General features: G+C 46.3%; 5 protein-coding genes across 5 annotated transcripts; 4 read left to right on the plus strand and 1 right to left on the minus strand.

Moving 5' to 3' along the window:
- Positions 1-3,468: 3,468 nt before the first annotated feature.
- On the plus strand, positions 3,469-4,413 carry LOC129339667 (olfactory receptor 2D2-like). The gene has a single exon (XM_054994248.1). The coding sequence runs from the start codon at positions 3,469-3,471 to the stop codon at positions 4,411-4,413; it is 945 nt and encodes a 314-aa protein (XP_054850223.1).
- A 6,701-nt stretch (positions 4,414-11,114) lies between these two features.
- LOC129339668 (olfactory receptor 2G3-like) lies at positions 11,115-12,707 on the plus strand. Its single transcript, XM_054994249.1, has 2 exons — positions 11,115-11,152; positions 11,753-12,707. Exons 1-2 carry the CDS (start codon positions 11,115-11,117, stop codon positions 12,705-12,707), a joined length of 993 nt encoding a protein of 330 aa, XP_054850224.1.
- A 1,370-nt stretch (positions 12,708-14,077) lies between these two features.
- Positions 14,078-37,595, minus strand: LOC129338842 (ubiquitin carboxyl-terminal hydrolase CYLD-like). Its single transcript, XM_054993352.1, has 15 exons — positions 37,538-37,595; positions 33,805-34,372; positions 31,068-31,397; positions 30,226-30,331; positions 29,039-29,403; positions 27,467-27,635; positions 25,517-25,661; positions 24,777-24,899; positions 23,675-23,766; positions 22,060-22,123; positions 20,547-20,679; positions 19,281-19,389; positions 18,887-19,005; positions 17,003-17,219; positions 14,078-16,734 (listed from the first exon to the last, which is right to left on the minus strand). The coding sequence occupies exons 2-15, from the start codon at positions 34,231-34,233 to the stop codon at positions 16,550-16,552; spliced, it is 2,586 nt and encodes an 861-aa protein (XP_054849327.1). The 5' UTR covers positions 34,234-34,372; positions 37,538-37,595; the 3' UTR covers positions 14,078-16,549.
- Positions 37,596-45,476: 7,881 nt separating this feature from the next.
- On the plus strand, positions 45,477-78,120 carry NFATC4 (nuclear factor of activated T cells 4). The gene is made up of 10 exons (XM_054993231.1): positions 45,477-45,580; positions 52,402-53,386; positions 60,389-60,551; positions 66,667-66,866; positions 68,716-68,888; positions 71,121-71,261; positions 72,265-72,320; positions 73,958-74,084; positions 74,189-74,710; positions 76,175-78,120. The coding sequence occupies exons 1-10, from the start codon at positions 45,484-45,486 to the stop codon at positions 76,240-76,242; spliced, it is 2,532 nt and encodes an 843-aa protein (XP_054849206.1). The 5' UTR covers positions 45,477-45,483; the 3' UTR covers positions 76,243-78,120.
- Positions 78,121-83,213: 5,093 nt separating this feature from the next.
- Positions 83,214-115,706, plus strand: RIPK3 (receptor interacting serine/threonine kinase 3). Its single transcript, XM_054992328.1, has 13 exons — positions 83,214-83,348; positions 86,051-86,261; positions 90,871-91,222; positions 92,981-93,141; positions 94,217-94,266; positions 95,556-95,729; positions 100,905-100,987; positions 102,824-103,007; positions 105,944-106,035; positions 108,093-108,162; positions 108,790-108,863; positions 113,847-113,922; positions 114,665-115,706. Exons 2-13 carry the CDS (start codon positions 86,116-86,118, stop codon positions 114,772-114,774), a joined length of 1,572 nt encoding a protein of 523 aa, XP_054848303.1. The 5' UTR covers positions 83,214-83,348; positions 86,051-86,115; the 3' UTR covers positions 114,775-115,706.
- Positions 115,707-135,782: the final 20,076 nt, after the last annotated feature.

Raw genomic sequence — 135,782 nt, forward strand, 5'->3', positions numbered from 1 at the left:
CTCCGAAGAATAAAAAAGGGAGAATTAAAATTTCTTTCATGATCAGTAATTAAATTTCAAGGAGGGAAAGTGGCATGGTATACTGCTCCACTGGCTACCCATCAGTTACCGTGCTCAGTTCAAGGTATTAGTTATAACATACAAAGTTCTTCATGGCTTTGGTCCAGCATGCTTATGGGACCACCTTTCTCCCTATGTTCCTCCATGGCAGCTTTGCTTATCTGAACAGGGTCTCTTGCAAATGGGGTGGGACACAGGGTCTCGCCCATGAGCAGGGGGAGGACAATCAGCCCCCATCAGTACCACTGGGGCCTGAGAGGTCCAGCAGATGGCTATCGAAACCTGGGGGCAGAGATGATCTGCGAGAGGGGGGCAGATCAGTCCACACGTCATATGCACACACCCACAGGGGGGAGCTCCCCACTTCTGGGGGATTCTTCTCTTCACCAGTGAAAGTGGGAGTCTGGGCAGGTGGCTGTCCATCATTCCCCTTTTCTGACTGGGACTATTTAGCCAAAGAGTAGCGAAGAAAATAAAGAGATGAAGAGGGGTGTTGCCCCCCTGGATCAGTGCTTCCAAATGGAATACCAGTCTGGGGAGAGGGAGCATGCGTGTGGTGGTGTAAGCATGTACCCAACTCTTTCACGGTACTCACAGGGTTAACAGTCTCAATCAGACTGTCCCAGGAAGCCTGAAAGCTGCCTGAGCTGGATGAGCTTCCCACTCCCTCTGGATGAGCTTCCCACTACCCACTACCCACCATCTCCAGAGGGTCCTTTTGGTTGCAGCAAGCAGCCCTCCCACCCTGGCACATGGAAGGCAGCCAGCAGCTGTGGGGGAACATGGGGCAGCCATGGCAATCGCCAGAATGGGGTCCTAGTGGGCACTTTTCTGGCAGGGCACATCTGAGAGCAGTTATCTCCAGGACAGCTCCTTCATCTGCATATGGAGATCATTTGCAGCAGCTGGGGGGTTGGGGCTGGGAAGTGGACCCTCTCCCCTTGCAGTGAGGGACAATGGCCCTGTCCAGTAGGCCATGCAATGCCAGTAGGGGAGGGTGTCAAAGGCTGCAGGTGCCACGGTTGGGGCATGCCACCCCCCACCCCATGGTGAGGGTCCAGCTACCTGCATTGTGTAGGGTGGCTGGGAGCCCCTTGCAGAACTGTGGGGCCGCAGGTCCATGACCTGTCTGACTGGTGACAGGGGCCATTCCTGCAGCACCAGGTCCCTGGTCAGCTTCCACCTGGCCGAGCACCAATGCAGGTGCCATGACTGTAGGGGCATGTGGTCCCCAGCTGCTTGCCCTCTGGTGGGGTGTGGGATGGAGGTGTTGACCAGCAGCAGGGATCATGGCACCTTTGCTTGCCACTTGGGTGCCTGTCATGGTGGCAGCACAGCCGTTGGGGGATGCTGTTGAGGTTGTCAGGGGTACAGCAGGGTGGGCACTCTTGGCAGTGGCCTTGCTGTGCCTTCTTGGGCTCAGCCATCAGCATAGCTCTCCTGCAAAAGTCCTTAGGGAACAGATGAGCAGTGCCACAGGTACATAAGTGCACAGGCACCAGTGGCACAGCATGACTGAAGATTGCACTGCCTGTCTCCTACAACCTTATCTCATAGTCCAAACCATGCAGGGAACTCCATGCTCCGCTCTGATCCTCTTAGGAACAAGGCAAGTACTCCGTGGGTAGAAGAGATGGTAAGTATGAATCACTTATGATCCTTAATATATTTGATGTCTTTTCTTCTCTTTTCTTTCCATACAGGTGTCTTCCCAGATGTTATTTGTAGTGTCCAACCAAAAAGCAGCCCCAACTGCAACCGGCTAAACGGCAGATTTTGTCCTCATGACTTCCTCAGGGGCTGGTGGACCACCTGTACTCATAAACGTATGTCTCACCACCCAAAGAGCGACACGTGTATCAGCCAAATTTGGAAATAAAAAAAAAATTGAGGGAATAATATTGATTCTGAACTTAAAAGAACCCTAAAAGAACTAAAGTTACACATCTCCTTATTTTCACTTCCTTAGTGAATAGGTGGGATATAAATGAAAGGAACAATAAAATTCTTTTTCTTCTGTTCATCTCTCTTATCAAGAATCTAAAACTTATTTGAAAACTTGCAGTGTATAATTAAAAAAAATCCGTAATGAAGGAATTGTTTTCCTTGGTGGTATAAGTGACTGAGCTACCCAAGAGGTTGAAGTAACAAACAACAGACTGTTAATGAACCAGAGCAAAGTACCAAAGGGATTGGACCCAATGGAATAGGTCCAGTGTCTTTATTACCTTATCGAATCCTCAAATCATAGAGAGAATGAGCATCCACATGCTGTCAGTATCCTAACATCAGCAACAGTTAGGTATTTAGCAAAGCAAGTTATATTAATTGTCATCTTAGAAGTCTATACAAGTGGTTGGTTTAAGTTGCTTACTAGCAGATCACTTCCTCTGCATGTATAAGGTTCCTGGCATCTCCACTGAAAAGGACTGCAGAGAAGAAGAAATGGAAGGACATCTGTCCGAGAGTGTGGAGGTCTGTTGCTTATTAGAGTAGACCATGCTAAATTTCATGGAACATTTCTTTCAAAGCAGCTTCTATCGTCTTACATGCGAGTCTATTTCTAAGAGAAACACTGCTGTCTAAGAAATTAGGTAGCATATACTCAATCAGTATGATGAGCCATATTTTCCTTCTTGGATATATGCCCAAATTCCCCCCTTTTTAAATGGATAGGCAACAGCCTTTTCGAAACAGCATGGAGAAGCTTTTCATAATCAGATGAGAGAGAACCCGGGTCTTCTCTGAAATCCATGGCATGGTTGCACTAGAAAGCTGCCCGAAAGCTATCCCACTATTTTATACTTTATACAAACTATTGACATGAAAAACGCTACTGTTTTTGAGAAGCCTCGGGGAGGAGAGGCAAGGTAAGTAAGATTACATATTGCGATATGGGAGCCCAATTTGGACATTTTAATATTCTACTGGTGTGAATGACAGAATCATCTTCTCTTAATCTTACTCTGAATTTTGACTGATTTTGTTCATTCGCGAATGGATTAAATTTACAGATTAGAACATTTTACTGAGGTAGATTCTGTTATGAAGGGTAGCGTAAGGGTTGCCCATTTACTAAGCATTATTTAAAAGGTAGGTGTTAAATAAGAGAAACCTCTCCTAGTTATCATTCCAGAGTGGCAGCCATCTTACAGTGCAAATTTACACCTGTCTAGATGTGTCTAAGCCTGTCCTGGCTTAAACTTGTGCTTACGATTGCACAATTAGTATACTACAGTAAAAATAAACATGATCCTTGCCTTTATGGACCTAATGAAACACCTAGTCTGAAAAAGGAACAATATAAAATTAAGGCGAGTATTTGGATGCTGATTTTGCTGGGTGGGTTTGCAGTGACTCCAGTGCAACATTGACCAATGTCACCAACTCTTGACTTCTTTGCTCAGGATGAAAGCTGAGAACCATTCTTCAATTACAGAATTCTTCGTGCTGGGACTCACTGACCAACGCAAGACTCAGATTTTGCTCTTTGTGGTTATCGTAATCATCTATTCCCTCACCATCGCAGGGAACCTGGTGATCATCATGCTGGTGCGAGCTGACTCCTCCCTCCACACCCCCATGTACTTTTTCCTCCTACACCTTTCCATCTTGGAGATCTGTTATGTCACCAGCAGCTTGCCCCAATTGATGGCTCACCTTCTGTCTAGAAATGGAACCATTTCCTACAACCGTTGCATGGTCCAGATGTACATGATTATTTGCTTAGGGAGTGTTGAGTGTTTTCTTCTGGCTGCCATGGCTTACGACCGCTACTTGGCCATCTGCCACCCTCTGCTGTATGTCGTTGCCATGAGTAAGTGGCGTCAATTGCAACTTGCCACAGCCTCCTGGGTGAGTGGCTTTTTCCTCGCTTCAATCAATGCCACCTTCACCCTTCGCCTCCCCTATTGTGGCCCCAATCGCATCAATCATTTCATCTGCGACATGCCAGTTATGATCAAACTCGCTTGTGCTGACATACGACAGACAGAGCTCAATATTATTGTGGTGGCTGCGTTGATCATCGTCATTCCTTTCTTTGTTATCCTGATCTCCTACATGCTCATATTGTCCTCGGTGATAAAAATGCAGTCAGCAGCCGGTTGGCGCAAGGCCTTCTCCACATGCGCTTCCCACTTGATTGTGGTCATCTTGTTTTACGGCATCCTCATCATTACATACTTGAGTTCCGGTTCAGGCTCATCTCCTAATCGTGACAAGGGGCTTGCTGTCTTTTATATTGTGGTCACCCCTTTGCTGAATCCTATCATTTACACCCTACGAAACAAGAACATCCACGGGGCTTTATCTAGGATGCTTCAAAGATGGGGCTTTAACAAGAAAACATGAGCATACAGGTCTTGATGAACAGCCCCAGTTTTGTACATGGACTGTTAGTTGCTTACCATGAACGATATACCAGAGATGAAGGGGAACCCCTCAAGAGGGCTATAAGTTGTCACATTAAGGCTAAACCATTATGAATAGAACAATTAATCATTAGACAAAAGTAGATATTTCTGTGAATCTTTATATAATTTTATAGTTCAAATACTCAATACTAAAGTGCAAAGTGCTCAAAATGCTCATATAGATTCCTAAAATCGTACTTCAATATCATAAATATCCCAGAGACAAGATACAAAACCTTATTCATAGTAGTATCATGTACAACAATATGAAAGTTCACAGAGGCCATAAAAGACCTTTTCTTTTTGTTGTATTCTTCTTCTTCGATATCGCAGGTACACCCAAACAACTTGTTCTTCACAAGACTGTATCCAGCAAAGGTAAGTACGTGGGCTGCTTAGTTGGTTACCATGAATAATATGCCAGTGGGTCTTATATGTCATGTTTGGACATGGGAGATCAAGTCACTGCTCAGGCTTGCGGACAGCGCTACCTCGGAGTCTCATCTATATCTGGGACCTATGCAAGAACATACGATAACTTAGAAATGTATATTTGCCTGTTTGGACACGATGGGGGAAGATGGTGTAATTGGTTATATTTGACTCACCTCTTTGCCACTGATGTAGCAAAGAGTTTTGGACATTGGACCAAGGAACCATGCTGGGCCCATCCTCCATTTACCCTTTATGAATGCAACACACAAATTCCATGATTTCAGAATTCTCTCCTATGTTTAATTGCATAGACAGTCTTCCCTACTGTGTTTCCCCCTGAAATTGCAATAAAATGCGACATTAAAAAATATGTAATTAACTTTTCTTTCTTATTTTTTCCAACTGCCTTTCTCTGACAGGGACTTTAGGCTAGCAAAAATGCTTAGTTATCTAGAGTTACACCCCATGGACTCATCATACTAACGGCAACTATTTTCCCCAACCTTTCCTTCACTCTAGGCCATTTCCACACACGTTGAATAATGCACTTTCAATGCACTTTAGCAATCCTTTGGAAGTGGATTTTTTGTTCCACACATGGAAAAGTAGTTTCAAATGTTCACTAAAGAGTATTGAAAGTGGATTATCTAACGTGTGTGGAAGCAGCCTATGTGCCCTTCCACTAGCAGCTATAAGAACCACCATTTGCAGAAGTGACCTGCAGGATTCATTCCCTCAATATGCAGGATGATGCTAATGCCAGACTCATCCATTGCAGTTTCTGTCCTTTCTGCCGTGCCTTTTCATCCGCACGAAACGGAGTATCCTTTTTTTAAGGGACAAGAAATTTGTGTCCTCTTAACTATCTGGCTATTTATTTATTTATTATGTCATTTATAGTCTGCCTTTCGCAACAGGACATATAAACGTGGATTTGTAAAGACATAACATCAGCAGAAACCCAATATAGAGTTGAAGAAATGCTGAAACAGCAATTCTAAGACTGACATTAAACAACATAGAACTACCTACTAGGATCATATTTAAAGCAACAAATAGCACATAGTAACACATACTTAAAGCAACAGATAGGACATCATGCAACAGACAGTATATAGCAGCACATAGTAGGGAAGTCTATGGTCCCTGTTTCTTTAGGGAAGCATCTCTTTGAGATCACTTCCTTACAGTAATGCCCTCCTGAGCAAACAAGTGCTTCTCAATAATTCAGTTATGCACAGGTTACAGCAGCTTTCCTGGCCTCTTCAGGTGGGCTGATCCATAAGGCAGGTGTGACCTGGGAGAAAGCACATGTATGTGTGACTCTTGATTTCGCCCGTGTGCAGGGTGGCACCTGCAGGAGGCCTTGTTCAGACGAGCGAAGCTGCCGTGGAGGAACGTAGGGAGAGAGGAGGTCCGGTAGATATGCTGGACCCAAATACAAGAAAATGTTTCCTCTGGCCCAATTCAATGTTTTTTCCCTCTGCACTTTTGGAAGGGAGATATTGCGGTCTGCTGTACCAGGAATCGATATGACCTTGTGCAAGGGGAGAAATTGAAATGGTTGGGCATGGTCTTCTGCACTGCCCTTTCTATGGAGATTTCAGATATGCATTTATCTATCCTATTCTCCCCCCAAACCCTGATAGATAGGAGGAATTGTACGCTTTCATTCTTGTAGGGGACCTTGAGCCTGAGAACAATAGATAGATTTGCTAGATTTTGTGCAGCCCGCTGGAGTCTACCATAGTTCGATGATCACTTAATGATTTATATTTGCTGTTTTTGTATTTTCTGTGTCATGGTTTCCTGTAAATAGTCTTGCTATTGGATGTCTTATTTTGCTGGCCTGTGGCCATAATAAACAATGAACTGATTGACTGACTATCCTACCAAAGTTTACTCTTTTTTAAAAAATGATCTCTTTCTCTTATCGTTTTTCTGCCACAGCTTTCAAGGGGGTTGGCATCTCAAAACAATTGCCTGCAACAGAATGCACAATGGTATGAGAATGGAGTCTGGTTACTGGAGCTGCAGAATCTCAACAGTGTCCAAAAGTGCCCTTTCACTATCAACTTTACAGCATGTACTGTAGCCGAGGAAATTGGTAAATTTAACACATAGCCAATAGTTATGAACAATGGTCTCTCTAATCACTTTCAGCTTGCTTCAAACAGCTTGTCTCTTGCTTAAATTTAACACTGTCTGTTATTCTTAGCTAATTGAATTTATGTAGACCAAGGAAGTTGTTTTAGGACCGAGGAAATTGATTATTAACTAATAAGTGTTATAATACTGTTCTGATTAACTAACATTTAGAAGGATTAGGTAAATCTTTCTTCAGTATAAAATACAGCTGACAAGCTGACTCAGCTAGATACTGTTGAAACAGGAAGCTTGTAGCTTGAAAAAGAGGAAGTTACAGCATTGTGTATCTTAGAATAGACTGCTTAGAAGCGTAAGACTGATTATTTATGAGAATATGTCTGAATTTATGCCGCACTAAGGAAAGGTCATGTCTGGAGCAATGGTCTTGATGATAAGGATTTTGTTATCTAAAATAACCTGCACTCAAAGTGAAAGCAGAAGCAATGTAGACATGTTTATCTAAAATGTCAGTTGAAGTGCCTCGCTGTTAAATGAGAAAACAGATGTATTTTATATGAAATGAGCTCAGCTTACCCGGATACCAACACCATGTGATGTGTCTATATGCTGAATGTATAAAATGAGGAACTGTGAATGAATCGGGAGCTCAGTTCTTTGTGGTGATAGCCACACTGGGCTCTGCCGGCAATAAACATCATTCCTTCCTGAAGATTCTGTCTGGTCTCAATTCTTGGGAACAAGATAGCCTGCTACAGTACCACTAATTCAAAGTGGTTCCACCTACTATGTTGTGGAACTGCTTCTTTTTTCTAGTAGGCATTTCAAACTGATATTTATGGATTTCTCAGATCAAACTGGAAACAGGGGGTAGAGAAGGGAACATATGAGTATTCTGATTCTCCTGTCCGCCTTCCTAGGCTATGAGCCTCCAAGTACTGGGGGATCAGTGTGAACCCACTTTTATGAAAGACTCTAGCCCCCAATCCTTTTTAGCCCAGGCAGATTTCTGCCACCAAACTCTGTGAGCTCCCCTTTCCCCCCTTCAGTGGTCTGTATTACAAAAAGCGGGTTGGATATATGCATGCATGTGTGAGGACTGGTGTCCCCTTCCCCAGCTAACCCAGAAGCTTGGCTAGGATTGCCAGGCTGCAGCTGGAAACCCCCAAGAAAGTTAATGGGGTGAGGTTCGGTGTGCCAGTGTCATATTAACACAATGACATCATTTCCAGTGAAAATCTAAGGTGATATTCTGGGATGCTCTAAGATTTGTAAAAGCTCTATGGTAAAAAAAAGAAAGATTTTTTTGTGTGTGTGCAAATCCTAGAGTCACCGGAGATGTCACTTCTGGTATTCACCAGTGATGCTGGTGTGTAGTAGACATGGGCATGAACAGGAAAAAAAACCCATGAACAAGGTGTTCGTTGTTCGTTGCCATCCATGAACAACAAACAACAAACATTGATGAGCATGACCTGTTCACAAACATGTTCATTGTTTGTTGTTTGTGGGGGCCAGCAGGCTCTCCTCCAGCCATCAAGATCCCTACCACACCACTCCCAGAAGCCTTACCTGAGCAGGCAGCAGGAAAGATACCAGTAATAAATAATAGCTTGGCTCAGAGCCTGGCAGCAGCCCTGGAACCTGAAGGGGTAGATCCCTATCCCACCACACACAAAGAAAATTCAAGCTTCAATGCACTCTCTCTATCAAAATGCCAACAGCAACTGTCTCTTCACTGTCTGCAAAACCAGAGCCACCCTTGTAACAAATTTGGAGCTCCACACTTGAAAGGAAAACCTGCCTATCAAGCTAAATTGGGCTTAGATTGGGGTTTCCAGGGCAACAGAAGGAGTTCAGACAGAGTTCGGGCAGTCCCTGCCTCCGGTTGCCAAGGGAATTGATTACAGGCGCCAGACTGGCTTGACGAACCGCAATGAACAAGACTTGCAATGACCACCTGTTCGTTTAGAATGGGACCTCACGCACACCTTGTTTGCGAACAGCTGATTGGGCTGTTTGTGGCTTTTTTTAGTTCGTATTGCTGTTCGTGCCCATCTCTAGTGTGCACCCTGATTTCCCTCCTATTTTCTCTAGCTGGAACTTCAGTGGGCAAAACACTTGGTTGCTGGGAGGCCTGCTACTATAGCAGAAGACTTGGCAACTCTGAGCTTGGCCAGCTATTTTAATCTCTGCCTGGATGAACAGTTAGGCACGTGGGTGACAAGTTCTGTCAGAGTCCAATATCTTTTAAAGGGGGGGGGGAAGAAAGAACTTTGTCTAACTAGAATTCATCTAAGAACTCCTTAACTCAGATCATCTAAGAACACGAAAAGGTATGGGAATACCTGTAAGAACAAAGCTACAGGCGTTAGAAAGCTAAGAAAAAACCCAAGCACTAGCTAGGATTTGACAATCACTGATTATATCTTGTCATTTCTCCCTGAGAAATGGGCCCAAGACAGCTTATTAAAGCAAGATGGTTGTTGCAGACTTCACTTAGCTTTCCAGCCACTTCATGCCTCCTTGACTTGCGCAGGTTGCATAGAGTGTGGGGTTTCTTTCAACCTTTTCCTCCCCAGATAGAAGGGTTCTATTTGACCTATTCTGAAATGAGCACCAAGTCTCCATCTTTCCCACCAGCTGACCTCTAATCCATTAGATTTGTGGTGCTCCTCTGGCTTTGAGCTCCACATCTCCTCAGTCAGGATATTAAAAATAATCCATCTTGTTTCTTCCTCACAGCATGACAAATGGTCCTGTCATCTATCAACATAAATGGGGGTGCTTTCCTTTCTGTGGACAACAAGAGGCTTTTATTACCTGATTCCCACCTGATCGGAGGCCCTTGAGGTTGTAAAACCAGCTTGTATGTGTTATGCAGGGGCATTCACGATCCCTTATCATAAGAGTAGGAACATTTGGAATTTTGAGAGGGGATATCCTGACCTAGATAGCCCAGGCAAGCCTGATCTCGTCAGTTCTCAAAAGCTAAGAAGGTTAATAATTGGATGGGAGACTAGGGTTGGAGAAGCAGACAATGGCAAACCACCTCTGTGAGTCTTTTGCCAGGAAAACTCCATCAGGGGTCACCATAAGCCAGCTCTGACTTAACGGCACTCTCCATCACTAGTGGGCACTATCACAATATGTCTGCCCAAAGAGGTGAGATTCATCATTAAATGACTGCCATGGGGTGGGGGAATCATAAAAGGTTGAGAGTTTCCAGCTAAAGCATCACACTACAATGAGGGAAGCTATCTCTAAATCGTCATTCTTTGCAGACCCTGATGCACCCCCTGGACTAAAGACTCCAAGGAAAATCAGAATTGGAATATTACTTTAGAGAAGATGCAAATGGGCACCGATCAGTAGACAATATGACAACTCAAAAGCTGATGTAACAAACAACAGTCTGCTAATGAACCAGAAGGATGTACCAAAGGGATCAGAGAAATCCCAACGGAGCAGATCTACAGTCATTATCTCCTTACTGAATGCTCGAGGCTTTGACAAGCCACTGGGAGAAAAATCACCCATAAGTCAACATTCTAACCCTGAAAATGAAACAGGTTGAATTGACTCTTCTCTTAGAATTCTCACAACAGAAATTGTATCAAGATGGTTTAAATACTGGAGCTTAGTAGCATGTAAGAGTTCCCTGGTGTCTCAGTTTAAAAGGACTGCAGGCATGCAGCATGGAAGGATGTCTGCCTGAGTCTACAGAGTTCTGCCACCGGTCAAGACGGTGCTCGGCTTGATGGACCGTTTTGTTCAAAGCAGCTTCAGTCCTTTTGTTAGGGGCAAGTCTCTATCAGAAACTCTGATGGCTAACAACATGAACACCACGCTCTCAGCTGGCAGGACGACCCATACGCTTCTCCATCTGCATATGCGTTCCAAGCCTATTCCAGAAGATCTTGCCATTTTTTTAAATGGACGGGTAAGAGCTTTTTTGGAACAGCATAGAGAAGCTCTTTAGCAGTGGACGAGAGACGATCCTGATCTTCCCTGAAATCCATAACAATCCAGGGATCTTTTAAATGCTTGTACTAGAAAGCTGCCTGAAAGCCACCCAGCTGTTGTATACCTGTTGACATGAGGGATTTTGAGGAACCTCTGGGAGGAGAGCCAAGGTAAGAGTACATCCTTTATAATAAATAAAAGGATCTGTCTGGTTGCCCATCTGTGGCATGCATAACTCCTCAAAAATAAAGCTAGCAATCTGGCAATTGGCCACGGGTTTCAGGATGAACATGGGAGCTGCAGTGTCAAACACGAAGAGAATTGGAACATCCAGGCCCATAGCATGCCTGTCCAACCACACTTTTTGCTTTGGAAGCTATGGTTGTCTGCATAACTCATCCAGAACTAAAGCTGATCCTCAAAATCACCCTCTAGCTTTAAGTATGAACATGGGAGATGTTGTGCCCAAAAGGAAGGGAATCAGAACATTCTGGGACCGATTATGTCTGGACCTCTCCACTCCCTCTATTTGCATTGGAAGCTAGGGTTGACGGGCAGGCATAACACATCCTAAAACAAAACTAGGAGCCTTGAAACTGGTCTTGAAATTATTGACATTTGAGCGGTATGTTCAGAAAATTCCTGGAAAGGAAAGGCAGAGATTAAGAAGTTGTTTGATGTTTACTCCCATGTGACCGAGAGCAAAACTTGAGTTGTTTTAAGATTGTCCCATTTACAGAGATTGTCACTGACTTGTCCTTTCTGTGCAGACAGGAGCCCTGGGTAGGAAATGAGAACCTCACTTCCGTCAGAGAATTCATCTTGGAGGGACTCACTAACCACCGGAAGACACAGATTTTCCTCTTCCTGATAATTCTCCTCATTTACTCACTCACTGTTATGGGGAACCTGGCAATCATTATGTTGGTGCGAGCTGACTCTTCCCTCCACAACCCCATGTACTTCTTCCTCGCAAACCTTTCAGCCCTGGAGATCTGTTATGTCACTTGCAGCATGCCGCAGATGCTGGCCCACCTTCTGTCTGGAAACGGAGCCATCTCCTTCAACCGTTGTATGCTGCAGATGTACATGACCGTTTGTCTGGGCAGCGTTGAGTGTTTTCTGCTGGGCGCCATGGCTTATGACCGCTACTTGGCCATCTGCCACCCTCTGCTGTATGTCGTTGCCATGAGTAGGTGGCGCCAGGTGCAGCTTGCCTCTGCCTCCTGGGTGAGTGGCTTCCTTCTTACTTCAATAAATGTGGGCTTCATCCTTCACCTTCCTTACTGTGGCCCCAACCGCATCAATCACTTCTTTTGCGACATGCCAATTGTGTTGAAACTTGCTTGCACTGACATACGTGTGACAGAGCGCCATGTTGTTCTAGTTGCTGCACTGATAGTTGTCATTCCCTTTTTCATTATCCTGACCTCTTACATGCTCATACTGTCTTCTGTGATACGAATGCGGTCAGCTGCCGGACGGCGCAAGGCCTTCTCCACATGTGCCTCCCACTTGGTAGTGGTTATCTTGTTCTATGGCATCCTTATCTTTGTGTACCTGATGCCCGGGTCAGACACAGCCCCTGATCAGGACAAAAAGCTAGCTGTCTTTTACATTGTGATCACCCCATTGCTCAATCCTATCATTTATACCCTACGGAACAAAGACATCCATGGGGCCGTGTCCAGGATGCTGCAAAGATGGCGCTTCAAACATAAATGATGTCATGGAGGTCTTGATGAACTCATTCTGAATTTCAAAATGGGCTACCAGGACGAACCAGTAGCACCTTAAGATGAACAAAATTTGTGGAAGGGTATGAGCTTTTGTGAGTCTTAACCCACTTCTTCAGGGGCTACCAGTTGCCCATCATAAATAGTATGCCACTGAGTCTTAAATGTTGCATTTGGACATGAGAAACAAAGTAATTGAAATTCAACGAAAACCAGGGTTGCAATGGCAAACCACCTCTGAATGTCTCTTGCCATGAAAACCACACCGGTGGGGGGGAGGGGTCGCCATAAGGCAGCTATGACTTGAGGGCACTCTCCACCACCAATCTACCTCGAGTCCCAGTGAAAAGGCATATGATAGTTAAAGGAAATAAAGCCACTCTGGATATCACCTCAGTGGACCATCCTCTGAGGAGGTGCTATGTTGGCTAAATGGCAGATCATCAGCTTTGCATGCAGAAGGGCCCAGGTTTAATCTCTAGCAAGGACTTGGACGACATTTCCCTGGGTCTGGAGAGTCCCTGCCAGTCCGAGTAGTCCGGATCTTAGTCCGAGTAGTCCAGATCTTAATGGACCAATGGTCCATTCAGTCTGCAGCAGATCCATGAGATGTGACCTGCATTATTGGATTGTTTGTGCTATCCAAATGCCCAACTGATTGGGGGGGGGAGAACTTCAGATGGTGATAGAAACAGACCAGGGGCAGCTCAACACTTTTGGCCATCCCAAGCAACAGCAGTGTGGCACATGGAAGATGTGTGCCTCCCCGCTCCCCAACTAATACAGATTCAGCCTGGCTCCAAAGAGGCACAGGTGGGGACAGAGAGTACAGCTTCTCCCATGACTCCTTAAGTAGCCTGCCTTGGATTTACTCTTGCAGGCAAAAACTGGTGCAAACTATACCGACTCCTCTCATGTGGTGCCTCTTATTGACTTACCACTTTATGAGACTGCTCCGGTCACTGAGGTGGGGGGGGCACATGGTATGGGGTGGTGGTGTTGGAGAAACGAGTCCTAAGACAAATTACTGCCATGTGGTATTTTTAAAAGGAGTTCATACCAGGAACTTTTCTTCCTTGCTAGATCTGTTGCTGCACCGAGTACGCATGCAGACTTTTGCCTTTTAATAAATGTATTACCTGGAATGTTGGAATTTTGTTCTCATTCGCCACTCAAACATGTTATCGAAAGGGTGCTGGGGAAAGGAGGCAGTTGGAGAATAAGTATCTAGGTCCCTGGAGTGTGCAAAACTGGATTATTCCAGAGGGCTTTTTACTCAGATAGGAAGGCCTATCTGTAAGCAAGTGGAATCAAAGAGATGCATCAGTAAACTATAGACTTTATTACTGTGTATTTTATTGCTGTGTATTTTATTGCTGTGTACTTTGGATAGCCCAGGTGAACCTGATTTCGTCAGATCTCAGAAGCTAAACAGGGTCGGCCTTGGTTAGTAATTGGATGGGAGACCTCCAAGGTTGCAGAGGCAAGCAATGGCAAACCACCTCTGATAGTCTCTTGCCATGAAAACCCAGCAGGGGTCACCATAAGTCAGCTATGACTTAAGGGCACCATACATACACACACACTTTTTGTTGTTGGAAGTATGATCCTACTGGGCAGTTTCTAATACATCAGACTTAGAATTGCTTGTGCAACTTTATATTGGATTCCTGCTGGTTTTAAATCTGCAAATTTGCATTTATGTGCCCCAATGACATTGTTGATTAAAACACATCTTTGGAACTGACTGTACTGACTCGCACTGTGTCATCTGCTTTAACTCTCCGTGAAAAAGTGTACCATAAATAGCATAAAATAAAAAAGCCATCCCTGCAGTAGATAATCAGAGGAAGCAGAAAATACAGGCACTTGGTGGAACTTGGAAATGGCAACATGGACAGAGTGCTACCCTTTTATCGGGAGACTTTAAATGATCAGCTGGTGGCAGCATAGATACCCAGAAAGAAGCAAAGAAGCCCTTCGGGATTTGGGTGGGCTCAGGCCAGCAGTCATCAACCAATAGGGAGACTGCAATGAAGAAATCAGAAGGAGATTGAGACTTGGAAGAGCAGCTGTGAGGAAGCTAGAGAAGATCCTTAAAGATAAAGATGACTCTCTAGGGACCAAGATCAAGATAATCCAAGCTGTGGTATTCCCCATTGCTATGTATGGAGGTGAAAGTTGGACAGTGAAGAAAGCTGAGAGGAAGAAAAATTGATTCAATTGAAATGTGGTGCTGGAGGAGAGTTCTGCGGATACCACGGATAGCCAAAAAGACAAATAAGTGGGCACTAGATCAAATCAAGCCTGAATTCTCCCTCGAAGCTAAAATGACAAAACGGAAGCTCTCGTACTTTGGTCACATTATGAGAAGACAAGATTCTCTGGAAAAGTCAATAATGTTAGAAAAAGAGGAAGACCTAAAACGACATGGCTGGACTCAATAAAAGAAGTGACACCCTCCAGTCTGCAGGACCTGAGCAAGGCTGTCAATGACAGGAGGTCTTTCATTCATAGGGCCGCCATAGGTCAGAGGTGACTTGATGGCACATAACACACACATACAGGCCAGCAGAGACCCCACCAGCTACTGACTGTCTCAACCTCTCGGAGGACCCCAAGTGGAATGATAATATGGGTCAGCGAGGCATTCTGCAACAGCAACATGTTACAAAAACACCGTAAGTGCTCTTTCCTCCAAAAGGGGCTGCCCTTGAAATTTCTTGTCTCTCAAAAAAAGGGGTTGAGCACCTAATACCCCAATACCAAAGGAATAAGGTGGGGGGAGAGGAAAGCAACATTTCTCACTACCACCCACTTCTTGCTCAACGGATCATGTAGCACCGACTGATTTCTTGAGGAAAAACATATATTAAAATCTGAGATGCAGTGGAGAAACACATGGTTGAAATAACAGAGAGAAACTCCAAAGGGGTCAAAGCAATACTCGGGGAGGATCAGTTTGTCTCAATCGGAAACAGCAACAGAAGAGGATTTTGTTAGAAAGGTGAGGTATTTGTTCAAAAGTGCAGCATCTGTTAACTGGTACAGAACAGCAGATGCTAAGAATCTCGGTGTTATTGTAAAAAAGAGGGAAGATTGTAGTTGTCAGTATATGTACAAAAATTGAGAAGATGCAGCAAACCTCTGAAGCAAGAGGGAGGACCAACTGGCTACCTATCGCTATATTATCAATATACAAGTGTCCCTGTTTTTTAATCTGTGAAATATTAGAGGGTATTACCTGAGGAGGTACTTTCCCTTCGGTTATTAGCCCACCTCGCCTTCCCCAATTCATATAGACAGAGAGGGAGAGGCAGAAGGGAAGTCCAGGCAGCACTGACTTCATGGAAGTAAAGTTACCAACATCATGGTAGGACCTGGATTTCTCCTGGAATTACAACTGATCTCCAGACAACAGGAATCAATTCTCCCGTACGAGACGACAGCTTTGGAAGACGGATCTACGGCACCGCATCCCCACGGAGCTCCCTCCGTTCTCCAAACTCTGCCCTCTCCAGGCTCCATCTACAATTGTCTGGGAATGTCCCTGGTCACACTTGGCGACCCTAATCCTCACCAATCCGACTGCAAGGCAGCCAATCTTAGTTTGGATTATTCCAAGTAAGTCAGGGCAGAGAACACGGCAGTTCCCATAGCTGTATCCTGCATCTCCAGACTGTTCACAGCATCAGGCCTCTGTCATTGATCACAGTTGCTCTCGCTTAAGACTCACATCTTGCTATCTTGTCCATTGCATGGGTCACAGGACTCCAAACTCACAGCCTGATTGCTTTGGCTAAAGAGTCTTTGTGTTCTTCTGAAAGGAGATTATTTGTAGAGGCTGAGGGAAGGGCTGTGGTAGAAGCACATGTAGGCGTCGCAGAGCAGGCGGCGAGCACAAGGGGGCAAAGATTTGGGGTCCAGGCACTGGAGCTCTTTAGCGGACATTTTCAAGTAGTTCGCAACCTCCGAACAGGCTGTAACACGAGGGATGTTGAAGCCATTGAGTTCACCTGAAAGACAGAGGAATGAAGGGGAGAGGTTAGAAGAAACAAGAGAAAGAAACGCGAGTGTTTCAGACAGCAAAGATTAAGAGAAAAAGAAATATGGAGAACCAAAATATAAACTAGATGGGGAGACAACCGAGAAACTGAGGAGAGGAAGAGCCCCAAAAGGAAAACAGAGGAAAGTTCAACAGCACTTGCAAAGTTCCACCACCAGGGGCAGCACTTCCTGTTCCTCAAAGGAAGAGGCTCTGGCCTCATTGTTGTGACTGCTTACCCTCCCGATCAGCCATGCTGTCAAAGAAGAGCCACTGGTGAATACCAGAACCGTGGCGGGTAAAGCCTACATAGTGGCTGGTCTCGATGCAGAGGACAGCAAAAAGTTGCATGGTCTGGCGGGGGATGATGTCAGGCAGAGTGCCCAAATGGCACAGCTCCTCAGGCAGATGCAGTGGGCGTGGCCGATGGCAGCGCCGGGCACGATGCTTGTGAACCTGCAAAGGCAGTAGAGTGCCACCAAGATTAAAAGGGAAGGATGAAGAAAAGGAGGAAGTCTGCTCAGTGGCAGAGCATCAGGTACGTAGTCAAGTTCAATCCCTGGCATCTCTATTTGAACGGATCAGGTAATGGGTCTACCTTGGTATCCTGGAGAAACAGCTGCCTGTCAGTGCAGACAATACTGAGCTTGATAGAGTAAGGGTCTAGCACACTGTAAGGGAACTTCGTGAGTTCCTGAACAAATTGGAGGATATCACAGGCATCTCGTTTCTCTGAAAGACTGCCCAGCCCCACCACTGCCCACACCCCCTGCCTCTTGCAGGAAAACAAAGCAGGCTGGCCTGGAGAAGTCTCAGTTGTGAATTCCAGGGGTGAGGTCCAGGTAGAATTGCCAGGCCAAACCTGGCATCTGACGGGAGGGTTGGGGATGGGGACATGGGGGGCCAGCTTCGCAAGCATGATGACATCGCTTCCAGGGAAAATCTGGAACAGCTGGTGGTAGCTGTAGGAATTGCCAGAAATTCTATGGTAAAACCATAGAATTTTTAGTGATTCCTAGAGTTTCCACTGTAGTTTTCAAGTTTTCCTTGGGAGGGATGTCATCATGATCTTGACATGGTTGAGTTTTAATTTTTTTCCCTCTGCTGGCTGCTGTTTGGAATGGAGGCAGGCAGCAGGAGCTCAGGGTGAAGTATCCCCCTCCCCAACTGGGAGCTTGGCAGCCCTAGATTCAGGGGAGGTCTAGTTGGGCCCAGACTACCTACTTATTATCATCTTCCGGGCTCATTTAACCTTCTGTGCTTGGTGATCAGAAAACAACAACAATATTTAAACAAAAATGCTTCAGGGCTTCAAAATTTTATTTAAAATTCAAAGATACTTATTTTCTGCATATGGCACAGTGTACTAAACTGAGACTCTATGGCAGACTGATAGCAGAGGCATCGTATCATCTATGGATGTCTATCTTTTTCTTCACTTTGCTTCTATACTTGTCTGGCTTCTGTGGCACCTCAGATTTTGTGACAAGAGCCCACACCTGTGGTACATCTGCCTAGAGGCATGTTGAGAGTTTCCTGCATAATCCAGTTGAGCCCCATGTGGGAAACCCCCTGTAGACATCACAGCACCTGGACAGTGAGCTAATCTCTGTTCAAGTGTTTATTTTTTATCTCACAGAGTACCTTGACAATGTTTTCTGATACTGTTCTTTTTCCTTAAGAATTGTCCCTTTCCTTTATTAACAGAAAGTTCCTTTCATCTGAAGTCTTAAACAAAATCCTGGAGAATTGTCTAAAGCGCTATAAAATTAGCCTGCAATTTGTCATAGGCTTGAAATACTTCTAATTTTTTTTAAGTGGTTATCCCTCCCCACCACCCCTGCAATTTCTTGAACTGAGCCAATCACATTTGTTGTAACGTTTTGGACTGAACTCATGGTAGTTCTCCTCTTGGCTCTACTTTTTACCTACATTTCTTTCCTCCTTATGAGAGAGTTCTGTACATAGCCAAGTGACCAGGGTTTGACTCTTAGGAACCAATTCTGCTAATGGTGTCACTTTCCCCAAGCACAAGGTGTCTTCCCTGATGCAGGAGGCAAAAGCCATCGTTAGTGGGATCTAACCCAAAGTCCCCTGCCCTGAGAATCCAACCCCACACGTACCTGTTGGCTGCAGACTCTGCAGAACTGTTTGATGCGCCCAAAGCCAAAACTGTGGTCCCCATAGCAGTCCTTACACTCCATCACGGCCAGCCCCTGGCAGACACAGCACTCCCGAGGAGCTGCAATGGATCAATCAGACACATTCGAGTTAGCCAAATCAACACGAGTCAACAACCGAAGACACTATAATGCTTCTAGAGCAGCTAGCATGGATGCATTCTCACTGTGCTCCATTCAAAGGAACCTTTCTGAAGAAGCTAGCTCTGCTCATTAGAAGAGGGGCTGGCTGTGCCGGGTGCTGATTGGCCAGCCCTCTGTGATCTCACCAAGACCCTCCGCTCTTCCCCATAAATCCCTGGAAGGCTTTGGCCCCAGCTCCCATCTCTTTCCTTACTTTCTTCTAGAAGATCAGTGAGGTCAAGTTCCAGGCTGGGCTGGATGGTGTGGAAGGCCTTGAAGTTCTTTCCATTCCGTGGCATCTGCAGGATGAGGCAGGAGGGGGCCTGGCGGGAAACAAAGAAGCACCAGGAATGAGCAACGTTATTAATGGATGCTTTTGTGGCCCTCAGTGCAATGCTCTGATGAACTGCTGAGCAGATCCATTTCATTCACAGCGGTACTTTTCCAAAGGTATACCAATACAATCCTAATACGCCAGGGAAATGCCTCCCTACTGGTCTCCCCTCAAAGGGGGGCTATATACAATCATCTTCCCCCTGTGGTGAAATTAGCTTGTACTCCCTCTCCCCCCACCTGATTTCACTCTGACTGGGAGAGAATGGAAGGAGATGCAATCTTGACGTTTTTTAACGTTGATTGTACATATATACTGACAACCATGGTTTTAATGTTATCTAAATGTTTATTTTGTAATATTATGCTGCTGTGACCCACCCTGAGCCCCCTTGTGGGGAGGGCGGGTTATAAATCAAATAAATAAATCGGGCTGCTGACACAGTGTGGGGCTGGCCAGCCCCTGCTGGGCTCTCTGCCTTTGGGCCTGCATCGAGGGCCTTACAGGCTCCATCCCACTATGAACCGCCCCCAGCGTCCCCCAGGTGTCCTCCCAGGCATGGGACATGGGCTGGCCTGCCTGCCGCTCCAGCCCCTCAGCTGGTGGGGAGAGGCTGCTGTGAGGGCCGCAAGCCCTTCTCCATTGTTGGAGCAGGGTGGTTTGGACGGGGCTGCAGTCGCCCTTTCTGAGCCTTCCTGCCCCTTGCTGCCTTGGCACGGCGTGTTGGCCCATCCTGCGGGCTCTGTGCTGGCCTGCCAGCTTGGGGGTGGCCCTGCATTGGCCAGCTGACCCACGGGCATGCGCCAGTCGGCTGACTGGCTGGCGGCACAGTCGAGCTGCTGCAGCTTGTCCTGCCCTCCCTCACCATCTCGTCAGGTCCCTGGAGCCTGCCCCCGGGCCTGGAAGTGTCAGCTGAGCTGCTGGGGTGCTGGAAGTCTCCCTCGTCACACTCCTCTGGTGGAGGTAAGTCTGGAGGGCTGGGGAGCGGGGCAGGCCCCTCTGGACAAAATAAATAAAATCCTTTTCCCCAGCACAAGAGAACTTCCAGTGTCCCAAGAGGCTCACCAACACATGAATTACAGGATGGAACACGTGGAGGTGGGAGTGAGACAACAGTCCTACTACCCTTCGGCAACTGGATCTCACCTCCGTGAACTTGAGGTCCCCAGTGATAAGGGACCCTTCCAGCAGCTGTTGAACATTAGGCACTGCCTGGGTCGGGTGCCCCTCGGTGAAAATCTGGTAGAAAATGCAGCCATGGGGATCCTTACCGGTCGAGCTTGGTGGGAAGGGGAAAGAACAGGATGAGAAGGGGAGACGCTAATGGGAACGGGGGCTGTGGGAATGAAAGGAAAGTAGAATGCAAACAAAGGGGGATAAGCGAAGATAGTTATAGCCTACAGGAGTCACCCCCTTTTTTTCTTTCCCCATTTAGGATACGATTATTTCCACCCACCTGCCTGCATAAACATTTTGGAACATAAGTACAATGAAAAACATGAAGTTGAGTAGAAATATGCCCCATTACGTTTCTTTTAAGATAACCTTGAGAATAATCTTAAACAGTTCTCAGAATTCGACTCAACTCTATTCAATGTGGCTTACTTCCAGGAAAGTGTTCCTAGGGCGGTATTGTTTGTATATCAAGTTTCTTTAATCATTTTAAAAAAAAAAAACCTAACGTTACAGTCCTCAAGGTGATCAAGCTAAAGGATGTCAATGCCGGGTGAGAGCTCAGAAGCCGAGACAAAACAGAACTGGATTATCAGTAAGAGGAAGGCTTCGATGTTCGTTCTTCTCACCAAGTTTCCTTGATGCAGAATTTTTGTACATTTTGATTTTAGCACAGAGTTACACATAACCCAGTCTACCTGACATGGCTATAGTGTAATCTTACATACAGGAACTCTCTTTAATTTTATTTACTCTTTAACAGTGTGTTTTCTTATTAAATAGGAATCAGCAATCAGACACTAGCTAATCAAAACCCATGCTGGATACATCCCTCTCTTGAACATCCTTATTATAACTCACCTGACTTGGAAAAACAACCTAAGGGTATCCTGCAATATTTGGAAGCATTCATATCTTTCAATTACTCTGGCCTACCGCTGTCTGGTTTAGTGTTCATGAAAGAGGGAGAAGGGGAAAAGTGACTTTGCTGGTATGTAACTGAGAGGGATGTACCGTGAGGAGTGGGAAGACAAACCCACCACTGGAGGGAATGGAAAGACATTGATGCGGTTCTAATAAATGCACAGTGGTTCCTGCTTGCTCGCTATTTCATTCTCTTTTGAGCTGTACCTGCTAAGATTGGGGACAAACATCTTGCCTGCTTATTTATTTCCAAAATTCATAGGCCAACACCCCAGAGACAAGCTCAGGGTGACTCACAAAGTAAAATTGGATATAACAAAATCATAAAAATAACCGTAACGTTATCTGTAGATTTTTATCAGCAACCAATAAGCAGGTAGTATTGTGTACTGGGAGAGAGGGGGGAACAAACATTAATGCCACACCTGACAGGCCTGGGAATTTTGAAAGTGCTTGGGCAGCAATATGTCATAATTTGAGGAAAATGGGGCAGAAAGAGGTGGGTGCAGCAGAGATGAAAAAGAAGCCCTTCTTCTTCTCTTGCTGCTTCAGGATCACTCACCGAATCTGGAAAAGCGGGTCCATTTTCAGGACTCGGAACAACAGGGTGAGAAATTCTTCTGGGTCTGGGGTGAGAAAGGAACGAGGACAAAGTAGCAGAAGAGGTAGGGCCGCGAACAGCCCTCACCAATGCCTCTAATTCAAATACATTAGCCCTACCCCACTCCACCTAGCTCTACATCCTACTGCTTCATTTCCTTTAAAGTTTTATAATCAGCACAGGCTGCTATTATCCAGTTAGGAATCCCATTCTTCATTAATCAATGATATTTGTATCTTGCCAAAATGGGCTTCCAAAGTATCTTATCTATTATTTTTAATGTAAATAAATTAATAAATGGGGACCCAAAGTGGCTTACATTGTTCTTCTCCATCCAGTCTGGTGTAGTGGTTAAGAGTGGCAGGACTCTAATCTGGAGAATCGGGTTTGATGCCCCACTTGAAGCCAGCTGGGTCAGTCACAGCTCTCTCAGAGCTCTTTCAGCCTCACCCACCTCACAAGGTGATTGTTGTGGGGATAATAACATAACATACTGTGTAAAGCACTCTGAGTGGGTGTTGTTGTCATGAAGGGTGGTATATAAATTGAATGCTGTTGTTGATGTTATTGTTATCATCATCCTCACAACAACTTTGTGAGATAGGCTGGGATGAAATTGACTGCCCCAAGTTAACTTCAACAAACTTTTGTGGCAGAGCAGGGCTTTGAACCAGGTCTCCCAGTTATCCTACCGTTCCTCCAAAGGGCTCAGGGTGGTGAATACTGTGCTCTTAAAAACAGCCTTGTGAGGTAAGGTAGGCTGAGAGAAAGTGACTGGTCCACAGCTGAGCAGAGATTTGGACCCAGATCCTAGCCTGACACTCTACCACTACATCACACTGACATCACACTGACTGCACAGGATTTCTCACTCCTTCTCTCTCTCTCTCTCTCTCTCTCTCTCTCTCTCTCTCACACACACACACACACACACACACACACACAAAGAAGGATACAAATTCAGTATAAATATTCTTTCAACCAGAGCTCAATTCAGGCATGATAGAGGTGCCTAGTCGGTCCCTGCCCTTCCTCAGGTAGCCCCTTCAATAGCAGTTGAGATATGCCTTTTGTCTTAAATTGAGTACTGAATTTTAAATACTTCAGACTTGTTCTGTTCTCCACCCCAAATACCTGTCCTGAGTTGCCAAGATGCTGGAGAAAGGCACAATGAGGGATTAACAAATCTGAATTTTCTTATTTCTTCCTCTTTTCCACCAAACTGAGAGCCAGTTTGGTGTAGTGGTTAAGAGCACGGGGCTCTAATCTGGAGAGCCGGGTTTGATTCCCCACTCCTCCACTTGAAGCCAGCTGGGTGACCTTGGGCCAGTCACAGCTCTCTGAGCTCTCTCAGCCCCACCCACCTCACAGGGTGTTTTGTTGTGGGGATAATAATAACACACTTTGTAAACTACTCTAAGTGGATACTAAGTCATCCTGAAGGGCGGTACATAAATCGAATGTTGTTATTGTTCTTCTTATTATTGTTGTTGTTGTACAGCTGCTTACTCACACTCACACTCTCTCACACACACACACACACACACACACACACACACACACACTTTTCACCAACCTTTCTCTTCACTTGTGAAGCCTGAAGAATGCCCAGCCGCTTCCAGAGCTTTCCGCAGAGCCATGACTTTGGTAGCACAGACATAGCCATTCCTACCCAGAGGAGAAGGAGAAAAAAACCAACATTACCTCCAGATTTATCTCTCAAACACTTTTAGGGAAAACGGTTATGGTTTCAGAGTACGGTGAGATGTTTCCATTCTCAGAAGGAAAGTAACAATTGTGTGTGCGCTCATAGTTGATTTATTTTACACACACATACAAAAACAAAACATGCTAATATATGCACGTTTGCTCCTTTTACACACACATGCCCTATTTTTATGTGAAAATTCTGGAATGAATTTGTAGATAGTATGTGAAGTGGTTGTCTTTTCTTGCTTAGGATTCAAATGGGTTCCTGTGCTTTCCTGACTAGAGATGGGCACGAACCAGGAAAAAACCAAACCATGCAGTTCGTGGTTCATCAAATTTCATGAACCACGAACTTTCGCGAACTTGGTTCTCCCCACCACTGCACTTTGTTAATTTGTTTTATTGTTTGTATATTGATTTTAGTTCTTGTTTTTATCGATTTTAGCTGTTCACCGCCCAGAGCCCCTGGGGATGGGCGGTATATAAATTGAAATATAAATAAATATAAATAAATAAAACCTGTCCCTGGTTCGCGAACCGGTTCATTTGGTTCGTGACAACACCACATCCAGGTCAGAAAACCACAACTTCTGGGTCAGCAGGTCACTTCCGGGCCAGCAGAAGGCCACTTCCGGGTCAGCAGAAGGTCTGCAGGAAGTCCATCCCCTCTTGCCTAGGAAACTGATTGATTGGCACCAGGCTGTCTGCAGTAACGAACCAAAAAACGAACCAAACGATCCAGCCTAAAGTTCGTGGCGGTTAGTCAGAAATGGGATCTGATGAACCGCGGTTCACAAATCACGAACCGGCCTGGTTTGTGCTTAATTTTGGTTCATATTTCGGTTCGTGCCCATCTCTACTCCTGACTCTTGTTGGTGCTTTAGCGCAGAATGATCCAGGACTATATTTCCTTCCTGGAGAAAAAAATGGGTCATGCTACACTGGATGCAAAAATTCAGCAAACTCACCTGCGCAAAGGATTGACAATCTCCGTCCTCAGCAGGTCCCGCGTCTCGGTGTAAGACTCTCCATCATTCTTGTCCGCTGGGCGGAGCAGCATCGAATCCAGCACCGAGGAGAAAGTGAACATGCTAAGAGCAGAAAAGGTGGCAAATATCTACATCTGCATCTAGTTCGGAATGATGAGTAGTATTTGTGGGATGCAGGGAACTTAGATGAGATGCCTGAGCTCTAATTGCAGGACGAGCCATTTTCTGTGGCCATTTATCAGTGACACTATGAATACACATGAAGCTTCCTTAAACTGAATCAGACCATTGGTCCATCAATGTTAGCACTATCTACTCAGATGGGCAGTGACTCTCCAGGGTTTAACATAAAGGTTTTCAAATCACCTACTACCAGAACCTTTTAACTGGAGGCACCTGGGATCGAACCTGGGACCTTCTGCAAGCCAAGCAGATGTTCCATCACTTAGCCACAGCCTCTCCCCAAAGGGAGTGGTATGGATACCTATGGAACTTCATACAAGGTGGGGTTCAAGAGGATAGTTTTCTGGATCCAAATCAATCAAACACTCCTTCATGGTTAGCTTGCTGGACTCTACAAGAGTCTACAACATCCATCAAGCGCTCCGAAATGCAAGCCTAGGATAGGAATTTGCACTGAGATATTGCGTCACCAAGCAAGTTTTCCAGCCATTGCCCATTCCGCCAGATGGGACTCACACATGCAACACTGCACTTACCAGAAAAGTGTGGCATCCAGATAACAGGAGTTGCAGTATCCTTGGATCCCTTTCTTCCATCCCAGGAGATGCTCCATGCCGTGATCACCCAATGGCGGAGGCGGAGTGTCCTCTTCCACTTTTGCACTGGCATACATATGGAAATCTGATGAGAGAAGAGTGACAGGCTCTTTGTATTGAGATAGTTTCAGGAGGGTAGCTATAGGGGTCTGCAGTAGAACATCAAGATTCGAGTCTAGTAGCACATTGAAGACCAACAAGATTTCCAGTGTATAAACTTTTAAGAGTCAAGTTCCCTTTCTATTAAGAGTGTTGGGTTCTCCTTGATCCAATCCAAGGGAAAATATTTTCATTGTTCCATCTAATCCCAACTGCCCAGAGTGATCAGAAAATATATATAGCAAATACAGTGCCAGAGTGATGTAGTCTCAGACTAGATCCGGGGAGACAGAGGTTCAAATCCCCACTTAGCCATGAAATTCTCTTGGGCCAACCAGTCCATTTCAGCCCAATCTATCTCACACAGTAGTTGTACGGCCACAGTGGTAGAGACAGATGCCCCTGGATCTGCATCAAGGTATATATTCAGAATAAAGCTGTACTGCATTTCACTCTGGACATTACACACACAAAAAAAGAGGTGAACTGGGAAAAAGAAGAAATTGAAGAATCCTATGAAAAACTTGAAAAGACCTTGATAGCAAACCCTTAGGAGGGAAGGCTAATACTTTGTCACCCACCCATTGCTATCTGGTGACACATTTTTTTCTGGGGGATTCAAATGGGAGATACACTAAATTCATATTCACAAATTTTACTGAGAGAGAGCGAGAGACAGAGCGCTAGCTAGCCAGACTAGGATTGTCATTCAATAAAATAACTAGTTGACTAATAATGTGAGCTTTGATTAGTCTGTATACATTTGCATTTGAATACTCCAATTGCTTGCTCTGACCTGGATAGTCCAGGTGAGCCTGATCTCATCAGATCTCAGAAGCTAAGCAGGGTCGGCATTGGTTAGCAATCGGATGGGAGACTTCCAAGGAAGACCAGGGTTGCAGAGGCAGGCAACGGCAAACCACCTCTGTTAGTCTCTTGCCATGAAAGCCCCACTAGGGGGTCACCATAAGTCAGCTATGACTTGAGGGCACTCTCCACCACCACCAATCCAATTGCTCAGCAGAAAAAAATATTTTTCTTTCCTGGCAATGAAGAGGCATTCCCTCCTGAGTGACAAAGCAGGAAAGCTTCTTCTAAGAAAGCAAGATATTGCACATGCGACTCTTCTAAAAAAATGCGGCCTTTTCCCTTCATCAAAATGTACTGATTCCCATCAATGTATTATTATTTACACCCTTTTAGCCTTCCCATCTGAGGAGCTGAGGGCAGCCTGCACGGCTCCCATTTTATCATCCCACTTTCTCCTCTGTCCAGCTGGACATGGCTCAAAGATAAATTCTTTTTGGACGATGAGGACACTTCTGGGATTCTCCCACACTTCTCAACTGTAGATTAGCTGCATTGGGGTTTCTCTATGGGCCCTTAACCCTGCTATCTCTGTAACTTACTGAACAATTGATTGAAATAACCTTTGGACCAGACACCCTGCTGTCACTAAATGCTGCATAAGGTCTCCCTTATATAAAACAAACGTTGTTATTGTTATTATTATTATTCCAAGGAGGGGTGTATATAACATGCATACAGATTCAGCCCCACCCCCCCACCGGCACACTAGCATGACCCAATACACAGTAATCAGGGGCTAAATGAACCAAATATGTTTTTGTACTCTGTCTGGGAGTGGGCTACAAACCCTCTCCCCTCTCCAGTTCTGAGGTTCTGCAAATCCAAGAATGACAGAAAGGATGTGATGGATAAGGGAGCTGTTGAGGGCAAGGGCGCCCCCAAACCCCATATTCGCACTTTCCTCCGAAGTTTGTGCCGTACCCAGGGAATTGCACCGCAAAACAGGATTCTCTAGCTTCTGCATCACGTTAAAACGTGAGTCAGGCCGACAGTGACGCAGCCGGACAAAAAGGGCTTTGTTTGGTGGGCAATGGAAGTAGTGGATGCCTCTATATTGTCCATCCGTGCAGCCTGAAGATAGCGGCTCCTCCTAAGAAACATACAAAGCAGATGTCAGCTCACATCACATTCATTGTACATTTTCAGTCATAGCTCCGATTGTCTAACGTTAATCCTAGAATTGATTGTTTTGTTTCAGCATTTTTTTCAACTCTATATTGGGTGTTTGCTAATGTTATGTCTTTGTGAACTTGTATTTGTTTACCTTAAGGCATTGTTTATGGAAGTGTCCTTGATACTGTATGGAAATGTCCTTGATACTGATTGTACTAATCTCACACTATGTAATCTGCCTTGAGTCTCAGTGAGAAAGGTGGACTAGAGAGAGAGAGAGAGAGAGAGAGAGAGAGAGAATTGGTCTTTAAGGTGCCACTGGACTCAAATCCTGCTGTTCTACTGCAGACCAACCTTGTGGTTGTGGAGGCTGCCTGAAAGTTCTGACTGTGGTTTTGATTTGTGATTGCCCACTCGCACGGGCCAGGCACCCTTTGCTGCAGTCGTCAAACAAAGAAGAAGCCTATGTAAATCAACCCTCAGAAACTCCACGTCTTGAAAAATCGGAGCTATGACTGAAAATGCCCCTGCTGGGGCATTCGAGGCAAGAGATGAAAAGAGGTGGTTTGTCCTCTGCACAGTGACCCTGGACTTCCTTGGTGGTCTCCCAGCCAAGTACTAACCTGTGCCAGCCCCACTTAACTTCCAAGATACTACGAGATCAGCCTAGCCAGGTCTATCAATATCAGGGCAACAATAAATACAATTAAATAAATTCAAATATATTTCACTACTCGGTTGCTCTGCAAGCACTGTTTAACCCCTTAGGCCCTTCGACATAAAACATCGGATCTGAGTGGTGGTTTCACTCTCTCATCTGTGGCCAACTTGCTCTGATCTGGGCAGCTGCTTGGGTGTTGAAATGACAGCACAGAGGCTGAAGAGAAGGGTAAGGGGCTGTTGGAGAGGAAGGGCCCTTTATTTCTGTCCCTGGCATATGGCTCGCAGCTTACCCATCTCATGGGTAATGGCCAAGCCCTGAGACAGACGGACACTTTCCTGAGACACAGGGAAGGTTGAAGAACAGTCCTCAAAAGAATATTGGAGAGCAGACTTTAAGACTAACCAACTTTACTGTAGCATAAGCTTTCGAGAATCACAGTTCTCTTTGTCAGATACATTTAATGAAGAGAGCTGTGGTTCTCGAAAGCTTATGCTACTGTAAAGTCGGTTAGTCTTAAAGGTGCTACTGGACTCTTTTCCATTTTGCTACTACAGACTAACACGGCTAACTCCTCTGGATCTAGAAGAGCCACGGACGGCATGTGAAAGAGCCACACATGGCTCCTGAGCCACTGAGTATCACTGGACTAGAGTGAGGGGTGATGTGGTTCACTCAGGCCACATCATAGTCTACCCTGCCCCCTCGTTGGTCCTCACCAGTTCCAAACCAGCAACTGTTTCATCCATATCGGGCAGATCCCCAATCCAGCGAATCACCCCATAGATTGGGGGATCGTTAACTTCCACCATGGAGTTAATCTCGAGGAGATGGTGGCCATATTGTTCCTCCTCTTTCTTCTCGTCTTCTTCATTGTGCTCTCCATTCCCCTCACGGTTCCCACCTTCTTGCTTCTTGTGAGCCTCCAAACCTAGGGAAGGGAGCAGGGATGGAGGTTCCTTGGGTGAACACCCCTCCAACCTGGGTGGGTAACGGATGGATGAAGGGGACGGGCAATCGAAAAAGGCCGAGTTGGGTGGGGAGGAATGGCTGTCCAAAGTCTCGGGGCTTTTTTCAGGTTGTTCTATAGAAAGAGAAAAGATAACTACATTTGTTTATTTATTTTATTCAATTTATATTCCGCTCTCCCCACAAGTAGGCTCAGAGTGGATCACAGGCGGTAATAAATACAATAAAAACAAATGACATAAATTAGATTAAATCATCAGTCACATCAACCAAACATTAAAACACATTTGAGGGGCATGGTGGCCAGCTACCAGATGACAAAATAAACATATTGCCATGTTTCCATTTTTCTCTTCTTCCAAGAGGAGGAGGTCGAAAACATCCTTGCTGCCCCTCAGAGGAGGAGGGGGAGGATGCCGCGAGCTACAGGAGTCCTCAAGGTAAGTGTGGGGCTGGGGCTGGGGGTTGGGCAGTTTAAAGGGACCTGCCGCGGCAGGCTGCAGGGGGGAACCCCCTGGGGATTCGTACCTGGAAGTGATGTCACAGAGTTAGGCAGCAATCTAGGAATTCCCTGAATATCTATATGCTTTACCACAGAGATCTGGGAAATTCCTAGAGCATCAAATGATGCCGTGTCATTACTTCCAGTATAAACCTAGAAGTGGTATTAGTTTGTGTGTATAGCTGTGTTGTTCTGCAGTAGAATAGCAGGATATGGGTCCAGTGGCATCTTAGAGATTTTCAGTGTCAGCTTTTGAGAGTCAGAGCTCCCTTCTGCCTCCCTCAGTTTGCTCAAACAGCAGCAGAAGCCTGCCTGCCAGGGCAGGAGATTGCCTTCCATACCAGTTAACCAGGAAAAGCCACCCCAATAGCCCATTCTTATACATGATGTAGACCCATTTGGTCTCCTAACCCCATCAGATACTATAGGACTTACCTTTCTGTACTTTAGAAATTGGCAGAAGAATCCCATACTCTGGTGCTGGGATATGGCAGAGCTTGCGTTCTTTGAAATAACCATCCCAGGAGCCAACTGGTCTGTCCTAGGATAAGTTTTAAACATGTCAACAGTTGCTTCTGGGGTGAGGAAGCGGTAACAACTTTGCATTCATATAGTAAGGGCCATGGTTCTCAAGCTAGGACCCAGAGGCCATAGTTCCTGGTGGTCAGGTGACACTAAAGAGTCAATCCCATGCCACGGCCTCCTAGGTAATTCCAAGATCCAATCACTACTCTCCCTCAATCAGTAAATCATCCATGAAGAAGGCTAGCAGGTTCTTTTGCAGCACCTCCAAAGTGTTCCTGGGTCCACTAACAGATTTCCTCTGTCCTTTGCAAGAGTATCATCTTGGAATTTACCAAATTAAAAAAGGTTTTTCTCAATTACTACAGCTTTTTTTTAAAATAAAAAGCAACTTAAAAATATGTTTCTATCCCTCATTGTTTCACTGCTTTATCCTCAGAAGGTGGGCTTTTTCAGGCACTGCCTTGGTGAGTTAGCGAAAAGTACCTTGTCCCTGGTTTTATGTGGTACATTATGTTTTTTAAAAGTATGCCTGGAAACTCCAAATTCCAATATGCACTTGCTGCATTTTCAGATAAAACAACTATGATTATTTATGCATCTTTAAATAATCACTTTGGAACATTTTTTTAACCCATCCTTCTTCGGGGTGGGGGGTCAAGGCCAGCAAGCTGGGAAAGGGGTTCCTTCAATCTGAGTCCCCCTTTGGAGTCCCTCTGAGCACAGGATGCAGGAAGAAATTGGATGCCTCTTACCAGGTGTATCCCTACAAACACTCCAGTCTCCAGTTTCTTGGGTAGGTAGTCGCAGTACACCACAGTGCCAGTAGGGGTGTTGTCTTCCATCTTGAAGAAAACACGGTCCCCGACTTCCAGCCCGGGAGACGACAAGGGGTCTCCTGAGGCCAGCTGGATCCTTGTGCATTCCCTGGCGTTGCTCCTTCGAGGCGCTAGAGGGCTGCCCTCCACTGAGTCGTCCGGCTCAATACGGTTGGCAGGCACAAAGACCCCACAGTTCTCTTGACAAGAGAAGAACTTCTGACCTTTGAAGGAGCCGTCAGTGAAACCTTTCCCAGCGGCTGAACCCTGGGGAATGGGACCAAAAGAGGGCATGAAAGGGTTAAAGGAAGCAGTTACTTTGTAAAATCTAAAACTTGACCACCACTGCATTCTGTGGTGGGGAGTTTCACAAGTTAATTATGCAGCGTGTCAAGGAAAACAACAACCTGTTTCTCACAAAAATCAATTAGATACTATTTAGCAGGTCATGAAAGCAATGGCACTGTTAACTCTTAGTGACAGAAGTCTTTATTCATTACGGCTAATAGCCATTGATAGATGATCTTCCATAACAGCTGGTATGGTACAGCGATTACTCAAAAAACCTTGGTTCAAATCCTACCTTGCTATTAATCTTACGAGATGATTCTGGAACAACTACGATCTCTCTCAACCTATCCTTACCAGTTGGGGCTGTTAAGAGGATAAAATGGACGAGGGATAAACCTGACTTGAATTTTTTGGAGAGAGAGGGTGAAATAAAAATCAGACATCTAAACCAGTGGCCATTGCCATACCATACTGCAGAAAAAACATGTTCTGACCCATACAGGGATGGATCAGTCCTGCAGTCTTCTCTCCCCAAAAGAAACATTTCAGACTGAAAAGGTATAGAAGGGTACAAAAGAGAGGTATTTAAATATCACATAAACCACCTAGAACCCACAACAACAAACAATGAATATACCCCCACAACGTTGTAATTAGGATGACGAGCTACCAATGATATAACAGTGCATTAGAATTCAATGCAAATGACTGTTTGAATTCCTTGTAGATTTACTTTTGGAATATACAACACACTTTGAACCCTCAAAGATGAAAGCTGGAAATGCAATTAATTTGAATCGGATATTTTATGCTTGTTGAGAGAAAAATAATGTATACAGTCTAGGTATATGCAATTTTTTTTCCTATGCTTTGCCAAGTATTTTTTTGGGGAGCTCATATCTTTTGTATAGAATACAGTATTCCTAGTACATTGTTACATCATTGGTGACTAATGGTATTGTCTGGCACTGTCATCAAAATTGTAGGTAGGTACGTAAGGTTTATTGCATTAGGCCAAAGGCCGTTACAAACAATAAAACAGTAACAAAAATATGAGCGACGATGCAGGTAAAATATACAGTACAAACTTGATAAAACACTATAGGAATTACACTATATCCTGTGGACAGTCCTGTGCTGTCACACGACCTTCTCTCGGATTTTCCCTGCTGCAAGGGCAAAAAAAGCAACCCTGTACGAGGTCTCTGGGTCCACATCTGCTAATGCAGCGACAATGTTTTCGTTATCTTGTCTGAAACCTAAACTAGCTAGCATTGGACTTAAACATTTCTTTCTGGGGGATGTGTAGAGTGGGCAGTGTAGTCAAAATTGTAAATATTGTTGGAATGTATTCATTGTTCATCACGTGTGGTCTTATGTGGCTTATGTGATATTTACACACCTATATTTTGTATCCTTTTGTATCCTTCTGTACCTTGTACTTTGTTTTAAAACTTAACACCACCACATTCTAATGATAACCCCTCCCATTAAACAACACTGATACATCAGGACGTGTCCCTAGCTTTTGCCATACTAGAGCCAAAACCCTGAGATTTTTAAGCACACACAAACACCTCTGCAGGAGTATACCGTATACCCTGCAGCTGTGGACAAGTTTACATCGGGACCACAAAGCGTAGCATCCAGACAAGAATAAAAGAACATGAAAGACACTGCAGACTTGGACAACCGGAAAAATCAGCAGTGGCTGAACATAGCCTAAAGCAAACAGGGCACAGTATCTTATTCCAGGACACCAAAATACTGGACAACACTTCCAACTACTTTGTCAGACTGCACAGGGAAGCCATTGAAATTCACAAGCATAAGCAAAACTTCAACAGGAAAGAAGAAACCTTAAGAATGAGCAGAGCATGGTTTCCAGTTCTGAAAAACACCAGGCTAACAAAACACTCCACACCCAACAATAGCCCTGCAGAGAAGATTAGCACATCAAGCACCAATCCATATGCAAAAGAACCTCCTCAGGATACAGTGAAGCCTCCCGCCATTAGCATTCCACACCCTGGGACACTCCTACAGGATGACTCAGCTCAACCCCACCCCTCCTGAGTAGATATAAATGACCTGCCACATCTTTTCCACACTGTGACACTGAGAGATCTCTATCTTTTGGTGCTACACCTCTGAAGATGCCAGCCACAGCTGCTGGCGAAACGTCAGGAACTACAATGCCAAGACCATGGCAATACAGCCCGGAAAACCCACAACAACCATCGTTCTCCGGCCGTGAAAGCCTTCGACAATACATCCTGAGATCCCCATTGAGTTCTAAGAACTTTCTTGTCTTGCAAAAACAGAAAATTCCAATGAATAGATCGGAGAACCACATCTCCTCCCATCGGTCCCGTTAACTTACCACCAGCTCTACGCCGAAGATGACGCTTGTATCACGCTTGTTTTTTTCAATGGGCCCCCGGTATCGGATGATGCCCTGAACTTTCTGCCCGGAGGATGAAGTGATTTGGACTCGGACCGGGTCCCCTCTCTGGAGGGAACTCAGCCTTCGCATCAGCCGTTCCTGACTGAAAAGTCCCAGGCGCTCATCTCCGTTGGTCACCGCCTCCAAAAGGCCAGCATGGGTGCCAGTCAACTCCTGGACGGCTGAAGAAGAGACTCGGACCACTTTTTCGGTGTCCAAGACCTTGGCCCAGAAACACCCCTCAGAGGAGGTCTTGTGGACATCTTCTTGGCGCAGGAGGCTGCCTTTAGAGACCTTCACCTCCCCGCCTGCCTTGGCTTCCCCTGAAAAACTTTTTACAGCTATGAAAAGCCGTCGAGGCTTCATCACTGTTGCTGGAAGGATATCGAGGCCGAGGAACCAACTCACAGGGAGTGAGAGAAAAAGGAAAGACGCCGTTGACCACCCAGGGAAGGCGAAACTCGTTCATGAGCAAATAGGCCAGACTGGAAAAGATGGCAGATGACTGTAGAAGGGAAAACAAATGTCATTGCATACAAAGACAGGATTCTCTCCTCCCAACTGTACACAGTGGTTGGACTAGAGGCAGAGGGACCCGAGTTCAAATCTCCATTTGGCCACAGAGCAAATTTGGTAAACTTGGGCCAATCTACCTCATTCAGGCTAACTTAGCTCACAGAGCTGTTGTAAAAACAACTGGCAGGAGAGAAGAATTACACATGCCACCCTGAACTCTTTGGAAGAAGGGCGAGATTCTTAAGCAAACAAATGGAATTGTTCTGGCCCTTGCAATTATAAACACCATTGGATTTAATAACAAGAGTCCAGAAAGCACTTTAAACCAACAGGATTTCCAGAGTACAAGCTTTTGGGAGTCAAAACTCCCTTTGACAGATACGAAGAATGCCATGCTGGCATCCCCCTATGCCCGAAGACACTCAGTGGAGCAGTGGAGGGGGAAATCGCATCCTGCAACATCGCTTCCAGCTGTGTCACACCATCGGGTTGCCACGTCCTCTTACCCTCCCACTGGGAGGGGTGGTCCCAGAACTCACGTTGTGTTCATTCCTCATACGCGTATTTTGCAGAGGGCCGATTTGGGTCCCAAGCAGGCCCCATTAAAACCTTGCACGCTGTTTCAGTGGCATTTTGGTTGGGCCTAGGGTTGCCTACTTCCAGGTAGTGCCTGGAGATCTCCCAGAATTACAACCAATCTCCAGACTACAGAGATCTGTTCCCTTGCAGAAAATGGTGGCTTTGGCAGGTGGACTCTGCGGCATCACACAGTGTTGAGATACCTCCCCAAGCTCCACCTCCAAATCTCCAGAAATTTTTCAGCCCAGAGTTGGCAACCCCATCGTGCCTAATAAAAAATTTGACATGGCTTTTTAAAAATGTTGCTACTTGTGATCTCTGTTTATTTTGGTTCAGGGTTTATGACTGAGCTATTGTACAGTTATTGTACTTGCTGATTTTACTGTTGCTGCCTTCTGTGATCTTGTTCTTTTGCTTTTGTTCAGACTGTAACCATAATCTGTATTGTCATAAAAAGCTCACTGGCAGATTTGCAGTAACTAGCCTGTTTTCAGTGCGGTTTGATGGCTTTGTATTGGTTTGCATTTTCAACTTATTAAGCATTAAGGTTGTAAACCACCTTAGGATTTTTTTTTAGATGCAAAAACATGGAATAGAAATCCTCTAAATAAAATTAAAATACATGGTTGGGGGGCAGGGAAAGATCCATAAAATACAAGCCTGTGATATTTCTAAGCAAATGGCGCCGTTTTATTTTTATTTATATTCCACTTTTCTCCCCGATGGGGACTCAAAATATGCAAAATCATTTCCCTTCCCTCCCTCTTATCGTCACAGTCACCACCCTGTGAGGCTGCTTAGGCTGAGACAATGTGATTGGCCAGCCCTTGAGACATTTTTATTTTCTCCCTCCCCTTGTAATTTTTTTAAAAACTTCATTCCCCAGCTAAAAAAGGCTGTTGGTTTAACACTTGAGCTATAAGCAAATGCACAAATGTTTCATTTCTGCAAACAGATCTGCCCTATGTGAGATGATCTGTGTAAGATCTGTGATCTTGCCCTATAACCTACACGGCTCATGATGACAAAACTGAAATTAAAAAACCCCCAAAGTAATAGGCTTTTGAAAGGCGCTCTATTCTTGCATATTCTGGTCCAGAGGAAGAAAAGTACTTCTATTTATTCCAAGGCTGTATCATTGGTAAAAAATAATACTGGCCTGTACAAGGATGTTGTAAAGACAATTGGGATAATATATGTCAGCTCCCAGAAAGAGAGCTAAAGAAGTGAGCTGTGGCTCATGAAAGCTCATACCCTACCACAAATTTTGTTAGTCTTATAGGCGCTACTGGACTCTTGCTCTTTGCGACTGCTACAGACAGACTAACACGGAGTGATTCTGCACACGTTGGATAATGCACTTCCAATCCTTTTTATAGATCATTTGGAATGGATTTTTTTTTGTGCGGAACAAAAAATCCACCTCAAACGATTGATAAAGTGCATTGAAAGTGCATTATCCAACGTGTGCGGTTACCCATCTAGATCCAGCTCTCAGAAAGTACTTCTGCAGTGACAGGAAAGAGAAGGGACATGCCGTGCTCTTGGGCAGGGCTGCTCTGGTGACTTATATTGGGGGTTCCCTGACATTTCAGACAAATCAGTGGTTTTTTCCCAACCACTTTATTGCCTCTCTCAAGCTGACAGTATTTTTTGTTTAAGATCTGGAGGATAAATCTTTGAAAGTTAAACGTGCCCTGGTCACTTCCATCCCTCCTTTCTAGCCCTTTCCCCAGAAAGTCTTCATGTGAGGCAACAGAGGGGAATTATGGCTTCATTCATAAAATATAATTTGGTTAGGATGCAGGAAGGAAAGATGGGTGGATGCACTGGAGGGCTCATCCCGCCTTAGAAATCACCACCCTAGCCTAATCCCTTATGTCCTACTCGGGTGACTCCTGAAAGGCACTCTGCACATGCTCAGAGGCCTCACCGTCTTCTTAAACCTTCTGAACATCAAGGTAGGAATAATAATATTGCAACAGTTCCCAGGTCAGCCAAGCTGAACCTCCCTCCAGGCCAATAAGCTCACTGGGTTGCTTTGGGGCAGCTGTTCATGTGCAGCTGTCAATCTCACAGTGTCGTTGTGGAGACAAAAAAAAAGGGACGTGGGAATCTCCCCAAGCACCTTGGTGGAAAAGCGGGATTAAAATAGATACATTCAAAGTCTACGGCGTTCACACACAACGTTCTTTCAATTCACTTTCAATGTGATTCAGCCAGCACTTGTAAGGGGGCCTTTCTGTTTCACGTAGCAAAATCCAATTGCAAAGCGCCCTTGTTCCATGCGCAAAAAGGGGATCCATGCATTTTTTTTTAAATCCTGCCTTTCCACCAAGGTGCTCGGAAAGACTCCCGCTTCCCTATTTTGTCCTCACGCGTGTGAAAGCAAGTTATTAACGGGTCCAAGGAAGGCTCAGATTGCCACGCAAAACACACACACCAGACTGGCATCTGGACCAAACTGTTGCCCTTCCCGCTTGCACCTCCGTTTTAAGGAAGGGGATGGCTCGACCTTGCATCTTTACAACTAGGTAAACAGGCTTGACATTCACCCGCCCCTTCCCCAGCTCACCTGGCGAGGTCGGCCACTTGCAAACACGTGAAGGCGCTCCTCTTGAAACTCATCAAGGAAGTCGAAGCGGGTTTTAAAGGGGCGGAAGGCAAGAGCCAATCGGAAGAGACGCGGGGAGGCGAAGGAGCCAATCAGAATGAAGAGGCGGAGGGGGGGGGTAGAGAAACAGCTGAAAAGTGGATGCGGGGGGGAGAAGGTGCGTTTGGGGGATTTCCTGGTGGGGTTTTCCCAGTCACAGCCCTCTGAGCCACCCTAGCAAGGGGGAGTTGCCTGTGGAAAAAATTGTGCAAGTCTACGGACGGTGCATGAAGTAGGAGAGGGGTACTGACTTTGGTTGCCAACTCCAGGATGGGAAATTCCTGGATGCTTGGGGAAGGAGCCTAGAGGAGGGTTGGGGAGGGAGCACAGCGGGGTGTGATGGTATAGAATCCACCTCCCCTCCCCCCAAGCTATTTTCTGCAGGGGAACTGATCCCTATTATCTAGAGAGCAGTTGTGATTCCGGGAGGTTTCCAGCCCCCCCCCCCGGAGGTTGGCAACCCGAGTGGGAACATCCCCAGTTCGGGGTTCAGCCCACGCAAATTATCGATTCAGTTGCAGAAATTTGGTTCTCGGCTAATAAGGAATCCATGGAGGAGATCCGCACCCCCCCTCTGAAAAAAAAGAGGAAAGTTAACGAACTAAGAAAAGTGCAGTTTAGCTCAAAGTTCGTATTCCTCGCAAAATAAAAGTAGTTTGGAGTCTCTCTGCAGCCTCTTTCTGCGCTTTTTAAAATAAGGCGGGGAGTTACCCCGATAAAGCATAGCTCATTCCCTCCACCAGGTGGCAGCAAGCCCCTATCTGAATAGTCAGGAAACTCTCTCGGCTCTTCCTCCCTTCATGCTCTTTCTCTGCGCCCCCCGCCCCGCCCCCCCATGTCTTCATTCTTCTTTTTTCTAAAAGGCAAAATTCCAGAGATTTTATTCTGCCGGGATGTCAGCAGTCTCTGACTTAAACACTCTTGTCTCATAGATGGATGTATCTGTCTGGAAATTGCAATCTGCCCATGCTCAGAGTGTCTTTTCTAAATGCCGGAGCCTGATGGCTGGCGGATTAATTGCCACCTTCAGCCTGTCCTTCCCCGACCTTTTCTACTTTCACTAGAGCTAGTGTGGTAGTAGCTGTGAGCAAGATAAGACTAGGACACCAGGTTTAGCTCCCCTCTCCCTATCAGTTGCCAACCTCCTGATGCGGCCTGGAGAGTTACAACTGATCTCCAGACTACAGAGAGCAGTTCCCCTGGAGGAAATGGCGGCTTTGGAAGGTGGAGTGTATATGGCATTTGTTGTGTATTGGCCCTAGCTTGAATAAAATTTAGGCTACCCTGACTCCGATTCTCATTGGCGGTTTCAGTTTGCAAGCAGCCAATGGCCCACTCTAAATAAAGGCCAATCACATTGTTGTAAATATGTTATATTGTATATAGTTCATGCAAATGATGGTATCCTGGAATGTTCATTATTATTGGTTGATGGTTAAGCCAGGGGCGGGGTTTGTATGTATGCATTGAGGTGTTCTGTTCTGCTGTGAGTCTGCCTGTTCTGGGCCGTTTCCAGACGGCTTACCTGCAGCCGCTCCATGCCGCAATGTCGCGGATCGTGCCGGGGAAAACGCGAAATATCGCGTTTTCTCGCGCGAGTTTTGCGCGACATCGCGCAAAACTCGCGCGAGAAAACGCGATATTTCGCGTTTTCCCCGGCACGATCCGTGACGTTGCGGCATGGAGCGGCTGCAGGTAAGCCGTCTGGAAACGGCCCTGGTTGGCAATAAAACATGTTGTGAACTGAAATCACTCTGGGCTGAAATCATTCTGAGCTCCAGGCTCAGTACACAATAGCATCATTCCCTGCTGAGGTCCCCAAATCCTACCTTGCTCAGGCTCCACCTTCAAATCCCCAGGAATGTTACAACATGGGAGTCGGCAACCATAAACTCCCCACGACTTTGGGGCAGCCGCTCTCAGCCTGCCCTATCTTACAAGTTTGTTCTGAGGATAGAAAGGAAGAAGTGCTGAATATGTATACGGCTCTGAGCTCCCAAGGAGGGGGGGGATTAAAAACAGGAGAGGGGAAATGCAGTTTAAAAGATGCAATTTCGTTGCATGGCCATCTTAAAAGACCTGAAATGGCTCTGGGGAGACACTATTTGCCCCACTGGGAAGGCTTCCGTGTACCAATGCAAGTTGCGTATAGCAACTCCCCAGGGTCATTTCATATCAGGAAAATGGGGGGACACTTAAGCCAGACCCTGGAGAAGTTGATGTCAATTGGGGAGCTATGAATTTAGAGACTGGTGCAAGGGAAAATTGTACTTTGTCTTTTTGGCTCAGTTAAAAGAATTGGTGAGACAGAATGGGAAATTCACAACCCCCTCTAGAAACAACATGTGCACCACTGGGGAAAGTTTCAGAGGATGCTCTTTATTTGGGCTGAGAGCCAAGCTACAAGTGACACCTGATGCAGGTTGGGCACTTGTCAGCTTCGCTCAAGTTTTGATGGGAAATGTAGGCATCCTGGTCTTGCAGCTGTAATGGAGAGCCAAGCTGTAAAACCAGGACGCCTACATTTCCCATCAATACTTGAGGGAAGCTGACAAGTGTCCAACCTGTGTCAGGCGTCACTTGTAGCTTGGCTCTCACTTTCTTTTCCTTTTTCCTTTCCTGCCCTGTGGTGGAAGCCCCAAGATTGCTTGCATAAGAAAAATGCAAAGAGGAGGGAAGGAAAGAATTTCAGAGTTTCTGTGTCTGGCTGCTGGGAATGTTGGCTTTTATAGGAAAACCAGACAGATGTTGGCCTCTAAAACAGACATTGAAATTTGGGGAGGGCCAGCCAATGGGTTGGCTGGGCCAGGAGGCTGAAAAGGGGGTTGACCCTCCAAGCGAATCTTATAATGCATCTCTCCTCCTCCCGAGTCCAGCTTAGCTCAGCTTCCAGGGAAAGATTTAGAAATAGCCTGGCATTTGGACTCTGTAACTCCGCCTGCTAAAAGACGGATGGTTTTGATTAAGTTAATGAAAGGGGGACAGCGAGAGGCGAAGCGTGCTAAGGAAGGCCTGGGCAGCTTCTCTGTTTTGCAAACTCCATATGCGTCAGACTCCCTCGTGGGTTATGGAAATGGGGAAGCAAAAGAATGTTAACCCCTTGGAGTCTGGGCTTCTACGGGATGGTGTGTGGCTTGGGGGCTGGCAGCAGAACTCTGTATGGAGGGGAAGGTGGAAGTTTGGTGCAGGGATAAGAGGAGGGAAAGGGTGGATTTGCTAACACCTTGTGGGATGTTTGGAGAGTCAAATCCAGTTTGACATCTCTCTCTCTCTGGCCCGTTTTATCCACATCAGAGGCTTAACATGAAGCAAATAAAGATCATCTCCAGCTCTAGAACCAGTTTTGAGTGTCAGCGGTTACATCTGAGAACAGTGTTATATTTTATTAAAAGAATGGTGTTGCCTCTGGGCATGTACAAAGTGCACAGAACTTGCCATAGCCTCCCCAAAAAGTGTGACTTCCAGATTGGGTTTATCCCAGGCAAACCCTGAAGTCTGCAGTTGCTACCAAGACCTGAAGGTTTTCGGAATGGTTTGCTAACGTTCAAAGCCATTTAGAAAGCAGACTGTGGCCAGAGAGCCTTTGGGACCAGCTTCAATGACATTTTTATTCCACTTCCCTCCAAGGAGCCCAGGATGGCATGCACATTATCTCTTCTCCAGTTTATCCTTCCAGGAATCCTGTGAAGCAGGTCAGACGGAGAGAAGGCTGCAGCCGAGGATGTTTTTTATGGATGAGGATTCGAATACAAGTCTGTCCCCCAAACCCTAATCTGACTTTTGAGACTGCATGCAAATTGCCTTCTCCTGTCCTGGAAGTGGAAATAACAAGTGGATCCCCAGTCCATTTTGGGACTGTGGTGTAATAAGGGTTGTCAAACTCCAGGCAGGCCCTGGAGATCTTCTGAAATGCCTTCAGAGATCAATTCCCTTATAGAAAATGGTTGCTTTGGTGGAATCTATGGCCTTATATACCCACCTGAGGTTCCTTCTCTCTTCAAACTCGACCCTCCCCAGTTTCTGCCCCCTAGTCTCCAGGAATTTCCCTACTTGGAGCTGGCAACTCTAAGTTAAATCGGTTCACCAGCATTCTTTCCCTCTAGCCCTCCACTCTGCCCAGCAGCCCTGCATGAGGATTTCAGTATACAGAATTGCCCTATGAAAAACTTGTTTGTAAAGCCCACAGACCAACCGGGGGAAGTCCTTTTTCAGGAAGAAGCTACTTTGCAGCCCAACTCCAGAGGAAAGCGTCTCAGAGTTCCTCGGATAATGTCAGCAGTGTAACATCTTAATTGGTCTATCCCTTTGGCTTTGCAGGACAGGTCGATGTGTGCTCAAGGACGTGATGAAAGAACATTAGTGTCCCTTAATAACTGGAGATATTTACCTTAAATGACTTGGACATCTGATTATATGTGACGCTGATTACAGCTTGTGACAAAGGCAAAGGAACATTAAAACAAGAATAAGGCAAGACAGGTGAGTTTCGTAGGACTGGATGAAACCTGGCAAGAGGAGGAAAAACTGAGGTGGTTCGAGCTGCCTCAAGCAGGATTATGGAAAGGATTCACAAAAATCCTCTTCAATAAAATTAATAAATAAATGAGCATTTGACCTATTTGGAGCTGGATGAAGAGAAGTTTGGTTGCCGTGTTCTCTTACTCAATATGCTCTGTTTGGATCTTTGTAAATAAAAGAGTGTATTGACTTATTTTATTTTACAAAATTTATGCACGCCCGTTCTGCCCTCATAAAGGCCACCCACTGTTCAATCCTAAACAGAGTTACTCCGGTCTAAGCCCATTGATTTCTTAGCCTTAGGGCCAAGCTACAAGTGACAAATGGCACTTGAATGGCAAGTGGATCGAGTGGAGAGAGCAAGTGGAGGGCAAGTGAACAAGGAGGAATACACTTGCCGTTCAAGTGTCATTTGTCACGTGTAGTTTGGTCCTTAGACTGGAGTAAATCTTTTTAGAATTGCACTTTAAGGCAGCTAACAAATTAAAACATTGGCTGTTGTGGGTTTTCCGGGCTGTATTGCCGTGGTCTTGGCATTGTAGTTCCTGACGTTTCGCCAGCAGCTGTGGCTAGCATCTTCAGAGGTGTAGCACCAAAAGACAGAGATCTCTCAGTGTCACAGTGTGGAAAAGATGTAGGTCATTTGTATCTACTCAGGAGGGGTGGGGTTGAGCTGAGTCATCCTGTAAGAGTTTCCCAGGGTGTGGAATGCTAATGGCGGGAGGCTTCACTGTATCCTGAGGAGGTTCTTTTGCATATGGATTGGTGCTTGATGTGCTAATCTTCTCTGCAGGGCTATTGTCGGGGATAGAATGTTTTGTTAGCCTGGTGTTTTTCAGAACTGGAAACCATGCTCTGTTCATTCTTAAGGTTTCTTCTTTCCTGTTGAAGTTTTGCTTATGCTTGTGAATTTCAATGGCTTCCCTGTGCAGTCTGACAAAGTAGTTGGAAGTGTTGTCCAGTATTTTGGTGTCCTGGAATAAGATACTGTGCCCTGTTTGAGTTAGGCTGTGTTCAGCCACTGCTGATTTTTCAGGTTGTCCAAGTCTGCAGTGTCTTTCATGTTCTTTTATTCTTGTCTGGATGCTACGCTTTGTGGTCCCGATGTAAACTTGTCCACAGCTGCAAGGTATACGGTATACTCCTGCAGAGGTGAGGGGGTCTCTACCGTATACCTTGCAGCTGTGGACAAGTTTACATCGGGACCACAAAGCGTAGCATCCAGACAAGAATAAAAGAACATGAAAGACACTGCAGACTTGGACAACCTGAAAAATCAGCAGTGGCTGAACATAGCCTAACTCAAACAGGGCACAGTATCTTATTCTAGGACACCAAAATACTGGACAACACTTCCAACTACTTTGTCAGACTGCACAGGGAAGCCATTGAAATTCACAAGCATAAGCAAAACTTCAACAGGAAAGAAGAAACCTTAAGAATGAACAGAGCATGGTTTCCAGTTCTAAAAACACCAGGCTAACAAAACATTCTATCCCCGACAATAGCCCTGCAGAGAAGATTAGCACATCAAGCACCAATCCATATGCAAAAGAACCTCCTCAGGATACAGTGAAGCCTCCCGCCATTAGCATTCCACACCCTGGGAAACTCTTACAGGATGACTCAGCTCAACCCCACCCCTCCTGAGTAGATACAAATGACCTACATCTTTTCCACACTGTGACACTGAGAGATCTCTGTCTTTTGGTGATACACCTCTGAAGATGCCAGCCACAGCTGCTGGCGAAACGTCAGGAACTACAATGCCAAGACCACGGCAATACAGCCCGGAAAACCCACAACAGCCATCGTTCTCCGGCCGTGAAAGCCTTCGACAATACAAATTAAAACATTCATAATGTTTGCTGGTTTTGGACTTCAACCAGGATTACCAGATCTGGTAATCTAAAGTTTGGGGATGTGTGGAGAAACCTTAGAGTGGAGCCTGGCGGGGCAGTGGGTTAGAAGCAGAGTATCCACTCTGCATGCCAAGGTTCTAGGTTCAATCCCAGGCACCTCCATTTCAAACAATTTCAGGTTGCGTGGAAAGCCCCCCCCCCCCTCTGAGGGTACTGCAGCCGGTCAGGATACAGAACATTGGGTTCAAATGCACCCATGGTGGGAGACAGACAAATTCCTTGGAGGAGAATCATGAAGCTTGCTAGATCCCCAAATGCCCTTGCCCTTCGCTGTTCCTGGCAGTTGGCAGGAAACAAAATAAAAACAATAGTTTAGGACAACCCAGCATCACCTAGGCAGGCTTTCAAAAATAAAGTTATTTTAGAGAATGTTGATCCTTTTGTTGTTGTTGGTTTTAAAGCATACACACAGCAAAACATAAAGACGGTTAAAAGAAACAGTAAAACTAGTTAATAAATTACTTCTGCCCCGTTGACAGTCCGGGCTAGAGGTGAGTATAACTTCCAGTTATTCAGAATCCACACATCCATCTTTCTTTCTTTCTTTCTTTCTTTCTTTCTTTCTTTCTTTCTTTCTTTCTTTCTTTCTTTCTTTCTTTCTTTCTTGCTTGCTTGCTTGCTTGCTTGCTTGCTTGCTTGCTTGCTTGCTTGCTTGAGAATTAGCTTCTGGAAGCATGGGATATCCCATTGGGCTACTGCTTGGGAAATGCCAGAATTTCACCTTCTGGTTTTTTTTTAAACATTTTTTCCCTTCTGTACATTTGTTGGGTTCCTCAGCCACACCACACCTTCTTGCCCTAAATGGGAGCGTGCGTAAATCCATGCATTAACATGGCTTGCGCGTAACAATTATTCATGCAATATTATTGCTTTTCCTAATAACAGCACAGAGTCACTATTACGCACTCCATTTCTTCTCTGCGCCTTTAAGAGCCTGCCTGGGCGTGCCCAGCCCTCCATAACAGACAGACAAACGAAGGCGGGTCTCCTTGGGCTGACTTCCAATGGGCTCCAGGTAGAATGGTCCATCTGGTAAGATGCGGAGGGAGAAGAGCGGCCGAGCTTCCTTCCGAGGGGTGGGAGGAGAAATAGAACCGTCCAAGTCTCTTTTTTTCGCAATGGGTGTGTCTTATTGTGACACGGGGCGTGGTTTGGGTTTTTCCAACAGCCAATCAGCAGGGAGAGGGGGATTGGGAGGGGGTGCGTTTAGAGGAGAGGGAAAAGTTTGTTTGGGAAAGTTTCTGTTTTTTTAAACTATTAAAGAGAGGGGGGAAAGTGGACGACAGAAAGAGGCATTGAGTTGGGAGGAATCAGGGGAGAATTCCCCCCACGTTTTGCCCTTCATCCTGGAATAAGTGGCTAAGAGATTTTTTAGGGGGAGAGGGAATCTCCCCCCACCCAACTAGGCTGCCTCCACCCACCTCCAAAATGGGGGCTTCGAACTGTGAAGATGAAGATTTGGAATTTAAGCTGATTTTTGGAGAAGAGGAGAAAGAACCCCCTGCTATGGGGGTCCCCTTGGAAGGTGAGGCTTTATTTTGGAAGAGGGGGCATTATTTTGATTGGGACAAGGGCTCTGCTTGATCAGATTCTACAAGAGGAGATGAAGAAGTCGCTTTTTAGCCTCTGTGTGTGATATAGCTGTAAAAGCGTTTCCTTTTTAGGATGATGGGAAGGAGATGACATGGGTGATTTCCCCCTCCTGCGGGGCTTGTGTCTGGGGGGTGGGGCGTGGAGGTCTGCCCATGTCAAAGGAATTGCAACGTTGATTGTGAAATCAGCAAAAAGGGTTAATAAGCATATTTGCCAAAAAAAAAAAAATCAACACCACGGTTTGGATGGGTGTCTTGTTTCATCCCACGGGTGCATGGGAGAAAGATGGAGATTGTCTGAGACGGGTGCTTTTACCAAAGTTTGTGTTTGCAAACTTTTGGAGCACATGGCTCTCCATACAGAAGACATATTGTAGCTTTTGATCTCGCAGGACTGATAACTCTCTTTATTTTGTGTATAAGTATTTTTTATTTATAAAAAAGAAAGCGCGGGTGCAATGTGTCAGAGCAATGAGCTAGAAAACCCCAAGCTCTAATCACAGCTCTGAATTTGCTTGAGGCGAGCTGCCATCTCCTAGCCCTGGCGTTATGGTTTGTTAAAAAGAAAGTGGCCTGCCTTGCAGGTCTGTTGTGAGGTTGCATGTGAATGAAGAGCTTTGAGTAAAGAGGGGAGGAAATGCTCTTCTCCAACTCGTAAGATGATTCCGTGCCCTGCTATTTTGGCTATAAACGGGTCCGGAGAACCAGAATTGAACTTAAGGTAGAGTGCATTTGGCTTTGCCTGTGACTGGCCTCAGGTGATGCAACGTGCAACCGAAAATTGCCTCTGGCAATTCTAGTCCATGACATTTTATACAGGACTAAAGACTTAATAGAATTACAGGGTTGGAAGGGACCTCTAGGGTCATCTAGTCCAACCTCCTGCAAAATGCAGTAAATTCCCAAATACTCGCCCCCCCCCCCCGACACACACACAGTGACCCTTACTCCATGCCCAGAAGATGGGAAAACTCCCATCAGGATCCCTAGCCAAACTGGCCTGGGGGAAATTGCTACCTGACCCCAAAGTGGTGATTGGCATTACCCTGGGCATGTAAGAAGGGCCATGAGAACTAAGCACTGATATAACCTTTCCTGCCCTCCCTCTCATGATCTTCCTAGATTCACAGAATCAGCATTGCTGTCAGATGGTCATCTAGCGTCTGCTTAAAAACCTCCAAAGAAGGTTGTTCATCTTTAAGATGCCTCAGGTCTCTTATTTGTTTTAAATCCCAAGTCCCTACACAGTCAAAACTGGATTTTGGTCAAGTGCGCACCAGTATCATGAGGCTAGCTAAAAGGCTTGTGGTTGGCTAAAGTTTATGGTATCAAAACACATGGGTGATGGGGTGGGCTCTCGGGACAACTGATACTATGTTTTTAAAGACATGAGGTATTTCTTGAGGACTAGCACCACAGTCATAATTTTTTTTTTGTTTCACATCAGTTTTGACCATCCAAATCATCTCTCTTTTCTCACATCTCTTTTGGGCAGTCATTTTCATTCTAATTTTTCCCCTCTTCCCCCAAAGCTGAACCCCACCTCCTGAAAATAATCCCATTAATTCAGAACGACTTCCAAAGAGACAATCTGTTGGAGAAAAGTAACCTTTGAAACACTAACCTTTCTGGGGACACAGGCTTCCGTGAGTCAAAGCCTGTTTTCTCAGAAGTGGCCCCCTCAGTAAAGCTTAAAGCGCAAAAGGCCGCATCTGGTGTTCCAAGTCTGGCTTTTCCAAAATAGAAAAGTGTGGTTTGCATGACATGCACACTTGAAAAATAGGAAGTGGGGAGGGGGGGGCTATATTTTTCTGGTGTGATCTGGTTTATGACTCCAACCCCATCTTGGGATGTGCAATGGGGATGTTCATGGCGCACTGGCTGGAGAGGGGGCGATGTTCTTCTGGACGCAAACTTATGGCCAGGATAGATCCAAATGCTGGCAGGGACCGATTCTTGGAGGGAGCTGGCAGACCAGCGTGAGCCGCCCCAGAGACGAAGGTAGGAAACTCGGTTCTTTTCCAGAGAGAAAGGTCAAACCGTCTCTGGGCAGGCGGTGTCTGATTCAAATGAAATCCAGATGGGCCCGGAAAGGGCCTCAGGATCCCACTGAACCCAGCCCCTCCAGACTGAGCCCAGCCCCTCCAGACTGGCCTCCATCCAAGATCTTGCATCCTTGGTGGAGGGGGCGGGAAGGCATGGCGGCAAAGAGGGGGAATGTCTCTCGCCTGCCCCTCACATACGGTTTCAACTATCTCCCTTACAACAGCGCAATTTTCCCTTTCGTCCTTGGCCCAGGCCCCGTTTCCTTGGCAACGGGGGTCCCTGCCAGTGGAGCCTGGGGCTTTGGGAAATGGCCCTTTAATTGGGTTCAGATGGCGGCCCCTCCTCGACAGCTGCCCCCCCATCCCAATCCTAGGCTTGTCTCTGGCCCACAAAACAGGGTGGAGGCCCAGAGCGGGTTTGGCCAAGTTCAGAGGAAGCTTTTCGAGTCCCTTTTTGCTTGCCAAAACCTTCCCAAACCCTTAAGCCAGTGGGGAAAGCTTGCAGTCTTCCACCTGGCAGAGGCTGTGAATGGAACCAGAGTGCGGGACGGAGCATGGGGGCTGGATGTTAGGCCCCTTCCTCCCTGCAGAGCCAAGAATGTACAAGCCCTTACTGGATCCAGTCATCCTGCTTCTGACAGCAGCTTACTTGACTTTCTTTGATTTCTTCATTGTGTTTTTATTACTTTACTTCATTTATACCCTGCCTGTCTCCCCAGTGGCGACCCAAAGCATTTATCCTCACAACAACCCTGTGAGGTAGGTTAGTCTGGAAACGTGTGACTCGCCCAAGGTCACCCAGAGTGGAAATTCGGACCTGGGTCTCTCAGATCCTAGTCCAGTATTCTAACTGCTACACCACACTAGCTCTACACCACACTAGCAGCATATGTCTCCCCTCCTCTGTTTTTCCTGACAGCAACGCTGTGAGGTAGAGGTTAGGAAGAAAGAGTGTGGCTGGCCTAAAGTCAGTCAGTGAACTTCACAGGTGAAGGGTGGATTTGAACTCAGGCCTCTCCAATGCTAGCCCTCTAACCATTATACGCATGGGCCCTAACCATAGTTTAAAGCTCACAAGAAGGGCCCTGAAGTCAATAATCCTGTCCTGTTGTTCACCCCCTCCCACAGTGCCTGCTACTCAGATATACTGTCTCTGAACATGGAGGTTCTATTTTAGCCAGGAGGGGTTTCGTTTTGCTATGGGTTACTCAGATTTGTTTTCCACAGTTTCACTCTCCCCAAAAAGGATAGGTTAGGGGAGTAAATTGCAAAGAAGTTGAGGATAGTGTTAAACCCTCACAAAATGAATCCACGAAAAAAAGTGAATTGACCATGGTGAAATTAAACCCTGTGGGTGGGGGAGAAGGGAATATGTGTACTGTACACTTTTTGGGATTCTTCCTTTTCAGCCAGGGGGTATCAAAATCTGCTTCTACCATGAACTGAGGAGTTGCAGGCGAGTTGCTGGCCCTCTGCTTCACCTCCTCTTTTGCAACATAGAATGAACAACTGTAGGCCTAGCTCTCAAGGTTGTTGTACAGATAATGGAGCAAATTGATGCGAAACGCCTTGTGCTTTTAAGAGCACCCTATAAGTCTTAAGATATGACTATCTGGAGTTTTCGTCAGATTCCTTTCTGGCCCACCACCCTTCTTCTCCATCCTAACATCTGGGTTTGCCAGTTTCTCATAATTCTTCCTTGCTAGCATGCATTCTGTGTTTTCTTGCCCCCAAAGTAGGGCAAATTATGGATGCTCCTTGACACTTGGTGGCGAGATCTGAAAAGTCTAGTGTCTTGCAGGAACATAGGGTTGACACTAGGGGGAGCAGCGAGTCAGGGGGCAATCCAAGCTGTGGCAGGGTGGGCGTCGCCACTTGGGCGCCTGGGACCACCCCCTGCTGAGAGAGCAGATGGTGAAAAGGGGGTAGAGAAACAGGACATTAAATTAGAAGCAGGCCTTGGGGTGGCGGCTGGTAGAGCAAGGGAGGGGAATGGAACAAATTGACTTTCATCTCTCTCTCTCCCTCTTTGTTTAATGTGTTGGTCCAAATATTTGTTTTTTCTAGGCGAAAGAATCTTGTCTTTATTTACTTTATTTTTATTTTGCTGCTGGTGACTTTTCAAACCAACTATTTTAAACCCATCAGATGGGGCTTGGATTCTCAGATCTATTTCTTTGGATGGGCAGAATTGTCACGGGCGGAAGAAAGGCATGACGTTGGATCATTTCAGGATTCCTTATGTGTAATTGTGAACTGATTCCCTTTTCTTACACCTCTGGTTTTTTTAACCTGGTGATCTCTGGTTCTGTGATGGAATGGCTGGCGGGTCCTCCATGGTTTAATAGATCCAAGCTCTGCTGGACACTGGAAAGGGAAAGAAGAGATAGAAAGCAAAGAAGCCGTCCACCACTAGACAGTCCCAATCAGCCAATACTGATCCCTATTTTTTCTTGCCATGGACCAAGCATTTTGTCGTTTTCCATTTTTTTAAATCATTCAAATACAATATAAAATGCAACAGCACGTTTACACAAAAGAAAGTGCTGAAAGGACTAGAAACTTGGCATGTTTCAAAATGAAGTACGTAAGATGCCAAATCAGCTCACTATCTCTTTAAAAGTATGGTGCACAACTTTATTGTGCTCTCCAAGCTGAGAATCCCTAGCAAAGTTGAAAAAACAGCTTGTTTCTTATTCTTTCCACATGCTGTTAATTCCTAGCATAGGTATGTGGGAGCAGGAGAACTACTAGAGCTTTTTGTGGACTAGTAACGATTTATTTTTAAGGTTGTGTTGCGGACCACTGAGTTGCTAAGTGACCCATCATGGAAAGTTGCTACTTATAATTATCCTTTGATGGCGAAAGAAGGATGGAGACAAATGGAGCAAAGTAGAGGATAAGCTGATCGTGCCAAGCCAAGACAACAGAATTTGGCACATTCTGATGGGTTTTGTTGAATATTGATGCTGCAAAAATGTCATGTTAATGTGTTATCTACCGTCAACAATTCTGTCACATGTCCAATAAAATGCGTGTTCATTCTTGGTTCTGTAGAATGTGACGTGCCCTATATACGGTAGTCATGAAGGCCTCGTGTTGAAGTTCCATATCTTTCATAAATGCAGAGTGTGGTATGCAGAAATTAACAGAAATGCAGCCAGACTGAATCAGACCAAAAGTCCATATAGTCCAACATCCTGTTAAACACCAGGGGCCCCTGGAAGGCGTAGGAGTTGGGGCATGGAAGTCAGAGGTTCCCCTGGTGTTATCCCCCAGAGCTGCGTCAGAACGTGGAGGTTGAGTTTAGTTATTTTTTCAGTGTTGTAGGCGGGTAATTTTGGACACTGCTCTGTATGTCCTCTGAGGTCTTTGTTAATGTCAGACATTCTGGGAACTACGTTTCCCAGAATGCACTGTGGGAAGGAGATAGAGGAATAAACATCCAGGTGACCTAAATGAAGTTTGTCCATCTCTAGCTAGGGGATGCTGAGCTGTGGTGACTGATACCCCAAGTCTGACGACTCGTGGTTTGCTATTTCTTCCTTCTGTCAGATGCTAACTTAGAAACAAGGCCTTCCTTGCAGCGGCTCCGAAAACGATTACTAAGACCACATCTTTACTAAGCTGTTCTCTTCCCCCCCCCCCTCCTCAAGTAGGCATTTGAACAATGCAGTGATTTGTGTGAGTGCGCGTGGAGATTCGGCCTCTTTATCTGCAGGACTAACTAAGCAGGGTGGCTTTGCCATTCGCAAAAGCAAAATGTAGGCCATCCACAGGCAAGGTAGGGGTCCCAACCAGGAATTCCCTGGTATGCATAAAAATAGGAGTTTTATAAGTTAAAAAAAACTTCTCAAATGATGTCTGATGAGGACTGATTTTGCTGCTGGAGATAGGGAATGTCAAGAGGAGCTCAGCACTGGTTAAAGGGAGAAGCAACAGCAGAGAAAGGTGATGAATTCTGGGCCGCTCGAGTTCCTGGAAGTGAAGGGGGAAATGTCTCAAATAATTTATTCTACTCCCCCACCCCAAAACTGTTCAATTCCACCAGGCTAGCCATTCCCCCGGTTGGAGCGGGGGATCCCCCCCCGCACCAGGCTCTTCCCACCGCTACTCAGATGGCCAGTGGGGGGGGGGGAGAATGGTAGGAAATGGTGGAGGGATACCTAATGCACTAACATCACTGCCCTGCACCTGGAAGTGATGTCAGTGCTTTGCCAGGGGAAGCTGGGGATGCTCTGGTACTTGAGCAAAACTCTATGGTTAAAACTTCCCCATTGACTTAGTAGTAATAATAACAACAACATTCGATTTATATACTGCCCTTCAGGACAACTTAATGCCCACTCAGAGTGTTTACAAAGTATGTCATTATTATCCCCCAAACAAAACACCCTGTGAGGTGGGTGGGGATGAGAGAGCTCTGAGAGAGCTGTGACTGGCCCAACGTCACCCAGCTGGCTTCAAATGGTGGAAGAGGGAATCAAACCCAACTCTCCAGATTAGAGTCCCACACTCTTAACCACTGCACCAAACTGGCTGTCCCCACCCACTGGCGATGCTAGATTCCACACAGCCCCTTAGATTCTTTTCCAGCAGTGTGTTTGTTTTATTGTATTTATATGATGGATTTGCTATTAAAGTTTCAAGATCATAGTTAATAAATATTTTCCGTGAATCAATAAAATGAAATGGTGTCTTCTTTCCAGATCTAGACGCTGACAACCTCCCTGTCTATTGCTCGCTTCCGTTGGGGGACCCCCCTCCCTACGCTTCTCCTCTGGGCATCCCGTGCCCACTGCATCCTGGGGGAGGCCGAGCTGGCATGCACTCTCCCCCTCCTCGCCCTGCCGACTTGGATGGAGACACTTTTGAGAGTCAGCCGGCACGACGTGTGCGCCTAGGAGGCTCTCGGGTGCTAGAGTGCCCAAGTATACAGATCACTACCATTTCTCCGGGACGACGGACTGAGGAAGATGACTGGGACTCTTCACCACGTGACTATCTCCTCCTAGAGGCCTTTGGTGGTTACCGCGAGGCACCACCAGCTTCCGGCTTCTTTACGCCTAGCCCTGCCAGCAGCGGTAGTGTCTCCCCATGGAGCTTTTTTTCGGATGATGAGGCGCCCGCTGGGGACGATGTGGAACACGAACTGAATGAGGCTGCGGCCCGGTTTGCCCTCACTTCCCCCTTGGGTTCCCCACGGGGGTCCCCCAAGCCGTGGTCGTCTGCTGATGAGTCGTGGCCAGTTTATGGCTCCAGTTATTCTCCAAGCCGGGGGACAGAGGATGGATGGCTGCTTCTGGGCCCACGGCCGGCTTCTCCCTGCGGCAAACGGCGGTATTCCAGCTCTGAAACACACTCTTCTGCATCCCCGTGCCTGTCTCGGCGGGGGAGTCTTGGCGAGGAGGCCCCGGGGGAATCCGTGGAGGCAAGTGGTGATGTGGCCCCCTTTAACTGTACTGGAACCCGGCCAGCAGAGAGCATTCCCCAAAAAGCCCGGAAGACCTCAACAGAGCAGACCGTGGCACTGACCCGGAAAGAGGAAGGGAGCTGCAACGGAGATGATGGGAGCAGTACCCCAGGGGGCTTTGGGCTCAGCGTGGCACGTAAAGAAGGGATGGATTACCTGGCCGTACCTTCTCCGTTAGCTTGGTCTAAAGCTCGTATTGGAGGCCACAGTCCTATATTCAGGTAAATGAAGATCGGGGCACTCCCAGTAGAGAGCAGCAATACTTGCTTCTGATTTCTCCTTAGGAATGTAGAAACCGCCATTGTGGCTCTGAACAATTATCTTTTTTAGCTGAGTCTGTTTAGGGTTCGTACATGCATAGGCACAGACTTGCCAACTGGCAGGGGACATACTGGTGGGGGAGGGGCTCACCAGAGATGAACTGATGACCCTCCTAGGTGCATGGGGAGTGATGTCAGTGCACTGGCCGCTCCTCTACCTCTTTTCTTCCTGCTGGCCAGCTGAGTGGCAGCGGGATGGGCCCTCTGACAGCAGAGGGCCCCCCACCATGAACAACATGCTTACATATGCGTGAGAGTTAGGTGGAAGAAGGTTGGAACTCTGTCTTCCCGTTACAATTTGATTCTACTCTATGTGTGAATCAGGCCATGGGGCTGAACATCACGTCACATGTAGCTGCGTTATAGCAACTAGTGGGAATTCTGGGAGGTTTGGGACATGGGGCAGGGGTGCTATCAAGCCAACAGTGTAATGTCACACTTGTAGAAAACCCAGAAGTGAGCTTAGGCTTCTCTAGGAATCATGGGAAGCTCTATGGTTAAAAAAAGCCTACTGATTCCTAGAGAAGACTGATGTCACAATGACAGCTCTACAGTTTCCTTCCTTCCTTCTCCCACCATAGTGGGAGACCTGGCAACTCCGAGTTTCCTGATCCTCTTTTATCTGTTTTTTAAAGTCATAACGCAGCCCCTGGATCTGTGATATATAGGGGAGAACACTTCATAAATTCATCAGCCTTGCTTTGCTTCTTTCCTGAGTTGCTTTTGGACCCATGTGGGGATATGTTACAGGTCTTCCAAAATTTTCTGCAGTGGCCATAAATACCACTTGGTGGGGAAAACTGTTTGCCCCCCCTAGCTTTGAGCTGATTTTAGAGATCTTCCCCCTCCATGGCCTGCTTTGTAAAGAGGCACAGATTTTGTGGGGCAGCAACCTCCCATCTTGCCACCGTGATGCCAATTGCTGATCCCCTCCTTTGCCTGCTCCCCTGGCCTCCTTTCTTTGCTGCTTAAAGCAGTTCTTTAAACCACACATGCCAGTTCCAAATTCTCTTGAGATTCCTTCCTCCAGAAATGGTGGTCAAACTCCTGCACAGGGAAGGAATCTGGAGAGGGTTTGGGGAATGGTGTGATTGTTTTACAGATCTGACTGTAAAGAGAACAGGGGCAGCAAAAAGCTGAGGAGAGTTATCTTTTCTAGTTCTTGGGTGGGCATGGTGGCACTGGTGGTGAAGCACCAGGCTGGCAGGAGCAGCAAAACACTTTCACCCACGATGATCTTACAGCCACCATCTCAGGGAGCACCTGTATGTGGCCATTGAGGCATGCACCCCAGCTCTGGACTTCTTGGGACCTAAGCCTTTGTATACACAGAATGCAGATTGGTGCGGTATCTTCCCATAAAATAATGAGACCATTATATTTAAAGGGTTGACTTTTTAAATACAATGGATAGATTGATGGCAAGATACAAAGGAAATTTAAAAGGCAGTTGACAATCATGCTGGCTGTGGTGCTACATCACTTCCGGTAAAAGACCCAAAGTGATGTAGGGTACCTCTAGGAATCTCTGGAGAAAATCTACTGTAAAACCATAGAGTTTCATTCAATTCCTAGAGCTATCCTGCCTCACGTCTGGGTTTTTACAGAAGTGATATAACATTGCATATGTTGATGTCAATTCCCCCCCCATTGCTGGTCAGAGCTAGGGGTAGAAGACCCTTGCCCCTACCTGAGGAATGGGAACCCTAGGGTTGCAGAAAAATGTGCAATGTTTATGGATAACATTTGAGAAGGAAGGCTAGAAAATAGAGGGAAAGAGAATGAAAGATAGTACAAGGAGGCAGAATCATGCAGCAGAGCTGGACAAAAAAGGGGGCTAAAAGGAGCCAGAGAACCAGGGCATCTAGAGATGGGCCGTGGGAAAGACAAAAAGATGCTCCATGGCTGGAGCCAGGAGATGTGTGAGAGCAACGTGGAAGAGGAGCATATGGGGCATGGGAGTGCGATTAAGAAAAAGGGAGAAGTTAGTTTATAGCTACCAATCTTGAAGAGTGCATGCTAGAGACCAAGGTAGGTTAGAGGGAACAACCTGACCTGTTTCGTGGGTACAAGATCTTGTATACCGAATTCCCTATCTTGGGCGGGCGGGGGGGGGGGGATAGCAGAAAATATCCTCGTGACACTGGAGTCAGATTAAAATATCTTATTTGCTCGCTTCAGGATTCAAGAAATTTGTTTCCTGATATTTGTTTGTGTCAAAAAGCTATCTGTGGTCAGGAGATACCGGGATTAACTAAAACATGGTGGTAGAGAGCGCCATCAAGTCATAGCTGACGTATGGCAATCCCTGCTGGGGTTTTCATGGCAAGCGCCTAGCAGAGGTAGTTTGCCATTGCCCACCTCCACAACCCTGCCTCCATTGGAGGTTTCCCATCCAATTACTAACCAAGGATGACCCTGCTAAGCTTCCAAGATCAGACAAGATCAGGCTCGCCTGGGCTATCCAGGTCAGGTCAACGAAAACATAATGACCGAATATTTGCTTATGGCTGAATTGTTGCCCTTCTAATTAACTCAGGAAGGTGACCAGCTGGCTCTCTTTGAGGCGACTTAAGACTTGAAGAGATTTTCTTTTGTGGTTACAAACACTGACTGGCGTTACAAAGCTGGAATTTTGAATGATCTTAGCAAGTCAACGTTGTTTACTTTTAGGATGAACTTTCTAGTGCAAGGGTGCCTCGCTTTACATTTTAATTCATTTTCCTTTGTGAGGCTCAGAGTTTGATCCATGCTTCTTCTTCCCCTGGCTTCTTGGGCTCTGTCCTTTAAGTCTAAAGTTAAGAGGGATGCCATTAGCAGCTCCTTTTTCTACGTTCAGGGGCAACCCGAGGCCCTGGGCAACTACAGTGGTGCTGGCCGTAACAGCCACTCTGCCTCCACAATATGAAGTATGTCTCAATGGCAGGTATGATTTGTTTTGATTTGGACAGGTTTACATATTTACATATTTACATATTTATGGCATAGTCGCATTTAAACTGCGTAAACAATAGAACATGCTATTGGGTCACGTCATTCCCTCTCCCTCTTTCTTTCTTTCTTTCTTTCTTTCTTTCTTTCTTTCTTTCTTTCTTTCTTTCTTTCTTTCTTTCTTTCTTTCTTTCTTTCTTTCTTTCTTTCTTTCTTTCTTTCTTTCTTTCTTTCTTTTCCTTCCTTCCTTCCTTCCTTCCTTCCTTCCTTCCTTCCTTCCTTCCTTCCTTCCTTCCTTCCTTCCTTTAATTGGGGCAAGAAAGTGGAGAGATGAACACTAGAGTGATACAGTGTTTGGAAAGCTCCCTAAAACAGCCTAGCTAGTAAAAAACACAAAGGCTGCTAGGTGTCAAATGTGTCATATAGCCTATTTGCCCGTGTAAAGCTATATTTATACAGGTCCAGCCAGAAAGAAAGAAAGGTGAGTAACCCCACTGTTTCTCTCCTGCAAGTTTATCCAGTTGTTTTCATGTGTAGCCAGAACTTACTCCATAGGTGAACAGGAAATTGGCTGTTTAACAGCCTCCCTTTAAGAGCAGCTGAAACTAGGAAATGCTGGGGTTGTTCAGTGAGAAGGGAACGGGGAGGATGAAGATATGGAAGGGTTAAACCTTGAAACGTTTCCTGCCCTTTGCTACCTTTGAACTGGAAATGCCGAGGACTGAGGACTGCAGCTTAGACCCACGTAGACAGGTCCAGCTAGATGGACTGTAGCGCTTTCCCACAAAGGACACCACTTGGCTGCCTTCTCTTCCTTTTGCATTCTGCTACCTCACACATGCATAAAAATGCATATGTGGGCTCTCTCTTTCTCTGTCTCTCTCACACACATCAGTTACCTATCTCTATCTCTGGGGGTCCATGTCAGCAGGACTAAAGGGATTATAAGATTACCAATCTTCAAGTGGGGTTTGGAGATATCCTGAAATTATAATGGATCTCCGGATTACATAGATCAGTTCCCTTGGAGAAAACAGCAGCTTTGGAGGGTGGACTCTATGGCATTATACCTAGTTGAGGTCCTTTCCCTCCACAAACCCTGCGGTCTGTAGGCTCCACCCCCAAATCTCCAGGAATTTCCCAACTCGGGCTTGGCAACCCTAAAAGAGACCCAGAGAACGTCATTGCTCCACTCCCTCCAGTATTTTTCTAGCCAGGAAATGGGAGATCACCTCACCCTTTCCGTAATTCGGGCTGCCTTCTTCTATCACCTCCTCAGGAAGTGGGAGAATGTCCCACAGGCCCCTGCAATGACGTCACAATTATCCTGATGGAAGAGTTGCCCGGAAGCAGAGGAGTTGCCTCCCCCAGACATCCTCCCCTATCAGGAAGAGAGAGACCATCCTAGGGGTCCCGTTGACGTTACAGGAGCCTCCGGGGCAGCCTCCCGTTCCCTAGTGGGAGTAGATGGGCCAAGGTCTTTGGTCCCTTGGTGGGCCCTGGGCCTTGGCAGATGGCCTGCTGATAGGCTTACCATCAGCTCCCCTTGAGATTCCACTTGCTGCTTTTGAGATCTTGGAATGAGACTGTGAGAGGAATTGAAGGAGCAGTGCTGTGATCATGCCTCCCATTGGTTACCAAGCTCCAGGCGGTGGCTGGAGATCTCCTGGAATTACAACTGATATCCAGGCCACAGACATCAGTTCCCCCGGAGAAAATGGCTGCTTTGGGGGATGGACTCCATGGCATTATACCTCGCTGAGGTCTCACTCCTCCTCAAACCCTGCCCTCTCCAGGCTCTACCACAGAAATAATAATAATATAATAATGACATATACCACCCTTCAGGATGACTAAACACCCATTCAGAGCAGTTTAAAAAGTATGTCATTATTATCCCTACAACAAAACACCCCGTGAGGTGGGTGGGGCTGAGAGCGGTCTAAGAGAGCTGTGGCTGACCCAAGGTCACCCAGCTGGCATCAAGTGGAGGAATCAAACCCAGCTCTCCAGATTAGAGTCCCGCGCTCTTAACCACTACACCAAACTGGCTCTCAAACTGGAATTTCCCATCCTAGAGCTGGCAACCTACTTTGGACCAGCTTCTTTGCCTGCTCTTCTCTCCTGCCTATTGTACCGAGAGGGACTCCAGGCAGGCAGGAAAAAAGGTGGCCCAGGCTCCTGTGGGAACAGCAGGAGGCTTGGTTGCTTCATACATCTCTTCCAAGCTCTTAAAGAGATGGATTCTCTGAAGAAGCATCTGGGGCACTTTAGTCTAACATTCATAGCAATCTTTTATTCTTTTCCCCCCACGCAGTCAATTTTCCCAGCTATCACTCCCTTTCGTTTAGCATGATGCTCTATCCAAATGTGCCAGCCCTATCCAGAGACTGGAGGCGGGGTGGGGGGGAGCCCTGGATTTCATCCTCCCGCCTTAACCCAGCCAGTCAGATTTTGCCAGCTGCTCCGTAAGCTCTTTGGTCTGCCTGCCAGAGGTTCTGTTGTTTAAAAACAAGTTGTCAAGCCAGACCAGGCAGAAAGGCTAGTGTCTCCAGTTACACATCCCAGACCCCAGCTCTGCCTGCATGCTGGGGGTGGTGGAGAGGGAGGCAGGAGCGGGCATAAACATCCCGCAGCTCCTTCCCTGTTAAGGTAAGCGGTTGGTTCAGAAGTATTTCTCTTGCCCTGTGGGCCATCTCTGTGCTTTGTGAGTTTAGAGCAGTGTTTGCACACAGACACACAAAATGCATACCATAATTCCAAAATCCATAGTCTGCAACAGCCCTCCACCTTTAGCCCAGTTTGTTTATATAATGAAATATCTTGAATAAAAAAGCCTTATCAGACTGCAAAGCAAACTGGTCCTCCATTAGATTGCTTCTTTGATAACTTTGAGGGGGTGGAGGTGGGGTTATATGCCTGTAGTTTTCCCTAGGGGCAATATTGGCAGTTAAGCTTTGGAAGAGCTGAGCTGCCAAACTGAGCAACTGGGGAATTTTTCACACCTCTGTGAGATGGAGGAAGGGTGCGTTGCAAAATCTGAGTTCTTTCGTCAAACTTCTTTTGAGAATTTGGATCCTCTGTGAGTGAACTAAAGGATGTCCCCAAAGATTTTAAAATTGTAATAGGAAATGAACAGCTAGACTCCTGAACAACTGCCTGGTATGAAAATGCATTTCATTTTTTAGTAGAAAAGAGAAAGAGTCTAGTAGCACCTATAAGATTAACAAAATTTGTGGTAGCGTATGATGTCTGTGTGTACTTGTGCAAGTTTCCTCACAAGGTTGATGGATTTCCATTCTGTACGGATCAATAGTTAGTCTTAGAGGTGCTTCTAGACTCTTGCTTTTTTCTGTTGCTACAGACAGACTTAACATGGCTACCCATCTTGATCTATTTCATTTATTAATAGCTACTCTCCTATGGTGTGTAAAAATAGGATCCAGGTGATTAGGCATGGAAGTTTTCTTTAGTTTTTAAAGGAAAGTACTCACTTTTTCTGCTTTCAAGATGTGAGGATGCCACAAACATCTGTCACTGCGGTCTAGGAAGCAGGTTTCCTGGCTGATAACTTTTCTAGACTTGGGCACAGTTCAAATGTGGCAACGTGGGTTGCCTCAACATGAACCGGCCTGTGGGGAGGGGATCCTGAAGATGCAGGATAAAACCACGTTGCATAGAAAAATTTGTGGCATCTCTAGTTCAGCGTAAATCCAGGGTCTGAACAAAGCTGTTGCTGTCAAGGACGGAGCTTCTGTGTCCGTGATTGCTCTTTGGAAGAGGGGACCCTAGCAGGTGTAGTGTGTCATAACACAGTACTGCAGGGATATGAAAACCTGCATATTTGCCGCAACTATTAAAAAATGTATGGCTCGCTCCTGCCTGGTCAGCTTGGCAGGAGATGTGGTTGGGAGTCTGACAAACTTTTATTTTTTAAATTAAAATTAAATATCCTTCTTTCCCTTCTTCCAGGTCCTCTGCTCTTCCGCCTCTAGACTGGCCTCTTCCCAGTCAATATGAGCAGTATGAACTGAAGATTGAAGTGCAGCCTCGAACTCACCACCGAGCCCATTACGAGACTGAAGGCAGCAGGGGTGCAGTAAAAGCTGCGCCAGGAGGGCATCCTGTGGTGAAGGTAGTATATCATCCGAGCTGGTGCAGGACTGGGGTTAAGAGTAGACATGGGCACGAACAGCATTACGTACAGAAAAAAACCACAAACAGCCCGATCTGCTGTTCGCGAGCAAGCTGTTTGTGAGGCTCCATCCTAAACGAGCAGGTGGTCATTAAAAGCCTTGTTCGTTCAGCAAGCCAGACAGTCTGGCGCCTGCTGCTATCAATCCCCTTAGCAACCAGAGGGAGGGAGGGACTGAACTCTGTCTGAACTCCTTCTGGCTTTCCTTCTGGCTTTAACCCTTCAAAGTATTTCCAGCGGAGAGTCCCGTTTTTGCCACTGTGAAGAGAAAATGACAGCCAACGGGGAGACCCGTGGATCATGCCTTTCCTGGGGTGCAATCTCTCTGAAACTTGGGGGGGGGGGGTCTTCAGAGGACAGTGAGGACTAGGTCCCCTGCAAATTTGGTGGGTATTGGACATGGGGAAGGTCAGTTTGTGCGATGTTTAAAGGGCCCTGCTCCTTGCACATGGCAGGAAAGAGCCCTTTAAACTATCAGCTGGCCTGCCAGCTGATAGTTTAAAAGGACCTTTAAAGGGCCAGGTAAGTGGGTTTGAGGGGAGGGGGGCTGTGGGGGGGTTGGGGTGGGAGTGGTTCTGGCCCCCACGAACAACGAACATGTCCGGGAACAGTCCATGTTCGTCCATGTTTGTTGCTCGTTGTTCGTGGATGGCACAGAACGACGAACAGGGTGTTTGGGGTTTTTTTTTCCGTTCATGCCCATGTCTAGTTAAGAGTGCTCATTTTCCCAGTTCCCATTTGCCCCCAGCAGTCTACTGGCAAAGCGATTTTCTGCAAGCCACTGCTCTTGCCACAGAGCGTTGGAATTGCACATACAAATTTGCCTGTTTGCTCCCTAGAACTGCTGGTTAAAAGAATTTTAGACGTCAAGTTTTGGGAATGACCATACTGAGCTGTGGCCAAAGTTAGAGTAGATAATACAGAGATTGACGGATCAGTGGTCTAAATTAACATGAGTAAGGTTACCACCCTTGAGGTGGGCCTGGAGTTATCCTGGAGTGACAACATCTCTGGGCTACAGAAGAATCCCTGGACTTTCCCTGAAGGAAGAGACAGGGTATACTCTATCTTATACCATAGAGTCTAGGAGAAACAGAAGTCCTAGAGTGACATCACATTCTTCCTTAAGTAATTTGATTTGGTTAACAAAATTAAGTAATTTGATTTGGTTAACAAAACGGCCCTCCCATCAAGATGGCAACTTTTAAACTCCTGAATTAAGCTGCTTTTTTTCTCTTGAGTAATCAAAGAGCTTCATATATTTATTTAAGCAGTGCCTACAACAACTCTATCAGCTAGGCTGGTATTATCTTTTCTTTTTTTTTGTATTTTATTAAAATTTTTAATACCAATTCAAAAAAAGGAAACAAAGAGAAAAACATATAACAGAGAAAAAAAGGAAAAAAAAGAACTGGAAAAGCAGAAAGAAAAAAAAATTATGAATAAGTACCAATTTTCTCTGTGAAAAGATATATGAGTATTACATATTATACCCTAACTCCGAATTTAACCTTACACTCAATATTATACCTTAGCTCCAAATTAACCCTAAATGACTATATCTTCTTTCCCTCTAGTACATTTTTCTCCATCTCCTAATCTTCAAAACCACAAACCACAAAAAGTCTATAAGGGGCTTCCAGGAAGCAATATATTTATCCAGTAATTTTCCCTAATCAAGGATGTACGTTTGGCCATCGTGGCATACTCCGTCATCTTCTTCAGCCATTCCTCCATTGTGGGTAATAGTGTAGCTTTCCATTTTTGATAATCTAACAGTCCCGCTGCCGTTGGCACATACAACAGGCCAGTATTATCAATCCCATACTATAGACCGGGATCTGAGTAAGAAATAGAAGCTTGCTTAAACATGCCTGGATGATTGATGTCTTGAGGATTCAGGTCAGTTTTAGAGTTTAGCCTGGATAAGGTCCCAGGTTTTGCTGCTAGCATCTCCTGTGAAAGGGAACAGGTTTGGAGAAAGATCTGAAGAGTTTCTGCCAGCCAGGATAATGAAATCGGAGAAAGCTGGAGCAATTGTCTGGCTGTATAAAGTAGCTTCCTACGTTCTGTCTGCCTCCAATCATTGGCAGTGATCCACACTGATCTATTTTACAGGTTCTCTAAGGGTTGTTGGAAAAGGAATACACAGTGTAGTGTTCGGAAGAATTTGAAGTGCTATATAAAGACTGCATTACCAAATGGTTTGCACATGTGGGTGGGGTATATGAACATCAAACTTTATTTATTTTTTTTAAAAAAGGACATTGAAAAATGAGAAGTGCAAATGAAACAAAAACATATTTGGAAAAGGATGTTCCAGAAAGTCACGGGCACATGAAGCTGTTTAATACTGAATCGGACCATTGGTCCGTCAAGGTCGGTATTGTCTGTCCAGACTGGCAGGGCTTCAGCTAGAGATCTTTCATATCTCCTGGCCCTTTCAACTGGAGAGGCCGGGAATCGAACCGGGAACCTTCTGTAGGCCAAGCAGATGCTCTGCTACTGAGCTGCAACCTCTTCTGGAGTTACCTTTATCAGAGATCCAGAATGGGCACCAACTGCATGTCAAGGGTATACTCAGTCACATACTTGGGTTTGCTGCTGTATGATGGATTGGAAAGCCAATTTAGCTAAGGTTATAGTGAGGTGGCTGAGAGTCCTGACCTGGATAGCCCAGGAGAACCTGATCATGTCAGATCTCAGAAGCTAAGCAGGGTTGGCCTTGGTTAGTAATTGGATGGGAGACCTCCAATGAAGACCAGGGTTGCAGCGAGGCAATGGCAAACCATCTCTGTTAGGGCCAAGCTACACATGACGAATGACACTTGAACAGCAAGTGGATTGAGTGGAGGGCAAGTGAACAGGGAGAAATACACTTGCTGTTCAAGTGTCATTCGTCATGTGTAGCTTGGCCCTTAGTCGCTTGCCATGAAAATCCCAGCAGGGGGTTGCCATAAGTCAGCTACGCCTTTCATTTTCTTACTGGGGATGGTACTTAGTGGCAGCTTCCGAGATACTTGATTTGCCCGCCTCCATGTGGTCATGACTTGAAAATACAAAACAGACCAAAAGTCTGTAATACAGCTTCCTGTTTCCCACAGCAGCAATCCTAATGCCTTTGAGAAGCCCTTTAGCAGGGCATGAAAATTACCTCCCCCTGCTATGTCAGCTATCTCCTTTCCAGCAGCTGGTATTTACAGGTACTCTGCTTCTGAACATGGAGGTTCCGTTTATCCATCAGGACCTATAGTCGCTGATAGGCCTAGCCATAAATTTGACAAATCCCCTATGAAAGACAGCATTGGCCATCGCCAGAGTCTGTGGCGATGAATCCCATAATGTCATTGCACATTGTGTAAAGGAGGACATCCTTTTGTGTTGTGAATCTATGCCCCATCTTGGACCGGTCTACGTTCTGTTATTCTGGGAGGGGTAGGGCAGAGTAGAAGTTACTTTCTTTCCATGCTGCTCGTAATGGCTTAAGTGTGGGGAATATGTCGAGACTCGAGAGTACTTCTGAGCATGTGCGGAGTGCCTTTCTACTGGCACAGCATAAATCTGCATTGGAATTGGATGGTCTAGCTGTTTGGCTGCTACAAGCTAACAGGGCAAACTCCTTTGAAGCCAACTGATCCACACACCAAAAGGAGATGTTTACATATACTAGCGAAGAAATGTTTTGGTTGCACCCTCCCCCTCCCCCCCCTAATTGCCTCTTCTCTCTCCTCCCCTTCTCCTCCCTCCTCTTCTATATTTGACCAGTTTCTGTATCATGCATCTGACGAAGAGAACTTGATTCTCGAAAGCTTATGCTACAATAAAATTGGTTAGTCTTAAAGGTGCTATTGGACTCTTTTTGATTTTGCATAAATCACAGCCTCCTTCTATGCATCAGACATTATAGGAATAAGCCTGGGGGGGTGGGCAGTGTGTTTGTAGAGGCAGACTCCTGTGTCTTTCTGCTTTAGATTTTAGCCAGTGAAAAGAGCTGGCCGGTATTGCTTCTCAACATAGTTTATTGACTTCCTGGCCGTTTTTATTTCCACCTATTTTCTCTCCCCTAACCTCCCCCTTTCCCCAAACTCTATTCCAAATCTATTTATATTTGACATTTTCAGCCAGACAAATCCAGCAGGGAATTTTTGGGGGGTGGTGATGGTGGTTTGCAAGCCTCCGTCCAGAAATTTGAAAGATGAAAATTATTCCCACTTCAAAGGCTTGCTTTACTGTGCGCAAAAAGAAGGGAAAAATCTTCCAAATGTCACAAATCTTTTCCTCCTTTCTAAAGTGAAATAGTTGCCTACCAAAAGGAGATTTCTACATTGAACAAGGGGGAAGTTTTCAATTTTGAGATGGAAAGGAGTGGGTGACATTTGGCCAGCTCGCCTCTAACAGGAACGCGCAGCGTGGGTCTTTGGGGAGAGAAGGCGTTCTGGGAGGGGGTGACGGGGATGCTAAAATCTGGCAGAGCTCGAGTACAAATTGCCTCGTGCCATCGCTCTGGTACAGAAAACCCCGAAAGGAGCCTTGTGGCAACCTGAGGACCTCACTGATGGATTATTGCAGTAACTTGTGTGGAAATTTTTGCTCATCAGATGCCGTGAACTTAAGTCTACAGAAGTATGTGCCACAACGAATCTGAGAGCCTTTAGGTGTCCACAAAATTCTGCCTCCAGTCTCAGTTCTGTCTGTCTCACAATTCAAGGCATTTACAATTTTGCGATCTCTGGACACAGGTATTCCCAGGCACTTCAGACTTGGAAACAAAAGTCGTTCTTCTGCTGTTAGAAAAGGCAGAGTTTTTTTATGTGTGCACGCCGTATCCTCCTTTCTTGCCGCGTTCCCCTGCAGCTAGGACCTAGGGTCTGCTCTTTCTCACGCTCTCTTCCTAGCATCATGGGGCTGCTTTCCTTCTGCATCCATCCCTCTGCGTCACTCATTGTGAATGGTAAGGGAGGGGGCCGCGCAGGGAAAATACCTCCCCAGATACCGTCTGGCAAAGTCCATTTTTCTTCTCAAAACAAGACTCTTCTTGTGCCTTTTAACTCGCCTTCACCTTTCTCCTGCAATATGACTCTTTCCCTGAAACTTGGCAGATCTTTGTGGGTCTGGAAGCTGCTTCCTTTACTGCTCCAGCTCTTTCTGGAATGTTCCATCTTCCATGACATGCGAAAGGAAGGGAGAGGGTTTTTTTTTTATTAAAGGGTGTGTTTCCCTTTAAGAGTCAAATTGACAACAGCTGGCAGTCTCAGTTTCTGATTGAAAACATCTGTGAAGCCTTGAGGCGAGACCACCGAATGGTTGACGTCTCCAGCTGCAGCGGCCAGTGCCAAAGAGGGTTCCGGATAAGAAGCTGCAGCGGCCTGCTGCGGCCGTGGTGGTGGGAAATAGGGAGGGATATGCAGGAAGCATTGCTATGACATCACTCTTCACAGGAATGAAGGTCCAATCCATAGGTCCACAACTGCAGAGCTTGATCTTAGCCCCCAGAATCTATTTCAGACTAAAGAGCTTGGCCCCAGGAGAACTTTAAGTGAGCACATAAGTACATTCCCTGACATTCCAACATTCCACAGCTAGACCTTTCCCCTCTGCTGCTTAATGGTGTTTGTGAAGGTTCTGTGACGTAGCTGGTGGTGCTTGATGCATAGCCCTGCTTGAACAGAAGTGGAACTTCACTTCTTTGACCGCCTCCCACCTCCCTGCTTGTGAAGAAATGAGATAAACTTCTCCTCCCTCATTTTCCTCCACTGTTTCTTTTGAACTGTAAGCTCCTTGGGGCAGGCAGCGGTCTCTTTTTGCCTGTCACATTAGATAACACAGTGTAGCTGATGGAGCATAAGCAATAAATAAAAACAGGATTTTTTTAAAAAAAATCTGTCAATGTCAGCTCTCAGCAGGGCCAGTTATTCTTAAGAAATGAGGGAAGAGAACTACAGACTGGAAGAAAAAAATGGCACCTTCCCATATCCACAGATGAATCTGAAAAATTGTCCTGTACTTAAAAGATTAAGGACTAGAAGTTTATTTACTCTCCGTTCTTCTCCCCAAGCTCTCCGGCTACGATGAGAAACCTCTGACCTTGCAAATGTTTATCGGCACAGCAGATGAGCGGAATTTGCGGCCTCATGCCTTCTACCAGGTGCACCGCATCACTGGCAAGATGGTAGCCACCACCAGCTACGAATCCATCATCAACGGCACCAAAGTCCTAGAGATGTCCCTGCTGCCTGAGAACAACATGGCTGCCAAGTAAGAGTTGACCTGGGGTTAGGCTTGCTATTTCCCCACCGTTGGCATGCAAGGCCCAGCCGTCGGCCCCAATCCTCTGTGCTCAAGAAAACGAGGAGCAGCAGAAAAAACTGACAGGAAATTGCCTCCTTAGAGACACTCAAGGAATTTCCCCATGCCTTTATGGTCTTTTGGCATGTTATGAGTGTGTGTAAGGCAAGCCGATTTCATCAGATCTCGGAAGCTAAGCAGAGTTGGTCTTGGTTAATAATTGGATGGGAGACCTCCGAGGAAGACCAGGGTTGCTATGCAGAGACAGGCAATGGCAAACCACTTCTGTTACTCTATTGCCTTGAAACCCTCTGGGGTTGCCATAAGTTGACTACAACTTGACGGCGCTTTCCACCACCACTACTAATTTGTGATTAACATTGTGAGTACACTCAACAAGAAACTGCAGCCAATCCTGTCTGACTGAGGAGTGGTGCCTCAGTGCCTCTCTATAGTATATGATTGATTCATTATATTTAGGAAATCTTTAGTTGTACTCATGGAAGTGTAATGTGTGAATTGGTCTCTGTGGAATTAACAATGGCCGCACTAGAAGGCAGAAAAAAAAGGGAAACCAGGTGCAAGGTGAAATAATGTATTAAAGTTTTTTTTTAATCCTAAATTTATTAAGGTTTTTTTATCAAAAAAACCTTAATAAATTCTTTCACCTTGCACCTGGTTTCCCTTTTTTCCTGCTTCTGTGGTGTTAAGCCAGGAAAACAGAGGTCTGACTTGAGTCTACCTGCTATATTTTTATCATCTCCTTCCTCCAAGGACCTCCGTACATATTTTCTCCTCTTCCATTTTATTCTCAAAACAACCCTTTGAGGTAAGTTAGGCTGGGTGAGTGGTACAGATTGCCCAGAGACCCTCGGGACTGAGGGGGGATTTGAACCCAGGTCAGCCAGCACTTTGCACCCATTGCACCACACACGCTGGCCAGCATGACTGTTCTTTCCCCACCTAAGGCACCACCTCTCCCCTTATGTGCCCCGGAGAACGCTCCGATCAGCTAGAAAACATCTGCTGGTGGTCCCTGGCCCCAGGGAGGCTCGGTTGGCCTCAACCAGGGCCAGGGCCTTTTTGGTCCTGGCCCCAACCTGGTGGAACTCTCTGTCTGAGGACACCTGGGCCCGTCAGGATCTTCTATCATTTCGGCGGGCCTGTAAGACGGAGATGTTCCACCAGGCGTGTGGTTGAGGCCAACATGAGATCCTCACTGAGCCTCCCACCAGCCTCCCACTAAGTGTGGGGTTATACAGTGTCCACCGGCCAGCTGCCCAACATATGGGTACAGCACGGGGCTATGTAGTGCCCATTCGTTAGCTGACCCACGTATGGGGTGCAGTACATTATCTGTCCGCTTCCCTCCCTCTGTATGCTGATGGGCAGGAATCTGAAATTGACCCCATCTTGGGGCAGTTATTATCTGTTTGTTGATTTTACGTTGAACTGTTGTTTTATGAATTGTTTTTAATATTTGTATTATATTTTTATAACTGTTGTACCTCACCCTGAGCCCGCTTGCGAGAAGAGCAGGTTAGAAATGTTAATAATGATAATGATAATGATAAATAATAATAATAATGGTTTCATGCCAGGCCACTCCAAATTTGATTTTTTTTAAAAAAAATTATCCCTAGTTATGTATGCTGTTTGGGTTTAGGGATGTTTTTTCTTTAAGAAAAATAGGTTGAAATATTTTCAAATTTTTCCAAGTCAGTTTTAAAAAACAACGCTTGACATTTTTCGGGATAAAACTTGACATTTAACTCTTCCCCCTCCCGATCTGATCCCAACTTCTTCCTCTTCCTGCTAGCATTGACTGTGCAGGGATCCTGAAGCTGCGGAATTCAGACATCGAGCTTCGCAAGGGGGAGACGGACATCGGGCGCAAGAACACACGGGTCCGCCTGGTCTTCCGGGTCCACGTGCCCCAAGGCAATGGCAAGGTGGTCTCCATCCAGACCGCCTCGGTTCCTATTGAATGCTGTGAGTCGTGGGCGGAAGGGGAAGTGCGGGAGGCCTTTGTGGCTTTAATAGTGCGTCTGTGTAACCCATTTAAGGTAAACCCTAAAATGCCGAGGAAGGGATAAAATCTTAACATAAACACATGCAATTCCAATAGAATAATAATCCATGAGATATAAATAAGGGAGCATTCAAATAAAAAACCATACAGAATAAATACGTTTCAACTGAATAGTCTTCTTCAGTGATCTCCAACGCATAAAAATTCTGCGGTTTTACAGAGGGTACTTTACTTTCCCTGTATGCCCATCCCCATGCTATTTCCTCTTTTCTTCCTCCTGGCAACCCCCATATCCTCACCTTTCCCCGCTTCATTTTCTCCTTCCCCCACCCACCAACAAACTGACCTTTCCTCTGCCCCCATTTTCAGCTATATTTATTATTTATTTACGTCATTTATACTCCACCTTTCTTTCCAATGGGGATCTAAGCAGCTTACATTAGAAGGTAGAGAAAGAAGTCTTTTTCTCCCTTTCTCACAATACAAGAAATCGTGGGCACTCAATGAAATAGCTGAGCAGTCGGGTTAGAACAGATAAAAGGAAGTACTTCTTCACCCAAAGAGTGATTAACCCATGGAATTCACTGCCTCAGGAGGTGGTGGCAGCTTCAAGCATTGACAGCTTCAAGAGGGGATTGGATAAACATATGGAGCAGAGGTCCATCAGTGGCTATTAGCCACAAGGTATAGATGGAACTCTCTGTCTAGGGCAGTGATGCTCTGTATTCTTGGTGTTGGGGGGGGGGCAATCAGTGGGAGGGCTTCTAGTGTCCCTTCCCCACTGGCAGACCTCCTGATGACACCTGGGGGGTTTGGCCACTGTGTGACACAGAGTGTTGGACTGGATGGGCCACTGGCCTGATCCAACATGGCTTCTCTTATGTTCTTATGTTCCTCTCTCTTTTTCCCTCACAACAACCCTGTGAGGCAAGGTTAGGCTGAGAGAATCTGACTGGCTCAAGGTCACCCAGCAAGCTGCCATAGTAGACTGGGGATTCGAACCTGGGTCTCCCAAATCTTAGTCTGAAACTCTGAAAATGGATCTCTTAGTCCATTGAGCTCAGTTTTGTTCTTTCCTTTTCTCCAGAGTCTTGAGCAGAGAAATATACACGCGACACGAGGGCAAAACCATACTAAGATCACTATCACCCACCTCACAGGGTATTTGTTGTTGTGGGGATAATAATGACCTACTTTGTAAACCGCTCTGAGTGGGCATTAAGTTGTCCTGAAGGGCGGTATATAAATCGAATGTTGTTGTTGTTGTTGTTGTTATCTCTGCCCCGTTTTTTGCTTGCAAATGGCTCGTGTCGACTCAGTTTACTTTGGGCTGTTGAGGGAAGGAAGAGGAAATGGAACTCTTCAGCAATTAGTTGGTTTTAGTCCGAACTATATGAAGGTTTTAATCATTTGGTTTTATTCTGATGTGTTTTAACTTTCCTTGAATCCTTTTTCGGAGAAAGGCAGGCCAAAAATGTCTTAAATAAATCTCCATCCCTTTCGAAATGCTTTCTTAGGAAAAAATACATTTTTAAAGGACACATCCCCCTCCCGTTTACAATACTATTAGCGGAGCCGGGGATGTGAAAAAGGGTTAAAACTTCTCTTTCTTCCCCTTGGAGCAAATCGAGGTCTTCCAAGCCTACAATTTGCATTTTGAGCCTGGGCAGAGGTGTGTGTGTGTGTGTGTGTGTAACCTTGTCTCTTCTATCAGAGCCCTGAGAGGCTTTAACTGAAGATGCCGGGGAGGGGACTGAGCCACAAAAGGCATCCTTGTCTCATGTTGTGCATTGTGCACTGAAGACCGTCCACCACCTATGCAGGGGCTCCTAAGTGTGGCGCAGGGCATGATGTAAGAGCCAAGCCCTGTGCCTAAAATGCTGTATTTTAATATTTATTCCGCCAATCGAGAAATTTTATTGTATATGGAATAGTGTTTTAATGTTTGTTTACAATATTTTTATTGTGTTTAAACTGCATGTTACAAATTGTATGCTGATACCCCGCCCTGAGTCCGTCTGGCGGGGAGAGCGGTCTAGAAATGCAATAAATAAATAAATTCCAGGGACCGAAAATGGATGGATTGCGCATTGGTGCCTGCACCAAAGTAGCAGTCCCCCAGCCCTCCTAGCCCTCATCTGTGCCTTTCTCGCTCTCCTGACTCCCCATCCTTGGTCCTTGTTTGCTTCCAGCCCAGCGTTCTGCTCAAGAGCTCCCCCAGGTGGAAAGCTACAGCCTCAGTGCCTGCTCTGTGCATGGGGGCGAGGAGATGGCAATTGCCGGCGCCAACTTCCTGCCCGAGTCCAAAGTCGTTTTCATTGAACGAGGGCCTGGTAAGTGAACCAGCATTAATCTGTAGTGACGGTGACCATTTTGACTTTGATTGCTTTAAAAGGGTTTTGCCTGTCCGTAGCTATTATGGCTGAGAGTGGCACCTCCATTTGCAGTGGCAGTATATCACCCATTACTGGATGCTGGGAACCACGACCGGTCCCGGGTTGAGCAGAGAATGGCCAAACCCTCCTCAAGCCCACTACTAACCTCCCTTTCTTGCCCTCCCACCCATGTGCCCCCACCTGCCTGTGCATCCTTCCTCCGCCTGTTCACGAACTGTCCTACCATCTGAAATCACAGCTGCCCACACGACCCGCACACCTCTTCTGTGATGGTACTGGGTGATGGCTGCAGCTAGGAGTGCCGTTGCAATGCTCACCAGGAACGCTGATGCTTTGTGCATCACATGCCCTGCTCCCCCAGCGCTAGGCAGCGTGTGCGGCTGGGAACAGGGTTGACACAGCATTCACAAGCAGCCAGCAAAGAGCATGAGCGCAGACATCAGAGGAGATGTGTGAGTCAGCAGCAGTGGTCCCCGCCAGAAGCCATGAGCCAGGGCAGCTGCCCTACCTCGCCGTGTGCTGATGCTGGCCCTGTCGGGGACAGAGGATGGAAATGCTGTTTCCAACATGTCTTTCCTGTAAGCTTCTGAGAGATGTCTGATGGGCCATTCTGGCATTCTTAGGGTTGCCAGGACAAGACTGGCAACTGGCAAGAGATTAGCCACTGAGGGGTGAGGCTCACCAGCAACATAATGGCATCTCCGGTGGCAAGCTGATGTCTCTTCCGGTGACATCAGTATCTTAGCTGTTGCCTCCCCATTCTGATCTCATTTTTCACCTGCTGCCAAGCCGAGCAGCAGCAAGAAGCTCTCACTGGAGCCTGTCCATCCTCCATACGTTCTGAACGTGACACCTTTCTCCTTTCCCAATCTCCTGCTCACTGCATTGTCTCCAGGCCCTCTTTTTCCCCCACAGTCACTCATGTGCTTTTGAATTTCAGATGGAAAGCTCCAGTGGGAAGAGGAGGCATGCATTAATCGGTTGAAAAGCACTGAGGTGAGAATCCCAAATGGGAATTCGCCCCCATGCGAACACAGTGTGTTTCATTTCTCTTTGCAAAGGGGGATGTCATGTTTTTGTAACTCAAATGATTCGAGGCTCGTGATAACAAAGATATATACAGGGCTTTTTTTCAGCCGGAACGCGGTGGAACAGTGCTCCGGCACCTCTTGAAAATGGTCACATGGCTGGTGGCCCCGCCCCCTGATCTCCAGACAGAGGGGAGTTTAGATTGCCCTCTGCGCATGGTGCAGCCATGTGACCATTTTCGCCAAGGGCGATTTAAACTTTAAAAAACTCCCCCCTTGTTCCAGCTGACCCAAAGTGACGTCATTGTGCGGTCCTGAGTTCCACCACCTCTTTTCCCAGAAAAAAAGGCCTGGATATATATAAATGGCAATCAAGTAATAATCTGGCAAAGGATAGAAAGAACTGTAGAGCTGGTTTTGGTGGAATCCCAGAATGGATTTGCAGGAATCTGGATTCTTTTTTCCCCTTCTTCTTCTTGCATGCTTTAGACGGAGTGGTGGGCATCTTTGCTTAGCCCTCTCTTAGTGTCTTTTCCCAGTCACTCTAGAGATTATCATCTTCTTAACCTTCTTTCAGGGCAATGACAGAAACATCCCACTGGCAGTTGCCAAATATATATCTATGGCCCAGAGATTCTGAGATAATAATCAGCCTGAGCTTAGATGTCTCAGAACCCGAGACTCCTGTCTCTTGCTCTGATAGAGAGGCTCATAATTTTTTAGCTTCCTTGATTATTTGTTAATTTCTATAAGTTTTAGAGACTGTAAGAGTGCTTAGTTTGGATTTTTTTGTTTTTATATTTTATTCTGTTCTTCAAAATCTGTATGATATAGCATAGTGGTTAAGTGGTTGGGCTGTGAATCCGATCCGATCAGCCTTTATTGGCTTATAATAGACAAAACAAAAGGATACAGGAAAAAAAAGAACAAAATATAATATAAAACTGTTAAATGATATCAGTAGTTATTTCTGAAGCTTTTCCTGGCACAGCTTTATAGCAAATTGTAAAAACGTTGCTACCTTCTCAGTTATATCAGAGGAGAAATCATTTAAGAGACAGTAGATCTCGTGGGAATCAGAAAAAAACCTGTTTTATTAGCTAAAATAGAGATTACATGTTTAAGATGGATATTGACATAAAAAGGACAATAGAAAAGAACATGTGGAATTGTTTCGATACAGCTGGTATTACATAGACAGTGCCTGGCCTGCCATAGCTACTCTAGTGGTTGAGAGGTTGGGCTGCAAATCAGCACTCTGCCGGTTCAAATCCCACTACTGTCATGACCTCAGTCGGTGGCCTTAGATAAGCCACTCCTATCCACCTCAGCTCCCCAGCTGTTTTGTGGAGATAATAATAACACTAATTTTGTTCACTGCTGTGAGCCAGGCACTAATCTGTCTAGAAGAACGGTATATAAGCTTAATTATTATTATTAGTATTATATCATTTTGTTTTGTCTAAAAGTCTGTGAGTTATATATAGACACATCTGTTAATACAAGGGGGAATCTTCTGGGGCCACAGCTGCCGAAAAGAAGGGGTTATGGGCAATGAGGCTGCTTGAGAATTTTAAGGAGAGGGACTGTCATTCTCTTCTGCAGACCTCGCTGACCCTCACAGTCCCTGAATATAACAACAAGCGAGTTTCACGACCGGTTCAGACATACTTCTACGTTTCGAATGGGCGCCGGAAAAGGAGCCCCGCTCAGGCCTTCAAATATTTACCCGGTAAAAAAAGGCACAAACCGAGGGCTGGGAAGAAATGGAGGGGTGGTATTAATCTAACACTGCTGATGCTTCTCCACTTCCTTTCTTCTCCATGTTTTCTACAGTGATCTTCAAGGAAGAACCCCTTCCAGATTCCCCGCTCCGTAGTTTCCCGCCTACCTCTCAAAGCACCCCTTTCTCCTCACAGTCCATCCAGAGCTCCATGGATTTCTCCCCTTCTAGGCCTCCCTTCCCTTATGGCCCGGAGCGTTCCCCACCCTGTTCCCCCTACAGTCCGGACTGGGGCCCTTGCTCGTTTCCCACCCCTCCCCGTTATACCCCTTCCTTCCGTTTCCCATCTAGCGAGGCCTACAGAGGCACTAATCTGTCTGTACCCCTCCTCTCTCCGGGTGACTTGCCCCACTTCCTTCCTTTGGATTGCCGCCCTCCCCCTTTCCAGTCCCTCAGTTCTCAACTTGGTCCTCAGCCACCAGGGCATAGAGAAACCCACAGTGATGATGGGACTCCTGAGTGGACAGATCTGGAGCTGGGACCGGAGGGGCAGAACACCAAAGAGCAGGAGAGATCAGGCTTTGGCGGTAGCTTCCGGGCTAACCTGCCTGTCCACGGGATCACGTTGGAGGAAGGTAAAACTAGAGTGGTGCATTTTTCTCCAAATCTAGTAAGTAGTCATTTCAAGGGTCAAGAATCAAATATTATTGAAGTGATTTTGAGGGGAGTAGAGTGAGCTAAAGGCTTTTTAGTACTTTCAGCTAGGGATGCTATATCGGGAGCAGCAGTTCTCTTTGATGGCTGCCTGCCCCTTTGATACCGACAGAAAGAATTGGGCAGGGGCCTGTTTGCTAGCTCAATGACATCACTTCTGTTTTAAACTGGAAGTAGCAAAGGACACTCTAGCATCCCACAAAGATTCTATAGTGAAATCATACAGTTTTTGCAAAATGCTAGATCATCCCAAGTGATATGCTGACATCACTTCCAGGTACACGAGGAGTGATGTCAGTGAGTTACTGGTGAGCGCTCCCCCCCTCCCCCCAGCAAGATGAGCCTCCCACTGGTTGCCAGAGGAGTCCTAGCAACCCTAGTTACAGGACTATTTAAGCTAAACTTAAACGGGCCCAAGCTTTCCCACTGAGCTTCTATCAAGGTAGAGATTTGGACTTGGGACTTACTACACCACATTAATGTATAAGTATGGCGTTAATGGTTAAACTGAGAGCCAGTTTGGTGTAGTGGTTAAGAGCAGCAGGACACTAATCTGGAGAGCCAGGTTTGATTCCCCACTCCTCCGCTTGAAGCCAGCTGGGTGACCTTGGGTCAGTCACAGCTCTCTAGAGCTCTCTCAGCCCCACCAACTCCACAGGGTGATTGTTGTGGGGATAATAATAGCATACTTTGTAAACGCTCTGAGTGGGTGTTAAGTTGTCTTGATGGGCGGTATATAAATCAAATGTTGTTGTTGTTGTTAAAATGGGGAGATTCAGGTCTTGAGAAGAGCGCTGCTGGATTAGACCAAAAGTCCATCTGGGCCAGCATCTTCCCTTCCACAGTGGTCAGTTGGATGACTTTAGAAGGCCCCCAGGCAGAGGGGGCATGAGGCCAAACTCACCCACGTTGTCCTCCAGCAACTTGCATTCAGATGTCCATGGCTTGTGAACACACAAAAAGGTTCCATTTGTGTATCGAAAGGGTATTAATAGGCCTCAGCTCCATGAACTTGTCCAGTCCCTTTTCAAAACCCATCTCAGCTCATATCTTCGGAGGCTTTGGCTTGGTTCGTGCGCGCAGCCGGATGGGGGCTGGAGGGCAGAGTCCTGAGATGGCAGGACTCTGCAGACTATTGTGCACAGCTGAACTATGCAAGAGGTATGGGGCTGGCCAGCCAGCAAAATGGGCAGGGGGTGCTTTTCCAAGGCCTCCTTTCGCTCCTGGCCTGCCCTTGCATATGCAGCAAATGACCGCTTCCCTCTCTTAGTCCGCCCTTTCATACGCAGCAAAGTTGAATTTCCTCAAGCAATCGGCCCTACTTCTTTGGGCCCCAGAATGTTTGGCGTCTCTGTTTATGTCTCACAACTGTTTTCTCCCTTTAGTGACCGAGATCATTGGCAGAGACTTGAGTGACTTCCCCGAGCCTTCCTGCAAAGGAGGGCACAGCTGAGAAACTGCCTGATCCCACAGCACTCCGATCATCCCAGACAACTGGAGGCTCGGCTCAGACAGGCAACCTGGAAAAAGTCATCGACGGCGAGAACTGCTTTGAGCAACGTGTTCTCATATCGGAGGGATCTTGTACTGACCCGTCTGCCTCTGATCTTCCTGCCCCTCTTTTCCTGTATTTTATCCTTGCTTCCTTTCATTCTCTCAATGTTTCTAGAAGGACATAACTCAGAATTGCCAAGGTGGATCAAGGCAATGGTACGTCTCACAGTTTTTAATATCCTCCAAGGACATCCAGCCTCCGGAAGGCTCAAAGGACCAGCATGATAGGTATAGCCACTGTTTGCCCCCCATAACCGGAGGAAAGCAAGACTCTAGTTGAAGATCGGCATTGGCTCTTAACATCATGAGAGGTGTGATCCTTCCTCTGTTTATCAACTCTCTTATGATAGTGGTTATTACAATATCCAGTGGCAGTGAGTTCCATCAGTTAACCTGCTCTGCATGGCCATCTAAATGAAAACGTCCAAAAATAGTGTTAGTCTAATCTCTCTCCTCCGTTATGCCCAGCCTCCCTGACTGTTCTCGTTATGCACACACACACCCCATCACTGTGGCACTCAGTTTTTCCATCTAGGGCCGATTCCCTTTTACTTTATGTGCAGCAGAAGGCTTCCAGGTTCGAATGCCTATCTCAATGGTTCCTAATGGTAGCGCAAGAGAAGCATGTGCAGAGTGATTTTCTGGGAATCCCTGGCAGCAAATCTGACCCCAAATCTGCTATCCATCCAACCTGCAAAGCAGAATTTCAGGGGAGTGTCGAGTGCGCTCTAGGGCTCTGGCCTTTCCAACCTTCAGGTAGCAGCACAGGATCTGCTGGGCAGCAAGTACATCACAGGAAGTTGTGGGACATCAGAGTCATATGACAGGAAGAAGACGAGCCAGAGCGACAACTTCTGCAATGGAAGGAAGACTGCTACAAGTGTGTGCGGAAAGTTGGAGGACAGGCTGGCAGGGGTGGCATTGCCTGGTCTTGGAAGAAAAGGAAGGGATGGGAGAGCTTTTGCAAGAAGGGAAGGTCTTTAAACCTACCTGCTTTAAAGAAGAGTTCTCTCCACTGCTGAGTTACCTCTCTGCCGTGCCCTGCCGTTCCTCTTGGTGTGCAAACAAAGTAGGCAGGAAACAATGCCTTTGCAGTGCCTGTGTGGTAGCAGCAAGTCTTTCCAAAAGGCAAGCAATGAACCTCAGAGGTGGCTCTACAGGAGCACGTGACCCAGCAGGTGGGGCTCCTTGACTCTGCTGAGGATCCCCACCCACCCACGTTCTAGGAAGTGCACTTGTGCTACAGGGTGGTGTTGAAGTCTGGCATGGACTGAGTGTGCCTCCTGAGACATGCCCCAAAAGATGAACATCTGAAGTTTGTACATGTTTTCTTTGTAGCTTGATACTCTGACTAGCAGTGGGTCTCAGATAGTGGAAGACTCCTTCCAGCACCTGCTACCTGAGAGGTTTTCGTCTAAAGATGCCGGGCCTTCAATCTGGGGCCACCTTCATGCAAAGCAAGTGGTCTCTCACCAAAGGCCACAGCTTCTCCCCAAATAATTTGATGTGCACAGTGTTTCCTTGACAGGTGCTCTGCCTTCTTCTGATGCCCGTTCTTTGTGGAGAAGGTAGAAAGTTTGACAACAAGGGATCCCTTCTTAGTTAGCATCCATTAAGGTCTCCCCAGGCCCTGATGGCTCAGGTGAAGCTGGCTAGGAGGACTTGGATGGGAGACCAACAAGGAAGTCCAGGGTTGCAATGCAGAGGCAGGCAATCACAAACCACCTCCGTCCATCTCTTGCCTTGAAAACCCCTTAGGAGAGCCAAGCCATTTCCACACAGCTTACCTTCTCTCGGAATGACCCGGAACATTGCGCATAAACTGCGGAAGATCAGGTTTCCTCGCGCGATCTTCTGCGTTTTTTGCACGATGTTCCGGGTCGTTCCGAGGGAAGGTAAGCCATGTGGAAACAGCCCCAGTGTGGTGTAGTGGCCAGAGTGGTGGACTTGGATCTGGGTGACCCAGGTTTGATTCCCGTTCTCCCATGGAAGCTTGTGGGATGACCTTGGGGAAGTCACACACACTCAGCCTAACCTACCTCATAGGGTTGCTGTGAGGAAAAAAATTAAGGAGAGGAGATTGATAATGAGTTGCTTTTGGTCCCCGTTGGGAAGAAAGGTGGGATATAAGTGAAGTAAAATAAAATTTGGGGTCACCATAAACTGGCTGCGACTTGATAGCATCTTACACACTCACAGGCCATTTTCACACATCTTTAAATTAGCGCGATACGGAAGGCATGTGATTTTTGACGTCATCCGTTTACAAAATGGAGGCAGGCAGAGATGATCGTGCTTTTGTGGTGTTTTGTAAACGGCATCAAAAATCATGCGAGGAAGCCGGCAGCCTCCCCTGAGTATTGCGCTGTTTTAAAGACGTGTGAAAACATCCACAGTGTCTCCCCATCTTTCATCTCTGTTGTTTTCAGTGGTGCAAAGAAACTCCTGGGGAATGTCTGCAGGTAACTCCACAATCTCTTTCCATTCCCCGCATGGTTTGGAATTGTGTCCCTGCTGAAGAAACTGCAGTTGTATTTATGGTGGCTGTTTTACAGCAAAGGTAAAAGGATAGGTCTTCGCTTCATTGGTTGTATTCACAGTGCTAAGTGAACAAAAAAGGGAGGGCGGGTTATCTCTAGAAAATACAAAGCAGGACAATTAATTGGAGGTGCTAGTCCTTATGGACACTTTGATTTTATTAGAGGCAATATGGGAGGTAATTTGCAACAGGCTTGTGTGTATATATATACACAAGCCGGAGCCTCAGGGTAAAGAGGCCACTAACACTTTTAAAGCAGCAGAGCAGCTTTGGAAAAATTGTTCCAAATCCATACGTGCTGTTCCTCTCCAGGAGTAACCTCTGGGGAAACCAGTTCTACAGACTTACAGCAGAAGCTGGCATTGAGCAGCACTGATTGGCTGCTGCCTGTGACGTCGCCAACAAACCTCATCCCCAAAGCAATGTTGCACTTTTTCTAAGGTTTCTTTAAAAAAAAATGGTGATGAATGAACAGGTAAACAGCTATGCAACGCCTTTTAAAATATAAAAGGCGAGCAGCTCTTCTGAAACATGGAGGGAGGGGTATGACTGATGGCCCTGCCTACATCTGATTGACTGGTTTGCATATCTATCATTCTGGTTTCAAAGCTGGAGGGAATCTTTTGTCAGTGCTGCACTTGAGTCAGCTGTGAACTCTCTTTTTATTACCTGCCTATTCATCCTGAGGGCCAAGCTACACATGATGAATGACACTTGAACGGCAAGTGGATTGAGTGGAGGGCAAGTGAACAGGGAGAAATACACTTGCTGTTCAAGTGTCATTCGTCATGTGTAGCTTGGCCCTAAGTTTCTCAGCACAGTCCTTAAGCCTGTGGAAAGAAGCTTGAAAATATATGTGTGATGGCTAGTAAAAACTCAGATGCCATAGCTGCTGTAACATAGTGGTTGAGAGGTTGGGCTGCAAATCAGCACTCTGCTGGTTCAAATCCCACGACTGCCATGAGCTCAGCAGGTGGCCTTGGGTAAGCTATTTCTCTCAGCCCCTGCTCCCCAGCTGAATTGTTCAGATAATAATAACACAGACCGTGTTCACCACTCTGAACGGTGCATGAATCGGTCTCGAAGAGCAGTACATAAGGGCACTGTTGTTATTGTAGCTGGGCCTGGACAGGAGTCTCGGAGCGGGACCACAAGTGATGCCTGACACAGGTTGGACACTTGTCAGCTTCCCTCAAGTTTTGATGGGAAATGTAGGCATCCTGGTCTTGCAGCTTGGCTCTCTGACTGCTGTCCAATGGACTTTTCAACTGTCACTTGTCCAACATTCCGCCAAGCTGCCTACATTTCCCATCAAAACTTGAGGGAAGCTGGCAAGTGTCCAGCCTGTGCCTTTTGTCACTTATGGTCCCACTCTCAGTGATTAGAAGCCATTGACTGTTCCCCACAGTTTGCCAAAACAGACTTGGTTGCTGTAGATTTGCAATGTCGCGCAAATCTCGCGTGAGAAAACGTGATCTTGCGCGTTTTTTGCGTGATGTTCCGGGTCGTTCTGAGGGAAGGTAAGCCGTGTGGAAACAGCCCAGATGTGTGGAATTGTGCACCAGGCTTGTAGGTTGCCGAATTGCAGCTCTTCTGGGCTTTCAGTTTACCTTGATGAGGAAGTTTTGATGAAGGAGGATATGCACTGCGGTAGCTAGCCACCTCTGCTGCTAACTAATATATCTTGTTAAAACTCCCGACTGGGAACTGATAACACAGGTGAGAAAGCGGCTAGTTTTATGAGACACACACACACACGGTTGTATTCTGCGAGAGTGCTTGTAAATGAGAGGTGGAAAAGAATCGGGAAGAAATGAAAACTGCCACAGTGGTGGAGAGGTGCTTCAAGAAGGGGAGGGGTGCACAGAAGCCCGACCCCCCCCCCTCCCCAATTGCTCCTGGGGTGGGGATTGAGGCTCCGGAATGGATATTTTATGTCCCTGTAGGGGGCAATCAATTCTCTAATCTGGATGGAAGGAGGAGTTGGTGTTTATATTTTTGATAAATATATGTTGGGGTGGGGAATGTTCTTTTGTAATTAAATGCGTAAAATGTAAAGGAAATAACATTTCTTGTGCAACTGTGTGGCTTTTTTTTTCTTTTGCTTAGGAGGCGTCTTAAAGAAAGGGAAGTTCTACAAAGCAGAAAAGGATTTAGAGAAATGTGGAAGTACTTCTGTGTGCGCCCGTGCGTGTTTGTATGTGTGAGAGAAGGAGCGTTAACCTTCCAGTCTCTCTTAATCATCTATTTTATAGAGCAACCTCCAGTTTCTCTGCTTCCGGACGCTGCTGACCGAGCTGCTGCGACGTCTTGGAATGCTTCTAAACATTCTAACTTCTAGTGTGAGGATGAAATGGATACAATGGTATCCAAAAGCTGCCCTGTCCTGTTTAATTTTTCTTTTAAATTGCTCCACTTCTCCTTCATACATAGTCTTCCCAACCTTACGTGTGAGATTGGTTAGGGTGAGAGAGAAAGTGACTTGCTTAAGTTCATCCAGTAAACTGCACTACAGAGTGTGCATCTCAACCCTTTTTTCACCCCCAGTCCTTGTACAACGTTCTAACACTACAGCAGGCTGGTTCCTCGGTGTCTTTAGAGTGGTATTCTCTAGTTGTGCTGTTACCCAGATTGCCAGTGTACCTAATTTTATGTACAACGTGCTAAAAAGAGGGATGGTAATAATAATAACAACAACATTTGATTTATATTCCACCCTTCAGGACAACACAACACCCACTCGGAGCAGTTTACAAAGTGTGTTATTATTATCCCCACAACAATCACCCTGTGCAGTGGGTGGGGCTGAGAGAGTTCTGAGAGAGCTGTGACTGACCCAAGGTCACCCAGCTGGCTTCAAGCAGAGGAGTGGGGAATCAAACCCAGTTCTTTAGATTAGAGTCCTTCCGCTCTTAACTACTACACCAAAATGGCTTATAAGGGTGGCTTATATGCGGTACAGCATAAATGGAGTGCAAATATGGACAAATATTTCTCCCTTGGCTGTGCCATGTTGAGTCTGGCGTTCAGTCATGGAATCTTGTACATGAAGGCAGCTGTTGTGTCTGATACGGACAGCCATGTGGCTGGGCGGGGGGAGTGTGTGAGAGAATGAGTGAGCATGTGGTAGTAATTGCATGGTGTAGTGGTTAAAAATGCCAGACTAACATCTGGGAGACCCAGGTTTGAATCCCCACTCTACCACAGAAGCTCACAGAGTGATGTTGGGCTAGTCACTCCCTCAGACTTTATCTGCCTCACTGGGTTGTTGAGATGAGGATAAAATTGAGGGGGGGGGGGGAGATTGATGCTGTAAGCCATGTTTGGAAAGCAAAGCAGCATAAATAAAATCTCATTGGGGCACTGGCGATGTTGGTGTGCAAGAGTGGACAGAAATTTGAAAGAGTTCCAGGGGGATGAGAGGTAGTAGGGAAGGATCTCTTCCAGGTGCCTGTGGGCTGTGTATCAAAGGTAGAAAGAGAAATTGAGGTGAAGCTTAGAGTGATATCAAGGACACTGTTGGAAGAATTAAGGATCAGAACAAAGCATACATCTATCCTGACCTAATGTGCTTGGCTTTAACTTTATACCAGTTTGCTGTAGTGGTTAAGAGCGCGGGGACTCAGATCTAGAGAACCCGGTTTGATTCCCCACTCCTCCACTTGAAGCAAGTTTGATGCAGTGGTTAAGAACACAGGTCTCTGATCTGGAGAACCAGGGGCCAAGCTACACATGACGAATGACACTTGAACGGCAAGTGTATTTCTCCCTGTTCACTTGCCCTCCACTCAATCGACTTGCCGTTCAAGTGTCATTCGTCATGTGTAGCTTGGCCCCAGGTTTGATTCCCCACTCCCTCACTTGAAGCCAGCTGGGTGACCTTAAGTCAGTCACAGCTTCTAGGAGCCCTCTCAGCCCCACCCACTTTGCAGGGTGATTATAGTTGTAGGGATAATAATGAATACTTTGTAAACCACTCTGAGTGGGTGTTAAGTCATCCTGAAGGGCAGTATATAAATCGAATGTTGTTGTTATTATACATACACAAATGTACACACACACATGAATCTGCTTCTTCACTCCCTCTTTGATATTTAAGGTTCCTGTGACGAGCAGACATTCTGTCTGCTGTTTCACCTTAAAGGGAAAAAAAACACTCAGTGGGTGGTGGTACTTCAAGGTAGACTGTCTGAACACGGGGACTCTGTGCTCTTTGCTTGGTGTTCTTCAAAAGAGCCAAGGAGCCGGCTCAGAGATTTTGTGACAGGATCCTCCCAGAGCGAGGGCGGGGAAGAGGAAACCAGAAGAGCGATTGTGAAAGAGAAAGCCAGCAGGGATGTCCTGCGAGCGCTGAGGCTCTTTCACCAGGAAGGGAAGCAGAATTAAACCAGCAAATGTCTGCCAATGTCGAGGCCTAAAATCAGAACTCTCTTCTCTGCTGCAAAGGAGCTAGGCAGAAGACACAGGTATTGGGGGACCATCAGACCTTGGGATTGGGGGGGGGGGGTCGTCGGGGTTGGTACGACCGAGGAACAAGGCAGGCATGCCAGTTTATGCTTTGGATGCAGGCCCTGATCATACACCCAGAAGTAGTATACCGGGTGAGGCTGAAAGGCCTTGCGCAAGCTGTTACTCTCTCACCCTCTCCATATCTTCACATTAGACTTGTCCTTCCCTGACCTGAGTCCGGCTGGCTGCTTAACTCCACACGAGAGGGTTTGTTCTTCCACCTCGTGGTTTAAAATGTGAGAGGAATATTGAAGACTAAAAAGAAATGCTTAATGGAAGATTGCATCTTGTATCCTCAAGCAATTCACCAAAAGCCGACCTGCTTTCTCTAAACCTTTAACCAGGGTGTAATATGTTGTGATTCTGCTGGATAATAGAAAAGCTTGCCCCAAAGTGCAGAATTCGGGTTTCTGAGTATATTAAAAAGCAAGTTTCTAGTCCCTGTGATTGCACACTTATGATTGTAGGGGATGTACCTACTGAAATTCTCAAAACCAATGGGATAAAGGTCTCCTGTAACTAGTTGTAGAATCCTTGCCCTCTCTGGGTCTAACCTAGGGTTGTGAACCTCCAGGTGGTAGCTGGAGATCACCTGGGATTACAACTGATTTCCAGGCCTCAGAGATCAATTCCCCTGGAGAAAATGGCAGCTTTGGAGGTTGGACTCTGTGACATTATATTGAGGTCCTTGCCTGCCTTTCCCAAGCTCCACCCCCAAAATCTTCAGGAATTTCCCAACCCAGAGTTGGCAACCCTAGTTTAACCAGAGTAGAATAAATAACACAAAAACGACAAGACCTCACACATTTCTTTAGAGGCTGCAGGTTGCAAATACCAGTTCAGGCTGTGATTGAATTTGAGTTCCTTGGGTGCTGAGTTTTTATTTAATTTTGAAAGCCAAATATATTCAGTCAGATCAGAGAGGTTCCCTTATTATTGAGTTGGCTGGACACACATGACTAAAGCCCTAGAAGTGCACAAGGCAAAACAATCATAGGATTTGTAGGTTACTTCTGTAGGTTCAAAGTGCTTTGCTTGTAACCATTGCAACAACCTTGTAAGGTTGGCCACTATTTCCATAATGCAGATGGGTAAAATGCAGTGAACACAGTTTGCACAAAACAAGCTAGGGCACTTCTGAAAATGGTACAAATTCAATCTGGGAGTCCTCTTTATAGATATTCAAGTCTTTTAGCTGCCACACAACACCAAACTGTATCTTGAGATCCGGCACTGCATAGCATTGCCTACCTTATGAAAGATTAGTTTGGCTTTTTTCAGGGCTTTTTTTCTGAGAAAAGAGGTGGGGGAACTCAGGACCTCACAATGACGTCACTTTGGGTCAGCTGGAACAAGGGAGGAATTTTTAAAAGTTTAAATCACCCTCGGCGAAAATGGTCACATGGCCGGTGGCCCCGCCCCCTGATCTCCAGACAGAGGGGAGTTTAGATTGCCCTCCACGCCAGCGGCACGGAGGGCAATCTAAACTCCCCTCTGTCTGGAGATCCAGGGGCGGGGCCACCGGCCATGTGACCATTTTCAAGAGGTGCCGGAACTCTGTTCCACCATGTTCCAGCTGAAAAAAAGCCCTGGCTGTTGTGATAAACCATGGTTAAAGCAACTCAGGTTACAGTGCAATCCTAAGCAGAGTTCCACCCTTCGAAGTCCACTGAACGCAGAAGGCTCAGAAAAGCTTGACTTTGTTTAGGATTGCATTGTAAGTGTGGCTGTATGAACATGCGCTGCTCCCATAACCCCAGATAATCACAGCGCATCAAACTAGGATCTGAAGCATTCACAGCTATGATTTTATGTTGCATGCAAACACAGACAACCTGGCTCAATCCTGGCCTGCTGCCCTGCACCACTCTTGCTTCAGGGAAGGTCAGGATACCAGGTGGGTCTCAATGGCAGAAAGAATACAGGAAATGGGAACAGCATTTGGTGATCTGAATAGTCATTTGGGAGCCAAATCCCAGCCAAACCATAGTTTAAATAAATGGTTATGTCCAGGGCTCATTTCGAGGGGGAACAGAGTTCCGGCAGTTCCCCAAAGAGGTCACATGTCAGGGGGCCCTGCCCACCTGGCTCTCGGCCATTTTGGGCCCGTTTCAGCCCCGCCCCCTGATCTCCCACTCAGCAGCAGCCCGATCCTGACCATTTGGGGCCCCTTTTTGCCATTTGGGGCCCAATTTCGGCCCTGAATAGCCAGGATTGGGTCCACAACAGCCAGGATAGGTGATGTCAGGGGGTGTGGCATATGCAAATCAGTTATGCTAATGACACACTTCCATTGATGGCAAGGGGCATGGCATATGCTAATGAGTTATGCTAATAAGTTCCTCCAGCTCTTTTTCTACGAAATGACCCCTGGTTTTGTCTGAACCAAGCCCCAAGACTGATTGTTAATTCATCCCATTAGCCCCTCCTATCTTAACATAGCATACTCTGGATTACCTTGCTTTGTTCTCACAACCAGCCTATGAGGTTGGCCGGGCTGAGAAACATTGACTTACCTAAGGTCACTGAGTGAGTAGGATGGCTAAGTGAGGATGTGAACCCAGGACTCTTTTGGTCAAGTGAACACCGACCTCCTCTTCCCAGTGATTTCTAAGGCTTCATCTCTTAGTTATGTAAGTTGCCTGTTTTTCCCTCCAAGACTTATCCCGAGCATGAATCAAAATTGACGGAGCTGCACTTCTGGTGGCTGACCCTTCTGAAAGGATGGCCGGTCCCAACAAGTTCTACGAGAAGATTACCTGCGACCGCATAAAAGACTTCCAGTGGATCGGCCAAGGGGCCTTTGGGGACATCTATCGGGCTCGGCATCGAGACTGGGGGATTGATGTTGCGGTGAAGATTCTCAGCCGGTAGTGGTGATGGTTGGAGGGTGGATTGAGGAGGGAAGGAATTAATTGGCTGGACGAGGGCGCTACCATCTTTCGGGAGTGCCAGAACTCAGCTATGATTTGTCTGTGTGGTCTTCCCTGAGAGCCAGTCTCCTGCTTGTAGGATCCCTAAGCCCTGACATCAGAAGAAAGCAACCAACAAAAAGGAGTGGGGTTTTTTGGTTTTTTTGCAAATATCAGTGCGGAAAATAATATTGCCGATCACAAATGAGGAAACAGACGTAGGGATCATTAGACAACGAGTTGCTAATGGAGAGCAAAAGGGGTCTGGGGACGAGAGGAACAACCCAATACACAACTGTAAAAAGTTTCCCAATGCCTTTCTTCCTGTGTATCTGGGGTACTTTCTTTGCAGTCAGAATCCTCAAAAGGATTCCTCACAATTCTGAGCCGTATTCTTAGGTGATCAGGCTCAACAATGACCTAATGTCCATGGCTGAACTCTTCTCTGGAAAGGATAGCAGGTTGTCAACTCCTACAGTTCACAGCTTCTGGCTGTTGACACCTGGTCTCTTTGTGCTGGACCCGTGGGCCTTTTCAGTAACCCTCCCTCTCCAAACATGTCACCTTTGGCCTCAGTCTCTCTAAAACGGGGATGGCTCATCTTCAACCAGCATTCTTGACTCTCAGCGATCCCATCCTTGTTACCACCCTCATACTAACCGTGAGCCCTGTACTCCTAACACATGAGTGTACAACTCCTATGTGCAAATTGCACTTATGTATAAAACCCACCCCCTCATGTTCATGTGACTGGGAATGTTTGGAAAGTAGAATTCCCAAAGAAGGATGAAGCCTTGCGGGTATCTGGAGTGTTTACATTTGAATGTGGCCCCGTGTTACAATCTGCCCATGTGTTGTCTAGTAGTATCAGGCCCTGTGCTTAGCACATAACAACAACAACATTCAATTTATATACTGCCCTTCAGAACAACAACACCCACTCAGTAGTTTACAAAGTATGTCATTATTATCCCCACAACAATCACCCTGTGAGGTGGGGGGGTTGAGAGAGCTCTAAGAGAGCTGTGACTGTCCGAAGGTCACCCAGCTGGCTTCAAGTGGAGGCGTGGGGAATCAAACTCTGTTCTCCAGATTAGAGTCCGCGCTCTTAACCACTACACCAAACTGGCGTATGAAGTTCCATCGTCCTTAAACAGCAGAAATGACACCAGAGGCATCTTTTAAAATTCCAAAAAGAACTATATTTACTTAAAGGGGAAAAGGTCAGATGAAATCAGGGTTTGAACATTTCTAGGTAATTCAACATAGATCTTACGCTCTTCACAGATACTTAAATGCTTATGTTTTGAAGCTCTGATTCTCTTGTTTGTCCTCAAGCACTCTAGTATACTTTCTGTTTGTATTCTCTTTCTCTTCTGGAGTTAGGAATGCTGGTACCCACTTTCTAGTACCTCAGGCCCCCCTTTCTTCACACACCAGTGCTTTCTTTCAGTCCTTATCTGAATCTGAAGGTCTCTACAGGCAATTTCCAATCACACCAGACCAGGAATCTCTTCTCTCCCCAGAGCTAACTCCCTGTTTGACTGAGTAGGGGAAATCTCTCCTTAGAAGATCTAGCCCCTTTCTGTGGCTCCTTTGGGAGTCTGCACCTCCTTCCCAACTTTCCCCAGTTCTCTTGGGGTGAAAACTGCTCTCCGTTAGGACTCCATCTCCCAACCTTTCACACCAGGGCCGATTCCAGATGGCCCTCCCCATCCCGAAACGTCGCGCGTCGTCGCGTGCAAAACGTGCGACGTTTTAGGATGGGGAGGGTCATCTGGAATCGGCCCACATCTTTCTCAGATAGTACTGGGAAAAAATCCTCCTCTTTCCAGTTCATACTACCCAATCAGATCCCTTGGAGTAGTCTGTCACTCAAAGCTCTCTGATTTTGTGAGGGATTAAGCCATAACAGCCCTGCAGCTGTGTATGTACAGCCCTTCTAGGTTTTTTTAGAACATGCAGTCCGTCACAGTACACAAGGAAGCCGGGCGAGCCAAGAATCTGCTTTCCACCGAGTTGATCCTTTATCTATCTTGTTCAGCTTTGTCTGCTCTGACTGGCTGTTAAGCAGATAAAGTCATTTCCCAATACCTGCTTTGCAGGAACCTCCAGCTGAAGATGCTGAGGATCGCGGCTCATTTTGAGGGAGGATGCGCAGGAATGTAGTTCCAGTAGTTCTCCAAAAAGGTCACACCAGGTGGCCCCACCCATCTGATTTTTGGCCATTTTGGGCCCATTTCAGCCTGGATCGGGGCCGAAAGCCAAATCTGGGCCCAAAATTGCCAGGATCAGACCCAAAACAGCCAGGATTGGTCCTGAAATGGCCGGGATCAAGCCTCTTACAGGTGGTGGATCACTCTCCCGCTCAGCAGTGGCCCAGTCCTGACCATTTTGGGCCCCTTTTCGGCCATTTTCAGCTCCTTTTTGCCATTTTGGGCCCAATTTTGGCCCTGAATGGACAGGATTGGGTCCAAAACAGCCAGGATAGGTGATGTCAGGGGGTGGGGCATATGCAAATCAGTTATGCTAATGACACACTTCTGGTGGTGTCAAGGGGTGTGGTATATGCAAATGAGTTGTGCTAATGAGTTATGCTAAAGGGTTCCTGCAGCTCTTTTTCTACAAAATGACCCCTGCTGAGGATCAAATATGGAACCTTTGGTGAGTGCTCAATCACTGAGTGACAGCTAGTGCTAATCTGGTGCTAGTAAGTCTGAGCGTAAATCCTGCCAAATCTCTCCAAAGCAGAGTGTGGATTTAACACAGACCATGGGGAGTGGGGACCACCCGATCTACATTGTTTCAGGTGGGTAGCCCTGTTGGTGTATAGTAGAAGAGCAAGATTTGGGTCCAGTAGCATATTAATGACCAATTTCTAGGCTATGAGCCTTTGAAAGGAATTTTGATTTTCAAAAGCTCATACTCTGGAGATCTAGTTGGTCTTTAAAGTTCTACTGGACCCAAATCTTTCTCATCCCATCTACACTTTCCCTTCTGAAACAGCTCCTTTCTGAAAGCTGGTTTTATCCTGGAATGGATCCCTTCTGATCTTGGAACCCCACTTGGAGAGAAACAGCTTTTTAAAAGAAGCAGAGGTAGGGAGCATAGATGCAAGATAAGTATCCTACTCACCCACCCATATCACCTCTTAGAATACCCCATATTCTACCACATTACAGGGAATTGTCCGCACACACAAATCTGCAGATATGTCTGTTGCTATTACATCTAGTTTTGTCCTGATCCTTTGCACTGCCGGACAGGTTTGATAACCACTGCAGCTCTTCTTCTCAGTAAACTTCCAGGGAATTTCAAAAGGTTGGAACGGGGCACTTTGACTTCACTGAATAGTCCCAAAGGGTGTCCTTTGCCTCTTTCAAAAGGGAGAATGAACTGCTTTGCATAAATCAGTTCAGACTCATCACTGAGAAACATCTGAGTCATGCCACTTCCAAGTTTTGGTGACTCGTCCTCTCCACTGCTGGAGGCCAAGGGGGAGCTTCCTCCCCTTGGGCTCTAGTTCTGACCGAGTAGAGCACACAAAACTGCCTTATACTGAATCAGACCATTGCTTCATCCATGCCACAGTCATCTACGCTGATTGACAGTGGCTCTCCAGAGTTATAGATACAGTTTTGCACTTACCACCTGATTCTTGGAGATTCCGGAGATTGAACCTGAGACCTTCTGCATGCCAAGCAGATGCTCTAATTACTGAGCCATGGCTCAGATTCATGGTCCATGAAATTTACCAGGTTGATGATATCAGGTTGGGGGTCATCATCATTGCTAGCTGGGTCTCAGGAGTAGAGATGGGCATGAACCTAAATACGAACCAAAAAAACCCACGAACTAACCAGGGTTCGTGGAAGCTCATTTCCATGAACTTCTACAAACTGGACTACTGGTTCTCTTGGTTTGTATTAAAGGGCCAATTTAAATGGCCATCTCCCCAGGGGAAATGGCCATTTACTTTTCCTGCCACTTGCAAGCGGCAGGTCTCTTTAAACTATCAGCTGGCAGGCAGCAGGCTGCCATTTAAGGGGCAGAAAGGGCGGTTTTGGCCCTCTCTTGTGCTGCGCAGGCCTGCAGGGCAACTAAGGAGGCTTCTACCACCCTAGCATCAGAGGGAAGGTAAGTGGGGGGCTGGGGCTTGGGGGGGTTAGGGGCTGGGGGCTGGTGCTTGGGTTTGACGGGGTGGGGGCTGGGGCTGGGGGTTGAGGAGTTTAAAGGGCCCTGCTTGCAAGTGGCAGGTCCCTTTAAACTATCAGTTGGCAGGCGGCAGGGGGGGATTCCCCCCTGCCAGCTGATAGTTTAAAGGGTCATGCCCCTTGCAAGCTGCAGGAAAGGGCCCTTTAAAGGCCCTGCCGGAAAGGGGCATTTAAACCCCACAACCCACAAACTGGTTCGTAACTCGGCTAGTTCTGTGCCAGTTCGTGGTTCGTGGAAACCCCACGAACTACAATCCCCATGGTTCGTTTTTTTTCTGGTTTGTGCCCATGTCTACTCAGGAGTTCCCTTGCCCCCTTCCACTCACATCTTTGACTCTGTCCCACACCTGCAGAAATACTTCCTGTACCCAAGAGGAACTCCTGAATGAAGCCCGTGCCATGGATGAGGCACGTTTCATCTACATTCTCCGTCTGTTTGGCCTCTTTGTGAATGAAGTGAAGACGGACTCAAAGATGGCAGGCTGGGGAGAGGCACCTAGCCTGGGCCTTGTGATGGAGTTCATGGAGAATGGCAATTTGTCTGCCCTATGGCGTCGGGTCCCATCTGTTCCATGGGCCTTGAGATTCCGCATCCTCCACCAGGTGGCTCTGGGGATGAATTTCCTACACAGCCTCAGTCCTCCACTGCTACACCTGGACCTCAAGCCTAGCAACGTCCTACTGGATGGGGAGCTACATGTCAGGGTGAGCTACGTGGTTCCTTTTCCTTGATGGAAGCCAGTTTGGAATGAACACTTCCTAGAGAACCTAAGCTCATTTATAATGTATCTACAGCTTTCTGCTTTCAGCGAACCCTTTTGAGATTAATCCAAGATACCTGCTTGATAGAAAAGGTTCTGGATTTTTTTTTTATGATGAGCTTTATATAATAAAAAGACAATACATAACAATACAATTTCTCAAAACCTAGCCAAATGTACAAACAAAAACAGTTGGAAGGAAGTCATGGAATTCTGTTTTTATATATGGCTACAACAGCAAGACTATTATATGTACAAAATTTGAAGATTCCAGCACTGCCTTTAATGGAGAATTGGTTGATAAAGGTGTTGGAACTTGCGATGATGGCAAAACTTACTTTACTGATGAGAAAGAAGATAATAAGTTTATTTGAATGAAACACCCAACACACTTTTTACATGAAATAGACACTAATAGTTTGATGATTTCTGGATTAAGGAATTTGGACATTAGAAAAAAGAGACCTTTTATTTTTAATACAGAGTAAGAGAAAATATGAACATGGCACTAATAGTTATTGTGGAGGAAGCCTTCTTATAGGTGTTATAGTTTTTGTTTTTGTTCTGTCTGCGTGTTTTATTTTTGTTTGTTGGTTAGTTGTTTTTTGTTTATATGTTGGCTAGGTTTTGAGTAACTATCTTTTTATGTATTTTTTTATTATATAAAATTCTTAATAAAAAAGGAAATGTTGTATGACACCTACTTGAGCGCATCAGTTACGCATGACGTAGAGAATGTACTTGCCCATCCATTGCAGAGCAAGGGCAGTAGCAACGAATAAGTTTCAAAGATCCCATAGTTCTCTTTCCATCAGGTAACTCCTAAATATGTTTTGGAAGAACCTCAGTTTCCCTGAACACACTTTCCAATGTCTGTTTATAAACTTCGTATGCCAGCGATTATTCTCGGCCGCTCAGCCCATTGCTGGGTTTCTGCTGAATTTAGACCAGCTACCTTTGATCTGGGCTATTCCACAGAGGTACATTTTTCTCTAGTGAGAAAAGAAATTTTTTGAAGGGGAGATTTCTGAAAGATAGACCAGTTAAACAGCTTACTTTCCAAATGCTTTTTGATGTTGGCAGCATTCAAACAGGCTTTTCCCTACCTGCTTTTGTAATTTATCTAAATATTGGTTGTTGTGGTTTTTCCGGGCTGTATTGCCGTGGTCTTAGCATTGTAGTTCCTGACGTTTCGCCAGCAGCTGTGGCTGGCATTTTCAGAGGTGTAGCACCAAAAGACAGAGATCTCTCGAGATCTCTGTCTTTTGGTGCTACACCTCTGAAGATGCCAGCCACAGCTGCTGGCGAAACGTCAGGAACTACAATGCCAAGACCACGGCAATACAGCCCGGAAAAACCACAACAACCATCGTTCTCCGGCCGTGAAAGCCTTCGACAATATATCTAAATATTTCTTATCCTGCCTTTCCTCGTCAAGTGGTACAGTGGCCACTAGCAAATTCTAGACATCTAGAGAACATTGCTTTAAATTTAATCATCCAGAATGTTTTTATTTTTTAAAAGCACTTGGATTTTGAAAGTCAAAACTGACTATATTCCAAGTTCAAAATTTCTGGAAAAGTGTAATTTTTGGGCCCCTATTTCTGTTCTTGCCCCATGATCTGGGTGGCAGCGATCACTATTTTCAACACCTATGAGATAGATCTTGTGTGTCTCATTTTTAATACCATGTCCCTTTCAGGTGGCTGATTTTGGGTTGTCCAAATTCAAACGGGGGACTACCCAGCATACCAGTCTCGGCGGTGGAGAAGGAGATGGCTATGGGGGAACCCTGGAATTCATGCCTCCAGAGGCCTTCACTGATCTGAATTACAAGCCAACCCCAGGAACAGATGTCTACAGGTGAATATGGCCCGTGTTACTTCAGTCACTGGCTAAGTGACAAGGCAGTTATGTCAACACTATAGAGCCTCAGAGACATCTAGAGTGACCCTCAGCTCAGTTTGCTATAAAAGCCTTTACTGAGGAGTAGGAGCCCTTTGAGGGCCCAATGAGAGGAGCCACTTTATCTCAGAGCTAATCTACAAGTAGAGATGCCAGTTCCCTGATGGTTCCCCGTTCCCACCCCCCAACCCCGCTTACCTGGCCAATGGGGGGAGAACAAGCCTCCTGGGGCATGCCCCCACAAAGCGCAGCGTGCTTCTGGGTGGTGTGGTGTGCTCCTGTGTGCTGCAGCAGTCCAATTTGGGCCAAATTCAGCCCCCTCAGGAGCACAGAAGCACTCCCAGGGTGGCTATGACCGGCACAATCATGTCACTTCCTGGAAGTGATGTCATCGCACAAGCCGGGAGTGCATGTGCATATAGAAAACGGAAAGCTGAAGGAAGGAACCGGGCCCCTGATCTCCCACCGGGGGATCCCGGGACCTGGCAACTGTAGCTACAAGTGATGCCATACATGTGTTTTTTAGTGTGTTAGGGACACAATTTTATCTGGGAACTGTAGTTTTCAAAGACAGATTCATGTGGGATCACTGGGAGAGAGGAACTTTTCCATTGTTTTCTTGCAATCTTAACAGAGAGATGAACTGCCAGCCTGGGAGCTGTAGTGTTCAAAGAGCCGCGCGCTGGGGGAGAGGAACTTTGCAGGGGAGGAGAGGGGAGGGGAAGGGAAGGGAAGAGAAGAAATGATAGTTCATCTCTCCATTGAGATTGCAAGAAAACAATTGCAAGGTCTCTTTCAATGCTGTGTTCTATATGCCACCTATTGATTATTGTGCATGGCAATGTTTTCATTGATGCTGGCCCAATCATTCTAGAACACCATGGGTATTTGACTCCTTCTTTGAGCGCTGCAGAAGCTCAGGAGGTGGAAGATTGGACAGTATCACTGAAATTTTGCTCTGCGGAAAGAGGGGATGTTTCTCTGACCCTACAATATTTCCAATGCCCCTAATGGACTTCTTCTCTGTCTTCAGTTATGGAATCCTCATGTGGTCATTGTCAACCTGTGAGGAACCTTATGCACGTAAGTTCTGCCCTTTTTCTTCATGGTCTCTCAACCTGCCTGAGATTTTAGTGGTTGTTTCTTTCATGGGATAGGGACAGGAGTAGCGTTGCTGGGGCCATGGGCCAATACTCCCATTTTGGACCTGATGCTCATGGTTTCTGATTGGTTTAGTGATGGCAAAATTCCCTGACTGCGTTAATGGGACTTTAATTGTCATCCGTGCCTTTACTCCTCAGTTTCCTTTCTAATGTTCACTTTCTACAAATATCTGATCTAAGGAAATATGGCCAAGACATGTGCATTGACAGTCTCTGAAAATGCCCTGCGTATAGAAAGCTAGCAGGTCAGAGAGAAAGCTGGGAAATATATCTGAGGAGCTAGCATTTCAAAAGCAGGAACCTTTTGACATGGAGGAATATTTCAACAGGATTCACTTTTCTCAGTGGTAGGATTGGGGTTTGGATCAAGTTGGCAAGCCACAAAGAAATGTACTTAGAAAAACCCAGTGTTGTGTAGTGGATGGAGTATTAAACTTGGACCATGGAGCCTTCATTGAAGTCCCCAACTGGCTATGAAACTCACCTTTGGTTATCTGCCATAGGCCTGAGCAGGGGTCATTTCGTAGAAAAAGAATTGCAGGAACTCACTAGTACAACTCATTAGCATATCTCATTAGCATTTGCCATACCCCCTGACATCACCGGAAGTGTGTCAGAAGGCAACACCCATTCCTCAGGCCCCTTTCCCCAAAAATCTCCAGGTATTTTCTGAAGATAAAGCAGAATGAACTCAAAGCAGCTTACCCTCCTCTGGAGAGCCAGCTCCAGAAGCCCTACTTGCACAGATGCACTCACTCACTCACTAGTCACAAATAAAAATAAAGAGGCAGAATGAATTGAAGCAGCTTAGCCTCCTTTGGAGATCCAGGCCCAGCAGCCCAGCGTGCACTCTCTCTCTCTTTCTCTCACGAATGAAAATAAAGCAGCAGAATGAATTGAAGCAGCTTAGCCTCCTTTGGAGGGGAGGCAGAGGGGAGGAAAAGGAATCACATGGGCGGGGCCAAAACCCACGTGACCACTTTTCAGCTCTTCAAGAACTCTGTTCCGGCACGTTCCCCCTCCAAATGAGCCCTGGCCCTGAGGCAAAAAAGGGTGAGACATAAATGTGTGAGAAAGACAGAGAGTGTGAGGTGATATGAAAACACAGTAATGCCATCGCATGCTAAGCAGGTACACATGGCCCTGCCCTATGTATCTTCTATTCTCTATAATGTTCTGTGTAACACCAACATCTCTATCCATGCTCAGACATCCACCATGGCAATATGAGCTCCCTGGTCAAAATACTTATCCCCCAAGGCCAAAGGCCCAGTACTGAGGGGTTGGAGAAGAAGATCCATGAAGTACAGAAACTGGAAGACCTGATCAGGTTGACAAAATGGTGCTGGCATAATGACAAGACCCAGAGGCCATCTTTCCGAGGTAAACATGACCTCTTCCCCCTAACCTCAAAATAGGGTTGTCCTCAACAAGGGTTTAATCCTTCTTAGAAGTTAAATCTTTTGAGTCTGACCAAAAAAACATTTTCTAAACTCCAGAACTGTGGAGATGGCCTATGGCCCTGCTGATTGAGGAAGGGTGTGTGTGTTATGTTCCGTCAAGTCACCTCCGACCCATGGCAACACTATGAATGAAAGACCTCCAAAACGTCCTATCGTTAACAGACTTGCTCAGATTCTGCAAACTGGAGGACGTGGCTTCTTTTATTGAGTCAATCCATCTCATTTTAGGTCTTCCTCTTTTCCTACTGCCTCCCACTTTTCCTAGCATTATTGACTTTTCCAAAGAGTATTGTCTTCTCATGATGTGATCAATGTATGATAGCCTCAGTTTTGTCATTTTAGCTTCTAGGGAGAATTCCGGCTTGATTTGATCTAGAACCCACTTATTTGTCTTTTTGGCTGTCCATGGTATACGCAGAACTCTCCTCCAGCACCTCCTCCACTCCTCAAATGAATCAGTTTTATTCCTGTAATTTATATGTATTCAATGTCTGTTCATTAGTACTTTGACCTTTAGTACTGGGCCCACTGACAACAGATTTGGGGGCACAGACCTGATTATAATCCATGTAAACTGCTCCTTTGAGTCCCCTTCGCTCAAGTTTTGGTTAGGGATAAATCATTATGGGATCTTTATGATTTGTTTTTGGTTTCCCAGAACATCCTTGTCATCTGTTTCAATAATAACATTTGATTTATGTACCACCCTTCAGGACAAAATGCCACACTCAAAGCGGTTTACAAAGTGTGTTATTATTATCCTCATGACAGTTGCCCTGTGAGGTGGGTGGGGCTGAGAGAGCTCTGAGAAGCTGTGACTGACCCAAGGTCACCCAGCCAGCTTCAAGGAGAGGAGTTGGGGAATCAAACCTGGCTCTCCAGATTAGAGTCCTGCTGCTCTTAACCACTCAAACTGGCTCCCAGACCGTCTTTTTTCCACCTCCAAGCAAGCCTGGATTGGCATATATATAATATAAAATTTTAAATACAGAAATTAGTCCATACAGAGTAAGATTAAAATTAGGGATAGGAACAGGACAATAGTGTACCAAAACCAATACAGGATATTACTTGTCAGGGCATATAGCCATAGCACTGTAGAGAAACTTTGCTACTATTTCAGTTATTTCCATATTTGGGTTGTCAAGTAGAAACTGGACCTTAAAATCATCAGAAAACTCTGAAAGTTAGGCTAATATAGGATGTAGAAGATCCCGGCGTGGCGCCAGATAAAAAGGACACAGGAGAAGAATGTGGGAAACAGTTTCAACACAGTCCATCAAATAAGGACAACATCTGCTAGAAAAAGGAATCCCATGAAATCTACCAGATAAAATGGCTGAAGGAAGAACTTTAAATCTGGCCAGAGAAAAGGGACATTGGGAGCCAGGAGCTGGTAAAGGTATACTGCTGGGAAACTTACATTAGGGACAATCCCCAAGTTTAGGGGAGAACAAGTTCTATTAGCAGAACTATAGAGAGTTTGTAACTAGAGGTGGGCACGATCCAAAAAAAAATCCGATCAAGCTGTTCGTGGATCCAGGCTGCTGCCGAACCCAGGTCACCGATTCTAACCGATCAAGTCCCGTTTCCGATCCAGAATCGGGAATTGGGGAGGCCAAAGCGGGAGGCGCCCTGCTGTTTCCAGCAATATAGGAATGGTGGTTGGTGGCAGCGGCTCAGGGAGGGAGGGGACGTACACAGACATACACACACTTAGAGCAGAGGGGGGAAAAGTTTTTAAACCGGCAACGAGCCGCCTCCCCTCAGGGAGGAGACATTCACACCAGGGCCGGAACTACGGTTGCTAGCGCCCAGGGCAACCATACTCAGGCTCTTGTGCGCGCGTGCTCCTGGGTCGCCCCCCCCGCCTACGCAGCAAGCCAGCTGTCCTGGTGCGCTGCGGAGCTGGTGGCAGCATGAGTGGCTCGGAGGCTGCCCGTGCCATTCACCTGCCCTGCAAGACAAGGAGTGGCCGGCTTGCCCACGCGCCCCTTGTCCTGGGGAAAGGCGAACGGCGCAGGCGGCCTCCCAGCCTCCCACGCTGCCTTTTGCCTTTCCCCAGGACAAAGGACGGCCGGCTTGCCCACACACCCCTTGTCCTGGGGAAAGGTGAACGGCGTGGGTGGCCTCCCAGCCACCTGTGCTGCCTTTTGCCTTTCCCCAGGACAAGGGGCAGCCGACTTGCCCGTATGCCCCTTGTCCTGGGGAAAGACGAACAGTGCAGGCGGCCTCCCAGCCACCCACACTGCCTTTTGCCTTTCCCCAGGACAAGGGGCAGCTGGCTTGCCCGCGTGCCCCTTGTCCTGGGGAAAGACGAATGGTGCGGGTGGCCTCCCAGCCACCTGTGCTGCCTTTTACTTTTCCCGCAAGCCGACCATCCCTTGTCCTGCGGGAAAGGCAAAAGGCAGCACGGGTGGCTGGGAGGCCGCTCGTGCCATTCAACTTTCCCCAGGCGTGATCCTGGGGCTGGCAACTGCGCCCGGTGCCCCCTCTTTGGCAGCGCTGGGGGAAGACTACCCCCCTGTCCCCCCGTCGATGCCCTGATTCACACACACACACACACACACACACACACACACTTAGAGCAGAGGGGGGGATCTATCCCTGCCTCTCCAAATAGAGAGAGAGAGACACCCCGTCAACATGTTTCAGCAAGCTTTTTAAAAAAAGCAGGGACAGAATCCTCCGTTCCTCCCCACCCGATTTTAAAAACAAGCAGCCAGTCTTTAAAAAGCATATTTAAAACACACACACAGAACCGTGAATGAGGTTTTCCCACAAAATACAGTGTTTAAACAGAGAGTGACAGAAAGAAAAACACCCATTCCTCCTACAAAGCCCCGTTTTTTTAAAAAGCAAAAAACCTTTGTGCCCATGGCTTCAGAACACCCCCTTCCCCCTCCCTCCCCTGGGTTGCTGCTCTGTGGTTGGAAGGAAGCCTTGCTAATCAAGGAAAGCTGGGCTTCCATTTGGTTTTCCAGGGTGACAGAAGGAGGGCAAACACAGTTCAGGCATTTCCCTGGCTCCGTTGCTAGGGGAATAGATTATTGGCACCTGAGTGTCTGGCTCTCCGATTAGATCACGATGCCCCCCCCAATCAAGCCCCCCCCCCCGAACGCTGGATCGGTCACCATGGACGGAACCGATTAGCTGAGTCCCGATGGCACAAACACCATTATTGGTTTTTTTTTCACGTGATTCCGATCGTGCCCATCTCTATTTCTAACTCTAATCCCAAGACTAGATTTTATTTTTGAGAAGGCCTCGGACTCAGAAAGCAAGGATAAAGATTCTATAGATAAATTCAAGGAACTTATTTTAGCTTCAATGTAGGCTGACCAACTAGAGTTGACAAATTCAGATAATAAATGATATGTTTAACTAGGGGGGTCAGAATTAAAAAGGAATCTCAACCAATATTTGACTCAGACCACCTTATTGTCACTGCTGTCATGGATGTCTGTTATTTCTTTGAGGTACCATTTCCACACAACTGGCATACGCTGAGAAACGTGTAGTTTTACCTGGAGAATTTGGCATGAGATAATAGAATTTGGTACAAAAATAAAGGCTCCTCTGTTCATTTTATACTGGAGAGAAGCAACATCAAACTGCAAATGGTCAAACTGAATAGGCAAGCTTGTGAAATTGGATTTCATACCTTGTTTGGGCTGCTGCCAAGAACCCGAACCTTGTGGCAAGCCGTTAGACATTTTTGTGAAGTGGTATCCCAGAGATTTGAGCCTCTTTAAGGAAAGACTGTCCCTATGAATGAAAGTCTCAGTGCTGACAAGTCCCCCATGAAGTAGGCCTGTGTGAGGACAGAGTTGGAGTTGCCATGAGCTCAGCAAGTGGCCTTGAGTAAGCCACTCCTCTCAGCCCCAGCTCTCCAGAGGTATTGCGGGGATAATAATAACTAGAGATGGGCACGAACTGAAATACGAACCAAAATTAAGCATGAACCAGGCCGGTTCGTGGGTCGTGAACCAGCAGTTCATCAGATCCCATTTCTGACGAACCGCCAAAAACTTTAGGCTGGTTTGTTTGGTTCATTTTTGGTTCATCACTGCAGACCGCCTGCTGCCAATCAATCAGTTTCCTAGGTAACAGGCGATGGACTTCCTGCAGACCTTCTGTTGACCCAGAAGTGATGATTTTATGACCTGGATGTGATGTTTTCACGAATCAAACGAACCAGTTCGCAAACCAGGGGCAGGCTTGTGAAAGTTTGTGGTTCGTGGTACGTGAAATTTGACGAACCATGAACCACACGGCTCAGTTTTTTTCCAGTTCATGCCCATCTCTAATAATAACACTGACATTCACCGCTCTGAGGAGCGCACTAATCTGTCTAGAAGAGCAGTATATAAGCACAGTAGTTGTTATTACGTGCATCAAAGATGTTCTGAAAAGCAACCTTTCAGAGATTTCTAGTTTCTTTCATAAAACCTGCAGGTGGACTTTGATTGACTGTGAAGTGCAATGTTGAATGTGCTAAACTGAGCATGACTTGCAGTTTCTCATCCCTGCTGGTTATGACCCCTCACATCTCTATGGAGATTTTGTTCTCTTCATGTGATTCAATCCCATGATTCTTTATCTCACATCATTTTCTTTTTCTTGTATTTCCCTGAGAAATGCATGCATTTCTCAAGATTATAAAGCAGCATAAAGGTGGTATTATACACACAAATGCTGTAAGTGTAATGTGTAACGGTTTGTATAAATGCCGTATAAAAACAGTTTCAGGTACCCTTATTGGTCTGAAGAAGAATAGTAGGATTTGACTCTCAACAGGTTATATCTTGTTGGTTTCTAAGGTGCTACTGGATTCAAATCCTGCCTTATAAAAACACTATATGTGGGTGCAATACAATATATGAAAAGCAGAGAACAGAAGCAATTATGTAAATATTGTATAAGGTGTACATAATGCAAATTTAAATCCTTAAATACAGAAAGAAATAGGAAACATTTCATCCTCCTGGTACAAAATACCAGTTTGTTAAAGGTTTGAGGGCTGTACAGGAAAACAGAAGTACGTTTGCCTCATTTTTGTTTCCTTCCCCCCCACCTCCCACCCCCACTTCAGACTGCAGCCATGAGACGGAGGAAATGTACTTCTGTTACAAGCCGCAAATTGTGGCTGCTGTGCGTGAAGTCCAAGATATTTTGGTAAGTGAGAGGAGTACGTCACATTGCAATTGCGATCTTGCATCTTGCCACAAGGTGGCAGGAACGCTCCAGCAGTGCACAGCATGGCGTCTTTTCAGCTTGTCTTGCAACGGGAATGCATACAACCATTTTATTATACACTTAGAGCCAAGCTACAAGTGATGCTTTACACAGGTTGGACACTTGTCAGCTTCCCTCAAGTTTTGATGGGAAATGTAGGCGTCCTGTTTTTACAGCTTGGCTCTCCATTACAGCTGCAAGACCAGGATGCCTACATTTCCCATCAAAACTTGAGGGAAGCTGACAAGTGTACAACCTGTGTCAGGCATCACTTGTAGCTTGGCTCTTAGCTACACATCTGCTCCAGATGGAGTCCATGCAGGTCCACCAGAGGGAGTTCTTTTACCACTGGGGTAGCTTTATCATCAACACAGTGATAAAGTGGACTACCACACATCTATGCCTGCGTAGGGTTGCCAACTCTGCTTGGAAAATTCCTGGAGATTTGGGGATGGAGCTGGGAGGCAGTGGAATTTGAAGCGGGGAGGAATCTCAGTGGGGATATGATTCTATAGAGTCTACCCTCCAAATCTGCCGTTTCCTCCAGGGGAACTGATCTTTGTTGACGAGTTTAGTTGTAATTGTAGGAGATCTCCAGCCACCATCTGGAGGTTGGCGACCCTAAGTGATAGAGGGGTTGTTTATATGGGATCGTTGTAATATCGAGTAGCTGAGATGGGGACAAAATTCCATGGGCCCTGGTAACCCTGGGCAAGACTGTTGTGCGATGATAAAGTCAGCATCCCCTTTATTGAGAGGAAGGGTAGAGGGAAGCAGAACTTGGGGTTAGTCATTTTTTCTAACTTCCAGTCATTATCTTCTCTCCTGTAGTTTAAACCCATTATTTCGAGCCCTATCCTCTGTTGCCAACAGGAAGAGTGTGATCACCTCTCTGCTACTTGTATGGAACAGGGTTCATGGGATTATTGTGGGTTTCTGGGAAGCATTAGTTCGTTTGTTCCTTCATTTGTTCGTTCATTTGTTCGTTCATTTTTTTGTTCATTTGTTCGTTCGTTCATTCATTCATTCATTCATTCATTCATTCATTCATTCAATATATTTATTAATTTATTTAAAACACTTTTGTGCTGCCTTTCCCCAAGGCGGCAAACATAAAAACTTTAAAACATTTGAACATTAAAGCAGGCTTTAAAGTAGTATTTAAAATAATTCAATTAAAAACTATAAACACAAAACACCAAAATTAGGGAAGTGGGCCACTAACAGTTATGAGGAGTATGCCAGACAAAACAAAAAAATCCTCCGGCAGGGTTTTCATGGCAAGAAACTAACAGAAGTGGTTTGCTATTGCCTCTGCAATCCTGGTCTTCATTGGAGATCTCCCATCCAATTAATAACCAAGGCCAACCCTGCTTAGCTTCTGAGAGCTGACGAGATCGGGCTCATCTAGACTATCCAGGTCAGGGCATAGGCAAGAAGACGGTCCTTGAATTATGCTGGCCTAAAGCCATATAGGGTTTTAAAGAACTCTAAAGATGCGGTTGGTGTTTTAAGAGGTATTGACATATGTTTATGTATTGCTGTTTCTTTTATGCTCTGCATTTATATTTTTTTTTAAAGATGAGGTTGAGAGTGCATCATGACTGACTCAAAGTCACTCAGTGAGCTTCATGATTGAGTGGGGACTTGAACCCGGGCCTCTCCCCTCCTTGTCCAACCTCCTTACTGCTACATTATGTTCCACTGAAAATGGTCTCCGTCCCCCGTCCCCCCCCGCAGTATTTTTATACTGATTTCTTATTTTCTTCTCCAAAGATGCAGATGGACAGTTCTCCGGCAAGGGGGACCGGGCCTGCCTCCAGTCTTACGTTTGAGGAAACCAATTCCTTCGGTTTTAGGCACAAGAACATGCATTCCATACCACTACAGTCCCCTTCCTTGGGAACAGAGGAATGTTTTGAGACTTATCGCGTGCAAGAATCTCCATCCAAACAAAACAGTGAGTTGCATTTATAAAGCGGTGTTTGGGGGAGTCTCTTTCACCTTAGAGACCAACAAGATTTCCAGGGTTGAAGTTTTCGAGAGTCAAAGGGATCTAAAGAAGGATGCTCTGACTTTTGAGAACTCGTATCCTAAAGATCCTGTTGGCCTCTAAGGTGCCACCAGACTCAAATCCTGCTGTATTCTCACTTCTGAGAACAGAATTGCCTTAGTATAACTTCCGTACACAAACTCTGTTGAAATAAATCAGAGCTGAGCAAGTGGGGTGGAGAGAAACAGAGGTGCTGCATAAGATAAGCAAATGATTCCTATTTCTTTTTATATTTGTTTATATTTTGGCATTGATTTTAGTTCTGGTTTTCCCTGTACTTGTATTACACAGATTTTATATGCAATTTACACAGTATATTGATGTAAAACGTACATTCTTCATATGTACCATGCTGATTTATTGATGCTCAAAGAACATGGAAAAAATTGTTGTGTAGATACTGAAAATGCTGCAAAAGTGAAAGGTTAACGTTTGGTAACACCTTAAAGGCCAACAAGATTTCCAGAGTACAAGCTCCTGAGAATCAAAACTCCCTTTGTCAAATACTTTGACTCTGGAAAGCTTATAATCCTGTTGTTTTTGAATGTGTTATTGGACCCAAATCTTATTCTTGTACTGCAGACGAACATGGCTACCCACCTGAAATTATCTTCATGATGTAAATTTCTATGGCTTGGATCTTATGTAGTGCTTGTGGAACATTCATGCAGTGCAATTGTCCAGCTGGAAGCACTTTGGTTAGTGCTGTCCATTCCACCAGCCACTGAACTTTTCAGTGTGCTCGGAAGAGACCAGTGCTGCTTTCACTCCCACAATCTCTTGCACACATGAAAACATGCTACAGGATGCTCAATCTGCAGGTTCTTCCAGGATAGGAACTACAAGGGTCCACTTATGCACCCAAGTATAAAGATATTGTAGGATCCAAGTTTTCCTTTATTGCTCTGCTCATATGAACAAAGTTCTTAAGTGTAAAACCAGTTCAACACAACAAGATAAAGCAACATGGCCGAACATGACAAAACAAGCAAAACCGGATGGAAAACAGTGAAACAGATGTTATCTCGAAAGCTAAAATACATTAGATAAAATAAATAAATAAACCTATACAGTTCCTCAGGCAGCAGAATAAGCTCATTTTAACAACGTTTTAAGGAGACCACGATGGCCAAATATTTTGCAACAGATTGAGTTGTTTCTGGATCAAAGTCTGCTAACAAGATGCCGCCCAGGACTCGAGAGGAAGCTGATATTTAGACAAAATGGGAGCAACCCAAAGGGCCCTGGGGACAGGGCCAACAAAAGATGATCTCCTTTCTCTATTGTGCCAGATACACCATCACAGAGAATGGTCTGAGAATGGGATTTTAGCGAAACACCATCTCAGTTCTGCCGTGAACATTTAATCTAGATACAATCCGGGGGGGGGGGGGGGGGGAAATACAGTGTCAGAGTTTCATAAAGTAATTTTTATCAGTTTTTCTAAATGTGCAAAGGCAGTTGTTACGCAATTAAATACAATAAGACAAGGCTATAATATTCAACAGGTAAAGTCAAAAGTTCATATAGTAAAAGTCCAACTGGTGAAAACCATACAATTTCTTAATTTTTCAGTGGCACCATGCTACTGAATTTGTCAATGAAAGAAAAATTGGAAATTGTATGGTTTTCACCAGTTGGACTTTTACTATATGAACTTTTGACTTTACCTGTTGAATATTATAGCCTTGTCTTATTGTATTTAATTGCATAACGATTGCCTTTGCACTCTGCACTTTGCACATTTAGAAAAACTGATAAAAATTACTTCATGAAACTTTGACATTGTATTTTTCCCTGGATTGTGTATAGATAGTGTCTGACTTGTCTGGGGGACCCCTCTCTCCTGTTGTTGTGAACATTTAATCTGGCAAGCGTGAAAGCTCGCCTATGACTAGGGATTGCAGTTGGATCCAAGCCTGTATCTTCTTGCTCATAGAGTTCCATCCTACCCTTTCCTCAGAAAGCTCAGAGATGGTGTCTGGTTCTCCAGGCCCTGTTTTATCTTCACAACAACCGTATGAGGAAGGTGATGCCCAGAAAGTGACTGGCCCAAGGTCACACAACAGGGGCTGTTTCCCCACTGTCTAAAAATAGTGCGATTTGTGGTGTTTTGTAAACAGATGGCGTCAAAAATTGCACGAGGAAGCCAGCAGCCTTCCGTGAGTACCACATTATTTTTAGATCGTGAGGAAATGGCTAGGTTTTTTTTTTTAACCGTGTGGGGAATTGAACCCAGATCTCCTGGATCCTAGTCCGACAAACCATGACATCATCCTGAGCAAATTGGAAGAATTAAGGGTCCAGTTCACACAAGGGAGAAACAAAATCAAAATGGGGGTTTCAAGCCAGAACAGCAGGGATAAAAAGTGCAAAAGTTTAAGGCACCCAGACCCATTATAGTCTTCTATCTGCTGGTAGATAGAGATCCAAGAATTACGCCGGCCGTGGCCAAGTATGTCTGCATCGTATTTTCCTTAAAGAAATAAAGACTCCTTATCTTCTTCTCAAGATCGTTGAATCAAAGGAGCTTGAAAGGAAAAGGAAAGGCACACAGTGAAAACTTTTTCTTAAAAAAAATAAATAACATGCGTTGAAATATTTGGTGAATGTATGTGATCATTATAATTTTCCATCCTTTAAAAAAACCCTACTGCCTATGTTGCTTTTATCAGTGTTTAAGTTTTGGAAGTTTCCTGAATCTGTGAGATATAATGAAGTTGAGTTAAATAAATCAATCGAGGTGGACACTTCAGGCAAATAAATGCAGGGGGGGAAAGGCGCCAGTCGTGTCGTTTCTTCTGCAAAACTTATTGGACTTCCTCCCTTTGACTGTTTTTCAGATGCCGAACCTACTGGCAGTGGACAGAAGAGGATGCAAGAGTTAAAATCTTCCCCACTCTTTCACCGTAGTTCTAGTATGGTTTATATGAGAGTAAGGAAATAGTTGTCAACTTTGGGGGCTGCGGGGAAGAGGGCAGTTTCAGGTAGGGCTGCCAGTCCTCCAGTGGGAGTGGGGGATCCTCCCTCCTAGCCTCTTCTCCCCCCCCCCACTGCCACTCACCTGGCCGGCAGGGGAATGGGCCTGGGAGGCAAAAAATCTCCCCAGCCAATGCACAGCGAGTGCACTCCCGGCGGGTGTGGCAATGTCATTTCCTCAAGTGATGGCATTGCACCCAGTGGCGGACAGGCTCTGTCACTTCATGGGGCCCAAATTTGGTGAGAACATCACCAAAGGTAAGTGCCAGGTCTCCCCCCCCCATCCCACCAGGAGGATAAAGGGGACCTGGCAACCCCAGTTTCAGAGCTCATGGGGTAACATGTAGGAGATCGAGAGCAAGCTGAGGACCCTGAGAACACTGCCAGGTAAGGGTGTGGTGGATAGAAAATTAGATGGATGTATTTTGCCCCCTTTTCTGTCTGTTTTTGCATGTTGCCAAAACAAGGAAAAGAACCTTAGTTACAGGTGTCTTCTTCAGTTAGGTATCACAGTTCCCGAAGTCAAGCCTCTGCCGGATCTTTAAGGTAGATAACGAATCCTTTGTAGGACCTGTGGTGAAACGGGGCCTTTCCTCCCACTGGTAGACCCCGCTCTGCCTACCCCTCTGGCCAGGCACCTGAAGGGGGTGTCTCCCTTTCCTGTCTCTGCGTTGTTGCTGCCACCACTGTCCCTGTATGGGGGCCTGGTTAGGCGGGACAGCCTCCTAGCCTCCCTCCTCTGCTAGTGGGCCCAAGTGGTTGGGGGACTATGTGGAACAGAAGAGCTTTCTTCCTTCATAAATTCCAAAACTCATTTATTTAACTTCTAACTATACACAGGCCAATATACAGTGAATGGAAGGAATAGTAAAACATACACAGAAACCCCTACTCTATCTCCCTCATGCCCTAATTCGATGTTGTGTAGGGCAGGCCCAATCCTTGGGTACCTGGGGTTACATTAGATCTCCATCTCCCCTCAAAGTCATCTCTCCCTCAACTCTCTCCAGCCACCAACTGTCCACTTCCAACTCCCCTCCACCCACTGACTCGCTCTCCCTCCAATCACATTCTACTCCAGAACTGGCCCCTCCCCTCTTCAGCCCATAGAAAGTTAACTCCACAAAGCAAAAGGGCATTTCTCCACAGGGCCGCTGAGCAGTTGACTGTGGAACACTTACCAGACTTAACTCTGATTATATTAATGCAGCTGTGCTGTTTAACAGTTGCAAGTCCATTGTTGTGTTGCTCATTTTCATTGCAGGGCGTTGCTGGTTTTGTTTGTTTCTTAATGCCCTTTATTTGCCTCTTACGTACAGTTAGGGGTGCCTGGATCTCTCCTAGAATTACAACTAATCTCCAGACTGCAGAGAAAATGGCTGCTTTGTAGGGTGGACTCTCTGGCATTATACTCCACCCTTCTCAGACTCCACCCTCAAATCTCCAGGAATTTTCCAACCCAGAGTTGGCAACTTTATGTGCAATGTATGCAAAAGGCATGTTGAAAAATTTTAATGGGTAGTATGCAGTGTAGGAAAAGAGAAAATGGCATACTAAAGGTTTGTAGTTTGGATTCTCATCAGAAGTAGCAAAATCAAAATGGAAAGGGAAAATCCAGCCAGCTGAGATGAGGAATTAGACAGCATCTTTCTAGAAAAAGTGCAACAGCTTAATCGGATGGGTGGAGGGGACACTAGCTGTGGGTTGGCTTCTTGCTAAACTCTTGGAAGCAGTAATAGCCGGGGTGGAACCTGCTATTGTTTTGCTCAAGCCCAGTAGTGGAATGGCTTCTGTTTGACCAAATACTGGCTTTGCTTTTGAAGAAGAATTCAAGATGGCAGCTCTCAAGGCAGCCAGAAGTAATTTGGGATGGAAGGTGACGGTGTGGTTTGCATTGAGGTTGTTAATATTATTTGCCAGATGTTTCCTGTCAATCCTTGGAGTGAATGCTGCATTGAAGGGTCCTCTGATTGTTGCCCTATCTCCAGTCACATGCTTGCTTTACTTTTCCAGGGAGAAGAAGGGTGTAGCAATGACAGTCCTGGTTCAAGGGTGAATATGAGGTCTCGACCCAAGCCCTCAGGTAGGTATTCTTCTCACTCCCCTCTCTGGAGGGGCTTCCACTTAATGCTCCCGAACTGAGGTGGAAGGAGGCAGAAATGGCTCCCCCAGTATGGAAACATTGAGCATTTATGGCTTAAGCCTAGTTTGCCAGCCCTGCAGAGGCAGCTGTGGGAGCACTGAGGGGCAGAGCCAAGGGGGAGTGTTGCTAGAGCTGTGATGTCACTTCTGAGTGCTCTGTGATACTCTAGTAATTTCTGTAATACGTATGGTAAAGACAGTAGAGATTTGGGGAAGTTCCTAGAGCAGCACAGGTGCCATGATCTAACTTCTAGAACCCTAATCTGGACAACCGGGTTTGATTTCCCACTCCTCCATTTGAAGCCAGCTGCATGACCTTGGGTCAGTCACAGCTCTCTCAGCCCCACCCACCTCACAGGGTGATTGTCGTGAGGATAATAATAACACACTTTGTAAACTGCTCTGAGTGCATGTTAAGTTGTCCTGAAGGGCGGTATATAAATCAAATGTTGTTATTAATTTTATTACAAGGGCTGGAGACCGAAAGACTACTGTGCAGAATTTAATATTTAAGGGAGAAGTGTTTCATTCCTTTTCTCTTCTCCTTCTTTGTTTTTGTTCATTGCAGAAGTTAAGCCACGTCCCTTCTCTGACACGTATCAGTTCCCACCCTATCACCCTGGATTCCATCCTTTTCAACAGGTAAGATATTGAGCGAAGCTTCAAGTGACAAATTGCACTTGCCTGGCAAGTGAACAGACTCAGGGCCAAGCTACACATGACGAATGACACTTGAACGGCAAGTGTATTTCTCCCTGTTCACTTGCCCTCCACTCAATCCACTTGCCGTTCAAGTGTCATTCGTCATGTGTAGCTTGGCCCTCAGGGCTAAGCTACAAGTGATGAATGACACTTGCCTGGCAAGTGAACAGACTCACGTGTATTCCTCCCTGTTCACTTGCCATTCACTTGCGCTCCACTTGATCAAGTGGAGTGCAATTGAATGGCAAGTGAACAGGGAGGAATACATGTGAGTCTGTTCACTTGCCAGGCAAGTGTCATTGGTCACTTGTAGCTTGGCTCTCAGGGAGCATTGGGTAATACAGAAGACAACTGGGGCTGGGAAGCATTTGTGGAGATAAGTGGAATAGTGGAGAAAGGCCTCTTTCCCATTAATTCCTTGCAACAAACTTTCCCCAACATGTGGCACACAGGTAATGAATTCTGATTTTCTAGGGGCTTGAAGCATATACCTGCTTTTTATATTCCCAGTCCATCAGAAAAAAACAGAATGTCCAATTCCCAAATAATACTTTACAGGTGTGCAGCATTTTTAAATGTCCCATGCTCTTCACATGCAGTATTTTACAACAAAATTGTAAGGTGGTCGAAGCTACAAGTGACGAATGACACTTGAACGGCAAGTGTATTTCTCCCTGTTCACTTGCGCTCCACTCAATCCACTTGCCATTCAAGTGTCATTCGTCACTTGTAGTTTGGCCCGTAGACTGTTATTATCTTCCCCATTTTTAAGATAAGAACGAGTGGCTTGCTTAAAGTGAGTTTTGTGGTACAGAAGAGATTTAAATTGATTCAGAACCGCATTTATAATATATGAATCTCTCTGGCCACTGCCTGTGGTGTTTAATTTAGGTTTGGGGTGTCTCGCTTCTGTATTCTCAGGGGTTGTTTTGTTCTTCAGACACTGATTGAGAGTCTAGAACAATCTGGCCTTCTCTTGGCCTTGTGTTGAGGAACTCACAGATAAGCACCACATCTGCTTGGAGTACATATCTATCTAAATTCTGAACCTGCCCCCAGCATGCGGATCAAAAAAAGTCTGCACAATAGGGCCAGGGGCAAATATGGGCAGCCCCTAGGTTTATAGATAAATGAGAAATGATGCATGCCACTATGTGCATAAAGCATTTTTTTTAACAAAACACTGATCAACACCTTGCGAGATCACAGTCAGCCTGATGGGGTTGCCTAGCAACCCCTAATAAATCGGCGTTTAAAGTAAGGAGCAGCTGAGGCAGGAGAGTTAAGGAAGGGGGGAAGGCAGAGGAGGCAGCAACTATGGGAGGGCAAGGAACAGGCGGTGTTGATGGAAGGGAAGAGGCAGTGGGGAAGGAGTAAGGAGGCACTGATGGGAAGGAAAGAGGAGGAGGTGGGAGAGAGAGGAAGCATGGAACAGTACAGGAAGGGATTTTCTCCCCCACAAGTTCCTTGCAGGTCCCACAATTGTATAATAAATCTCACCATTATCCCTTCCTTCAGTCAAAGATCTGAGGGGGGCATTCATTGTTCTCTGCACACACATTTTGCCCTAAGAGCAACCCTTTGAGGTAGGTTAGACCAAGAGTGATTAGTCCAAAGTCGTCCGGTGAGCCTCACAGCTGAGTTTAGCTTGAGGACAGATCTCCCACGCCTCCCATGTCCTAGTCTGGTACTTCGATCACTACATGCCAGTGGTTCCATTTGGAGATATCACGGTGCCCAGCACTTTATAGAGTAACAGAAGGTGGAAGCTCCATGCCCTCAAGGACTTTACAGTTGAGCACAGGGGAGATGACAAATGGACCGGAGGGAGGTGGAGACAGGGATTAAACGAATTGTCAGTGTCAGTTTCAGTGGTGTGCACTTATTTATTTATTTGAGGCGTTGAGAACCTGCTTGTCTCTCGAGTAAGGCCCAAAGTGGCTTATGACAAGCCTTAAAATAAACAGCTCATGACAATAAAGCCAGACAAATAAAAGATGAGCCAGAAAGACACAAAACAGCGAGTGTCTTTGTTGCAAGCATCTACCTTCCAGTATAGCTCAGTTTTGCACAAGTTTCCAAAGGCTGTGAGGGTGGGTGCATTCTTGACCCTCTCAAGGAATTCAGACCATAAAATGTGGGGGCTTAGGGCTGGTTTCAATAGGAACTTGCTATCCGTCACTTTTCTTTTTCAATCCTACTGTTTGTCCAAGAAGAACAGGGCCACCTACACAGTTCCTCATTTCCCCGTTGTACCCTCACAACAACCCTGTGTGGTACACTAGGCTGAGAAAGACAAGTGTTTGGCCAATGGTCACCCATTGTACTTTCTTGGCACAGGGAGGATTTGAACCTTGGCTTTCCAAATCAAACTTGGAATCTGGACCCGGAAATTGCAGTGTTAGGAAACTGCTGCACATGTCCTAACTGGGATTACATATAGGGCACACGTTACTCCCATCTTGCAGCAGCTACACTGGCTCCCTGTGGAATTCCAGAGCAGACTCAAGATGTTGGTTTTGACCTATAAAGCCCCGAGAGGACTGGGACCAGCATATCTGCGGGACCGCCTCTCGCCGTATGTACCCTGGAGAGCATTTAGATCTGCAGATAAACATCTGCTGGTGGTCCCCGGCCCCAGGGAGGCTAGACTGGCCGTGACCAGAGCTGGGGCCTTTTCAGTCCTGGTTCCCACTTGGTAGAACTCTCTGTCTGCTGACACGCTAGCCTGCCAAGAACTTCTGTCTTTTCGGCAGGCCTGTAAGATGGAGATGTTCTGCCAGGCGCGTATATACTGCGCTTATATACCAGTCTTTATAATTATAATGGTTGAGGCCATTTCTATGCTATCTTGAGCCTCCCCTCCAGTCTCTTGTTGGAATGTTTTCCCCATCCCCTTTCCCCTCCCTCCCCGCTGGCTAGGCAGAGGGACTATTGTGTTAGCGAAGACCATCATCTTGGGGACTGAAATCTATATTTTATGATTGTATGTTTTTAGCTGGATTTTAACTTGTATCTTATTTTTGATGTAATCCACCCTGAGCCCGCTAGTGGGAAGGGCAGGATAAAAATCTAATAAAATAATAATAATAAAGCTCTGCCCAGGGCTTCAAAGAAATGACGGCTTTTGAGAAAGAAGTTGAAGGAACGGAGCGACGGCATCATGAATGTGTCCTGGGAAGTGGTTCGAGGCATAAAAAGCAGCCCATGTGAGGGCCAGTCTTCAAGTTGTGAAGTCCTTGTATGGTACTAGGGCTGGGTTAAGACAATCTGAGGTCCTAAACTATGTCAGGTTTAAGAGGCCCTGTACCATCCCCTGAGAGGGATGACAGCATGGTATAGCCAGATCTCGTCAGACCACAACTGCTAAGAAAGGTCAGCACTTGGATAGGAGCCCACCAAAGAAGAATCGACAGTGGAAGACAATGGCCGTTTCCACATGGCTTGCCTTATTCTGCAAAATAGCGAAATCTTGCACGAAATCTCACGAGAAGACGCTGTTATTGCATCTTCTCGCGCGATAACAGTGTCTTCTCGCGAGATTTCGAGCAAGATTTCGCTATTTTGCAGAATAAGATAAGCCGTGTGGAAACAGTCAATGGCAAACCATCTCTGCTTCTCACTTACCTTGAAAACCCCTTGCTGGATTCACCATAAGTCGATTGTGACTTGACTGCACACACACATAGTCTTACCAGTCCCCTGGTGGGGGCAAGGGATACCCCACTCCCAGCCTTTGCCCCGTCACCTCTGCCCAAGAGTCCTGTCTGTACTGCTGTGTCATGGAAGTGAGGGCCCCCCCTATGGAGCTGATTTAATAATAATTATAACTGCGCTTATATACCACTCTTCTAGACAGATTCGTGCCCAACCCAGAGTGGTGAATGAGTTTGTGTTATTATTATCCCCACAATGCAGCTGGGGCTGAGAACAGTGGCTGAGCCAAGTCTACCTACTAAGCTCATGGCAGTAGTGAGATCCAAACCAGTAGAGTGCTGATTCGCAGCCAAACTACTTAACCACTGTATTCCTGATGCGTATCTCCCCACCTCCGCATCCCCCAGTTTGGACTCCGGGGGACCTGGCAATCCAAAATAATCTAGCATTATGCTCCAAATGTAATTTAGTCATTTTTAACACTCTCTTGTATTTAAAAGCCTGTCATAATCTGAGTCCCTTAGCTGTCGCTTACTTAGCTAATGTGTAAATCAAGGATTTTGTGTCAGTTGTGCAATAGGAGTTTTGTGCCTTTTGGCAACCCTAAACTACCCCACAGATTCATTATTGGCTCTGTTGCTAAAACCATGTCAATTATGTGGCTGCTCGTGATTTTTTTTACAATGAAGGTGAAAAATGGAGCAGGGGAGGGAAGAGTTAAACCTCTTCTCCCTGGACTCCGTAGTCATAAGCATAAGGCAGCCTGCTCGTGTCTGGGAGACATATAACTCCCATCACCTTCCATCATCTCCAACTCATTCGAGGACTCCCGCAATGTGCTGACTGGCCCTGTGCGAAAGTGCAGAGTCGTTTGAAGACGCTGGTAGTCTCTAGCCAGCTGCGCACGAGCGATGAGAGATCATTGATTCTGGGCATGCACTCAAGATAAGGGGTGTGTGTGTGTGGGGGGTGTCGATGAGAAATTAACTTGCTTTTTGAAACTATCCACTCAAGAGAGGCCGGTAGGCAGCTCTCTTTCCTCTTGTCAGAAGCAGCATGAATGAGCAGTCCTGTAATAGTTGTGTGGAACAAAGACAGAGGGCTGGTGACAAACATGTTTTCAAACGCATTGGTTTCAAGTTTGTAATGTAGAAGTGTAGTGGGTTCTAGTTAAGTGTGCTGTGGTCTTCTGGTTTTTTGTATTCATATTTCCCTATGTTTCTCTCTCTCCCTCCCTCCCTCCATCAATCGTCTTTCCATGGCCAGTACCCAACCGATGCTGGATTTTTGCCCAGGGATCAGTCCCTTCTGTCCTACTTCAGCCAAGCCTCTCCACATGGAAGTGAGTACCTAATGCAGCAAAAATGTAGCAATCCGACCTGCTCCATTCACATGTGTGCAGTGCATCAGGCATCAAAAATGGGGGTTTGAATCCAACAATACATTTCTGCTAATGGAAGGGGGTTGATTTTTGCCAGCCCCCCTCCCCAACTGCTGCAAATCTCTGACCCTTTAACTGTTTTGAGCGGGGGTCCCCTGCACCCCAGAAGCAGTGTTTCATGGAGCATTTCAGGTTGCAGAATAACAGAATTGGCAGGACACTTCCTTTCCGCTGGCGTAAATCCCTTCTGCTAGTAGAAATTACAGCCAGATCCGGCCCAACGTTCCTCATTTTGCCAAGAGCGGGGCCACAAGTGACGCCTGACACAGGTTGGACACTTGCCAGCTTCCCTCAAGTTTTGATGGGAAATGTAGGCAGCTTGGTGGAATGTTGGACAAGTGACAGTTGAAAAGTCCATTGGACAGCAGTCAGAGAGCCAAGCTGCGAGACCAGGATGCCTACATTTCCCATCAAAACTTGAGGGAAGCTGACTAGTGTCCAACTTGTGTCAGGCATCACTTGTGGTCCCGCTCTAAGCTACAATTCCTGTTGTGAGGGAAAATGGAGTTGAGGATTCTTGTCCAGGTGAATGCAGCACAAGCAGACACACTTTTCTCCATCCACTGTTCAGAAGAGCTGCTTTCCTTATCGCTTAGGGGACTGGGCATCATTTCATCTTTTCTTCACTCTCTTGTTTCTCCAGGTGGTGGAATCAATATCGTTGGCCATGGCATTTCAGGGATCCAGATTGGATCCTGTAATTCGATGCATCTTGACTCCGTTCTTGGAAACAACCTCAGGAAGAAGAAATAATCTTTGACACCTGCCCCCCCCCATTGAGTTTGGATAATTTTTAAAAAAACAACATTCCTCGGCTCAGACGCATCCCTAACACATAAGCTCCGTAAGGAGAAAGTTCGTCATTTTCCCGGTTCCCGTAATAACACAGGAGTAGCTTTGCAAGGATCAGACCCCAGTTGGCTTGCCATCTAAATACAACTGGTTACTTTGAAGAGACGCAATGGAATTTTGCCGCCATATGTAAGCCCATCAAGCAGTCTTACCTGGTCACATCCGTGGTTCATCTTGTCCAGTGTCCAGCGGTGATATGTGGCAGCAGCTTCAGAGCAAAATGTATTTGATCTTGAGCCAGACTCCTGGGAAATAACTGTACAATTTCTTCAGGGAACTTGTGGACCGGAGTCTGTGGAATGAAAGTCAAAGTCAAGACTGTACCTGTCTTCCTCACCTGCCAAATCCATACATTATCATAGGTGCTATTCCTATTTAGGACTCCACTTCTGGGTTCTGTAGCAGAGAAGCTAGCGCTTAGTTCCAGCAGTACTTTATGACGAGTGGACAGATCTGGCAAGAATTACGATTTTCCACGTGAAAGGGCAGGCTGGTGTGTAATAAGGCACTACGTGGTACGTGCTCCATCTCACTGCCTGAAGTGGAAAGCCTGGAGGCTCAACTCACAAGTAGATTTGCAGGATTTCCTTGGTTGCAAGTGACAAGTGGCAGACGCCTCTGCCTGTTGACTACCCATGATACCAAACGAGCAAAGATCTTATCACCAAACAATGAACTGTGAGGTTATCGAAAACGATTTTTTTCCCAATTTGAAATGGGTTTTGTTTTTAATGTTTGGAGAAACTTTTTAAAAATATGTAAAAAGTTCAGTGCCAGGAGAGGTGAGAAACTAAAAGCAACTTTCAGGTCCAGCACCTTAGAGACCAACTAGTTATCCAAAAGAGCCAAAACTCCCTCAGTCAGACGAGAGACGAAGGGAGCTTTGACTCATCAGATGAAGGGAGCTTTGACTCTTAAAAGCTCGCACCCTGGAAATCTAGTTGGTCCCCGAGGTGCTACTGGACCCATACCTTGCTCTTCTTCTACAGTGCAACATAAAATTAGTATCAACTGGGCACTGTGCTTTTTTTAAAGTCAATGTGCAGGAATGTTTAAAACGTTTGGACTGTGTATACAAGTAAGTAAGAATATATACAAAAGAGTCCAGGAATCTAAGGAATTCCACTTTTTAAGTAACCTAGCCTGTCAGCCAGGATAATTGGAAGGAAATGGATTCTGTTTGATGGATTGGTGCCTCGATAAACCATGACCGGTATGGCTGAAGTGGGCCGAGCTTCTTCCTGTCCTTTCTATAGGAGGGCCAGGCAGATAGGGCACGGATTGGTTGTGGGAGCTCGATGCATGCCTCTTTACTTGTGGGTGGAGTGGGTTTGTGAATATTACAAGACCCCAGGAGGGTGAAGATGTCATTTCTTTCAAGGATGTGGAAAAAGGGGGAAGTGTGAAGAGCTTGGGGAGGGGCAGGAAGGGAAGGGAGGCGCATGTGCTGAGAAACGCCTGCTTCAGTCCCTCATTCCAGGCCCACTTTTCTTCTTGGCCTCCTTCTGCAGACAGGAAAACATTTATTGTCTTGCTCCTTGGGTCAGCCTGCAGCTTGTGTCGCTGGGCTGGGCCACAGGAAGGAAGCGTGGAGCCTTCCGTCTAGGGTGGCCCATCCTTGCACGCCGATGCCAGGCGAAAGGGAGAGTTCTTATCGATGTGCGCTGGGCTTTTCCTGTGAGACAAGCACAGCACAAGTTTAGCATAGCAGTAAATCTTGGCTATTGAATTCCCAGCCCTGCCTGAACTTTTTTAGTGGATATTTGAAACCGTCTGGCGGTGCTGCTTGAGCTACCGGCTCCTCACTCGCCACATCTTCATGTGAGGAAAAGATCGCTCTTAAATTTTTCCTGTCAGCAGCTGTTAAAGGAACAATCAATTCATCACGTTTCTCCCTCACAAAAGTGTACATGGTTCTCTGTTCCTCCATTTTGCCCCCGCACAAAAACCCGTTTGAGGTCAGTCAGGCTGGAGAAGAGAGTATCTTGACCAAGGTCACAAAGGGAGTTTCATAGGGGGTACAGGTTGGAATTTGGGCCTGTCCAATCTTAGTCTGACACTAGGGTTCCGGGTCCCCCAGTGGGGATGGGATCCCCTGCTCCCAGCTTCCAGCCCCCGCCACCACTCACCTGGCCAGTGGGGGGAAAGGTGCGGGAACAGGCCTCCCAGGGTGTGCTCCTGGTGCGACAAGATGATGTCACTCCCGGAACCGATGTCATCACGCCAGGTGCACGTGCATGCGAAGACAGTCTAAAGGTAAATGCCAGGTCCCCCTTGCAGTGAGGAGAGTAAGAGAACCTGGCAGCCCTGTCTTACACACTAACCACTATACTTTGGTGGCTTTTGAGAGTCCTGCCAGAAAAATCTAGAAATGTGGCTGCAGTTTGTGGCTGCAGAGCCAGTTTGGTGTAGTGGTTAAAAGCAGCAGGACTCTAATCTGGAGAGCCGGGTTTCATTCCCCACTCCTCCACTTGAAGCCAGCTGGGTGACCTTGGGCTAATCACAGCTCTCTCAGAACTCTCTCAGCCCCACCCACTGCACAGGGTGTTTTGTTGTGAGGATAATAATAACACACTTTGTAAACTGCTCTGAGTGGATGTTAAGTTGTCCTGAAGGGCAGTATATAAATTGATTAATATCTGTCATTTCAATTTAAACAATCCCATTTTGATTTAGTTTCTTTCTGATGGGAAACAATCTTGTGGGCGTTCACTTGCCTCCCAGTTTCTCTTGTCTCATGCTATAAATTCTCCTGCAAGAGCTGCACATTTTCCCTCCATGTTGTTTGCAGATGAAGGGTATGCTGGAGTGGCAGTGAGTATGCATAAACGGGGTGTACCCCAAGAGATAAACCAAAGAATCAATGACAGTGATAAAAATGAAGTCGGCCAATGACATAGACACGGTATAAAATTAAAAGTTGATGAAATTGATCATCCCTAGGAAAAGCGAGCAGTCTTAGCAGATTGAACTTACTGGCATTCTGCTTCTCAGCAGCCTTGTACACACAGTATAGTGTCCAAGCCACGTACAACATGCACAGGATTTTTCTTTGAACGTACACTGAGTAATTCTTGCATTGCATTCACTCACATAAAGCTGTCCTATACTGAATGAGACTCTTGGTCCATCAAGGTTAGTATTGTCACTGTCAAGCAGCTCTCTAGTTTCACAGGTGGAGGTCTTTCACATCACCTGTCATCTGACCCTCTTAGCTGGAATTGCGGGGGATTGAACCCGGGATCTTCTGCATGCCCCCTGCGTGCCTATCACAGCCCCTTCCTCAGTGCACGTCTGGCTGAGTGCATGAATCAGACATTTATCTAGTACTGATTGCTAGTTCTGTTTTTAGAGCACCCCTTTGTAAGCTCAAAGTGTGCATGCATGTACTAAGAGAAATTCTCTTAATTCCTCTTTAACCAATTTCTCTCCACGATCCAGCAATCTCTTTCCTCGTTTTTTAGGATTTTTAGCATATTTCTAATCAATTGTGTTTTATTAAAGAGCAATTTGAAGAGAGGAGGGTCAGGGAGGGAGATTCTGCAGTGTTTCAGAACTTTACTCTGTACATGCTCAGAGGCAGACAGTGTCTTCCTATGCCTTCCCACCATCCCGCTTGAGCACCACCTTGTGGTGTGGTGTATAACATAAAACAATTGCAAAAGCTGAAGTTCCAAATTATGCATCGGCTTCTCTACAACGAGAAACGAAAGACTGGTCTCTCTTTTAAAAGAGAAAGGAGGAATCAATGGCATTATATCTACAAAAAGCGAATTTTGGAAAAGCAGTTTCGGGTAGGTAGCCATGTTGGTCTGCAGTAGAACAGCAGGATTTGAGTCCAGTGGCACCTTAGAAACCAACAAGGTTTTTCAAGAGTATAAACTTTTGGGAGTCAAAGCTCCCTTCTTTAGATGCCTTCCATTCTTCATCCTAATGCACGGGTTAGAGAAGGTCGAGAAAGATGTGTTTTTCTCCCTTTCTCACAATACAAGAACTCGTGGGCACTCTATGAAATTATTGAGCAGTCATAAGAACATAAGAACATAAGCAAAGCCATGTTGGATCAGGCCAGTGGCCCATCCAGTCCAACATTCTGTCACACACAGTGGCTAGAAATCCAGTGCCATCTAAAGGACTGTCAGTGAGGCCAGGACACCAGAAGCCCTCCCACTGCCTTCCTTCCAGCACCAAGACAACAGAGCACCACCTCCCCACAAAGAGAATACCATCTATCTCCTGTGGCTAATAGCCACTGATGGACCTCTGCTCCATATATTTGTCCAGTCCCCTCTTGAAGCTGGCAATGCTTGTAGCTGCCACCACCTCCTGTGGCAACGAATTCCATGTGTTTATCACCCTTTGTGTAAAGTAGTATTTTCTTCTATCTGTTCTAACCCGACTGCTCAATAATTTCATAGAGTGCCCACGAGTTCTTGTATTGTGAGAAAGGGAGAAAAACACATCTTTCTCGACCTTCTCTAACCCGTGCATTATCTTGTAAACCTCTATCATGTCTCCCCTCAGTCGTCTTTTCTCCAGGCTAAAGAGCCCCAAGCGCCTCAATCTTTCCTCATAGGGAAAGTGTTCCAACCCTTTAATCATTTTAGTTGCCCTTCTCTGTACTTTTTCCAGTGCTATGATATCTTTTTTAAGGTGTGGCGACCAGAACTGTACACAGTCGGGTTAGAACAGATAGAAGAAAATACTACTTTACACAAAGGGTGATAAACACATGGAATTCGTTGCCACAGGAGGTGGTGGCAGCTACAAGCATTGCCAGCTTCAAGAGGGGACTGGACAAATATATGGAGCAGAGGTCCATCAGTGGCTATTAGCCACAGGAGATAGATGGTATTCTCTTTGTGGGGAGGTGGTGCTCTGTTGTCTTGGTGCTGGAAGGAAGGCAGTGGGAGGGCTTCTGGTGTCCTGGCCTCACTGACAGTCCTTTAGATGGCACTGGATTTCTAGCCACTGTGTGTGACAGAATGTTGGACTGGATGGGCCACTGGCCTGATCCAACATGGCTTTGCTTATGTTCTTATGTTCTTATTCTTCAGACAGAAAAACAAGTTTCCTTTCCTGTACCAATGCTAGTATGTATATGCAGGATATACTTGTGTTCACAGTGTAAGATATTACAGGGCAAGCATTGGTCATTTTCAGACATTACAATTGTGTGTTATGGGAACTTACCTACTGCACATTAGCAGGAGTATGTGCTACCTCTAACCCTCCATGGTAGCTGTATTGTGTGAACAAAGGCAATATGTGTATTTACCATGCATGCAGGTCTCTGGAACGCATGACCATGAACCCAGAAAATCCGATAGTCCATTTGTGTGTACCAAAGTTGCTGGTGCATGGTAAATACACATGTTGCCTCTGTTCACACAAAATGGCAACCCCGCAAATCAGGTGAATTGCAGGTAGCATGCTCTCCCATTTTGTGCACGGCTGGTAAGCTCCAGGTACAAGGACTATTGTTTGTCAGGTGGCTTCTTGTCTGCACAAATATATATGTATACCCTTGCTTCCATCTGATCACCAGCCCTTGCTCCCAGGGCCTGCCAGGCAAAGAGTTAACTCCGGCCTCTCCCAGTTCCAGGGTGATTGGCGATAGAAGCCCGGCAGTGACTGGTGGTTCATTAACAGAGCTCATTAGGCTGTGGAAGGGCAGGCGAGGGGATCTCTCTGGAGTCAGCGTGTGGGCAGCAAGGAAGCTAATTAGAGATGCAGGAAAGAGGGCTGATGGATGGGCAAAGAAAGCGTGGGTGGGTGTAGGCGGAAAGAGGCTCAAGGGAAGAGGGATGCGAACTTTCCAGATTGCCCTCAAACGATGCCTTATTATGTCCCACAAAATCATGTGCTACTTTTATGCTAAAAGTTTCCAAGTGGTGTTTCTGCCTCTAAACAGCCCAGGTAGGTATGCATTTGTGCGCAGAGTAATGCAGCCGCCTGAATTGGGGAGATGGTGGATGAGGCAAGCAGCAGTTTGATGTGATTTCCGAAGCGTTGCTAAGCGGCTGTCTTGACGGCCTGTCTCCGCTGCATAGGAGTGCACAAGAAGTCCGAGCTGAATTGGCATGTTGGATGGTCTGGTAAATTGCTGCCTCTGGAACAGCCTCCTGAAGACAGCTCTTCTGCGCTGCAACAGGCATGCATTTGGCTGCTCATTTTCAGTGCAGAATCCAGCCTCCCATCCTTGCATGACGCATTTCCCTGCAGGTGGTTCTCCTCCCAGTGGGGGGAAATGCAGATATTTCCTCATCTAGTGACATCACCGACATTGCAAAGGTGTCTGGAATGTGGCTATATGATTGCCAAGGGCGCCTATTGGACAGTGTCTGTGACGTCACTCATAAAAACGACACAGGGCCTTCACCTCATGCCCGTATCATGGCCTTAACAGTGGTATCTCCAAAGAGAAAATTCACACAAGAGTTGAAATGGTTTCACATCAGACTTGCAAAAAGCCCTTGCCTTCATGAAATCATCCAATTTTAGAAGGTATATCTCCGGGAGCTAAAATTGGCTTCTCCATAATTTGCCTTGAGACTGATGTTTCCGCTGCAGTGCGAGTCCCCACTGTGTATGGAATGTTCCCCTCTCAAAGCTCCTGCACACCGTGCGGCTTTGAGGACATGGCAGCGTGGCTCCCTCGCTGACTATTGTTGTGACATAGAATATATAAAGATTACTGGCTGGGGCAGATTAAGAGCTCTTTGAGCATACCGTTCCATTTCTGATGGGTTTTCTCCACATGCCAATGGTGGCTCACAGGTAGGGCACAATGTGATTGCCCCTTCCCATTAGTTAATCCTCTGCTCTTCAGAGATATACTGCCGTTGTACTTGGAGGCTCCATGAACACATAAAGCTGCCTTGAAGCATACGTTTTGTCCCTCAAGGACCCTACTTAGAGTGGCAGTGGCTCTCTATGACCTTATGCAGAGCTTTGTCACATCACCTACTAGCGCATTCTCAGGATTAAACCTGGGACATTTTGCATGCAGAGCACATGTTCTACCACTGAACCATGGCACTTACTCATTTAAGAGCTCAATGGAACCTCCACATGTAGAGGCACCATACCGCTGAGTAGCTGATCATAGAATCATAGATTTGGAAGGGGTCTCCAGGGTCATCTAGTCCAACCCCCTGCACAATGCAGGAAATTTACAACTACCTGCTCCATGTCCAGAAGATGGTAAAACACCGTCAGGATCCATAGCCGAACTAACCTGGGGAAAATTGCTTCCTGACCCCAAAGTGGCATCGGCATTACCCTGGGCACATAAGAAGGGCCATGAGAACTAAGCACTGATGTGTAACCCTTTCTGCCCTCCCCCTCATGATCTGCCCAAGTTCACTGAATCAGCATTGCTGTCTGATGGCCATCATTCATTGCATCCACAACATAGAAGTCTATATAGCTGATTCCGCACACGTTGGATAATGCACTTCCAATCCTCTTTAGAGATCATTTGGAACTGAATTGAGTTTTCACACGTGTGAAACAAAAAATCCACTTCCAAATGATAGCTAAAGTGCATTGAAAGTGCATTATCCAACGTGTGTGGAATCAGCCTACGTTGTGGATGCAATGAATGACCCCATTCACGACTGTCCACCTCTGTAATTTCTGCACAAATAGCTGGAGCTGGAAAAGCATGTCAAGGATTTGGGGATGTGCAGAGCATCACGGGGACAGCTGTGGCTCAGGTTCAAGCTAGATGTGCAGGTTTTTAAAGTGTTGGGTCTGGGTTTGCGGGGAACCCAGATCCAACTCGGGTTTCCCGCAGCCACACACCAGCTGCACAGAATGGCTGTTAAAAAATAAAGGAGAGCCCAAATGGCCTCAGTTGTGTCCACGGGGACGAGAGGGGCTCCTCTCTCCCTCCTCAAGCTGTTTTGCAAAATAGTGAGCAGGGAGGAGTCTCTGTTTTTGCGCTTCCTTGTGGAGTATTCTGTGCACATGGAGCAGTAAAAACAAGGGGGAAACCTCCCTCTGTGCTATTTTGACATGGGGAAACAACTTGGGGTGGAAGACAGGAGGTCTTCCTTCTCTCACAGTGGCATTCTGAGGTCATTTGGGTTCTCCTGTATTTTTAACAGCTGTTCCCCACAGCTGCTCTGTGACCCAAGTCAGGTTTGGGGAACCCAGATCCAACTCTTTCAAAACCCGCACGTCTAGCTTGACCCTCAGTGGTAGAGCATCTGGTTTTTCTTCAGGAGTTCCCAGGTTCAATTCCCAGCATCTCCAGTGAAAAAGGATCAGGCAAAAGGGTTTGAGAATCCTTGACCTGAGATTCTGGAGGCCCAGAGCAGACAAGAGTGCCGTGGATGGACCAAGGGTCTGATTCTATTGCAGCCTCAGATGTTTGAGCAGGTAGCTTTTAGTCTAAGAGTTGTCGGGGCTGGTCTGGCTGTGTGTGTGTTTGGGGGTGGTTGTGTATGAATGTTCCCACCCTTGCCCATCACAGACAGAAGCTGCTAAACAGGTTCTGTAGCTGTTAAGCTGGAGGTCGATTTCCACCTTAAGCCAACTCCTTCAACAAGAGAGGAAGGACATGCCGGGAAAAACTGCCCCACTTCCATCTCCTCCCTCACAAGCTGATGCATTTGTGTTGTCTACGAAGGATGAGTCAAGGACAGTAACCGGTAGGTTAGAATCGAGGGAGGGACCGTTTCATTAGAAGGGGCAGAGAAGCGCAGAACAGAGTACACAATGAAAATCCTTGGAGGCTCTTTATTCCAAGGAGGACAGAAGAGGTAAGGAGGTGGAGCTGGGTGGTCTTTTCTGCGAGATCTCTTGCAAACGTGACTTGCACATTTCCTTATTGGAGAAGAGGGGGCCCTCTGAATGTGTTCCGATGCCCTCTTGCCTTTTGTGGAATGGCTCCAGTGTGAACATTGGAAAGGCCAGTTCTAACACAAAAGGATTTGCCAGCTCTGGGCTACGAAATTCCTGGAGATTTGGGAATGGAGCCTAGGGGTGCTGTGTTGGGTGGAGGGAAGGGACATCTGCAGGGTATAATGCCATAAAGTCTACCTGCAATGTAGGCATTCTCTCCAAGGAAACTGACCCCTGTCCTCTGGAGATCATTTGTAATTCCGGGAGATCTCCAGGCCCCCACCTGGAGAATGGCAGCTCTACCCATGGCCCTTACAGGAACCAACAGGGTCAACCGCCAGCCAGGATATTTCGGTTCCGCTAGCAGCAGAGCTGGAAGTGCATCTGATAATGCAGGGAAGTGGTCTCATTAGGGTGAGGTTTACCAGCCTTGCATAAAACGTCTGTGCCGGCAAGGGAGGTTGTGAACCCAGAGGGAGGTGGCCGATTTGGCAGGGATTCCCTTATCTGATTCCGCCAACGGTGTTGCTCTTGGCAGAAGATCTTGGGCAGCCAGCCAAACTAAGGCACTCCAAAGCAGAAGAAGCGAGACAAAGCTTCTTACCTCTGCTGAGATAGTCTGAATTATTTCCTAATTTATCCTGCCCTATTCAGGACAGGCTACACCGGCCCCAAACAGAGAGACATGAATATTAAGCAAAACCCTTCAGCCTTATGCAAAATTTCTTGCTGGCTTGTAAGTCCTAATATGGTCATTGGGAAGAGCCAATCGCTCTGTTGTAGGGTATGTCCTATGCATAGAAGGGAGAGTTCCACTGTAAGTATAGCGGATAATGGGGCTTGAAGAAACCTTTGCCCACAGCCTCAAAGAGCTGCTGTCTGCCAGTACCAGGCTAAGTGGGGCAATGGTCTGATTCTGACTGTGGTTTGCAGAATGCAGTCTATGGCATTATGGCCAAGTGCACGGGTGTGAGCATTTTTGTGCACTGGTTCCCAGTTCATAATAATACATTAATTGCCGTATAGTTGGTTTTCAGAGTTTATGTATTATACTCTGCTTTCTCCCCCAGCTCCAGGTTGGGAGATTCTGGTAATTCCAGGAGATCTTCAGCCATCCCCTGGAGGTTGGCAATCCTACTCCCAATGGGGACCCTCAGCGGATTACAATATTATTCTAACCTCTTCCGTTGCATTACTAGTAAGCACTAATCCCAGTTTGAAGGGATTTTTCTCTTCCTTTTTATCCTCACACAGCCCTGAGAGGTAGGTTAGGCTGAAAGAAACAGGCTGATCCAAGGTCCCTTACCCAGGTTGCCAACCTCCAGGTGGTGGCTGGAGATCTCCTGGAATTGCAACTGATCTCCAGTTCCCCTAGAGAAAATGGATGCTTTGGAGGCTGGGGGCAGTGACATTATACCCCTCCAAGGTCCCATCCCTCCTGAAACCCCACCCTCTCTAGGCTTCACCCCAAAATTTCCAGGAATTTCCCAACCTGGAGCTGGCAACCCTATGTAGTGAGCTTCGTAGTAGAATTGGGGCCTTGGACCCCTGGGTCTCCCAACTATTGGTCTGAAATCAACCAATACCCCACCTTGGCTATCTATACATTATTCCCAAGGCAGTGTATTCGTTTCTTGCTTGCCCAAGTCCTCACAACAGCACTGTGAGGTAAACTAGATGGAGAGATACAGAAAGGAAAATGAGGCAAAGCTGATAGCTGACAAAGTAAAATAGTAACGAAGAAGAGAGCTGTGGCTCCTGAAAGCTCATGCTACCATAAAGTTGGTTAGTCTTAAAGGTGCTACTGGACTCTTTCCTATTTTGCAACTACAGACTAATACGGCTAACTCCTCTGGATCTATGACCATGGAAAGCTGACAACGTAGTGATCCAAGTTTTGTGTTAAATAGTTCCTAGGCAGGTTTGCCAGCTTCAGAGTAGGGAATTCCTGGAGATTTGGGGGAAGAAAGAATTAGGGTGGGAAGTTGCTCTCTGAAGCTGCTGTTTCCTCCAGGGGAACTGATCCACGGGGACATTGGATCCCCGTGGAAAATTGGGGGGGGGCGATGTCTGGAGGGTTGCCCCCTTGCTAGGGCCACCCACCTGCTGTGGCCACCCCAGCCCAAAGAGGGGGATGGGCGCAAGCTATGAATCACAGCAACATCAAAGGAGGTGCCCAGCTCGGACTCGCCCTGCCCAATGCCCAACTGGCCCTGGCCTTGCTGCAGCGAGGGACGCATCGCTGACCAGGCCCATCCTGATTATGGCTTGGCTAGGCATGGCCTCCTTGGGGTGGAGTGGAGAAGATGGACTGGGAGCATGTCTCTTTTCCAGGGCCTTCCCCTGGAATTTGGCGGTCTGGAAGAACGGCAGGCCCCGCCTAGAGGTTGGCAATACTGCTCCTAAGTTCCAGTTGAGTATAAGTGGAAAGTTAATTCCAGAGGCTGTGTAGAAGATGCCAGATCTATTCAGGGTTGCTAGTTGGGAAATTCTTGGAGATTTGGGGGGCGGGGAGCCTGGAGAGAGCGAGGCATTGAGAGGGAAGGGACCTCAGCAGGATAAAACGCCATAGAGTCCACCCTCCAAAGCAACCATTTTCTCCAAGGCAACTGATCTCTGTAGCCTGGAAATCAGTAGTAATTCCAGGAAATCTCCAGCTACCTGGAGGCTGGCAACCCTAGGTTGAGTGGAAGAGAGGGTGGAGGTAATTCGTAAGCCTTTGCATTTGTTGAGAAAGAGCACATGGGCTTGTTTTGCCCCCTACTTCCCATGCTCAGGATTAGGAGATCAGTTGTAGAGCTCCAGGCCCTACCTAGAAGTTTGCAACCCTGCTAGGACCGTGCACGAAGCCACGTGCAAACTGGCCCGTAGCTCTCATAATCAGGCGTTTGGCTCTGTCTTCTCTTCTTAGCCTGCATGAAACTTGCTATGTTCCTAATTTAGCTCTCATAATTATCTCATGGGGTAGGAACCCCCAGGGGGAAAGGTTCCAGTTCACCCAGTTTCTCCAGTCTACTGGTCTAGTCTAGATCCTGCTCTTATCAGTGGCCGTTTCTCACAGGTAAAATGACTGCAGGCGTTCTGTGTTTATTCCGAGGGTCAGTTTACTCCTCCAGGTTAGAAAAGGGAGAGGATCAAGGAAACGGCTTCTCAAGCCAGTTCTTGTTCCATTACAGAATCCCCGAGGTAGCACGTTTCCCATAAAGTTTTAAATTATATATGCTGTGGTTACCCTATTGCTATTGCCACTGACTGGACCAGTTTCTCTGAAGGTCTCCAGCCAAGAGGGAGAAGCTTTATCAGCCTGAAGCACTCCTCTCAGCTTCGGAGCCGACGCTATAATGAGACTGTTGGTTCTCGGCCAAGTTCCTAATAGCATTTGGGCAACGGTGAATTTATTTATTTTATCGATTATGATGAGTGTTGTCTTATATAAAATATACGGAATGCCAGATCCCCTTAAGAGATCTTCCTGGATACAGACCAAGGACTCAGCGTGAGATGAACTCGAAGAAGGGGGAACAGACTGGAATGGAGGGAAAGGTAACATTTCTTGTTCTGTTTCCTTTTAGCAAGGCTGGCTCCACCATTAGGGAAATGGAGGCAGTGGCTTTAGGTGGCATTGGAGAGGCAAGAACCAGCTAGTCTTCAATCTCACGTGCCTCCTGTTACCTCTGCCACCCCTGTCACCGTCACTTGGGAAACCGAACAGCTAATCTACCTTTTTTGCTCTCCCCCCACCCTTTTTCCAAATAGCATGGCATAGGGTTGTCAATATCCAGGTGAGTCCTGGAGATCTTCCAGAATTGCATCTGCTCTTTAGACTACAGAGACCAGGGCCGTTTCCACATGGCTTACCTTTTGCCGGAACACAGCGTCTTCATGTGTGAAATCGTGCCAGGAACATGCTGTTATTGTGCGATTTCACACAGGAACACGCTGTGTTCCGGCAAAAGGTAAGCCGTGTGGAAATGGCCCAGTTCTCCTGGAGAAAACGGCATCACGTTCCTGCTGAACTTTCTCACCTCTCCAACTTCTGTCCTCCCTGGACAGCCTGGCAACTTGTGGGAAACTGAGTTTGGGGGGAACATGGGAGGGGTGGCCATCAACAGTGGCATGATGTCACTTCCAGGAAATACCCAGAAGTGATGTCAAACCAGAGTTTCTGGCAATTCCCAGAGAGGCATCATGTCACTTCCAAGTTTTCCTCAGAAGTGATGTCAAGCTGTTGTTAATGGCTGCCCCCCTCCATGTTCCCTCTCCAAGTGGTGGCAGGAAATGGGAACTGGAGGCAGGGGATCTCCCATTCCCACCCGGGGGCTCACAACCCTATTCCTTAAACACCACAATCAAATCTTCAGGAATTACTAAGTCACACTTGGAAACCCCCAGAAGTCCCCAAGAAGTCCCTGTCTCTTGTAAAGGCCAGACTGACTTCTAAAAAAAACTCGGACTTGGAAGCAGGCCTCAAAAATTTATTTTCAAGGGGGGGGGACCCACATGCCTGCAGCTACCTGGAGATTGGTGTGTGTGTGTGTGTGTGTGTGTGTGTGAAGCATGGAAATGGTGAGCCTTACTGACAGTGACATCACTTCTGGGATCATGTGGAAGCAATGCTGTCACATAGGGCTGCCAATTCCCCGTGGAGTCAGGGAATGCCCACTCCCAGCCTCTGCTCCCTGCCACCACTCATATGGCCGGCGGGAGGAAAAGGCCCTGGGGAATGGGCCTGGGAGGCAACAAACTTACCTAGCCAGCGCTCAGTGGGCACGCTCCCCACAGGCGCAGTGATGTCATTTCCAAGAGAGAGCTGGGAGCATGCATACGCTTTATGTGAGCACAAGGAGTCGTAAAAGGGGAGTGCTAGGTCCCTTCCTCCTGCCAGGAGGGTAACAGGACCTGGCAACCCTATCACCACATCAGTGATGCTCTAGGATTCCCCCCAATTTCTGTGGTAAATACCATAGAAATTGGGGACATTCCTAGAACGTCGTGGACAAGGCAGCTGGAAATGATGCCTTTACACATCTGCAACATCTTTCTCCCGACCCTCTTTCTCCTGCCACTCAGAGAGAAGTCAGGGAGAGGAGGCTGCCCACTACAGGTCAGCAACTGACAGCCCTATGGGAGGACTGCAAGGCATTTTATTGCTTCCTAAGAGTCTCTCTACATGAGACATCTTACACGGGGATGCTCAAGTGTAGAGAGACACAATGTTAGCCAGGAAGTATCGTTTAAAAAGACAGAGCCATGGAGATTGCTCCTCAGAGGTTTTGTTACTTTCATCTGTGCCTGCCCAAAGCGGAGGTGAAATTAACAGAGCCTTCAGGGAGATGATGTAATTAGCAAACCCTCTGAGCAGCGATCTCCGCCAGCTCTGTCTTTTTAAACTATGCTTCCCGGCTAACATTGCCTCTCCCTACACTTGAATATTACTTTGTTTCCTCACTGGATTATGAGGAAAGGCAGGGTAAAAATTTTAAATAAATAAATAAATAAATAAATAAATAAATAAATAAATAAATAAATAAATAAATAAATAAATAAATAAATAAATGCAAATAAATAACTATTGCAGAGATTAGACCAAGCGGTTTCTGGCCTGCGGACTCAATCCTTTGAGGACTCTGCCTTTCCTAGCAGGCTCTTGAGTAAGCATTTCTGGCTTTGGAAATGACGTATTGGACAAGGACTGGCCAGGCCACCTAAAGCCCAGGGCCCGATTTCCCTTTGTGAACGTGTTGTGATTCAGCAAGGAAAAGGAGGGGCAGGAAACACCACCACTTCCCCCTTCCTTTCTCCGTCAAGCAGCTTTGCAAGGAAAAGAGGAGAGGATTCTTTGCCGTTGGTGATCCTCTGGGTTCGTGATTTCGACAGCTAGAATTTTTAATGCTATAGTTTCCTTATGCCACCAATGGTCTATATTTACTGGGGACAGAAGGACAGGATTTTATGGCATTTTACCTGGTACATGAACACATGAAGCTGCCATATACTGAGTCAGGCCCTTGGTCTATCAAGGTCAGTATGGTCTCCTCTGACTGCCAGGGGGTCTCCAAGGTCACAGGGTCTTTAGGGCTGCCAACCCCCTGGAAATATCACGGAATTACAATTGATCTCCAGAGGGTTGCCAACTCCAGGTTGGGAAATTCCTGGAGATTTGGGGGGGTGGAGCCTGGAGTGGGTGGGGTTGGAGAGGGGAGGGTCTTCAGCAGAGTAGAATGCCATAGAGTCCACCCTCCAAAGCAGCCACGTTCTCCAGGGGAACTGATCTCGGTCAGCTGGAGATCAGTTGTAATTCTGGGAGATCTCGAGCCACCACCTGGAGGCAGGTAACTCTGCTTCAGACTACACCAATCAGTTGTAGAAAATGGCTACTTTGGAAGGTGGCATATACTTTGCTGAGGTCCATCCTCTCCTCCACCCCTCCCCTCCCCAGGCTCCACCACCAAATCTCCAGGAATTTCCCAGCCCAGAGTTGGCAACCCTATCGACTTAACTGATCCTTTATACTAGAGATGCCAGGAACGGAACATCTCTATTTCTACTACTGAGCAACAGCTTTTCTCATTATGTTCCTTTTGTGCTATCAGGGTTGCCTTTTTAACATGGGCTCTTCTGCTCTTTAGCTTTCTATTCATCACCAGTTTACTATTGAGAGAGTAAAATGTTCCTCAATGGGGTTCATTCTCCAAGCAGCCATTTTGTCCTGAGGAACTGATCTCCACAGTCTGAAAGTTCTGGAAGATCTCCAGATTCTGCCTGGAGATAGGCAATCCTGCTTCATGGGGTGTTATTTCCCCTTCCAAAAAGGTTCACCTGTCTCTTTCTTCATTTTAAGTCTCCAGACAGGACATTTTTCTCCAGGCTTGTTGGTAACCCTAAGTAGAGATGGCTACAAATAAATCATCAGTTTTCTAAAGTGTACAGCTGAAAGAAAAATGGTTGTGTGAAAAAAAATGGGGCGTGCTTATGAAATTCTCCCCGTGGCTAAATTTCTCTTTGGATTCAGAATTTCTATACCTATTTTTACCCGTGTGGCACAGATAATATCAGTTTGACCTTTTTAGGGCCTAGAGTTTCAAAATTTGCACTGCAAGTTACAAGGAATGGGCTCAAACAGGAAGGCAGGAAATTATTACATGAGGCTAAGCCCTGGGGTCATGCAGAAAGGGAAATAAAATAATTCAAAGGAAGAGGGTTTGTTTGTTTTTTTGCTTCATATGCAGAAGTGGGCTTTATATTCATTTTGAATTTTGAATGATTTTTTAGTGAGCATTGGAGCACTCCTGTGCTGCTTAAAAAAAGCAAACTAAAAAGAAAATATGCAAGAAGAAATGTTTTATTTGGGGGAAGCATCACTTTAAAAAAACAGTGTTATATTGACAACATATATCTTTTACCCATCACGTGCACTAATGCAGAACAGAAATATATTGTTTTACCAGGAGAAAATTTAGTTCTTCCAGAAAAATGTGGCATTTTAATTGATTGGTTTGTTTTTCCTCCACACGGGAGTGCTGATATGCTCCCACAGAAAGGCAAAATGAAGAATAATAATATAATAAAACATAATTCAGATGGAGAAAACGTGGCAGAGAGCCAAATGTGAGGCTGGATGAACAAAATCTGTTATCCAGATTCTGGAATCCTGTTTTCTTGCTGTGAGAGACAGCTAGGGAGGCAGCCAAGCCATAAAAGAACTGTGGAAGAACAGTGGAGTGCGACTGAGGGAGTTCGCTCTGGAAATTATTCCAAATTTTCCATCCCTGCTGTTTCAGCCTGAAAAATCACCATTTTGCTTTTGCTTATGTGAACCAAACTTTCTTTTCACTCCAGTTTCTGTTTCCGCTCGCCAGTTTCCCCCCTCAACAATGTTAACATTTTGTGTGCATCAGTAAAACTACATTATACTTCAGTGTTGATGATACGCTATATAACATGGGCATTGACTATATGCATAAATGATGTATGTTGTATGTGTAAATACAAGATGTGGTGGTAGAGAGTGCCATCCAGTCATAGCTGACTTATGGCGACTCCTGGTGGAGTTTTCATGGCAAGAGACTAACAGAGGTGGATTGCCATTGCCTGCCTCTGCAACCCTAGTCTTCATTGGAGATCTCCCATCCAATTACTAGCCAAGGCCAACCTTGCTTAGAGATCAGGCTCACCTGGATTATCCAGGTCATGGTAAATACCAGATAAAGTGTATAGAGAACCTGCACAATATAAACAACAACAGCAACAACAACAACAACATTCAATTTATATACTGCCCTTCAGGACAACTTAAAACCCACTCAGAGCAGTTTACAAAGTTTGTTGTTATTATATCCACAACAATCACCTTGTGAGGTCGGTGGGGCTGAGAGACCACCTAGAAGCTGTGTGACTGACCCAAGGTCATCCAGGTAGCTTCAAACGGAGGAGTGGGGAATCAAACCCGGTTCTCCAGATTAGAGTCCCACCGCTCTTAACCACTACACCCAACTGGCTCAATGAAATGACAAAACTGTTGCTGGCAACAATATAAAACTAAATCGAGCAGGGAACGTTCTATCTCCTTAACCTTGTCCCTTGCGGATGGAGGGTGCCCAGTTTTGCCCTGTTCCTTTCTGAAATCAAAGCCAAACCAAAGCAGTGAACATTTTCTGGTCTCTTGGCAAGCTTGTCTCTCAAGCAGCTATGAAAGGCACTGGTGACTGACCAGAAAAAGAGGGGGCTATCTATTTTGAAGCAGGTTTGATCTCAGGAGAAGGGGAGTTCTGAGAACTGAAGTTCTATGTGCTGTGTGCATAGAGGCAGGAAGTAAAAGCCTACGGTGTGGAACTGATGACTGCTTAAATAGACCAGATCCCTATTGTGCGGGACAAGGAAAAGCACAAAGCAAGCATTAGCTGTCCGTCTCATTAGTGGCTTGAAATCTGTCAGGAAGCGGCGGTGTCCCTCTTCTCTCATTAGCCAGCTTATTCATTCAAAGGCTTACCATCCTATCTGCCCCCATCTCAGCCGCTTTTCCTTTCTTTCCACTTGCTGCGTGGTGGGATTATGCAGACAACCTGTCTTTAATAACCCGGGAGCTGAAAATCCACTCCATCGGCCCCATTTAGATTTCCTCGACTGGCAGGAGCCAGGTGGGTGGATAAATTGGATGGCTTTGAAATTTCGTCTCAAAAAGGCACCTGGGGTTTTAAAATGATCAAGGGGCTGAGGAATCTGAGCCGAAGAACAAACACCGGGTGTTCTGCAACTAATTCTGTGATTTATCATTTGTTGGATAAATAGACATAATTTGGGTACTTTCTTTGGACATATTCATTAGGTGATAGGAAAAATTCAAGAAGATCCAGTGGTCCATCCAATCCAGTATCCTTGTTTCCTACAGTAACAACCAGATAGTCATCAAAAGCTTTAACAAGAGTTCATGAAGACCAAAGTCTTCTTTTCGCAACACAGGAACTGGTAATTAGAGGTATACTGGCTCTAAACATGGAGGATCTATTTTATCATCAAGCAATAGCCATTGATAGCACTATCCTCCATGAATTTATCTCAGGATGGGGACAACTGGAATATTACAATATCATTATGATTCATACTCTTCTAGTGAGCAAAGTCGCCCTCCGCTTAAGCCTTTTGGTGTGGCCTCAGCTTTGATGGGGCATAATGCCTCAAACCCAGCATGAGTGTGGTGGTTAGAGAGTCAGATTAGGATCTGGGGGCCAAGCTACACATGACGAACGACACTTGAATGGCAAGTGGATTGAGTGGACGGCAAGTGAACAGGGAGAAATACACTTGCTGTTCAAGTGTCATTCGTCATGTGTAGCTTGGCCCTGTGAGACCCAGATTCGAACCCCCACTCTGATGGAAGATTGCTGACTGAGCTTGAGCCAGTCAGACATACTCTTAGCCTAAACTACCTCACAGAGTTATTGTGAAGATAAAATGGAGAAGGGGACAATGTTGTAATTTGTGTTTGGTCCTCTTTGGAGAGAAAAGTGGGGTATAAATTAAGTAAATAGACAAATTAATAAGGGTTGAGTCTTCAGATAAGGAAATTGAAAATGAGTCAGGTTCACTTATATGATGCTTGGAAAGATAGCCATAAGAAGCCATTTTGTATTAGACTGAGATATTGGTTGAAGATTTCCTACCTCTGGGCTAATGGCTCTTTATGCACTTGAATTTTGTTCCTCTTCATATTATATATTTTGACAGTTTGCATGGGTCAGGACTAGACATGGCACAAATGGAAAAACAACAACCTGAACACTCTGTTCGTTGTTCGGTGCCATCCACGAACAATGAACAACAAACATGGATGAACATGAACTGTTCCCGGACATGTTCGTTGTTCATTGTTCATGGGGGCCAGAACCCCCCTCCCACTTAGCCCCTCTCCCCTCAAACCCACTTACCTGTCTCTTCAAAGATCCCCTTAAACTATCAGCTTGCAGGCCGCAGGGGGGATTTCCCCCTGCCGCCTGCCAGCTGATAGTTTAAGGGGCCCTTTCCTGCCATGTGCAAGGAGCAGGGTCCTTTAAACACCCCGCAAACTGACTTTCCCAATGTCCAATACCCACCAAATTTGCAGGGGACATAGTCCTCACTGTTCTCTGAAGAAGCCCCAAGTTTCAAAGAGATTGCACCCTGGGAAAGCATGATCCATGGGTCTCCACGTTGGCTGTCATTTTCTCTTCACAGTGGCAAAAACGGGACTTTCTACTGAAAGTACTTGGAAAGGTTAAAGCCAGAAGGGGTTCAGACAGAGTTCAGTCCCTCCCTGCCTCCAGTTGCCAAGGGGATTGATTGCAGCAGATGCCAGACTGTCTGGCTTGCCAAACGGCTGCCGAAGGCAACGAACGAGGCCTTTAACAACCACCTGTTCATTTCGGATGAGGCCTTGCGAACAGCTTGTTCGAGAACAGCAGATTAGGCTGTTTGTGAGTTTTTTCTGTTCGTAATGCTGTTCGTGCCCCTGTCTAGTCAGGTCTCAGGAGCACCATTTCAGGAGGGGGAGGATCTCCCCTATGTTTGGGGATTACGTCTGTGAATTGCATCCCACCAATTTTTCTCCTGATGAAAAAAGGAAAGACCCTTTGGACACCAACAAAGGCAGTGCTGGGGATTACCCAAAGTGCCTGTACAAAATAAACGAGGTTTGTGGTAAGGAAGAAGGATGTGGAATGGTATGGCATAGCCGAATCTCATCAGATCTTGAGAGATAAGCAGGGTCTATACTTGGATGCAGGGCTTTTTTTCTGGGAAAAGAGGTGATGGAACTCAGTGGGTTTCCCTTGGAGAAAATAGTCACATGGCTGGTGGCCCCGCCCCTTGATCTCCAGACAGAGGGGAGTTGAGATTGCCCTCCGCACCGCTGAGCGGCGCGGAGGGCAATCTAAACTCCCCTCTGTCTGGAGATCAGGGGGCGGGGCCACCAGCCATGTGACCATTTCCAAGAGGTTCCAGAACTCCGTTCCACCATGTTCCCGCTGAAAAAAAGCCCTGCTTGGATGGCGGATGACCAAGAAGGCAACGGCGAACCTTCTTTGCGTCTCTCATTTGCCTTGAGAGCTCCTTGCTGGGGTTGCTGTAAGTCAGGTGCACCTGGACGGTATGTGCATACTTGTTAAGGGGAAGAAATGGATGAGATGGTGTGAAGAAACTAGCTGGATCCAACCCATTTGCAATGTACACACTGATTTTTGTGCAAATCTGCAGTTGCAAAGAAAATACAGTAGCTATACATTTCAAAGACACATATCCTGTAGCCTGAAAACTTTTGAGAGAGAAGAAAGAGAGTGTGTGGGAGAGAGAAAGAGGTTGCTTGTTGCTGATAATGCTGGTATATTTCTTAAGCAATGCTTCCATTCTTCATCCTTTTTTTTTTTTAAGGACTGCATGCATTTCTGTTGTTTTACTTATTAAAGCAGTCACTTTCCAGTCTTCTCCCCGCTTCCTTCCCCGACAGTCCAGGCAGGGTTGCCAGCCAACTCTGAGATGGGAAATTCCTGGTTTGGAGGTGGAGCCTAGGGAGGGCGGGGTTTAGG

This window comes from Eublepharis macularius, chromosome 12 (genome assembly GCF_028583425.1).
Source record: "Eublepharis macularius isolate TG4126 chromosome 12, MPM_Emac_v1.0, whole genome shotgun sequence".
Taxonomy (NCBI): Eukaryota; Metazoa; Chordata; class Lepidosauria; order Squamata; family Eublepharidae; genus Eublepharis; species Eublepharis macularius.

Bases quoted from the DNA above. Each gene is read 5' to 3' on its own strand.
- LOC129339667 (XM_054994248.1), top strand. From the start codon at position 3,469: ATGAAAGCTGAGAACCATTCTTCAATTACAGAATTCTTCGTGCTGGGA.
- LOC129339668 (XM_054994249.1), top strand. From the start codon at position 11,115: ATGAGGGATTTTGAGGAACCTCTGGGAGGAGAGCCAAG. The intron at 11,153-11,752 runs GTAAGAGTACAT...CTTTCTGTGCAG, and splicing joins CCTCTGGGAGGAGAGCCAAG to ACAGGAGCCCTGGGTAGGAA.
- LOC129338842 (XM_054993352.1), bottom strand. From the start codon at position 34,233: ATGAAGCCTCGACGGCTTTTCATAGCTGTAAAAAGTTTTTCAGGGGAA. The intron at 30,332-31,067 runs GTAAGAGGCATC...AACTTATCCTAG, and splicing joins TGTTTGTAGGGATACACCTG to GACAGACCAGTTGGCTCCTG. The intron at 29,404-30,225 runs GTAAGTCCTATA...CTCTTTCTATAG, and splicing joins AATTTCTAAAGTACAGAAAG to AACAACCTGAAAAAAGCCCC.
- NFATC4 (XM_054993231.1), top strand. From the start codon at position 45,484: ATGGGGGCTTCGAACTGTGAAGATGAAGATTTGGAATTTAAGCTGATT. The intron at 53,387-60,388 runs GTAAATGAAGAT...CCCTTCTTCCAG, and splicing joins GGCCACAGTCCTATATTCAG to GTCCTCTGCTCTTCCGCCTC. The intron at 72,321-73,957 runs GTGAGAATCCCA...TCTCTTCTGCAG, and splicing joins ATCGGTTGAAAAGCACTGAG to ACCTCGCTGACCCTCACAGT.
- RIPK3 (XM_054992328.1), top strand. From the start codon at position 86,116: ATGGCCGGTCCCAACAAGTTCTACGAGAAGATTACCTGCGACCGCATA. The intron at 94,267-95,555 runs GTAAGTTCTGCC...ATCCATGCTCAG, and splicing joins CTGTGAGGAACCTTATGCAC to ACATCCACCATGGCAATATG. The intron at 113,923-114,664 runs GTGAGTACCTAA...TTGTTTCTCCAG, and splicing joins CCAAGCCTCTCCACATGGAA to GTGGTGGAATCAATATCGTT.